This window comes from Melopsittacus undulatus, chromosome 10 (assembly GCF_012275295.1).
Source record: "Melopsittacus undulatus isolate bMelUnd1 chromosome 10, bMelUnd1.mat.Z, whole genome shotgun sequence".
Lineage (NCBI taxonomy): Eukaryota > Metazoa > Chordata > Aves > Psittaciformes > Psittaculidae > Melopsittacus > Melopsittacus undulatus.
In genome coordinates, this window is record NC_047536.1 from 5,041,327 (window position 1) to 5,178,866 (window position 137,540).

The 137,540-nt window shown below is 55.1% G+C and overlaps 7 protein-coding genes across 19 annotated transcripts in view; 4 read left to right on the forward strand and 3 right to left on the reverse strand.

The window, feature by feature from the left end:
* The first annotated feature begins 19,917 nt into the window (after positions 1-19,917).
* On the forward strand, positions 19,918-24,360 carry LOC101878160 (START domain-containing protein 10). Its single transcript, XM_005144957.2, has 6 exons — positions 19,918-20,082; positions 23,038-23,185; positions 23,288-23,391; positions 23,490-23,607; positions 23,807-23,859; positions 24,148-24,360. Exons 1-6 carry the CDS (start codon positions 19,918-19,920, stop codon positions 24,358-24,360), a joined length of 801 nt encoding a protein of 266 aa, XP_005145014.1.
* A 4,468-nt stretch (positions 24,361-28,828) lies between these two features.
* Positions 28,829-48,806, forward strand: ARAP3 (ArfGAP with RhoGAP domain, ankyrin repeat and PH domain 3). 3 transcript variants are annotated; one of them, XM_034066868.1, is made up of 34 exons: positions 28,829-29,004; positions 30,702-31,823; positions 32,455-32,501; positions 32,763-32,836; positions 33,046-33,116; positions 37,075-37,344; positions 37,562-37,631; positions 38,364-38,484; positions 38,705-38,892; positions 39,551-39,657; positions 39,763-39,962; positions 40,088-40,173; positions 40,331-40,513; positions 40,759-40,897; positions 41,210-41,341; positions 41,412-41,565; positions 41,673-41,775; positions 41,999-42,197; positions 42,287-42,350; positions 42,651-42,814; positions 42,945-43,157; positions 43,294-43,399; positions 43,791-43,938; positions 44,119-44,187; positions 44,431-44,505; positions 44,616-44,730; positions 44,859-44,987; positions 45,146-45,279; positions 45,411-45,493; positions 45,709-45,744; positions 46,443-46,506; positions 46,590-46,727; positions 46,974-47,012; positions 47,627-48,806. In XM_034066868.1, the coding sequence occupies exons 2-34, from the start codon at positions 30,742-30,744 to the stop codon at positions 48,191-48,193; spliced, it is 5,370 nt and encodes a 1,789-aa protein (XP_033922759.1). In that variant the 5' UTR covers positions 28,829-29,004; positions 30,702-30,741; the 3' UTR covers positions 48,194-48,806. The 3 variants fall into 3 exon arrangements, 2 of the variants coding, with proteins under 2 accessions (XP_033922759.1, XP_033922760.1); XM_034066869.1 differs by having other exon boundaries at positions 32,458-32,501; XR_004550062.1 differs by lacking the exons at positions 46,974-47,012; positions 47,627-48,806 and having other exon boundaries at positions 44,594-44,730; positions 46,590-46,707.
* LOC101869037 (proteinase-activated receptor 2-like) lies at positions 48,805-51,018 on the reverse strand. The gene is made up of 2 exons (XM_005144989.3): positions 50,922-51,018; positions 48,805-50,107 (listed from the first exon to the last, which is right to left on the reverse strand). The coding sequence occupies exons 1-2, from the start codon at positions 51,016-51,018 to the stop codon at positions 49,083-49,085; spliced, it is 1,122 nt and encodes a 373-aa protein (XP_005145046.2). The 3' UTR covers positions 48,805-49,082.
* Positions 51,019-52,405: 1,387 nt separating this feature from the next.
* FCHSD1 (FCH and double SH3 domains 1) lies at positions 52,406-58,060 on the forward strand. 3 transcript variants are annotated; one of them, XM_034067104.1, is made up of 19 exons: positions 52,406-52,521; positions 52,764-52,861; positions 53,123-53,168; positions 54,035-54,108; positions 54,290-54,434; positions 54,514-54,650; positions 54,727-54,790; positions 54,886-55,014; positions 55,211-55,333; positions 55,414-55,509; positions 55,593-55,700; positions 55,804-55,908; positions 56,134-56,364; positions 56,453-56,536; positions 56,648-56,804; positions 56,890-57,095; positions 57,218-57,317; positions 57,389-57,456; positions 57,596-58,060. In XM_034067104.1, the coding sequence occupies exons 1-19, from the start codon at positions 52,501-52,503 to the stop codon at positions 57,659-57,661; spliced, it is 2,058 nt and encodes a 685-aa protein (XP_033922995.1). In that variant the 5' UTR covers positions 52,406-52,500; the 3' UTR covers positions 57,662-58,060. The 3 variants fall into 3 exon arrangements, with proteins under 3 accessions (XP_033922995.1, XP_033922996.1, XP_030901253.1); XM_034067105.1 differs by lacking the exon at positions 54,035-54,108; XM_031045393.2 differs by lacking the exon at positions 52,406-52,521 and having other exon boundaries at positions 52,777-52,861; positions 53,850-54,108.
* RELL2 (RELT like 2) lies at positions 58,039-68,606 on the reverse strand. The gene is made up of 8 exons (XM_005144958.3): positions 68,275-68,606; positions 67,412-67,625; positions 65,714-65,779; positions 65,570-65,636; positions 65,085-65,273; positions 60,796-61,366; positions 59,015-59,057; positions 58,039-58,713 (listed from the first exon to the last, which is right to left on the reverse strand). Exons 2-7 carry the CDS (start codon positions 67,617-67,619, stop codon positions 59,016-59,018), a joined length of 1,143 nt encoding a protein of 380 aa, XP_005145015.2. The 5' UTR covers positions 67,620-67,625; positions 68,275-68,606; the 3' UTR covers positions 58,039-58,713; position 59,015.
* Positions 68,607-72,612: 4,006 nt separating this feature from the next.
* Positions 72,613-86,379, forward strand: HDAC3 (histone deacetylase 3). The gene is made up of 15 exons (XM_034066973.1): positions 72,613-72,741; positions 72,966-73,048; positions 76,999-77,141; positions 78,853-78,934; positions 79,840-79,896; positions 79,988-80,043; positions 82,059-82,192; positions 82,472-82,552; positions 82,638-82,711; positions 82,925-82,989; positions 83,692-83,781; positions 83,896-83,954; positions 84,312-84,391; positions 84,767-84,924; positions 85,191-86,379. Exons 1-15 carry the CDS (start codon positions 72,687-72,689, stop codon positions 85,258-85,260), a joined length of 1,287 nt encoding a protein of 428 aa, XP_033922864.1. The 5' UTR covers positions 72,613-72,686; the 3' UTR covers positions 85,261-86,379.
* A 33,747-nt stretch (positions 86,380-120,126) lies between these two features.
* The window catches only part of LOC101878504 (protocadherin gamma-C5), an 88,519-nt gene continuing 71,105 nt past the window's right edge, over positions 120,127-137,540 (reverse strand). For all 9 annotated transcript variants that reach the window (XM_034066653.1, XM_034066652.1, XM_034066651.1 and 6 more), the window contains exons 3-4: positions 126,563-126,651; positions 120,127-121,426 (exon numbers count right to left, since the gene is read on the reverse strand). In XM_034066653.1, the coding sequence (XP_033922544.1) occupies positions 121,200-121,426; positions 126,563-126,651 (316 nt within the window). In that variant the 3' untranslated portion in view covers positions 120,127-121,199. The remainder of the gene's footprint in view (positions 121,427-126,562; positions 126,652-137,540) is intronic.

The window sequence follows — 137,540 nt, forward strand, 5'->3', positions numbered from 1 at the left end:
GTCCTGGAGGTGCTGTTCTTGCTGGGAGGTACCACATGTGCGTGTGTCAATGCCAAGCCCCATCCTGGCACATGATGAGCACAGAATCATGGAATGGTTTGGGTTGGAAGGGACCTTAAAGCTCACCCAGTTCCAACCCCTACCACAGGCAGGGACACCTTCCACTAGAGCAGCTGCTCCAAGCCCCTGTGTCCAACCTGGCCTTGAACACTGCCAGGGATGGGGCAGCCACAGCTTCTCTGGGCACCCTGTGCCAGCGCCTCAGCACCCTCACAGGGAAGAAGCCAGTGTCTGTACCATGCTCTATCTGTTTGCCACACAATTCAGGCAGCCCTGGCCAGGTCCTGCTCAGTGCATCCCACACTCACCCTGCCTGCCACCGGAATCTGGCACAGCTCAGTGCCATTGTTCCACTGCTACATGGCACTGTGAGGCTCCAGCAGTGTGGATTCATCAGCTCTGGGCAGTCACACCAAAGCTGATCCAGCTGGCACTGCATGTACACAAGTGCCCACACAGGTACCAACATCTCTGTGTGTGCATGCACCGCTCAGTCCCTTGCTGGGTACCCTGATCCATCCTGTGACCTGGGCACACACTGGGCATTGGGCTGGGGACAGGACACATCCCCAAGCTGGATGGAATGTGTTCCCAGTGCAGCAGGACACATCCCTAATGGGGCAGGATAGGCCACTGGCCCTTGCCCACTGACAGGCCTGAAGTGTGGGCAACAGCCACAGGCAATGGGAAAGGCCAGGGCTGCCCAAGCACACAGTGCCACTGGCAGAAGGAGGGAGCACATGGATGGTAATTTGTTCCTCACCATCCACGGGGGCACGGATTAAAGAGGCTGCATGAGCCGGTGCTGGTCTCTCGATGGTGGTCCCATAGAAATCCCCCCATGGGCAGGGGCAGGGTGGCTGCCATGCTCCTGCCAGCCGTGGGGAAGTCACTGCGGCTCCGCTCGCTCGCTTCTGAAGACCTCTTGATAAACATTTATAAACATTTGTAGTATTTTAAACTTCCCCTCAATAATTTATGAATAGTTATTTTATATACTTTAAAGAGGGTAATAATGTAAAATTTATAAGGCGGGAGCACTCAGAGTGGCAGCGCAGCATCGCGGGGCTGGGAGCGGGAGGCGCATCTTCCCCGCCTCTCCCAGCCAGCGCTGATGGAAACTTGAAAGGCTGCAGCAGTGGGATGGAAACGGGGCACGGCAGGACACCGAGGGGCACGTGAGCTGGGGACATGGGGGACACGTGTGGCCGGGCGGGGTGGTGGCCGCGAGGCTGGACCATGAGGCCAGGAAAGGGAGAGAGGGATGGGAAGGAAAGAGATCTGGGGATGGAGGGGGTGAGTGATGGGGGTGAAAGGTTTGGGGGTGAAGGGGATGAGTGATGGGGGTGAAAGAGATCTGGGGATGGAAGGAATGAGCGATGGATGTGAAGAAGAAGGGAAGTGCGAGAAGGGTGAATGGATGCGCAGAAAGAGGGAGGGAGGGAAGGAAGGAGGGAGAGAGAGAGGACGGATGCATGCAAAAGAGTGATAACAGCGGCAGGAGGATGCAGGAGCAAGGGATGGGGAGAAGGAGGGATGGAAGCAGCAGAGGAGGGGAGGGGCGAGAAGCAGCTGTGAGCTAGAGATAAAGTGGGAGGAAAAGGGTGCCTGGCACTGAGCGCAGGAAACTGGCAGTCGGACGGACAGATGGATGGATGGAAGGGTGGATGATGGATGCATGGATGGATGGATGGAGGGGTGGATGATGGATGCATGGATGGAGGGGTGAACAGAGGGATGGATGGCGGATGAGCAGAGTGGGAAGGAGAGAATGGGGACAGGTGTCTGCAGGGATGCAGGGGGTGAGCTGACATGCCCAGGTCTGCCACATACCCCCATGAGTGGGGGTCATGAGCAAGGTTTGGGGTCTGGGAGTACAGGAAGGGGTGAGACATTCCTGGAGACACAGGGATGAGAAGAAGCGTGTTTGGGGGATGCTGAAGTGTGGTCGTGCCAGGGAGGCACCTCTGAGCATGCACGTGTGCAGGGCACGAGGAGGAGTACGAGGGAGAGCACGCAGGCATGAGCAGATGTGCAGTTGCTGAGCACACGAGCAAGGTGTGGAAGTACAGGAGGGGTGTGAGCAGACACAGGCCATGAGTGCACACCTGAGCCAGTGTGCAAGGTGTAAGTGTGCAAAGCATGCAGGGCCCGAGGGGTGCACACAGTGAGTGTGAACAGGGTGGGAACACTTGTGCAAGGGTGAGTATGAGCAGAGAAAGAGTGTGCAGGGGTGAGAGTGAGCAGGGTGCAGTGCTTGTGCAGGTGAGTGTGCATGTGCTGCAAGAGTGCCTGGGGCAGTAGTGCAGTGCAGAGCATCTGAAGGTGAGGAGGCAGCTGTGTGCTATACAAAGGTACCCCCCAGGATCCCCACATGGAGACACCCCCAGTGCTAGCCCCTGGGGTCAGCCCTTCCCTGGCTCCTCAAGGAAGCTGGGCTCCCAGGGCTGTCCTGAGCTCCATGAGGACACACGTGGGCCCCGCTCCAAGGAACCTGCCCAAATCCTGCCAGAATTAGCAAAGCACCTTAAATGCCCAAGTGAAATCTGTCAGGCACAGAGGGACCTGCCACACAGTGATAACATCTTCTAAGCTATATATAGCACTGCCTTTATATACATATACAGATATATACTTATTTATGCTGCTTCAAGGAGGATGTCAGGGAGAAGGAGAACACACAGGTAGGACATGTGTAGGACAGTGGGAGGGGGAAGTGTGCAAGTCATGCAAGGTGTGGGTGCTGTGCAGGGTGTGAGTGTTTGTGCAAGGTGTGAGTACATGCACAGAGCAGGGGGCATGTTCAAGGTGTGAGTGCTGTGCAGGGTGTGCCTGTAGAACTGTGAGAGCTGTGCAGGGTGTGCAAGCATGCAGGGTGCAAGAATGTGAGTGCAAGGCTTGTGTTTATAGGTGACAACAAGCATGTAAAGCACAAGCGGGTGCAGAAGGGCTCAGGGGTGCTGTGTCCCCAGCCGGGATGGCAACGCCACTACAGGGACTCACTGGGGCAAAGGGATGGGGGCAACACGGGGTACAAGGGGAGGAGGGGAAGGGGCATCTTGCATCCAGGAGCAGGGAAGGCTCCAGGGCACTGACAGCGGAGGGAGGATTCCTGATTTTGAGGCTGATTCCGGGGTGTTCGGGGCTGTCAGGCTCTGGTTAGCAGCTCCCCCTCCGTCGAGCTGCACCGCGTAGTTGACACCACAATTGTTTTCTGAAGAGAACACGCGACTCTCTTCTTATGTATTCCCTTTCCCGGTGTTTGTATTTGCTTCAAAGTCTCCTCATCACCCTGTTTGGTGACAAAAACTCATGTCTGGAGATCAGGGTAATGTGTTGCTTTTCAAAGCCCGTGGAGGAGGGGGTTGGCAGACATGGGTTTGCTGCATTATTTACTTCCCCACGTCGCCTGCCTCCCTGGCAGCCCTGCCTGTCCCCCCATTCCTGAGTGCTGGCACCCCCCACGCTCAGCATCCCACCTCATGCTCTGGGATGCTGGGGGCACCCAGGCACAGCAGCACCCTGGGGGCAGGGTTGGAGACAAGGGGGGACATGAGGGTGCAGGAGCCCCCAGGTAGGATGTGGAGCATGCACAGCTTTGCAGACCATGTCATAGTGTCACACAGCACCAGCATGGTGGTGAGGTGCCTGGTACTGCCCCATCCCCTGCCCACATCCAGGCTGGGCTGGGGGACAGCAGGGCCATGGGCTGGGGTTACTGCCTGTGCCCCTGAAGCAGGGCAGGCAGGTTGGGCATGATCCTCATGAGCTGCCACCTCCCCATGGTCAGCCTGTCCCTTGCAGATGTGTCCTTGAGCAAACCAGGGCAGGAAGAGGATGCGTTGGTGCTCAGCACCCTCCAGAAAGCATTGTGCAGGCGTACAGTGTGTGTGTGGGTTCATGTGAGCATGGGATGTAGCTGGGTGTGCACGGCTGGGTGCGGGATGGGTGCTGGGGAGCCGCGCTGCAGGTGCACTGCCATCAGCACAGGCAGTTCTCTATCTAATTGATCAGTTCATTACCTCCAGCATTCAGCTCCATATTGGGTTTAGATGAAGGGATAAGTTAACAAGTGGATTAGGAGTGTGTCTTCAAGGAGTGAGGAAGGGGGGAGGTGGGAGGAAGGGAGAGAGATAAGAGACAGGTAAATGTGGAATAAGGCCCCCCTGCTATTGAAAAGGCTGGAGGCAGGAACCTGAGATGGTTCCAGGGCACAGCTGCAGTGACGCAGAGGAACTACAGAGGATGCTCCAGAAATGATGGGCCAAGGCAGGAGGATGCTCCAGAAATGGTAGGGTTGGGATAGAGGCAGGAGGGTGCTCCAGAAATGGTGCAGAGGCAGGAGGATGATGCTATGACATGAAAAGGCTGCTCCAAAATCAGTGCGGAGTGCTCAGAGCACACCCTCCTCTGCAGCCATGGCCACGCTCGGCCTTTCTCCATCTCCTTCTGTCCTGTCCAGGGTGGCTGGGTCTAGACAGGAGAGGCTCCATAGGGCATAGTCTGGGCAGGCAGCACACAGCGTGACCCTGCACTAGGGAGCATGGGCAGTGAGGCTGCATCTCCTGGAGCCCATAGGCACCTCAAAACTGCTGGGGCCAGGCAAACCCAGGCAGCTTTCCAGGGGTGTTGAGGAGGAAGGACGGCATCAGGGTGAGCCCCCCCAGCAGTGCTGATGGTGGCGAGTCCTTGGGGATGGCCCGAGGAGGTGGCTGCGGGTGTCAGCCATCCTCCTGGCATCAGAGCTCATTACTGTGACAGGCTGTCACTCAGGCTGCAGCCAGCCCCGGGGGCACACCTGGGGCTGGAGGGTCCCCCCATCAGCACAGGGCTGGTGGAAGAGCATTTGCATCCCTCTAGTGAGCCTTTGCATCCCCACAGCATGCTCTGCAGCCAGTGGGGGTAGCAGGGAGAGCTGCACAGCACCACCCAGCCTCCCTGAGCACCTGGGTGCAGCATCACCCCATGGGTTGAGGGGACTAGGGGCAGCAGCCAGGCAGAGCACATGGGCAAGTGCAGGCAGCATTCCCACCATGGTCCCTGCCTGTCACCTCAAGCACCTCATTGTGTGCCAGGTGCTGATCCCTGCATGTCAGTGCAGGACATGACAGCCTGCTAATGACCGTGGCGGAGCAGGACGGCTCTGCACACAGGGCAGGGATAATTGTTTGACTTTCCTCACTTCCTATCCTGCTGTCACTTGCTCTTTGGAGCCCTGTCAAGCACATAGCATCCTCCAGCCCCCTCCCACAGCACAAACAAGCACTGCACAGCTCAGCACACACACGCAGTGTATCCTGCAGTGTTGAGCAGTCACACACAGGAGCACATGTACATGTATGTGCATGCAGCAGTGAGCTACACACATGTATGTGTGCAAACACAGCCTGTATCCTTGCATGCATATCACTGAACATGCATACATAACATAGACACACACAGCCTTCATTCTGGGAGCATTCACAATGGAGAAATACACCCACATGCTAGAACACACAGTGGTTCAGAATGCACATGTACACACACACACGTGCATTTTGCATATACATGAAGCTCCCCATGGCCTGGCTTCAGTGTGTGCTTGAGCCCAGAACCCCCCCATGTGCTGGGCTGCACCCCCAGAGTGTGAGCAGCAGCTCAGGGAGGGGATCCTGCCCCTCTGCTGTGCTCTGGGGAGACCCCCCCTGCAGCCCTGATCCAGCTCTGGGGCAGCAGCACAAGAGGGATGTGGAGCTGTTGGAGTGAGGCCAGAGGAGGCCATGGAGCTGCTGTGAGGGCTGGAGCAGCTCTGCTCTGAAGCCAGGCTGAGAGAGCTGGGCTGGGGCAGCCTGGACAAGAGAAGGCTCCGGGGGTACCTTAGAGCAGTTCCAGTGCCTAAAGGGGCTGCAGGAAACCTGGAGAGGGGCTTGGGACAAGGGCCTGTAGGGACAGGCCAAGGGGAATGGCCTTAACCTGCCAGAACAGGGGAGACTGAGATGAGCTCTTAGGCAGAAGCTGTTCCCTGTGAGGGTGCTGAGGCGCTGGCACAGGGTGCCCAGAGAAGCTGTGGCTGCCCCATCCCTGGCAGTGCTCAAGGCTGGGTCACACCCATTGCCTCCATCCTACGTGCATTTGCAGGCAGGGAGCACACACAAGGTACCAGCACATCCCTATGGTTTTACCATTCAGGGACTCTGGATTGCCCTGACTGAGCTGTGACCCCAAAACCTGCCCAGAGAGTGGGGGCTGCCCCCAAACCTTCAAGCTGCACACACTGAGGTGTGCACAGTGTGCCCAGCCACCTCCATGTCCCCAGGGCTGAGCTCCCATCCTATCTCGCAGCCCAGGAGGAGCAGGAAGGAAGCCAGCAGGGTTGGAGTTGTCAATGCACCACTAGGGAGGAAGAGAAGAAGGAAGAGGAAGGGGAGGAAGGGGCAATGCCAGCCGAGGGTGCAGTCACTGTGCAGGCAGGGGATGGGTTGGCTGGCCACGACATCACACGGGAAAGGTCCCTTGTGCTGACCGGAGCTCCCGAGAGCAGGAAACATTTTCCTGTTATCCTGACGCTGCCTGCGCGATGCCCGCAGCGGTTCCTCCTCCCTGCTGTGCCCGCTGCTTTCCTCGGCGTAATTAAAGATCCAAGGACCTTCCCCACTGCCTGCGATGCTGGACAAATGAATGGCAAGAGCCAGATTAGAGCCCAGCTCAGCACCCCCCCGCCGATCACTTTAATGAGGCATTTAGGCACGGGCAGCAGGGGGCCTGGCTGCCAGGGCCGGCTGTGACAGCACCTTGGCCAGCCTCGACATTGCTGGGGATAACAGCATCCTTCGATCCTGGTCCTGACCCCATCCTGGTCCTGCTGGGGAAGGGTCCTCAGGGTATCCTCAGTCAGGGGAAGTTCAGGTTGGATCTAAGGCAGAAGCTCTTCCCTGTGAGGGTGCTGAGGCGCTGGCACAGGGTGCCCAGAGAAGCTGTGGCTGCCCCATCCCTGGCAGTGTTCAAGGCCAGGTTGGACACAGGGGCTTGGAGCAGCTGCTCCAGTGGAAGGTGTCCCTGCCTGTGGCAGGGGTTGGAACTGGATGAGCTTTAAGGTCCCTTCCAACCTGAACCATTCTACAATTCTATCCCAGTAACCAGTCCTCATTGCAAGGATCACCATGGCTCCAGCTACCTCTGTATCCCCCTTTGCAGTACGTCCATGGGAGTAACACTGCAAGTGGAGGTGGGTACAAGGTTCATGGCACCAGGACTAGGCTCCTGTGTGGACATGGGGTCCTGGCCATGGTGCTTGGGGACAGGCACAGCGAGCTCAGCCTGGAGCTGCTGGGAGGCTTATCCCTTCTGATTGTAATATCAAAACATGAAAAAAGCCCAAAGGATTGATGGGGCCGTAAGGACACAAATCAATGGTTGACACCACGAACGATGTCTCTGCTCATATTAGTGCCAAATTAAGCTGTTTACTCAAAGTTTCCCTGCACAAGGAGAAGCCGGGGCCAGCGTGGGGAGGTGAAGATGGATGGCACGCTCAGGGCCCCTGAGGTGTGATCCTTCTTGCTGTGACAGACGGTTTGCAACAGCAATGCCTTCCCCTCCTCGCCTGTGACTTCACAAGGTGGAGATGCAGTGAGGGGACTCGAGGGGCATCCAGGCAGCAGGACTCCATCCAGACACACTGAGAGCCAAGGCTGTCCCAGCCAGAGAGAGCGTGATGCCCCTGTCCCCTTCGTGGGGACACGAGATGGTGGCAGGGGCCAGGATGGCTCCAGGTTCCTCCATGGCAAGTTTCAGGGCCCAGGTGAGTCAGGAAATGGGGGCACATCCCAGGTGTCTCCATCTTATCTGCCCTGTCCCATCATGTCCTTACCCCAGGTTATCTCCAGTGTCCCTGTGTGCCTCTGAATGGTGGCATGGCATTCATCCCCGGGTTATGTTGTGGATGCCCTCACCCTGAGGCACTGATCTCTGGTGTTCCTGGATGTCCCTGCCCCATGAGTTACCTTCCAGCATCCCTGTACTGGGTGTTTATCTCCAGTATCCATGGAGTAGCGTTCAGTGATCCACTGCCTCCATCTTGCTCTGGTGCATGACTCCTTCTCACCATGCCTGAGAGCCTGCTCGCTCCATGTTCTCCAGCCATTCCAGTCCCTCCCCATGGCTGGGACACCTTCCCCATTCCCCACCTACTCTTGAATTGTTTGCCAAGTACAATTTCCCACAAAATCTGAGGGAACACTGAAACAATCCTTGAATTCAGGTCAAACTCGGCCAGTACAGAAATGCAATCTGGGATACAACACAGGAGAGCAGCAATATTTTTCATCCTAGTGATTCCAACGTGGGAGTTTTCCAAATTGATCTTAACCTCTGGCTAACAGAGCAAACCCCTGCACCTTCTCAGTGCTCAGCATCACCTGAGCCCTGCAATGCTGGTACTGGGATGCAGTGTGACAGCTGGGCTGCACGGGGACCCAAGGATGGTGGAGCCAGGGATGCTCCCTCCTCCTGGAGCAGGGGAGGCAGAGGGAGGGCAGTGGCAGAGGCAGGGGCCGGTATCATCCACCTCATACCTTTTAATAAAACATGAATTAGGTGCCAACGCGTATTAGATTCACTTCCCCAGTGACAGAAAATCAAAGGCTTCTCCCATCTTTTCTAGAGGCACGTTCCTGATTGATCTGGAAGAAGCAGCTCAGTGCGAGGGAAAGGAGTCTATACACACCGAAACAGCTCTTTAATTTCTTAATTTAATATCTGACATGTAAAGATTCTCATTAAGCCAGTCAATGAAGCCTGGAAATACAATTTTCGTGCAAACTGTCGCTATCATAACTTACACGAAACTTCAGATGGTGCCCTGTAAGCGGTGTGATTAAAACCATTCATCTTCCTTGTCAGTCGCCTGCTCCCGCGCCCCCCAGCTGGCCCCCTGCCCCACACCACCCGTGCCCAGCCACACTCAGCACCCACTGGGTGCCACCACCTTAATGGGCATCCGGGTGATGCCCAACATCTGCATCCCAGGTTGGTCCTTGCAGGGCTTTGGGGCAGTGCTGTCTGCACTGGGGGGTATCAGAGCTCTGGGCAGCACCCCACGAGGCTCAGCCCTGCGACCCCAAGCCCTCAAATCCCCACACTGGGAAGCACACGGGGGAGAGCTTCCCAAAGACCCTAATTAGGCAAATTAATTCCTATGGAGTCGCAGCTCTTCTCTGCCTTAGGAGAAAAAAAAACCCAGCAAGCTGCTTACTTCAGGGATGATTAAATCCCAGCTATCAAGACACAGATTAGACCTGAGACTATTCCTTTGGGGGTGCAACCCAGCAGGCCGAGCCCCACCAGCCGCCAGGCCCCATGCAGGCACCCCAAGGATGGGCTGGCAGGGACTGAGGTTTGCACAGGGACACGAGCCATTGCCCTCCTCAATGGGCTGTCATCCCTCACATCCCTTGGCACTGTCAGTGCTGGGCAGAGCATGGCATTGGTGGAGCTCATTTGTCCTATGTGGGCTGAGGAACAGGATGGTAACACTGCATGAGCGCAGGGCACCACCCCAGCACAGGGCACTAGGATGCTCTGCCATGATGAAACCTTGGGGTACCCTCTGAAACCACCCATAAGAGGGAGCTGGGTGGGTGTCCCATCCTCACTGGGGCCTGAGGATGGGTTAAATGATTCTTCAGGTTCTTCTGCCTCTCTGTGCCCTTCATCCCCTTCTCCCCAGTCCCAGCTCCAAGAACACTCCAGGAATCCTCAGCAGCTGGAATCTCAGTGCTGGACACTGAGCTGGGGAAGAAAAGACGGCCCAGGGGCTCTGGGACACTGTGGGTCTCTCACCATGGTGAGATGAGTGTTGCACCGCTCCATGTGGGAGCAGGGAGGTGTTTCCCTGGCCACTGGAATTTCTGTCCTAGTTGATGGTGTCCAACACAGAACTGGTGACAGGGGAGCAGAGGGACACATGAGCCCCACTGACTGCCCAGCCCTTGGGTTTCTGCAGCCAGCCCCACATGGGCCATGGTGCCATGGCCCTGCACAGCCCCATTGCACCCCCATCAGACCCAGGTACCCCAGCCAAGGTTCAGCTGCCATGCCCCATCACCAAAGAATGCTCCAGCAAGGTGACGGCTGAGAAGAGCCTCCAGCATCCATGTCACCATTGCCCCAGAGACATGTGCAGCTCCAAGGAGAAGGAATACAGCTGAGTGGGCACTAATGGGATCTCCCAGCTCTGTGCCTGTCCCCTGGGCTGCCACCTTGGATCACTTTGACTCAAGCCTCTCCCTAGAGACACAACCTGACCTGAACAGTGCAGCACAGTTCCAGAGGCACCCATGGGTCCTGCACCCAGCACCCCTGTGTGTACCCCCTGGGGAAGGGCTCCGGGGGCTACAGCACCCGGTGCTGCTCATCACGCTGGCAGATCCGCTTTCCTTGTCTGTCTTGTGTGTGTTATCTGGAGACGTCGGAGCTGCCAGCTCCTGCCAGCGCGGGCGCAGCCTGACGTCGGTGCAGCTCGAAGCGTGCGTGGCGTGTTTGATGTCAGGATTACCGGCTGCCTGTATTGTAAATGCTAAAATGAAATAAGAAGATTAGAGAAGAAAAGCGCCGCTCCGCAGCGGGCGCCTGACGACTGCTTCCCGACGGATCTTCTCTGGAGGATGGGGGGGGGGGACCCAGCCCCGGTGGCAATCATGGGCAGAGGCAGCAGTGCCAGGGAAAGCGCTAAAACAGGACAGGCATCTTCCATCATTGCTGGTGCTGCTTGGTACCCAGGCACGGTACCTCCCCAGGCAGGATGGACCCAATGCCAGCTTCCCAGGGTGCCCAGCACCCCAATGCTCTGGCTCACATAAGTATTCCCTGGATGCCCCTGCTGTTTCCCAGCCTGGGTCCTGCAGTCAGTGAGCCTTGGGGCAGAGCGTGGAGGGGCAGTGGGGTGACATGGGGCTGAGCTGATGTCTGCAGCCTCTCAGGGAAGCTCACTGAGCTCTGCATCCCTGAAGGCAGAGCTGTCTCCCACTGCTGTGAGCTGGCTCTTAAGGAGGAAAAGGTTTGTACCTCCTTGGGGGTGGGTGATGAGCTTCTGCAAGTCTCACCAGGGGATATGGGGGTCTCCAAAGGGCAGGCAGGTGTCCTCTTCTTCCCCACTGCCGTGGCAGGATGTTCTTGCCCATCCAAGACCAGACCCAGCAGTGGGAAGCTCTGCACATTCCTGCACCCTCCTGCCTGGCAGAGGGGCCAGTACCATGGTCCTATGGCAGGGGGATTGGAACTGGATGATCTTCAGGTCCTTTCCAACCCTAACTGTTCTATGATTCTATGGGCGAGCATGAGAACCAGAGAGGATGGAGGCAGAGCCAAGGCAGGGGTCAGGCCCTGCTGAGCCATTCTCCACCTCCCCCTGACAGCAGCATGCCCAGAGCATGTCTGGCAGCACCCAGAACCCAGCCCCGTGTGCAGCAGCCTCTGTGCAGACAGGGAGCCCTGGGTTTCAGCATGACTGGTCTTTATCTTCATCTGTGCCCTTGGCCTCAGCCTCCAGAGCTGGGCCCTTGGTCTTGCTGGGCCCCACAGGCAGCACTGGAGGAGGAGACAGAAGAGGAAGAGGAGGAGGAGGCCACACTGTGCTACCCACAGCGTTTCTTGTGCTGGTCCCACAGAACTCCAAGCTGGCCATGGGGCTCGGCATCACACATCCCCCCTGGCAGGACAATTCCCAGCTTGCAGCTCCTCCCAGTACAGCAGAGCACATTCCACATGAATCCCTGATTCCAGTGAAACCCCCCTCACGCCCCACCCCCCCCCCCCCCCCCCCCCCCAGCCAGGGATCAGCTCATCCCCAGCAGTGATGCCCACACCCATTCACAGCATCCCTCATCCAGCAGCCAGACACATCCCATGTACCAGTGCATCCTTCCCCAGCTCCAGTGCCTGCTGCCTGCCCAGGCAGACCCACATCCATCCCGGAAGCCCTGGAGCAGGCAAGGCATCAGGAAGCCAAGCACCAGCCACCTCCAGGGACTCTTTACTTCAGTTCCCTGCAGCCAGGGCCCACCAGCAGGCTGGAGGCTGGCCCTATGTCTAACCATGCGGGTACCTGCCTCCTCCCATTCTCTCGTGCATCTGTTCCCAATCAAAGCATCATTTCAATCCAGGATAAGGTTTCCCCCTCTTCCTACCAAATGCTATTGTTTTTCCAAGGTCTGGGAACAGCCGCTCAGCCCACACCAGCTCTGCTCAAGACGTGCATAGGACACAGCCGCAATGAAGCACCCACTCGGCTCCTGTCTGCCCAAAGCAGAGCCTGTTTCATCCCCATGGCAAAGCACTGGGCTGCAGGGAGGAAGATGAGGCTGGTATCCCCCAGATGAGGTGGCATCAGGGGTCTTGACCCCCCGTGTGATGCTCAGAGCTCAATGTGGCAGCACTCAAGTTAAACATCCACACAGGGCTACTGGGTGGGTGAATTCATGGCAATGCCCACACATGTTACACATCCCACAGCCTTTGCTGCCAGCTCCGGATGCCTCCATGGATCTCAGCTCATCCCTGCATCACCCCAGGTGAGTGCAGATCCCTGTTCCCCCCCCCCCCCCCCCACTACTTTGAATGTAGGGACCAGCCAGGTCTGGCTCTTTCCCCTGCAGAACTCACCACCCCACATTGCCACAGGGCCTCTGTTGTTTCTGAGCAATTAATGAGCTTTAATTGCAAACACATCCCTGGCAGCACCAGAGCTGCTATGGGAAGAAGGAGGAGTTAGGAAAAGGGAATGGGAAAAGGGAATCATAACAACCTTTGCTATGTCTAGACCAGCCATCCCCAAAATGTGGCCATGGCTGAGTGGGGCTGCCCCAAGAGCCCTGGGTGCAGCAGCACCCTGAGGATCCCAGCATGGTCCATGTCTCCCTGCCCTCAGTGCCACCACCACCACTGTGCTATGGTGCTGCATCCCATGGGGCTCAGTCACCCCATAGAGACTGCTTTTGGGGTCCCATGGAGGGGCTGTGCTGGCATCATGTTGGGAGACGTCCCTTCCCTCCCCTCTGGATGTGCACCCATGTGTGTGGTGCTAATGAAGTCTGCAAAGGTCAGGGCTCGGGTGGCAGGAGGTGGCTGTGTAAATGCTATTTTCTAGCTCAGTGCCCTGTAACTCTCCTGACACTTGAGCTTAAATAAAACAAACGGTGCATTTTAATCACCCCTGCACGGCTCCTGCCCCCCCCAGCACGCTGCCAGCCCCGGGGTGCAGCACAGGGTGCCTGGGGAGCACCTAAGGGTGTCCAGTGCTGCTGTTCCAGTGCTGTGTGTTCACATGTGGAGGAACATGCATGTGTAGTAGGTACGTGTGTTTGTGCTCCAAAGTGCAGTGTGTGAGTGTAGATGTGAGTGTGTCATCATGTGTATTGTGTATGTAGCATATTCATGTGCTCATGGAATCCCAGACTGGACTGGGTTGGAGGGACCTTATAGCTCATCCAGTTCCAACCCCTGCCACTGGCAGGGACACCTTCCACTGGAGCAGCTGCTCCAAGCCCCTGTGTCCAACCTGGCCTTGAGCACTGCCAGGGATGGGGCAGCCACAGCTTCTCTGGGCACCCTGTGCCAGCGCCTCAGCACCCTCACAGGGAAGAGCTTCTGCCTAAGAGCTCAGCTCAGTCTTCCCTGTTGTGGCAGGTTAAAGCCATTCCCCTTGGCCTGTTCCCACATGCCCTTATCCAGAGACCCTCTCCAGGTTTCTTGTAGCCCCTTTAGGCACTGGAAGGCTGCTATATCTGTCTATACGCATGTCTCCATATGTGTGCATGAGTGTAGGCACACCCCTGTGTATGTGTCCATGTCTAGAACTGTGCAATCTGCACAAGCACACACGGATGGATGCCTGTGTGTATAACACAGTGTGTGTTTGCACACACATGCAGGCATGTTCGCACACATTGCATCTCCATGCTCAACCACACACGTGCAGCACCACCTCCTCACAACACTCGTATGTAGCAGGGTTTGGTGCTGCGATCCCAGGGAAGTTTTCCCTAAAGCCGGGTGCGGGAGCAGCACAAACCTGAGCCATGGATAAGTTCCTGCCACCAGGTTTTCTATCACTGCTAATTTTGTGATTAGCCCCTGTCTGATGCTCCCGCAGCAGCGCTCCGAGGAGCTTATCCAAAGGCGCCGTAATCTTTGGAAGCAGCAAGCAGGGGGCAGGGACACCATTCCCGTTCAGCTCCCAGCAGACAGAGCCATGTGTCGGGAGGTAATAACTCCTCAGGGACTGACAAGCAGCAGGGAGGGCTGTGGAAATCCGTTCTGTGGATGAGCCGAGAGGATTCTCCCGCTATCCCCTAAAGCCTGTGTGTCACCTAGTCCAATAAAAGGCATTATCGGGAAGGTGGCGTTTTGTTCCAGCATATCTCAGGACTCCAGCCCAGCCCTGGCTTTGCATGAGAACAGGAAGCTTAGGGCATGGAGGGTGATGGGTGATGCTTGGGGACTGGAGGCTGCAACACCTTTCTGTGCCCCCCAGCAGAGGAGGGGCTGGGGAGTGTGGTTGTGCCTGCTCTGCATCCTGCTGGTGCATCTCCATCCTTCCCTGGTCTGTGGCCACAACCTCTGCGCCTGGGATCTAGTATGAGGTGGTTAAAGGCTGTGCTGGGGGTACCATGCCACACAGAGAGCACTGGTCCTCATGATACAGGGTAGGTCACCCTGGGGTGGCCCTGGCTGTCCCATGTCCCTGGATCCTGTCTCATCCATTTTAGAGCACAAGTCTGATGGGGAACTGCAGCCCAGGGCAGTGCTGGAGTCACTGTCCCTGGAAGTGTCCACACACTGTGTAGACAAGACCCTCAGTGCCATGGGTTAGTGGTGGCCTTGGCAGTGCTGGGAGAGCTTGGACTTGATGATCTTAAAGGTCTTTTGAGCCTATTTTATTCTATGATCCTACGATCCTGGGCCCCAGGGAAGCTGCCACCCTGTGGCATTACCCAGTGCAGGGATGGGCATGCACTGGGACATGATGCCCACTTGGTGCCCATGCATGGAGGGGACACCAGCCCTAACCCCAAGCAAGCAGGGGGCTTCCCTGCTGTCCCCCATGCTGGCACAGCCACAGGGTAGTGATGAGCTTGGATGCAGCACAGCACAGCACAAAGGGGTCACCCATGCCTGCTCCAACAGGCTAATTTACTATGCCGCTGCACACCGCACTAGCCAATAACTCTGAAATGATGTGAAGATTTGCAGCCAAACCCTTTCATAAAGAGATTTAGGAGGGTGACAAAGATAATTAAACATCTTTCCCAAGTATTGGCTTGCAGCTGAAAGGGGGGAAAAATAACTACATTTTTCACAGTCCTTTTAAATCACACTGAAACCTGGCTGGGGCACTGTGCGAACAAGCCCTGGCCTGGCAGCTGTGGGGTACCACAGCCCTGTGTGCCATGCTAGGAGAAGGGTAGTGGAGCAGAGATGGGGTTTGGGCAGGGGGGGCTGGCACACAGTCCCTGAGTGGCTGCAGGCAGTGTGGCAATGCTCTAGGGCACACAAGACAGAGGGGACGCAAGGCTGGCTGCCATCGCTGCAGAAGGATTTAGCTCAAATGAGCAGTATGGGGCAGAGGAAGAGCTGGAAAGGAGGAATGTGGGGCCATGGTGCAGTGACGGTGGCAGGAGGGAAGTGGGAAGCGGGATGCTTCCCAACAGGACTTGAAATGGGAATGGGGTGCTTAAGGAGAGGCCTTTGAGGAGCGTCAAGATACACATCAAAACAGCTGCAATGGGCACATATGTCTGCACATGTACAGAGCATATCTGCACCACTCTGTGTGTGGAAGGGATGGGATCCAGAGGGATCTGGACAGGCTGCAGAGGTGGGAACCTGCGAAGAACCAAGTGCAAGGTCCTGCACATGGCTTGGAGTAATCCCCAGCACAAACAGAGGCTGGGGGAGACTGAATGGAGCAGCCCTGAGGAGAAGGACTTGGGGGTGTTGAGTAACAAGAAGCTCCCCATGACCCGGCTTCAGTGTGCGATTGAGCCCAGAACCCCCCCGTGTGCTGGGCTGCACCCCCAGAGCGTGAGCAGCAGCTCGGGAGGGGATCCTGCCCCTCTGCTGGGGAGAACTGGATGAGCGGCAAGGTCCATTCCAACGCAAACCACTCTGTGCTCCTATGGCCCAGGTCAGAACCAGCCTCAGCCATCACCTCCCTGGGCGAGCTGGTGACACTAGCGCGGAGGGGGGGACCGGTCACCCCTGCGCTGTCCCCGCCGCGGGCACGGCCCCGCTCCGCTCCCTGTTCCACGGCTCATCCCTTTCCCCATCCTCTCCCTGGTCCCTGCCGCTGTGGTCCGTGGAGCACTGGTGACACCCAGCGGGGAGCTGCAGGCTGCACAGGGCGGCACAGCCCGGGCTGGTCCCTGCGCGCCTGGCCCTGGCCTGCGGGTGTCGCCGGTGCGGGGACATTGTCCTCCCCAGGGATGGGAAGTGGGTTTGAACTGGGGGGGGGCTGCGCCCCTGGGATCTGGGGTGGTTCCTGAGGTCCTGGGACTCCTGACATCAAGGGGTAATGGAATCCCAGCCTGGCTTGGGTTGGAAGGAACCTTAAAGCTCATCCAGCTCCAACCCCTGCCATGGGCAGGGACACCTTCCACTGGAGCAGCTGCTCCAAGCCCCTGTGTCCAACCTGGCCTTGAGCACTGCCAGGGATGGGGCAGCCACAGCTTCTCTGGGCACCCTGTGCCAGCGCCTCAGCACCCTCACAGGGAAGAGCTTCTGCCTAAGAGCTCAGCTCAGTCTCCCCTGTTCTGGCAGGTTCAAGCCATTCCCCTTGGCCTGTCCCTACAGGCCAGGAAACTCTCAGCCATCTCAGCTTTTCCTCCTATCTCTTTCCTTCATTCCCGAGCAGATAAACCCAAGTACCTGAGGAGAGCACCATGGTTCGCACAAAGCCAAAGCAGAACCGTTTTCTGTGGGAAAAGCATTTTCCATTTCAATTTTGAAGCTGAGTCTTGAAGGAAGCAGAAGCACACACTGCAGAGGAGATTGGATGCTCTTCTGCAGCTCTGGAGAGGCTGGAAGCTCATCCTGCTGAGGCATCCAAGCTCACTAAGGGAGCCCTGAACACCCACATCAGAGCCCTGCAACCCCACTCCCAGCACTCAAATCCCACATCCTGCCTCTGGGGTCTGCAAAGACACTTGCAGAGTTTAGGAATTTCACCTGGAGAATGAAAGGAGGAGGAGGAAGGGACCAGAAAGTCCTTGTTCAGACAGTGCTGTTCAGCAGCCCTTCCTCCATGGAGGATGGGAAACATGGGGCTGTTGTATCTGGAGACACACCATAAAACTGCTCCTGGATAGCCATTGCCTGACTGGAAACTCCAGGCAGGAAACTCAAGGCAGGACGTTTGATAGTCAATGTTTATGAATAGAAGTTAAATATGGGTGACAGAGGCAGGGTTACACTAACCTGTGTCTTTACATTTGCTACAGAGGCCTTCTCTCTGCCTTGGGATGTGCAGGCTCCCAGCAGCATCACTCAGATCCAGACCATGGGTCCAAAAGGGCCAAGGACAGTGGTAAAGGGGATTGTCTTGAGCTCTGAGCGATTGCAAGGCCAAGTGGGTGATGGGAACCCAGCTCAGCTCAGATGGTGGCTTGCAGATGACATGATGGTGACCAGCAAGTTCTTGAGTGGCTGCACTGTTGTCCAGCCTGAACACTGACCCAGGGGTGCTGCACAAGAGAGGAAAGCACCTTTAGTTCCATCAGCCTGTCCAGCCAGGGAGAGAAACTTTCCATCTGTCAGGTGCAGAGAGAAATGGGGCCAGGCAAGGCTGGTTCATGCTTCAGTGGTGCTGCGCAAGCAGTGTGCTCCTTCCTATGCAGCCAAGCAGAGCTGCTCCATCCCCAGGACTGCAGTGTCCTTATTCCTTTCACCGCACGGAGCTTTGGAGCTACAAAGCCCCCAGGCTTGGGTTCTACCTTCCCCCACACATCCATACATGGACTCTCCAGGCTGTGCCTGTCTCACAGGGGCTGGGGTGACTGCCCATGCTTGCAATGGACACACAGGCATGCAGATGCTCCCACACTCTCCTGTGCACCCCATGGGACACTACAGCAATGGTGTTGAACAGCTCTGGACCACAAATCCCTCCGGCCTCATTTGCTCCCTGCTCCACAGCCCCAAGGCCACCCCAAGGTCTTTGCTCTGCACTACCCCCAGCTCAGGATCCTCTGCTCCCTGCCCACTGCAGCAGCTCTCCAGCCAAGCGTGGCACTTGGCAGCTCTGCCTCACTGGTGGTGACCATGGCACCCAGAGCAGGCCAAGGCACAAAACACAGCTCCAGGATGAGCGAGTGTGCATGAAGGAGCTGCTCAGCCACCATGCTGCAGTGTGGGGTGCTGCAGGCAGCCTCCCTCCCCAGGCAAGGCTCTGTGAGTGCTGCAGCTTTCACCCTGGTCACCCTTCCTTTTTGCCTGTGCCTTGATGCCCATCTGGCAGCTAGTCCCAAGTGGGGTACCCCAGGCTGAGTGCTGGGGCCATGTTCCACATCATCATCAGGGGGTTGGATAAGAGGTGCACCTTTGCCTTGCAGGTGAGGCTAATGTGGGAGGAATGGGTGTGCAGCAAATGCAGAGCCTCAGCCCAGGTGGACCCCAAGAGGCTCCAAAGTTGGATCAACACAAACCAGGACCCAGAGTCCTGGCCAAGAGGCTGAAAAAAAGGGGGCAAGCTGTGTCCTGAGTGACATGAGGAGGAGTGGGGGCAGCAGCCTGAGAGAACGGCCAGTTTGGGAGGGGTTTAGGAGCTGAAGAGGGACCAGCAAATTGCTGCTGGCAGGGTTGGGGCTGCAAGATGGGTGGGTTGGGATCCACCAGCATGCAGCTACCTGGAGATGGAGACATCTCTTTCTGTAGGGAGTAATAAAGGACAATGGGCAAAATGAGGTGTAATGAAGCACAAGGGGCACTGATTGCAGCTTCAGGTAGGGCAAGCAGGAATTACTCTTTTTTATTCCCAGGGAGGTGGTGCATGTGGGACATGCCGCCAGGGATGTGGGGCAAGTCCATCCTTCTAGACACAGCTGGTTAAAGCCATGGGTCACCTTACCCTGTGCTGGTGGTGTTTCTGCTCCAAGGAGCAGGGTGAGCTAAAGACCCCAGGGGTCCCTTCCTGCCAGCATCACCAGGATCCTGCTGAGCCCAGCAAGGGGCAACCTCCCTATCTGCAAACACTGCCAGGAGCCCCCCCACAGACCCAGGGCACCTTGAGCAGCAGGGTGCTGTGCACTGGACCGCGGCCTCATCCCACAGGCCAGGCCCCCCCTTAGCCCACATCCTGCTGATGCTGCTGCCGCTGGAGGCCCGGCTGCTGCTCCAGGCAGGTGATCAGCTGATGCCATCAGCGAGCTGGTGCTGCAAAGTCAGGCACAGAGATTGCAGCGTGCAGCGAGGGGAGAGCGGGGCCTGCGGGGCTGGGGGGCTCGGGGGGCCGGGGCAGCTCTCAGGGCCCTGAAAGCCGAGTCACCTGCGAGCTGCTACCTGATGAATAATAGAGGAGCTGAGAGCCCGCGGGGAGAAATGTGATCCCGGGAGCCGGCCGGAGGAGACACCCGAGCTCCCGGCTGCTGCGATAACAACTGCAGGCGCTGAGCCTTCCTCCCCCTGCTCCGGGCTGCCTCTGCCCGTCCTGGGTGCCTGGGCAGCGCCGGTGCCCACCGCAGGGGCACGGGCGCAGGGCTCGGAGGATGATGTGAGCTGCAGCAGGCACCCAGAGCTCAAGGGCAGAGCTGGGTTTCCTGGGAGGTGAGGCAGAAGGAGCCTGCCTGCAGCCAAGTGCTCGCGCCCCGGGTCCGGCAGCGCAGCCCCATGTCCAGAGGAGGGGAGATGGTTTATATCCCGGATGACTCCGACTTCAGCTCCTTCAGGGATCAGTGCGAGAGCCTGGAGGGCTGGCACTGTCGGTATAACAAGGCTGGCGTGACCGTCTGGAGTCAGGGCCAGGAGGAAAGCTGCACTGTGCAGAAAATCAAGGTAAGCAAATGCCTGCAGCTGTGGGAACGCAGCCCTTCCTTACCCCAGCTGCACCCGAGGGTCCCTGGGTGCTGGCCCACCCTGAGGGTGCGCAGCACCCTGGCCCAGCCTGCCTGGGTGTGTTTCTGCCCAAGGCTCTCACTGCTTGCCCTGTGGCTTTAGCCTCTCGACCTGCTGGGATGTCGCTGCAGCATCCTGCCATGCACGCGTGTTGGCTCACATTGCGGCTGCCCTTGATCCAGACACAGGAGGGAAGGCCCCAGGATCGATTACGTTATAGAGATGGCCTTGCTGGGAGCCCCTGGGCATGAGACAGGCTGGTGCAATGCCTCCCTGGTGCCTCTCCCCCAGCCACACCGTCCTGCAGCACATCCCTGCCATCCCGCACTGGAGGAGCATCTTGGGGAGTTCAAGAGCCTCCATGTGCAGTCTCAGGGTGTTCGTTGTTTGCCAGGGGCTGGATCATAGAATCACAGAATAGTTTGGGTTAGAAGGGACCTTCAAAGGTCATCCAGTCCTACCCCCTGCCGTGAGCAGGGACACCTTCCACTAGATCGGGTTGCCCAGAACCACATCCAGCCTGGCCTGGAATGTCTCCAGGGGTGGCGCATCCACCACCCCTCTGGGCAACCTGTGCCAGTGTTTTACCATCCTCATTGTGAAGAATTCCTTCCTCACTTCCAGAATGGATCTGGGATGAAGTTCAGCCATCCCTCAGATTGTTATACCTAGATGCTCCTCTATATGGCACCACTGACACTGGCAAGTGACCCTGAGTACATCAAGAGTGGTTACAGGATGCTGGGATGCAAGGGAACCCCATTACAGGGTGAGCCCTGGGTAGGAGAATCCTATGAGTCAGTGCAGCCGTGACTCCATGGCTGGTGTCATGGGCAGGGTTTTGGCCTTCCTGGGCACAGAGGCCCAGGGCTGCTGGACAGGAATGGGATCTGCCCAAGGAAGTAGGACAGGAGCATCTTACCTGTGGGACAGACAACTTGACAAGGAGAGCTGTCAACTAGGAGTGTCAAGGAAAGGTTGCTATGGCCTGAAGGGCATGGGGAGGTGGTGGTGGGTGTCTGTGGTACAGAACATTGAAGGAGCCTCTTGCACTGCTCTCCTGGACACAGAGTAACAGGCAGCCTACCTCATGTGCCTGCAGCTGGGCAGACACAAGGTGGAGCTGGGTACACGATGGCTGTGGTACTGCCATGGATGGAGGCCCTACGGGCAAGGTGAGGAGGAGCAGCACTCCTTACAGAGGTGTAGCTGCAATACGGGCTGCCTTGCTGCTGTGAGCCAGGGAAGAGCTTTTGGGCTAGGATCCAGGAGCACTTGGGCCAGTTGGGCACAAGCAAGTGCACAGGACCAGGCAGGATTCACCAGGGCTCTGGTCAATACCTCCAAAAAGTCCTGGTGACCGCAGGAGGTCCCTGAGAGCTGGGAAGAGGCGAATGTCACCTTCATCTTGCAGAAGGGCAAGAAGGATGCTCCAGGGCACTATGCGCTGCTGTGTCACCTCCATCCCTCACAAAGTGATGGAGAAATTCCTCCTGGAAGCCATGTCCTGAAGGACAAGGGCAGTGGTAACAGCAGCAGGAACCTACCAAGGGCAAATCATGGTAGACCAGCCTGATTGACTCCTGCAGGGAGAGGACTGGCTGGCTGGGAATGGGGAGAACAGTTAAAGCCCTGCACTTGGACTTCAGTGAAACCTTTGGCAAGGTCTCCCGTAGTCTCCTCATCACCACGTTGGTGAGTCTGGACAGAAGAAGTGGATTATGAGAGGGGTAGAAAACCAGCTCAGCACCTGGCTCACAGCATGGGGGTCAGCAGTGCAGGGTCTGGATGGTGGACAGTTGCTGGATCCCACCCTGTTACTGGGATGATGGGAGTGCCCTATCAGCACATCTGCAGTGTGTGCAGCCCTGAAGTGTTTGATGTGCTGGAGACAAAGCTGCTCCTGGACAGGCTGGCAGGAACCTTATGAGGTCCAGCCAGGTTCAAACACACAGAGCCCAGCAGAGGGGCACAGTTATACCCTGCATTGCCACCACCAAGCCCCAGGCAGGTTTGGGGGGGGGGGGGGGTCTTAGCACCATCACCCTGCTTCATTGCAAGGATGTGGTTTTTCCTTTATCTGGAGAGGGCCTGGGCATGGTGCAGGGGTTTGGGACCCTTCCCAAAACATGGGATGGAAGATACCAGGCAGGAGCTGAGCTGCACAGGCTGGGGCCTGGGGTTCAGAGCATGGGTCTGGGTGCTCCCACACTCTCGCCTCTGGTACCCCAGGGGCTGCAGCACATCTCCAAGCCTGTCCTGGGCACAAGTCCAGCACATGGGGCAGGAGCTGCCACCAGGGCCATCGGGGAACGCTTGCCCGAGATTGATGGGACCTGCCATGCTCAGAGGGGCATCTCCAGTTACTAGCCAGTGCTGAGCACCTCATCAAAGATGCAAGGCCTCTAACGAGGAGCAGATGACATCTTCCTTCTGCCAGCACTGAGCGGAACAGGCGGCCAGCTCATCAATAATGCACTCGCTGCTGGGTAGGGCAGCTCCATGGCTTCGGTTACAGCAGGGGCCCCAGCAAAGCCCCTGGGCTGGGCCCCTCACCAAAACCACCCAGCCAGGGCAGGAGCATCCCTGTGCTTGAACAGGTTTGGGTTTGGGGTACCCAGGCAGCTGAGCCTGGAGCACCATGCAGCTCTGTTTGAGGGTCCTTCTACCCCCTGGATACCCTCTGTCTACCATGGGCTGTCATGAAGCTGGGGCATGCCCTGCACCGTGTGTGTTCAGAGCATCCTCCATGGCACACGTGTACATGGGTTTATAACAGCCCAGGGACATGCCACCATACACAGGACCAGCCTGAAGCCCTCCTCCCCAGGCAGGCACTGCTCCATGCTGTGGGGTGGGTGCTGCCTCCCTGACCCACTCCCTGTCATCCCCCAGACTCGTATCTCCTGCAAGGACGTCCCTGCTGAGACCCTCTATGATGTGCTGCATGACACCGACTACCGCAAGAAATGGGACTCGAACATGATTGAGACCTACGACATCGGGCGCCTGACAGTGAATGCTGATGTGGGATACTACTCCTGTGAGCAGCCCCCGGGGACCCCCTCCCTCACCCCACAGCACCGTGTGTGGCTGTGGGGCCATGAGGGGCAACGGGTTGGGATGTAACAGGGTCTATCCACAGGGAAGTGCCCAAGCCCACTGAAGAACAGGGATTTCGTCACCCTGCGCTCCTGGCTGCCCCTGGGCAATGATTACATGATCATCAACTACAGCGTCAAGCACCCGGTGAGCCCCAGCCCTGGCACGGTGCTGGTGCCAGCAGGCACAGGCAGGGCTGGGCAGTGGCTGGGGCAGGCTCTGAGGTGCATGGGGTCTCTCTGCAGAAATACCCCCCCCGGAAGGACTTTGTGAGAGCCGTGTCCCTGCAGACAGGGTACCTCATCAAGGCAAACGGCGCCAGTGCCTGCGTCCTCTATTATCTCACCCAGGTGGACCCTCGTGGTGAGTGCCAGCCTGCCCCATTGTACCCCCAGAGCTCACCCGCTGTGGCTCTCCATCACCACAGGGAGGTGGGGGCAACCCAGGGAAGAATGGGGTCCCTCCCAGGGCACAGCCATCAATGCTGGGGGGTGCTGAGTCTGGCACAGGGCACTGTGCAGGGCCCAGATCGCCTGAGTGATGGGGCTTTGGGCTCTTGCAGGGTCGCTGCCAAAGTGGGTGGTGAATCGCGTCTCCCAGTTTGTGGCACCAAAGGTAAGCGGGGTTTGTGGTGGTGGTGGGATGCGGGGGCATCAGGGGTGAGCTGGCACAAAGTGGCCCCTAGGTAAGGGCAGGATGGGTGCTGGTGTCCCAGGGCTTGCAGGATGGGTGCTGGGTGAGCCGGGACCCGCAGGTCTGTGTGGTCCAAGCCACCAGCAGCCCCCATCCCCTCCAAGCACCCCTGAAGGATAAGCAATGGGGGAGCTGGGAGCTGTGCCCCCAGAGCAGGGTGGCTCCATCCCCACTGTGCACTGTGACGGGCTGGTCCCACTCTGCCCACAGGCAATGAAGAAGATCTACAAGGCCGGGCTGAAGTACCCAGAGTGGAAGCGCAAGCACGACCCCGGCTACAAGCCCTGGGTGTACCCGGAGCAGAACACCCTGCCCAGTGTCAGCCTGGCTGAGCTCTCCCTGCAGCATGCAGACTCACTGGAGAACATCGATGAGACCGGGCTGCCCGAGGACCACCTGAGCACCAGCGACCACGAGGCCTGAGCCCTCACCTCAGAGGGGGACCCCTCATCACTGAGGCTTGGCAGCCAGGGGGGGAACGGGTGGGAATTTGGCCCCCTGCACCCCAATAGTCGTGTCTGCTCTCCAACTCCCTCATCATAGACCCCCCTAGCAGTGCAGCAATGTACTGTCACATGGGAAATGATGTCCCCATGCAGGACATAGAGCTGGAAGTGGGGATGGGTGCCCCAAGGAGAGGCTGGGCAGAGAGAGGGGGAACCCTTCATGGGGTGGGTAGGAGGTTTCCTGGCACCAGGATATCCCTTTGCCAGTGTAAGACCTTGTAGGGGTGTCCCCCAAAGGTCCAGAAGAAAGGGGATCCATGGGGGTCCTGCCCAGGCTTCACAGCAGCACAAGGCTTGCACTGAGCCTCTCAGGCTGTGCTCCAGCTGCCTGCTCTGCCTCCTGCTCCAGCTCCATCAGGCCGGAGCTGCTCCAGCCCACCAGGTCCCCCCAGTTTTAGTGTGACCCCCCCATCTCAGGGAGCACTGCCAGGTCCTGTCGTGGGCATGAGGCTTACCCCTGAGCCTGGCTCTAGCCCAGCTCTGGGGACGTCTTCCCCAGAGGTGCTGGGGGGTTTGTCCTGGCCGTGGGGTCTCAGCAGCCTCTGTCCCCACTCTCTCAGTGTTTGCCGCTGCTGTGGTTTCTGGCACAACAATAAAGGGGTTGCTGTGTGCACAAGAGAGCTTCGGGCTGGCACCGAGCCCTCCCTGGGGCTGTCCAGGCACTAGGTCCAAGCCCCCATGCTGCAAGGCTGCCTGCAGCTATGGGGCTCCTGCCCCACATAGGTTGAAGCCTGATATAGATTACATTGCAAGGCCAATGCAAATGGGACGGTCACTGCTGATAGTGCTGGGAGGTTCAGCTCCAGAGCTGTCCCAGCAAGGTAAAGACCAGGGGACAGGGACATGGCCAGGACATGGAAGACATGCTCAACCTAAGCTGTGATGGGGGTGACCACATCAGCCATCCTGTGGCTCTGTGGATGACAGCATCCATAGAGCCACTGTGTCTTCTGGGGCTCCTCTGACCAACTCAGCTTCACATCTCTGGTCACCCCAACCCCTGTGATCCCACCCTGAGCTGTAGGGCTGCTGCCTTGTGCTTGCTTCCCCCACACCTTGTGCTTCTCCTCCCCAGTTCATCCAGACCTCCACCCCAGCATCCCTCGCACAGAAGTTCACTGTCCCCCTTTAGTCACCCCATAAGGTCACATATGTCCTGCATATGTGCTGCTCCATGGGGACATCACCCACACATGTGCTGGGGCAGGGAAAGGAGGTCCATTGAGGCAGCAGCTCACCTGGCTTGCAGCTGGGCTGGCAGCACAAGCAGAGCAGGTACAAGGAGCCATTCCTGCAGGGAAGATGTGGAACACCCAAGGGCTGGGGATGTGCAACCCTCAAAGCACGGTCCCTGTGCTGCTCGCACCGTATCAGCAGAGGGAGGGGAGGATTTTAACACATCCCAGTTCCAGATTGCCCCAGTAACACTTTCTGGTAGAGCTGGGCAGGGAACCATGGCCACAGCAATGGGCAGAAACACCCCTGGGTGCTGCCATAACAGAGCACATCCCCCTGGCACCCCAAGCCCACAGGGTGCTGGGGTGAGGGCCACCCCACGCAGCCTCAGTGCTGCAGAAGCAGCCTCCTCTCCCCTCACTCCCCAGGTTTCTCAGCAGCAGCCAGGCTGCAGTTACCTTCAGAGGAGGCTGAGCAGGGGTTGACACCCAGCCCACGATGATGCTCAAGACATCCAGGTTGGCAGTGACATCGAGTGCATGTAGGGGGCAAGGGCTGCTGGGGTGGCAGGGACACAGGTCCTCATCCAGTACTGGTCCCCAGCATCACTGTGTAGGGTGAAGAGTGAAACCTGCAGCACTGGGCAGTGGGGCTGTCCCAGACCCTGGGGGTGCTGGACCCCCAGGGTGGTGATTTTATGTAAGTGCCACTGCTGTGTTTCCTGTGGCACAAAGAGGGAGGCAGCAGTGTGCTGGTATCCCGGAATGCCTGAAGGAGGGATAGGCAGGGAAGATGCGGGGGACTGGAGCCCCCTGAGTGTGCTTGTGGATGGGCCACAGCCCAGTGGGACACAGGCAGAGGCACAGGGGCTGAGCCCCATCTGGACAGCTTTTCCTGCTGGCCCCAGGCAGAGGCGAGTCATTCCAGAGATTGGAAAGGAAACGGGAAGCTGCTGCTGGACAAGAGATTAGCCTGGAGGCAGTGATGTCAGCCGGCACTGGATGGAGAGGGGTCAGGGGGAGCTTGGCATGGGCCCCCCATCCTGCCTGCACACAACTGCGCAACCCACTCCAGTGCCCCCAGTGTCAAACACACCCCGGCTGGGGGATGATGAGACTGCATTCCCAGGGTCACAGAATGGGTTGGAAGGGACCTTAAAGCTCATACAGTTCCAACCCCTGCCACAGGCAGGGACACCTTCCACTGGAGCAGCTGCTCCAAGCCCCTGTGTCCAACCTGGCCTTGAACACTGCCAGGGATGGGGCAGCCACAGCTTCTCTGGGCACCCTGTGCCAGCGCCTCAGCACCCTCAGCTCATGCTTTGCATCTCCTGAGCTCATGGATATGTCCTGGGCAGCTCCCACCCCCACCACCCACACCAAGACCCTGAGCTCCCATGTTCTGCTGTGCCCTGTTCTCTCCATGCCAGCCATCTGGATCCATGGTGATCCCATGGCTGGAGAATGTCCTAGCTCCAGCTGGGCAGGTCCTGTTGGCACTGGGGCTCAGCAGAGGTGTTTGAGCAGTGATTTCCCCCCTGCCAGGAGAACTGAGCCCCAGTCCTGGCCCTTGGTTGACTGTGGAGGGAGAAGGGATCGAGGGAGAAGTGATCAAGGGATAGAGGTTTTCTGCACTGCACTGGCCTGTCAGCAGCCATAGGATGTGGGCTGTGGGAGTGTGTGGTCACACTTGGCCACAGGATAGGACTAAGACTTGCCACTCTGGGACTGTCCCACAGTGTCCTTTCCACCCTTGAGCATCTTCCTCCAAGCAACCCATCTCTGCCTTCCTGCACTCGAGGTGAGCACAGCTGCACACAGCAGGTTGTGAGGGCTCCATAGAGATGCCCCAGGGTGCCAAAGAGCAGTGAGTTGGGATCTGGCCCCTTGCAGGGATGTCCTTCACTGGTGCTAATCCCCCAGCACAGCGGAATTGAAGTGATGGCACACACCAGTGCCACCAGTGCTACCAGCACCCTTTGCTCTGCCCCTCCAGCCACTCACACTGCAGACTTCAGCAACCTCCCTGTGACCATCAGTGCTTGTGTTTAGCCAGTTTGCTCTAAGGGGCAGAGGTAGGAGCCCAGCAGGGCCAGAGGTCCATACACACCCTGTGGGTCCCAGTGCACCCTGTCTCCACACCTCATCCATAGGAGTGGTCTGTGGGGCCACCGATGCTATCCCCAATCCCAGGGATACATCACCCATGACTAGACAGCTGGTGGGGAAGAGGGAGGAAGGCAAAAGCCCTGCCAGATTCATGCTGAGCTCTGCTTCTGCTTTGCAGGATCAAGCCTGTGATAAGGAGAAGCTGCCTTTTCGCTTCTAGTTGTGCACACAGAGGCTTGTAAAGGTGGACTTCCCATAGCAGGGCCTCCCACTGCTCCCAGTCCCTGCAGTGGCTTTTGGGGACATTGCTGGGGCAGGAAAGGACCAGTCTGAGTTGGTTTAAGGGGTTGCCCAGGGAGCTGGAGCCTCACCATGAGAACCAGAGAAGGGCTGAAGGATGCTGTGAGATATTGGCCTCAGACACACTCTGTGTGCAAGGTTGGGTAAGAGCAGAGCTGCACCAACTGCCAGCCCCAGTGGGGCTCTTGCCCAAAGCATTGCATTAAAGGCAGCCAGGTCAGGCTGTGCTGAAAGCACAGGTTACTTGCAAGAGAGAAACCCTCCCGGTGTCCCCTGACACACAGACCCTGGTGCCATCCTGCCCCTCAGCTCACTCTGCTCTCATGATGGGGCAGCAGCAGTGGGGTGGGTGCTACATCCCCAGCATCCCTACAGCTCAAGGCAGGGGTCTGTATTCCCAGCATTTCATCCAGCCAGCACCAGCCCTCCCCTGTCCCCTCATAAACATTGACATTTCAGCCTGTTACCACCAATCAGGCAGCACCTGCACCCTGCCTTGTTCTGGGCCATGATGAGTATCTCCTCTGTGTGTGGCCAGAGGTGGGAGCAGCTGATAGAGCCCAATACACCTGAGGACTTCAAACATCTCCCTCAGCTGTGCAGCCTTTAATGTGGGTGAAGGCTCCTCCATGGAAGGTGAGAGAAGGAGCACGAGGGGGTGAGCAGGAAGGATGCAGCCCCCAAAAGGAGGGCAGAGCCTGGCTGAGGGGCAGGACACGGGGCAGCCGGGGAAGGGGCAGGACAGGGCAGGGATGGGGGCCGGAGGGCTGGGCTGTAGGAGGGACCGGCAGCGGGAGGCGGGCTGGGTGCCTCGAAGCCAGGCTGTGCCCGCAGCAGCTCCTGTGCGCGGTGCCTGCGGGCCGGTCCCTGTGCCCGGGGCACCCCTTGGCATCACCCTGGAGCCCAGAGCAGGACGGAGCCAGCAGCGGCGCTGCCACCGGCCGGGGAGGGCTGCGGACCGCGCTGCGGGGCCGGAGGTGAGGGACAACCCCGGCGGTGGCAGGGGCGGATGGGGCAGAACTGGGGCAGGGAGGGAAGGGCCCGGGCTGGGGCAGTTTGTGCCCGCTTCCAGCCCCCTGCACCGGCTGGTCCTGCAGGGGCAGGGACGGTGTCCACCTCCCTGTGAAGTGCCATTGCTGTGGGCACAGCGGGATGGCCCCAGAGAGCCACAACCCAGCCAGTGCCCAGTGCCTGGCATGGGGGGGGGGTGTCTTGGGAGCCAGGTCATGGCAGGCCGCTGCCTGCTGACCCCCCCAGGCAGGGCAGGCAGTGGGCAAAGTTGCCCTCAGGTGCCTCAGGGCAATACAGGTACTGGAAAGGGGGAAATTGCCCCATTTCTGCTGGGTACAGCCCTTTAACCCTGCGGCAGTGATACCCAACCCACACCCTTATGGGCCATCACCCTCCATACCCCCCTGCCCAGCCCTTTGTATAGGTCCTACCTCAACAGGCTGTGGTGTCCCCATGCCTTGCTTCCCACCCCTTGCCCCTCCAGCTTCTCAGCCAGCTCCTGCCATGGCTGTCCCTACCCAATGCACTCTGGTACTCAGACACTTGCCCTATGGGAGCCCCCCATGCACACACACAGGGTTGGGCACACACATGCAAGCACAACCCTGCTCTTCACATGTGCTTGCTGACAGCTTCCTGCTCATGTGCTCAGGGGCACCACAGCCATCAGCAGCACATCAGCCCCATGGCACTCTTGTGCAAGCAGCAGTGGGGAGCAGGCAGATGCCTTTACAGGGATTGTGCAGCAGGAATCCTGGCCTGGCTGTCCCTCGGCTCCTGCGGGAGGGGGCAGGGGATGTGTGGGATCATGCAGGCAGCAGGAAGGAAGCCTGTGCTAAACAATAGAGGGAAATGGAGGAACTGGAAAAAGACCGAGTGGCAGCACAGTCAGCACAGATGGTTTAGTGCAGAAAAGCGTGATTCATGGGAAAAAGGCCCTCAGTGCTCCGCAGAGACCACAGCTCTGTCCCAGAGCTGTGCCAGCAAAGATCTGAGGATGGGGTCCCTAACAGAGCGGGGCCCAGCCGGTGTCAGCGTGCTGAGCACCCAGCCGTGCCCCTCTGCCTCGAGCTGTGGGTGCTGGCAATGGGATGGGGTGGGTGGGAGGCTTCCCCCCCTCTGCCGTGAGTCACGCTGACCTCTCCCATGCCCTCGCCAGCAGTGACAGAGAGAGATTATGGTCTGTCCTTCCGGCCGCAGAGCCCTCCCCGCGCTGGCCGGCTCAGGAGCTCATCCCCTGGGAGGGGCCCAGCTGCTCCCCCCATTATCTGCCTCGGGCAGCCCCTCCGCCGGGACACCCCTCTGGCTGCTCCCATCTTCCTCACACCCAGCTCAGTGCGTGGCAGAGCCCGGGATGTTCCCTCTCCCAGCAGCTGTGCAGCAGCCCAGTGCCCCCTGAGCCCCCGGCTGCTCCGTTCCTGCCTGGACTCGGGTCACAGCCTCGCCGACAAAGCGGGGCCGGGATCCGGCAGCTCCGGGGAGGGGCGAGAGGCTTGGGGCTGAGGAACAACAGGATGCGGGCTCCTGAAGCTGGGAGGTGAGCGGCATCGGGGAGAGTGGTGAGGCAGGGGGAGCTTCAGGAGCTGCCCGTTCTCCCATCCACAGATGAGTGCCCCTGTACCCTCCTACCGCCTCCTCATCCCCTTTCTCTCCTCTTCCACAGATGATGGGCTGAGCATCCGTCACAGAGGCACCCCAGGGCCATGAGCTCTCCGTGCGGTCCTGACTCCGATATCGCAGACTGGCTGGCCACCATCCACTTGGAGAGGTACCGGGATGTCTTCAAGCAGCATGGGTACCATGTGGCCAGAGATGCTGCCTCACTGGACAGTGACCGCCTGCAGCAGCTCGGCATCACCGCCACTGGGCACCGCAAAAGGATCCTGAACTTGGTGCAGCAGACACGGGTGCTCAGTCAGTCCTGGAGAGGCCCCGCAGCAGAAGACGCCCATTTCCAAGCCATTGAGGGCCTGGATGTCCCCCAGGCAGGCAAGGATGCCATGAAAACAGAGCCAGGAGGGGCCACTGACGCCTTGGGGACGCAGCAGCTCGCGGCTGTGCCCACCCAGGCATCCCCTGTAGACAAGGACCCTGCTCCTCCCCTCGTGAAGCCTGTTCCCAAGCCGAGGACGGTTTTCCCTCGCTCCAAGCCGGAGCAGAGCTCAGCGCCTGCGCCGCCCGCACGCCCCACGGTGCCGGTGCACACACACAGAGACAGGGCCTCTGCAGCCTTTGTGGTGCTGGAGGGGTTTGTGCCGGGGGAGAGCTCCACGGATCTGGAGAGCCCGGAGCCCCGGCCAGCACAGCCGGTTGGGGCAGGGGCAGCTGTGGCCATGGGCATGGGGTTATCCCAGCTGCGGATGCGGGACAGTGCTCGCACGGGGAAATGGTCCCCACCAGCTCTGGATCATGGACAAACCCTAGAGGCATCAGAGAAATCCCCCCTGTCCATCCCGTCTGTCCCACCACGGCACAGCCACAGGGTCCCAGCAGCAGAGACCGGCACTGGTTGTGTTCCAGAGGGTCACCCTGCATCCATCCCAGCCAGGAGAGAGCCCTCGCCGTGCCCCAGACCAGCACCACAGCACACCTCAGCGTGCCCCAGACCAGCCCCACAGCACACCTCAGCACAGGGCAGGATGGAGATGGTGTCCAACGTCATCTATGAAGGACTCAAGCGCCTGTCAGCACCCACTGAGGACTCAGGAGGACAGGAGGGTCCCCAGGGCCAGGCTCAGCCCCCAGCTCTGTCCCCACAGGAGCTGACCCAGCCGGACAAGCCTGAGTAAGCAGATGCTTTCCCTCCCCACAGCGAGTGGAGGGGGGTGCAGAGCAGCCAGAGCCAAGGATCCAAAGGCCCCCTCCATTCCCAGGACCCCATTCCCAGCCTGGCCCTGCCCACCTCCGGGTGCTGACAAGCCCCTTTCACCACCTTTCCCGTGCCTCCCCCAGACTCTGCATGGAGCCAGCCCACAGGGCAGCTGGGATCCCTCTGAGATGACAGGGTGACCATGGACCCCTGGATGGCTCCTCTGGTCAGGGGGAGAAGCTGCTCCCCCTCTGCTCCTCCCCCCCCCCAAGCAGCAGGGCTGGGGGTCCCTGCCATGGTAAGGGGTGGCTGAGTGAGGGTCTGGGTCTGGCTCCTGCTGGGAGCAAGGTGGGAGATGTTAGAGGGGCTGACCTGGGATGGGAAATGCCTGTCAGCCACTGGGGCCAGAACATAGGGTTGGTAGGAGAAGGAACCAAAGGAGGGTGCTAGGAGCAGGGAGGGGATGCTGCACATCTCAGGGAACAAAGCCAGGCACTGCCCCAGTCAGACACAGCCTCAAGCCCATGTAAGCCAGATGGGAAAATGCTATGGAGAAATCCCACTCCATCCCAGCCGCAACCACAGTAACCCCTCTCCTGTTTTCCAGCAGCCCCGGATTGCCCCCTGTCCCACAGAGACCCACCAGCACATCAGGTGAGAGCACCCAGGGTACGCAGCAGGGACCTCCTGGTGCCCCCAAGGAAGGGGGGTGAGGGGGACACCTCCCTTGTCCCAAGGTCCTGCCCTTGTCTCATTCAGGGACACATTTGGTTCCCGTCTCTGTGGTGTTGTGGATGTTGGGGTTCACTGTAGTGGGCTCAGTGGGGGGTCCCCTCCAGGGCTGTCAGTCCTGGCTGGTTGCTGCCTGCAGCAGGCACTGCTGACTGCCTTTCCCTCCCATGTCTGTGCCCACAGAGGTCAGTGAGCAGCTCGTCAGCCCCTACAGTGAGACCATCTTTGGGCACATAGCCCCATCACGGGAGCAGAAGGTGAGAGGACACGGTGGGGATGGTGAGCGACCCCTGATATTGCTGCATACTATCAGCTGATCCCGGTGACACCGAGGTGCCTGGCAGTGCTGAGCATCACTGGTGGGCTGGGGGTCACAAGCTGAGCCCCCTTGCAGTGGGCCAGGCTGGTTGAGGAGGTCTGGGGTGGGAGAAGGCAGAGGAGAGATGTGACCAATGTCTCCTCCCAGGGTACTGGCATCTCCTCCGATCAGAGCTGCGAGGCCGTGTCCGAGCCAGACCTGGAGCGAGATGCATGCAGGTAGGAATCACCTCCTCTGGGCTCAGGAGCTGGGATTTGCATGCTGAGGAATAGGGACATCCCTGGGTTCAGCCTGAGAGGCCATGGGGGCTTTTCCCCCACTACAGAGCCAATCAGGAGTGTCTGGGATCAGGTCAGCAGCCACAGGAAGAGCCGATGGGCTCGGAGATGAGAAGGGCTGTGTTGGTGGGTGGCCCTTGAGTGGTCAGTGCTTGCCAACAGATGCTGTGGAGCCATTCCAATGGTTCTGGGCACCTACACACCAGGCAGAGCCTGGATTTGGCAGCTGGGAGCAGGAAAACACCAGGGAGGACAAGGATCAGTCAGAAATGGGATGGCTCTGAGGACCAGGTGAAGGAATGTGCGACCTCCAAAGGCTCCAGCATCATTTGATCAGTGTTTGCCAACCTGTCACACAGTGTGGTGGACAGTGAAATTATGGGGGGCACTTTAAAATGCTTTTGAAATGTCCTTTCCATAGCTCCTGATACCATCTCAGAAAGAGGAAGGAAAGTTGCTCTTCCCATTTCGGATGGGGAGGGTTCCTTTTCCTGTGTTGCTCAGAGAGGAGGTGCTGAGCTGCAGCTCTGTGTCCTTCAGCTCTGCCTGTGGCTTTGTTGGCCAGCACATCCCTGTGCCCCTGCCCCTCTGGTCCCAGTATTGATCGGTCCAGCTCTGGGAGCGAGTATGATCCAGTGCCACAATCCCAACACAAGCCATGGGCTGGAATTGCAAATACCTGGGAATAGGAGCTTTGGAGACAGAAATACTGATGTCTGCTGTGGAGCCACTGAACCAGCAGTTCAGAGCAGGGCTGGGTGCCTGTGGGTCACAGTTTCCATCCATCAGCTTCCAGGGAGCTGGGATGCAGAACATCCTGAGGGCATCAGCTGGGTGCTTTCAGCCCTGGACCCACCAGGGTCTCTCTGAGAAGAGACAGGATGTGACCATCAGCAGAGTCAGAGGAAGCAGCTGACAGGGTTTTCTCACAGCCTAAGCACTAAGGCTGGGGCATGGGGAGTTGAACAAGAGACAGAAAAGCCTCTGAAGACCTTTTGCACTGTGCTCATGAACCCTTTTGCTGGGCTAATTCAATGCTTTCCTCGCCACCAGTCCAACCATGATCCCACTGGAACAGAGCTATGGGCTATCTATGAGATAATCTCTCTCACCATCTTCTAGGGGAGCTCAATCTGGACCACGCTGCTCCCTGGCTTGGGGTCTGGGCATTGAGGGTCAGTGTTAGAAATGAGCTTAGAGCTGCCTTTGCCAGCAGCAAGATATCCTCAGCAAAGAGAAATGAGAAATTCCCTTTAAACCTGGGAGCTGCATCTCTGAGGGTCCAGCAGACCCTGGAGCATAAGCTGGGATTCACCCACTCTGACACTGAGCACCTTCATCCAAGCTGGTGATGCTCAGCCCCATGAAATGCTGGTGTAGAGGATAGCATCTGCTCTGCTTCAAACATCAGTCTCAGCAGCAGAGAGATGGTGGCACAGCAGTGCCTTTGTCACCCCATGGAGCTCAGGGCACTGGGTCAGACAGCAGCTCTTTGTGGTGAGGATAGTGGACCTTACCCTGGTTTGCACCAAGACTCATGATGAGATGATTCTCAGGAAGATGGGTACCCAGACTGCTACTCCCCACACCTCAAGGCATCTTCCCTGTGGAAGAGAAACACTGGGAATGGTGTATCCCTGACAGCTTATTCCTTATCTCCCTACCTACCTCAGGGTTGATTGTCTGGTCCATGAGCCCCACTTGAAGTAACCAGATCCCTCAGCAGCTCCTTGGTCCCCTCACCACCCGCAGATCCCTTTCCTCCATCACCTGCCCTCCATCTTCTAGATCCCCCATGTAAGCACTGACAGGCTGTGACTGCCCCATCTCAATGCACCTCAAGCATCACATTCCATGCTCAGCTGACCTGTAGAATTACCATTTCCTTGCCCTGGGGACTCATTTGGCCCTAAGGTTGGTTGTTTTCATTGCCCAGCACCAGCTGAAAGGGAGGTGACTTGGCCTTAGCACACTTGCTTGGAGGTTTGGAGCTTTCCTCTACCAGCCCTGTCCTCAAAGGCAGAGTTGGGAGTTGGCTGGGTCTTGGTGTGCTCTTGGGATGCTGAGAGACCCCACTCCAGCTGGACCATGAGCTCTGCTTGTCCCTGCTGGATGCTGCTTGTCCTCCAGCTCTTTGTGGCCTCAGTGGCTGTAAATCATGGCTCAGGAAAGGGCTGTCATGGGGATTTCCTCTTCTTCTGTTGCCCTGACCCATTGAGAACATCTCTCTCCCACTTGGCTCTGACATCAAGGCTGATGTCCACCTATGATGTGCAGCCCCTCCTGACAGAGCTGGACACCAGGCTGGGACCACAGCCAGATGTATCACCCTGCCAAGGCTCTGTTACACCAATTCAACAGCAATGATCATTGTGATCTGAGCCTCCAACCACCCACGGCTGTTTCTTGTCTTTCTGAAGCCAAACAGGCCATTTTTCCTCCCCAGCCCCACACACTATCCCAGAGCTGACCCCTAGCCTGGGTGGCTCCAACCCAACATCCTCCCAGAGAGACAGCAGGTCTTGCTTTTGTCCCACATGGGCCAACAATGTCCAATGGCCTCCTCAGGTGCTTATCCATGGCCAAAGCACGGGTCCATGCATTTCCTTGGTTCCTATTATGAGGCAGTGCTCAAAACAAGGTGTTTTGAGAATATGCAATGAGAGAAGGGGTTTGCAGTCATTCCCCTGGTCCAAAAGCATCCCAGCACATGGTATGGTGCTGGAGGTGGTTCTCCCTTTGAGTAAACCCCAGTGGGTTTCTCCTCCGTGCATTTCTCCTTCTTCAACATCCCATAGTGAGGATTCCTGCAGATCAGCTGCTTCTGCACCTTGCTCCTGCTGGCTTTATCTGCTGTCACCCAGCTCCTGTGACCAGAGCAGAGGTGGCCAGGGGATGCTTTTATGCCCTCCTCATGCTGCTCATGACTTCAGGAACCTGCCCCATCACTCACCCTTTCCCCACTGGAGAAGTGAAGGACCACTTGCTCACGTGCTCCTCATGCAGAAGCTGTGACAGGGCTTAGACCATCCTCATTGCCTTTCTTGGAATCTGTTCTTCATCCTAGCATTGGATGCCACCAGTGACCAGTGGCAAGGACACTCTGCTGCTGATGCTGCAGCTGGGGTGTCCCAGCTTCCATGGCTCTCTTGCTGCCCATCACCATCACACCTGGGCAGCTCTGCTCTTTGCTCATGAGACTGTCAGACATTTTCCAGCACATTTCCTTTCCAGAGAAAAAGCCACGTCTGGCTGGGAGGGCTGAGGGGAAGGGGCAGGCTTAGTTATTTTTATAACTTCCTTTTATTGTTATGGCTGGATGGGCTCACCAGGCCTGGCTGAGGGGATAGCACAGTTCCCAACAGCAGGAGATGGCTGCAGGAGCTCCATCAGCCCATCTCTCCATCCCAATCCCTTTGCAAGACACAAGGGCAGGTAGGCAGGTGTCATGGCAGAAGGACATTCCCAGTGGCACAAACACTGGAGGGGTAGAAGGAGAAGGAAGCTGAAACCCCTGGTGAGGAGGTCTGGGGTGGATGTAGAGTAGGGAGCAGGAGGTGGGACTGGCCTTGGTTTGCTGCCTGTGAAGAGGGGCAGGTGATGCCAGGGGTTTGGAGATGTGCAGTGGCCTGTGCAGTGTTACCCACAGTGGGGAAGCCCATTTTGCCAGGTAGCCCCAGCCTTGCCACCACGTAGGACTGTCTGAGCCTCAGGCTGCTGGTGGCTATGGGGATCATTAACACTGAGCCCTTGTCCCACCCTGCTCATGGAGGTGCAAACATCACATCTCTGGGTGTCCTGAGGAGCTCAGGATGGGGCCAGGAGCAGTGCGAGACATCCCAATGGGATGACATTAAGCTGTCATAGGCCAGCTCCCTCATAGCCCTGTTTCCTACAGGACAAGCAGTGAGAGCAGCAGTGAGGGAAGGAGTGAGGAAGAGGAGACCCGGTCCCGGCTCATTGACCGCATCATCCAGAATGACACGGAGGGATACTCCACTGTGGAGGCACCGCGGGCCGAGGACACCCCGTTCATCCTGCCTGCACATCTCTACATGGATGAGGTCCTGGACGATCTCACCATCTCCCCTTATGCCAGCTTCACGTCACTGTCTGAGCCCCGGCCCACCATGCTCAGTGGATGGCTGGACAAGCTCTCCCCACAGGGGTACGTGCCCACCAGTCCCCATAGGTAAAGCCCCTTGGGCAAGGCTGGTGAGGTTGGCACACTGGTCACTGTGCCAGACATCCCCGCAGGAGAAGGAACCTTTTGGGTACCACTGCACCAGTCTCTGTGAGCCATTCTTAGGGGAACAGGGCAGATGAGGGTTCCCTGTGGGGATCATCTGCTTCCCAACAGCCTCGTTTTTCTGCTATCCCAACAGGAACTATGTCTTCCAGAGGCGCTATGTCCGTTTCGATGGGAAGAACTTGATGTACTTCAGCAGTGAGAAGGTACCAAGGGGCAGGATGTGGGCAGGGTGGGGAGGCTGCACTTAGAGCAGGATGCCTTGACACCACGTGAGCTGCCATGTCCCCTTTGCCTCCTGTCCTTCTGTAAGGAGCCAGCACTCCTTTACCATCACCAGGGCAGAGCAGCTGTGGTGGGGCTCTGAACACAGCCTTGTGCTGTAGGAAGCCTGGGGTAGCAAGGGTCCCTCTGCCAACAGGGAGCAGCAAGGGGGGCCCTTCTGGCTCCCAAGCACTGGAATAGACCACAAATGGGGGATCTCTGGGTGCCACCATGGACCCTACCTGAATCCTCATCTCCTTCTGGCCCCAGGCTCTTTAAGCCAGCACCCAGCTGAGTACTTAGGGATGTGCTGCACAGAGAAGCTTTTCTTGCTGTGGGCACTGCACTGTGGGTTAGGTGCGTGTGATGAAACAACCCTTTCCTGTCCCACATCCTCTCATCCTTCCATGAGTGCATGGCCCCATTTAGGCCTGATGTAGTGTGTTGGTGGCTGTCACACCACATGGGGTGAGAGACACTGCTTATGAGGCCCCCATCAGTGGCACCCATGCAGAAACAGGCACCATGCACAGCCCACAGCTGCAAGAGCTTGCAGGCATCCCTGTCCCATCTCCTTACTCCTATGGTAATGGCACCACAGGGGCAGGTGCTGGGGTGGGTGGAAGACCCACAGGAAGGGCAAAGGGGATAACCCTGCTTGGGGCTCACTCCAGGAGCCCTACCCCAAGGGGGTGATCCCGCTGTCTGTCATTGAGATGGCTCGCTGCACCAAGGACAACAAGTTCCAGGTCATCACCAGCCACCGGATCTTTGTCTTCCGTGCTGAGAATGAGGGTAAGTGAAGACCCCAGCCAGGGACCACTGGTCCCTAAGGAACCTTCCCTGCCTCCATCCTCCAGACAGAGCATCCGGGGGGCAGCTCTCACCCCATCCCCAGACCATCCAGCCACGATGATCAAGGGGACCTGTCCCTTGCCATGTCTGCTGGGTGCTCTGCTCCATGCCAGGGCTGTTGGGAAGGGCTCAGACCCACTCCTTCATGCCTGGTCCCCAGCCCAGAGGAATGAGTGGTGCTCCACGCTGCAGAAGAAGGTGACGGAGCAGCGCCTGGTGGGGTCCCGGCCCCGGCCCATCAACACCGCCCACTGCCAGAAATCAGGAACCCTGGAGCTGAAGGGACAGAAGTCCAAGGTGTTTGCAACCCTGAGCCTGCCTGAGATGTGGCTGTACAAGAGCGAGCAGGTTGGTGGCTGCACCAGACATTGCAGAAGACTGAACGGGATGAGGGCAATTGGAGGGGTGGAGGGATTTTAGCTAGGGCTGGTGCCAAAGGGAGAGCAGAGAGGAAGAAGACAGATAGGAGAAAGGGAATGGCAGAGCAGGAAGCGGGAGATGCTGCACACAACAGAAGTAGTAGGAGCTTGGGCTTGGAGATGCAGGTACCAGGAATGAACCCCCCCTTCCAATCTTCTCACTGTGACCTGCTTCCCACAGGGTTCCCCTCCTCCTGCCTGCTGAGCTTCCTCAGCACCCCTGTTTCTTTCTCAATCACTTCATTTTCAGTTTGCAGACATGCACTGAGCAACACAGAGTCTCTGTGGTTTCTGCTCAAGTTGATACTTGCTTTATGAGTGTGCCTGACCCCAAAATTGAGGGGCTGCATGCCTTTCATTTTAAGGTGTCATGTACTTGCAGGATGCTTTATGTCAGCCCTCATGAGGTACCTGAGAGATGTGACTTGGTACCAGGTCTGCCTGTCCAAGCAAAGCAGGGATAGGATGCTGGGGGTGCTGGATGGAGCAACCTGGCTCCAGCCCCAGCGTCACAGGCATGTCTGGGTGGTGCATCCACTGCAGCCATGGTGCTGCAGAGCCAACACCAGTGTCACTCTGAATTGCAGTTCTTTAAAATGGGCATCGGCATCTGCGTGATTGAGATGCGTGGCTGCACCATTCGCGAAGCCAAGAACCGCAGCTTCGAGCTCATCACCCCCTCCAAGATATTCAGGTATCCCAGTTATCCAGTGGGATGAGGTGGGGGGAGCAGGCAGATGCTGGACCCAGGTGCTGGCTGCTCCAGGCCCCTGAGTATTGGCTGTGCTGGTGTTCATAGCTTTGTGGCGGAGTCGGAGCGGGATAAGAGGGAGTGGATGGAGGCCCTGCAGGAGGCCATAGCTGAGATGCTCTATGACTACGAGGTGGCAGAGAAGATCTGGTCCAACAAAGCTAACAAACACTGTGCGGACTGCTGGGCTCCAAGCCCCGACTGGGCATCCATCAACCTGTGTGTGGTCATCTGCAAGCAGTGTGCAGGCCAGTACATCTCCTATGGGGGTCCCATGGGTGTGGGTTGGGGGTGCTGGCTGGGGTATGGGTGCGACTCGGGTACCACTTCCCCTGGTGGGATCAAGGGGTGCTCACTCTCTTGCTCCCCACAGGGCAGCACCGCAGTCTGGGCTCCAACATCTCCAAAGTGCAAAGCCTGAAGCTTGACACCAGTGTCTGGTCCAACGAAATCGTACAGGTAGAGGCACTCAGGGCAGGATGCTGGGGCTGGCACAGCAGGCTCAGGGTCCTGGCTGCTTCTTCAGGAAGGACAGCAGCCCCATGGTCCCCTCGGGAATGCAGTGATGCTGCTCCTCCTGCCTGACCCTCACCATGACCTCGGGACTCTCCTATAGCTCTTTATCATGCTGGGAAACGACCGAGCCAACCGGTTTTGGGCTGCTCGCCTCCCCGCTGCTGAGGCCCTGCACCCAGATGCCAGCGCTGAGCAGAGACGGGACTTCATCTCCCGCAAGTACCGAGAGGGACGGTACCGCCTGCCCCATCCCCACTACACCACACAGGAGGACGTGCTCCAGGTAGGAGCAGGGAACCTTGGGATGCAGGCAGGATACTGGGGTGCTGGGAACCATCGCAGAGCTCCATCCAGAGATGCCAACACCTCCTGCTTGGCTGTATCTGCCTGGACCCTTGTGCTAGGCAGCTCTGGGGGCTCGGGTGGGAGGTTGTACCCCACTCTGCCTACCTCCAAGCACCCCCAGCACCAGGCTGGGGGTCTCTGTGTGCCAGGACATGGTCCTTACAGGCACTTCTCCCATCCCAGGCACTGTGCACTGCAGTGACAGGACCAGCTCTGCTCAAGACCGTCCTGCAGTTCTTCTCATCCACGGAGGCTGGGCTGGCGGCTGACCCTGCTGCCTGTGAGGTGGCACTGGAGAGGAAAAGGCTCAGGAACCATTCAGGTATAAGGAACCCCAAGCCCCATCTGTCTGTGATATGGGGGTTTCCTCCTATCCACTGCCCCCCGCAGCATGCCCCAAGGCTGGGGACAGGCAGGACATTAGATGTTGTGGCTCACCGGGTGACCCACCTGCCCCCTCTTTTGGGATGGGATGGGGCATGGCAGTGGGTTCTTCTGGAGTGCCTATTCAGGGAGCCCCATGCCTGGCACACCTGCTTGCCCACACCTGCATGAGTGGGGTCTCCCTGCCCCTCCAGTACCCACACCTTGGTGGGTGCCTGCTCCTGCCCACTATCAACATCATTCCCCACAGGGACCACCCGCACACAGGAACCAGGTCCGGAGGGTGTCTACAACGAGATCACGCAGCCAGTGGCACACAGTGGGTACCTGTACCGGGCCACAGCCGCACACAAGCTCCCGGGCACCAAGAAGAGCAAAGAGGGTAAGTGTGGGGAGCACAGGAGGGCACCCAGCGGGGGTGCACCCGGTGCCACTGAGCCCTGGTCCCGCAGACTTCCAGCGCACGTGGTGCTCCCTGGAGAGAGCCCTGCTCTTCTTCGAGACAGAGAAATGCACAGAGCCCCTGGGCCACATCGAGAGCGGGGACCTCCTGTCCATGGGCGTGAGCAGAGCTCAGGCAGTCACCAGCCCTGGCCCCACTGAAAGGTACCCCCAGCAGTGCCCCCACTGCATGCCCATGGATGGGCATTGCTCCTGCTTGGAGCAGGTTCAGCGTAAGGGGCTGCCCTGATGGGCTGCTTCATCCTCTGCAGGTTCCGCTTCACCCTCGAGCTCTTCCTCACTGGGGAGAAAGTGCAGCAGCTGGGAACTGATGGGCCTGAGACACTGCAAGCATGGGCCAGTGCCATTGGCAAGGTGAGCCAGCCCAGCCCCAGTGCCATGCCAATGGTGGGTCCCTGGGCTCTGTCGCTGCCTCCCCATTGTGCTCCCCACACCCTTCATCCTCTGTGTCAAGCATCCTCCTTCCCTTTGCAGGGGCTCCCATCCTCCCCAGCAATCTGCCCCCATCCTTATGGGGGTTTGTGCTCGGGTGCTGAGCCCTGTCCTTACCCAGCTCCCTTCTCACTCCATCCCACAGTGGTTCACCCCCATGAGCTGTCACTGCCTGCTGGGCTACGAGTTCCAGCGTGTGGGCCAGCTGCGCTACAAGTGCATGCTCAACCCCGAGCGGTGGCAGCAGGCCTTCTTCATCCTGCAGAAAGCCCACCTCTTCATCTGCCCCACTGAGGACGACGGGGCTGAGGACAGCATCAACCTGCGGCGGCTGCAGGAGCTCAGTAAGTGCTGTGCTGCAGCCCGAGACAAGGCACCATAGGGCGGGTGGCCATGCATGGCTCTGACCCCTCCACTTCTCACCTCAATGCAGGTCTGGTTCCCCCCATGGAGACTCCAGAGAAGAAGGAGCTGCTGATCCTGGTGGAGATGGGGAGGTGAGGCCTGGCTGTGGGAATGATGGAGAATGAGACAAGCAACCTCAGCAGGCTGCCCAGGATAAAGTCACTCATCCGTGGGTTGATGCTGGTCCCAAGCCCATGATGGGGATGCTACTGGGACAGCAGCGCTGTGGCTAAGGGGCTTACAGAGGTCACCCCAGCCCAGGGTCTCGCTGGTGTAGGGTGTTCCCTGGCTCAGCCTGGCTGTGCTTTGCTCCCTGTGCATAAGGGCAGGAGGGGATAACCTGCCACCCCTGGCAACCTTCATTCCCTCTTTTCTGCCCTTGTTGTTCTCAGGACATTTTACCTGCAGGGCTTGTCGCGGGCAGACTCAGCAGCATGGTACAGTGACATCCAGGCATCGGCAGGGGGCCGGGGCAACGCACTGCGGGACCAGCAGCTGAGCCGGGCAGACATCCCCATCATCGTGGATAGCTGCATTGCCTTCATCACGCAGTATGGTGAGCCTGGCATGGGGACCACAGCCACAGCATCCACCAACACACATGTGGTGGCCAGTGGGGCCAGGCAGCCCCATTAGGGATACTCTGGGTGGGATAGGGCATCCATGACCTTATGTCACTGTCCCAGGGCTGAGGCATGAGGGGATTTACCGCAAGAATGGAGCCAAGTCCCGGATCAAGGTACTGATGGAGGAGTTCCGGCGGGATGCCCGCAATGTCAAGCTGCGCATCAGTGACAACTTCATTGAGGACGTCACGGACGTGCTGAAGAGGTTCTTCCGAGAGCTGGAAGATCCTGTCTTCACCCTGGAGCTGCACCCACAGTGGAAGGAGGCTGCAGGTACATCCTCCTACCAAGCTGCGCTGCCTGCTAGGGACCCCCAGAGTCAATGTCCCTCAGGGCAGGGTCCTGGTACCTGTCAGCTCTGGATCTGCTGCATTCACCATTAAGCCATGACCTGTTTGCCTCACTGCAGCAATACCCTCAAAGCCCCAGCGCCTGGAGCGGTACAAGGAGCTCATTCAGCGCCTGCCTCGCCTCAACCACAAGACCCTGGCTGCGCTCATTGGGCACCTTTACCGGTCAGTGAGACACCTCCCTGCAGGCTCCCCTGGTCCAGCCGGGGTACCCAAGGCCAGCCAGAAGTGTGGGATCACTCCATTGCGCAGGGAATGCAGTGCCCATGTCCTGCTTCATCAGCCCTCCAGCTGCTGGGGTGTGATGAAGCATGATGTTCTGGAACACCTCAAATGTTCCCAAAGTCATCCTGCAGCAAGGGGAAGTAACAGGAGGTTTAGGAGTAAAGGACACCCCTGTAGGATGCAAACTTCATCCAGTGCCCCAAAAAAGAGGGAAAAAAACCAAATTCCACAGCTGTTTTTCAGGAGAGTTTGTAAGAGGCAGAGGAGGGTGGCTGGGGCTGGAGCCCTATAAAAGTGGGACCAGCCCCTCACCTTGTCCTCCTTGTCCCAGGGTGCAGAAATGTGCAGACCTCAACCAGATGAGCACCAAGAACCTGTCGCTTCTCTTCGCACCCAGCCTCTTCCAAACCGATGGTAAAGGGGAGCACGAGGTCAAGGTGATGGAAGACCTCATTGACAACTATGTCAGCATCTTCAATGTAAGCTCCCTGCAGGGCCTTGCCAGCCCCCTGCATGATGGCTCTGTCTCCCTCTCCTTGTAACCCTCCATGCTGCCCACCTCTGCCTCCCCCTGCATCCCTCCATCCTGGCAATGTGTCCTCACTCCACATTGACTGCATGTGTCTCCCTTCTCACACTGTTCATCCTTCCTCTGGCAGATTGACGAGGACCAGGTATCCCAGATGGATCTGGAGAACAGTCTGATCACCACCTGGAAGGACACTCAGGTACTGGGGATGTGCTTGTCAGGGACCCCTGGGCTGGTGGGCCTCCCAGGTTCCCACTGTCCCACACCAGATATATGGGGAAGAAACTTCCCCACTTGTGTCCCCTTCACCCATCACCCTGGGGCTCCTACCCAGGGGATAAGCACCCCCAGCTCCCTGGGTCACCATCCCCAGCCCCATAGAGAGGGGCTATGTGCAGCTCCCACACCAGCACAGCACCAACACCACCTGCTCTTCCCCCAGCTCTCACAGGCAGGGGACCTCATCATCGAGGTTTACCTGGAGCAGAAGCTGCCTGACTGCTGCGTGACCCTGAAGGTGAGTCCCAAAACAGATTGTGCTGGGGGAGACAGGGAGGGATGCAGGCACAGCCTGTCCCTGGGACCCATCCTGCCATCACCTGCAGCTCCCCGTGTGTCCGGCCCCAGGTGTCCCCCACGATGACAGCAGAGGAGCTCACCAACCATGTGCTGGAGATGCGCAATGTGGCAGCCAGCCTGGACATCTGGCTGACCTTCGAGGCCCTGGAGAATGGGGAGCTGGGTGAGTGTGGTGGGATGGCACGGGGGGATGCTCTCGGCAAGGCAAGGCTGGTGAGGAGAGGTGTGGGGTAAGGAAGGCAGCTTGCTGCTGGTGACAGGGAAGGGGACACAGTGTCTGTGCCTCCCCAGAGCGGCCCCTGCACCCCAAGGAGAAGGTGCTGGAGCAAGCTTTGCAGTGGTGCAAGCTGCCGGAGCCCAGCACTGCATACCTGCTGGTGAAGAAGGTCCCCATCGGTGAGGGCAGCTGCCTCTTCACAGGTAAGGCAGTCACAAAGGGTCCCAGCCTTAAAGGGTGTCCCCAAGGGGGACAGCTCTGCCTGAGCTTCCCATTGCCCTGGCTACCACCCTGCAGCCATCAGGGGCACATCCCTGAGACCACAGTGGGACCCTGACCCTTGTCTCCCCAAATTGGGCAGGCGTCAAGCGCGAGACCCCCAAGTGTGGGCTGCTGAAGTGCCGTGAGGAGCCCCCCAAGCTGCTGGGGAGCAAGTTTCAGGAGCGCTACTTCGTCATCCGGGATCGGAGGCTGCTGCTGCTCAAGGAGAAGAGGGTACCCAGGGGATGCTGAGGAAGGCGAGGCAGGGAGGGGAGCCTGGGGACAGCAGTGGCACTGTGGTGGCTGTCCTCGTGATGGGGTGGCTGGCACCAAGCTGTGCTGACCCGATGGATCTCCTTCTCCAGAGTGCCAAACCAGAGCGTGAGTGGCCCCTGGATGCAGCCAAGGTTTACATGGGCATTAGGAAGAAGCTGAAGCCACCAGCCCAGTAAGTGGTACCTTCCCTGGGGCATGCATCCCTCGGTTCCTTGGGCACCCACACACAAGCTCAGGCACTGGGAGCATGCCAAGCCTCAGTGGGACCCAAACCCATGACAAGCTTGGATCCATGGGGGAGTTCAGCCCCCTGCCGCTGCCCACAGACCTTGGGCTGTGTCTGAGCTCAGTGGTGCCTCCTCACAGCCCATCTCTTCCTTTCCCCAGGTGGGGTTTCACACTGACCCTGGACAAGCAGCAGCTGTGAGTATCTGTCCCTGCCACCCTGGGGCTTTGGGTGTTGAGATCAGTCCCCAGCTTCAGTGGCAGTGGGACAGCCAGGGGCAGGGCTATGGGGCCCGGGGGTCGGGGCAGAGCTGATGCCTGGCTGGGGCACTCAAGGGACAGAGTGGTAGGGCCACACACACCCTGGCACAAGATGGGGGCCAGGCTCTAGGGGCAATCTCCATACCACACACCTCTCTACCTCCCCATCCACACCAGCACCCCTGGGAGATGCATCTCCAAGCACCCACAGCAGGCTCCAGAGGGACTTGCCCACCCTGCTCAGGTCTGCATGCCACCTGCATGGCTGCGCTGCCTGCCAGGCTCCATCCAGCTCCGCGCTGTGTCCCCATCACCCAACATCTGCACTAAGCTGGGCTCCCTGCACTGGCTTCCCCAGCACCACCGGGTGCCTGGGCACAACCTGCTGATCCCCTCCCCATTCCTCCGACACCGCTGATGCTGGGGCAGGGACATGGGGATGAGATGTTCTGTTAAGGGCAGCAAGGGCAGATGAGCTGAGGAGCCCAACAAGCCCTGGCTTTGCCCTGAAGCATGATTTGGGTTTCAGAGGTGTAGTTGTGCCTGACAGCCCCATGTTCACAGGCAGGGTGACAAGGGGACATGGACCCCACTGGCCCTGCTCCTTGGCAACATCTCCACTGACTCCTCTGCAGGTACCTGGTGTGCTCGGGGCAGGCTGAGCTGTGGGACTGGACCACCAGCATCCTCAAGGCTCAGGTGGGTGCAGACTGGTGGTGCTGGGGCTGGAGGGGGTTGTCAGGGCAGCCCAGCATGACCCTGCTCCCTGTCCCTGTGCACAGCACGATGACCTGCGCCCCGTGATCCTGCGCCGGCGCTCCTCCTCTGACCTCGCCAAGCAGAAGTTCGGCACCATGCCGCTGGTGCCGCTGCACGGGGACAGCACCGATGCCACCATGCTCTCTGCCAACCAGACCCTGGTAAAGCCACACAGCTACCCCTGCCCACAGGGGCTTCTGCATCCACCCAGCTCCATGCACCCATCCCAGCTCCATGTGCCTCAGAGGCAGGTGCATGTGCAGGTCCCTGATAGATGCTTTGGGTGGGTGTCCCTGTGCTTGGTGCTGTGCTCGTGTCCACAACAGCTCCCTGCTGCCTGCTCAGGCATCCACAACCCTGCTCCATGTTATCTCGTGCTTACCGCTGCCCATCTCTTCTGTTTCCAGCGTCGCCTGCACACGAGAAGGACTTTGTCCATGTTCTTTGTGAGTACCAGCACACATTGGATGGGATGTCACCAGCAGTGGGATGTCACCTACACTTGAGACATGCCCAGGCCATCCTGCGCACACTGTGTGGCAGAGGACGGGGTGCCCATTGTTCTGGGTGTCCCATACCCAGGAATGGGGGTCCCTGCATAGTCCTAGTTTGTGCAAGCAAGACCCCAACAGACCAGCCCAGTTCCCACAGCCTTTCCCATTGCCCAGAAATTATCAACATAAGAAATATGAGGAAACAGGTTTAAGTCCTCCTCACCATCAAGTTATCTGCTTGGGGGTCACCTGGCTGGACCTCACCTGACCTGGCTCTGTGCCCTGCATAAGCACCCATCTTCCCTTCCCACCCCAGACCACCTCTGCCAAGGGATGCAGGGCTGGTGCTACAGCCTGGTGGTGAGGACCATGCCTCAGCAGGCACCAAAACGCTCACCCTCCATCAGTAACAGGGAAGAAAGGGCAACAGTGCCTGAGACAAGAGACCTGATGGATAATGGGTCCACAGCAGGGATTGCAGGGAGGGCAAGCTGGGGGGGAATGGAAGGGTACACTGCTGAGCGGTGTGGACAGTGCCCTCACTGTGACATCCTGCTCTCCTGCAGCCCATGAAGGTTCACCAGAACTCCCTGGACGAGCAGCAGGAGAAGGAGGCAGATGCTGATCCTGTCTATGAGGAGGTGGGCAACTTCCCCGAGCTGGCCACGCTGGAGCTGGGGCAGGGGCTGCTGGCAGACCTGTCGGCTGTGCCCTTCATGGACAGCTCCAAAAAGCCATCCCTGTTCCCTGAGCATCCTCCAGCTGCAGCACTGAGGTCCTCACTGCCAGCCAGCCCGGCCCAAAGGGTGGCAGGTCCCTCTGTCACCAAAGCCCTGTCCCTCGAGAGGGGCTTGAACCTGGAGAGTGACAGAGCTCCAGGCCAGGGGCTCAGACACACCAAAACAGCCTCTCTGGAGAGGAACATGGAGCCTTCCCTGGCACTGGGCAGGGACTGGGAGCAGGCAGCCACACCAGGGAGCAGTCCCAGTGCAGATACCACCGTGGAGATGCCAAGGAAGAGGAGCATTCAGCCTCCTTCACCCATCAACGACAAACTCATCCAGGAGCTCAGCAGTGTCATCCTCAGGAAGAATGAGGGCCAGCCACCAGGGCCGGGCCAGCCGGTGACATGACTTACTGTGCCAAAGGGGTGGCCACCGACCTGGGGGTCAAGTAGTGCCCAGCAGCAGTGACAATGGGTACCCCACACTCCTACAGCATGGAGCATGCACCCTCTTCCTCCTCCTCCTCACCTGGGAGTGGGGACCAGTGGGGACTAGTGGGAACCAGAGGACTAGTGGGGACAAGGATGCTGAGCCATGGTACCCCCTCTTGGGAGGGCTGGGGATGCTGCCCCATGTGCTCTCCCTCCTGGGTGGCATATCTGTCACTGGGCCCAGCACCATGGGAAGCAAGTAAAAGGGAAAATAAAAGCAGAAACATGGAACCCACATGTTTCAGCAGCATCCGCAGTGTCAGGCACAGGGCACATGGTGCCTGCTGGCATGGGGGAGCACAGCATTTGGCCCATGGGACACGTCAGGACAACCAACCCACCCCCCAGTTCCCTTCTTGCCTCTAGCATGGCATATTTGTGGGGGGAGAAGGGTCATCAATGGGAGCAGGGCTGGCCGTGTGTGCCTGGAGCGTAGTCCTGGCGATGGAGGACAGCTCCTGCTCAGCCAGGGTATTTATACCTCTTCCTTCCAGCAGCAGGGAGAAATAAAGGTTTATTTGTACTCTGGAGGGTTTGGTCACTGCAGGAGGAGCAATGAGGGATGCGGGGGTCCATTAGGTGGGGAAATAAGGGTGCCAGGGCCAGGCACGCAGTTGGGGGATTCATGGGACTGGGGCACCATCAGCAGAGGAGCTACAAAACTGGGATGAAGCCTAGATCCAGGGTGGGATCTTCTGCCCAAGGTTGATGCCAGCCTGGGACAGCGCAGCCCTTTGTGGTGGCACCACACTGCAGGATGTACCCCTTTGGGGCAGGGTGACACAGTACAGCACCCCAAGCCCTGCCTACAGCTGGCTCTGCTCATTGGACTGCAGGGGCAAGGCTGCCTTCTCCAAAGCCCTTCCCGAGGAGGTATCGAGCCCCCTCAGGCAGCAGCTGCCTGCATCCCGCACCCAGACCCGGAAATCCCGGGACACGTAGAAGTAGACGAAGGGATCAAAGCAGTTGTTGAAGGCGCTGAGCACCAGGGCCACAGTGTACCACATGTAAGTGGTGTTGTGGCACCCCGTGGCCTCAAGCATATAGTGGATGAAGAGCAGTACATTGCTGGGGGTGAAGCAGAGGATGAAGACCAGGAGGACCACAGCCAGGACATGCACCACTTGCCTATAGTGTCTCCCCTGGGCCAGCAGCCGCACTAGGATGCAGCTGTAGGAGGCGGTCATGAGCACAAAGGGCAAGCCAAAGCCCAGCCCCACCAGGCAGAGGAAATAGTAGACAAGGAACGTGTGCTTATCCTTCTCTAGGACATCGTGGCACGTTGTGATGTTCAGGCTCGAGATATGACTTGTCTGGGGGCACAAAAGCAGAGGGGTCATGCCCAGCCCCACCACCAGCCAGATGCCCACACAGACACCCGCCTTGACCCACGTCTGACTGGAGCCCTTCCACAGGAATGGGTGCATAACAGAGATGTAGCGCTCCAGGCCAATGCAAGTGAGGAAGAGGATGGAGCTGTACATGTTCCCATAGAAGAAGGCCATCATAGTGCGGCACAGGTAGTCCCCAAAGAGCCAGTGATTGCCCAGGAGGTGGTAGGCGATCTTGAAGGGAAGCAGGAGGGCAAAGAGCAGGTCGGCACTCGCCAGGTTGAGCAGGAAGAGGGTGCTGGAACATCTCCTGAAGTTGGTCACCAAGACCCAGCAGGCCAGAGCGTTGGCTGGCAGCCCCACGAGCAGGACCACAGAGTAGAGGGCAGGCAGGAGGCGGGTGGTGAGGGTGCTGTTGAGGAAACCTTCCACGGAAGCACTGGGGCAAGCAGCTTCTTCTTGGGCAGTGAGGGGGATCAAGGCTCGCCCTGTGCCACGCACTGTGGAGGGGACAAGGCATCAGGCTCAGCTCCCATTGCCCCTTCCCACTCAGGACCATGCAGGAGCTGTCAGCAGCAGCTCTAGGACCTGGCATTGCTCTGCCCCATGGCTCAGAACATGGGACCCCATGAGCCCAGCGCAACAGGTCCCCTGCAACCCAACAAGATCAAAAGGGCAGAAAGGAAACCCACAGGGACAGGGTTGGGATAAGGCCACCCATGCCAGCACAGGAGATGTTCTCCCAGTGGGGATGCTTCCTCCTCCTCCTGGCCAGGCCCCCAACTTGAAGGCTGCCTCCTTGTCCTCCTGCAGTCAGAGGCTTCTCACTGCATGCTCAGAACAAAAGTGAAGAACAGGAAGGTCCAGGACACCAGACAAAAACTGATCAAATCCCTTTCCTGGCTGGCTCAGAAAACATCCAGGTTTTGCTGTTCTGCACATGACCCCCAGCTCCAAAGGCTCCATCCAGATGGTCCTCAGAGCACCCTGGTTACATCCAATAGGTGTCCCACAACCTCTTCCACCTCTCCACATCCAGGGCACAAGGGAAATTCAGGTTAAAACAGCAATAACCTGATTTTTGCTGCCCAATGGACCAGGGGTGGCCAGGTTTCAAGTCTTCACTTAGGTTTTGAGCTTGAACACTCAGGGAAGGCAGCAGTGTAGTGGCCCGAGCTTTCACCATGACACCCAGATACCCCCTCCAAGTATCACAGAACAGATGGGTGCCTCTGTCCTGCCCCATCACCCTCTAGAACATGATGGGTGCCTCTGTCCTGCCCCATCACCCTCTAGACCCACCAAGGCACTTACCTGGGGAGACCTGGACGGCTGAGCCAAGGCAGGCACACCCGAGCAGGAGGGTGACACAGGTGGCAGCAGAGCCAGGCAATGGCACCGGCCGGGACATCTCTGCACAAGCTGGGTCTGCAGGAGCACCACAGGCAGGGCTGGCCCCTCTGCGTCACCGCGGCAGGACCGGCGCCAGCCCCGACCTGCTGCCTCCTTCCTCTTTCACTCCATGTCTTGCCTGTGGCCACATCCTCGTGATGAGACGAGACAGGAGCCCCTGATGACCATCAGCTGCCCCCACTGACGAGCACACTGGGGTGATTTCCAGCCGCCTGCCCGCACGCTGTGGGGAAGGGGAAGCAGGAGTAAGGCAGCTATCGAAAGACAGTTGTGAACCGCAGCGGAGCTGTACATGTCGCACGCGAGGGGCAGGAAGCAGGCAGCCGGGCTTCAGCCTGGTGGTTTCTTCAGCAGTGTGCCGTGGGACAGGCGTCACACTCATCACCTTGGTCTGGCTGACAAGGCAATGTCACCCTGTAGATGAGGCCATCCTGAGTTGTCCTGCTCTGCTGTCCCCTTCCTGCCACCAAAGTGGGTGCTGGGTAGCCCCTGATTCATTTTTCCAGCTCCTTCATGCAGCAGAGGGGTCACGGATGGGAGCAACAGACCCAGTGACACAGCCCCAGCCCAGCCTTGTGAATTGACATTCATCAGCAGGGACATGTGAAGCAGGCACCAAAAATGTGAGAGAAAGAGCAAGGGGAAAAAAGGGACAGTGGGGAAAGCCACAAGCTCTGCAGGAATCATAAGCAGAGGAAAAGAAGGATGAAAAGAGAGATGAGAGATGAAGGGGATGGAAGAGGGATGGGATAGGGACAGAGGGAACGGGAGACAGGTCGGGCAACGGCTGGCTGGGGACCTCGCCGGGTTCTTGGTGCCTTCTACCAAATGCCCCTGCTCAGATCTGTGCCTGTGTCTCCACGGCATGACCGTGCCATCCAGGGGCTCTGCATCCTCCACCTGACATGGAACCCCACATGTCCCTGTGCCTGGAGGGTGAAGCCGCACTACCCCACATGTTCCCACACCATAGGACCAGTGCCCCAGCACCCCACATCACCCCAGCGCATCAGGGGTCACCGTGTCGTGGGACCATTGCTCTGTGGGTCCTCACCTCAGCTTTCCCAGTGCCCCTGTGCCCCACTATTTCCCACGTCCCGCTGCCCAAGGACATGGCTCCCACTGCTCCCCGTGCCCCATGGGTGCCCCACCGCTTCGGAGCGACGCGCGGCGCCGACCACGAGGTGGCGCTGGGGACACGGCGCTGGGGGCGTGGCTTGTTCGCAGCGGTGGGCGGGGCTTGCTCGCTGCGGTGGGCGGGGCTTGCTCGCTGCGGTGGGCGTGGCTTGACCAGACAAAGAGCGTGACATAGGGAGGGCCATGAGTGGGCGTGGCTTACGGAGGGAGGGGTTTGTGGGCGGGGCCTCTGGAGGGGCGGGGCCGGTCGCGGCAGTTCCGGGCTCCGCACGCGCGGGGCGGGCACCGGGCAGCGGGAGCGCGGCCGGGGCAGGGACCGGGATAGGGACCGAGCATTGCAGCGATGCAGCCGCCGCCCCGCAAGGTGAGTGCGGGCTCGGAGCTCAGCACCGGGCGTTGGGGACCGGGTTCTCCCCCGGTGCCAGCGGGGCCGGGACCTGCAGAGCGGGAGTCACACCCGGCGGACCCTCACCGGCGCTGGGCCCTGGCCACCGGCAGCTGCAGCGGCACCCGGTGTGCTGGGCAGTGGGGACCGGTGCCGGGGCAGCGCACGCCGGCCCCGCCGGGGCCGCAGCGTGGCCGGGACTGAGCGGTGCCGTCCCGCAGGTGAAGCTCACGCAGGAGGTGCGGGTCCACATCCTGGAGCAGCTCTCGGGCCTGCAGGGCAAACAGCAGCGGGATGCGGAGCTGCTGGAGGACATCAGGTAGGGCCCTCCTGGTCTGTGTGTGTCCCCTGCAGAGCTGGGACCGGGCAGCGCATCCCACGTGTGAGGCGAGGGCCCAGCCCGCCGGGCACGGCTCACCTTGAGCCTGCCGCGCCGAGGTCGTGGACTCCATCACCCGCCGGGGTAGCCAGACTGAGGCATTGCGCGGTGGGGTGGTGGCAGGGGGGTGATGGCAGGGGTGGCATGTCCCTACCCTCCTGTGTGGGTCCTCACCAGCCCCTCTGTGCCCGCTCCCCGCAGGTCCTACAGCAAGCAGAGGGCTGCCATCGACAGGGAGTACGGGCAGGTGAGGCGGTGCCACCAGTTCAGGAACCGATGGGTTGGGGGGATGTGAAACCAGGCTTCATCCTCGCTGTGTGGGGGCTGTGGAGCAGAGCACAGCATCACACAGTGATGGGCAGCTTTGGAAATTATCCAGCCAACAGGGCTTGGCTGGCCTGTGTCAGCCATGAAGGGCTGTGGTGATGGGTGAAGCATTTTTCCTGCTGGAGAGGGGGGAACGGCCACACTGACCACCTCAGGGCACCCACTGGGATGCTTTGCTGAGCACAGCATGCCTGAACCTCACGTGTTTGGGGGGCCTGGAGGGAAAATCTTGCAGTGGGAGGAAGCTGCTTGGCTCTGTTGTCTGCTGGGTCATCGCAGGGCTCTGCTCTTAAATGTCAGAGCCTTGGTTTGCTCTGTGAGATGTCCTCGCAGCATCCCTTGGGCACAGCCTGCAGCGGAGTTGCATCCCCCCTCCCTGCAGCTGGGCTCCGTGCCATCCTGCTCCCTCTCTGCTCTCCAATCTGGGGGGGGGGGAATGTGCCCCCAAGACTGGGGTCTTGCTTTGCTGGGGGCTCCTCTGCCCCACGTCTGCAGCCAGGGTCCTTCACTGGTGTCCCTTTGCCAGTCTTGTGCCTCAGAAGCCACAGTGAGGGGGGTCATCTCATAGTAGTGGCTGCTCTCCAAAAAGCTTTTCCTGCAGGAAGCATGATGGGATCCCTGCTGACATCCAGCTGCTGTGAGATGTGTGCCCTCCCTGCTCTGAGGATACCCATGGGGTGAACAGACTATGTGGGGGACCCCAAATTCATCCCCAGAGTGGGATGGTGGGATGCTGGAGTGCTCAGCAGGGTTGGGGAGTGCTGGTGATGCTGGGTCTGTCCACAGGCGCTCCAGAGGCTGGCAGGCCAGTTTGTGAAGAGAGACTGGCAGCGGGGCCGCGGCGAGGCCGGCGACTCGAGGTGGGAACAAGGGGCTGGGGCTCGCTGCACACATCCCTCCCAGCTGGGAGATGCCTAATGCCAACCATCCCAGGGAAGGGATGTAATGAAGGATGTGGTACCCAACCCAGATGGGACTGGGGATGCTGTCAGGGAGGCCGGAGGGAGCCTTGCCTTGTCCTAACCCTCATACCCTGCACAGGAGCGCGGTCTCTGTCTGGAGAGGTGTCATTGAGGGGACTGCACACGCCGGGCAGGTCCGTGTCACTGCCTCAGAGAGCTACCGTGCCCTCGCCGCGGAGGCCGCCCGCACCGCCCGGTTCTCCAAGGAGAGGATGCTCAAGAAGGTACCGGGATGAGGACGTGTCCCCTGTGCCTGGGCAGTGGGGACAGCTCCTTGTGTCCCACTGCTGGCGCTCCCCACAGGGCATTGAGAGGCTGCAGAAGGCACAAGCAGAGCTGCTGGAGACGGTGAAGGAGCTGGACAAGGCGAAGAAGCAGTTCACCCACCTCCAGCGGAGCAATGAGGTGGCCAAGGACAAGGCGGCTGATGTGGAGGCTCGGTGAGCAGAGGGGATGGTGGGAGAGGGCTGCCATGGCTGCAGGGTGGGCTCACATCTCCTCTCCTATCCTCCCTAGGCTCCGGAGGAGTGACCGGAGGATATTTCACACCAAGGCCAGCCTGCAAAAGCTCAGTGCCAAGGTCAGCAGCACAGGGTATCGAAACAGGAGGGTGCAGGGGGGATGAGGTGGTGGCCCCCAGCCCATCATCAACCCCTGCTCTCCCCATCCCCGCAGTTCTCTGCACGGCTGGCCGAGCACTCGAGGCAGCTTGCAGGGGTGCACAACGAGTACAGCTTTGCCCTGGTGTCTGCTACTGCCCACCTGGAGCACTACTGGCGTGTGGAGCTGCCAGCTGCCATGCAGGTAGGAGCTGCCTGGACCATCCAAGTCCCTTCCCGAGGTTCCTACAAGAAGCATCTCCCCAGTGCTACTGCAAGGGGATGCAGCAGAGAAGGTCCTGACAGTGCAATCAGGGGGCAGGGATGGTCCACAGCGGATGCAAGTAGTGCTGGGGGGATGCGGGCAGTGCCACGGATGGTTCCCACCTGCTTTCCTGCAGGCCCTGGACGGTGACCTCTATGAGAGGCTGCGGGAGCACTTGTCAACAGCCAGCCGGACAGAGGTGGAGACCTGCCGGGCCACACGGGACTGCTTCCAGGGTATTGCGGAGGCATCTGCACGGGTAACAGCCCCCCTCCAGGAGCTGGGTAAGGCAGAAGGGGATGGACGAGCCCCCAGCCTCACACTGCTCCACTGCTGCAGGTGTGCCGGGAGCAGGACCTCATTCTCTTCCTGCAGGAGCATCCCTCCTTCACCCTGGCCCCTGAGCAGCGCCTCCAGCTCACTGGGATGGAGGAGGTAGGTGGTGGGTGATGGGACATCACAGCAAGGGGGGAGATCTGCACAGCCAGCCCCTTCTCAGCCACCGTGTCTTCGCCCAGGTATGCCTGCTGCCTCCTGGGGATGATGGGGCCAACCTGGAGAAGGAGGCACGGCGCTGGGCTACACGGGTGGCCCGGGACCGCAAAAACAAGGTGCACAGTGAGGAGGTGGGTGCTGCCCTTCCCCACGGAGCGCAGTAAGTTCAATGAGAGGCTTTCCTTGTTTTCTCCCCTGCTTCCACTTTCCCATTAACCTGTGATGCCCACTTAGGTGCTGCAGCGTCTGGAGGCCAGGCGGCAGCAGGTCACAGAGGTGGAAGCAGCTGCCGTGGAGCGGCAGATGGAAGAAGTGAGGGAGAGCATCCGGAAGGCAGAGGTAAGTCCCCCTGTCAGGATGCTCAGGGTGGCTTCCAGGTCTGTCACCCACAGGGTGGTGGATGCAGGGATGGGGAGGTCTGGATGCAGGCATGGGAGATGTGGTGTCTGGGGATGCTCTGCCACTGTGGCAGTCATGCTGGGCACAAGGGGTGATGGGGGTTGCTGGGCTGTCCCATCACCCCATAGGTGTCCCCACAGACCTGGACAATGTGTGTGTGCACAGGTGAGCCGAGTGAAGGCAGAGGCACGGCTGGCGCTGCTGCGGGCAGCAGGGCTGGATGTGGACACATGGCTGGCGGGGGCCATGGTGGGGGCAGGAGAAGAGGCTCCAACAGGGCTGGATCCAGCCGAGTTCGATGACTATGAGGACAGTGATGAGCCGGACGAGGACGATGAGCCCAGCCCTGCTGCCCGCACCTACCCCTACACCTGCCGGGTGATCTTTGGGTACCAGGTACAGCCATGGGTGCCTGTCCCTTACCCTGCCTGCCCGGGGCCAGCACCCTCAGCATCCCTGCCACTTTGTCGCCTGTCCTCTGCAGGGCTGCCAGGCAGACGAGCTGTCCATCACCCAGGGAGAGGAGCTGGAGATCATTGAGGATGGGGATGCAGAGGAGTGGGTGAAGGTGGGAATGGGATGAGTGCCTATATCATGCTGGGGGGGACACATTATGGAGGTCCCCCACGCTCTCCTCTCTCCAGGGGCTGGGATGGTTATATGGTTTCTGTCCCCTCAGGCTCGAAACAAGGCTGGCCAGGTTGGCTATGTCCCTGAAAAGTACCTACTGTCCCTGGGGGGTGAGCCAGGGGCCGGGGCTGGTCCCCCAGGACCTTCTGCATTGCACCGCCAGCTCTCCAGCATCATGGCTGCAGAACTGGTGCTGGAGCCTGGAGGTGGGTGCTGGAGTATCCCCCCAACCCTGGGGATGGGGACAGGTCACCCAGAGCATGCTGAGCCCCTGCCCCATCCTCCCCACAGCCTGGCTCGTGCGAGCTCTGTATGACTATGAGGGGCAGAGCCCTGAGGAGCTGAGCTTCCCCGAGGGGGCCATCATCCGGGTGCTGCCCCGTGCTGCCGGCGAGGTGGATGATGGCTTCTGGACGGGTGACTTCGATGGCCGCGTTGGTGTCTTCCCCTCACTGGTGGTGGAGGAACTCACCGGGGCCCGGGGGCCAACTGAGCAGGTCCGTGGTCCACAGTCGTTGTGTCCCCTTGGTGGGGGGCAGCCCCTGTCTTCTGCAATGGCTGCTGGGGGTTAGACCCCCCCTTCCCGCTGTTCCCATCCCTCTTGACTGTGTCTTCCCAGGAGCTGCCATCACCATCCCCACCGCCCTTCTCCCCACCTGGCCTCACACCCGGGGCCAGCCTGGTCCCCAACCCCTCTTCTGAAGCATCATCGCTGGGAGGTGAGTGCTGGGGGGCTGGGAAGGGGCCAGGGGCAGGCAGAGAGCTGGGCTGAGCTGCTGCACACTTCCAGGTTGCCGGCAGGATGGCACGGGCAGCGGGCAGAGCTCTCCGGACCTGGCAGCCACCCGCCTCCGCCCAGTAAGCCCCATCACAGTGATGCTGTGCCCCAGAACCTACCCCCACCCCTCCTGTAACGTGGGACAGCACCGTCTGTGTGCTCTGGGGGCTCTGAAGGGTGATCAGTGGCCTTGGTACCACTTCCATTCTCTCTCCACAGCTCCGAGCGCCACCACCACCGCCCGGCAGAGCCCCTGAGCCTGCGCCCGAGCTGCCCTTCAGCTGACCTTGCAGGTCCCACATCCCTCTTGCTCCTCAACTCACTTCACCCCATCGAGCCCCCATGGGCTGCTGTCCTGCAGCAGGGGCTTGCACCGCCTCGTACCCTGAGCTGGTCTCTCCAGGGGCCGCATCCTGCCCAGCGCCGCTTGCAGAGTGGTCCTGCATCCCTTTACATCACGTGGTATCCTCACAGCCCCTCTATAGGTGTACTCAGTGCTAAGGCTGTGCCGTGTCTCACCCACCTCTTGCCTCTGCCCCTTCCATCACCCATGCAGCCCTAGTGCAGCCCTGGTTCCTGGGGCACTGAACCTTGAGGTCATCTCCCCACAGGCAGGAGTGGGCACTGGGGGCTGTGCCCCAATAAAGCCAGTTAAGCCTCTGTCGAGGGGTTCAGCAGCTTTAATGGTTTATAGCTTGTCTATGTACAGTGCGGTTACACACCAAAGCTTGCTGCAGGCATGGGGGCTGCCCGCTGGCCTGGCTGCAATCCTTCCCCCCACCCCGGGCCAGGCTCCAGTGGTTTCTGTGCTGGGAATGGGACTGGAAGCTCTTCTCTCCACCTCATCCCACAGGGACCTTGCCGGGTCCCTTACCGGTGCAGGATGTGTGCCTGTGCCCGCTCTGCGTGGCAGGGGTGCCCGGGGGGGCTGTGCTCTGTGGTGAACGTGCTGGGTGGGTTGGGGGTGCTGCCCTGCACCCTGGGGGAGCTCAAGCTGCTGCCTCCATCCCTGCCCCTCGCTGCAGCCCCTCGGCTCCATCCTTCCCCTGGCACCGGGTGGGTAGTGGGGACCGGATCCTGTCCTGCCCCTGCCAGGCCCGGGGAGGTCTCCAGGGCTGGTGCAGTGGGTGGGAGTCAGGTACCTGTTGCCAATGGGATGAGGTCTGGCACCGAGCGCGTTGTCTGTAACGTCGGCGCGTCGCTCCGGCCATGCCAAGCGCGTAGCTGCCAACCCGGGGCCGGCTGCCCCACGGGTACCCCATGGCAGAGCCCCCAGCCCGGCAGGGGTCAGGGGCGGAGCACCTCCTGTCCACGCTCCAGCCAGGAGCGGAGAGGAGCTGTAGGGAGAGGGGCAAGAGGATGGAGCTTGTCCCTGTGGCCACAGCATCCCCCATCAGCCACAGCATCCTCCATCAGCCACAGACTGTCCTGGCTCCGTGTGCCCAAAGCCAGCATCACTGCCTGGGGCTTGGCACACTGGTAACAGGACCTGCCTGTGCAGGACCCAGGGCACTGGGAACCAACCCTCCTAGAGCAGGGGTTCATCCTCTCTCCATCACCAGACCATGACCCACTAGGGCAAGGACACTGCCGCTTCCCACCCCAGCCATCACCCAGGGACTGGGGACAAGCACTCACGTCACACTGTTGCTCCTCGGTCCTGCACCACGGCACTGGGCCCCTGTAGGATAGAGGAGGGATGTGGATGTCAGTGCTCCGGTGGGAGCAGGTTGCTGGGATAGGGGTCTGGTCTCCACTGGCCACAGCAGTGATCCATGGGCCAGGGGGCAGAACCCTGCTGAGGGTCCAGGAGCTGACAACAGCACAAACGCCATCTTGCTGCCCTTCTCCATCACCTGCAGGACACATTGAGCAGCACCTCATGGTGGCCCTGGCTGGGACCTAAGGGTGAGGGAACATCAGAGTGGTGCCAGGGCTTGGTGACAGACATTCTAGTGAGATCCTATTACTGTTCTCCTGGGACTCCATGTCCTGGAGCTCACCAAAACAACAGCCCAAAGCCTGGTGCAGAGTCCAAGCCAAGAGCCTGGCACCACAGAGGAGAAAGAGGAGAAAAAAGTCACCATGTCCCTGGGCTTGCCCTGCGTGTAACTGCTTTCCCAGTGATCAGAGGGGCCACAGCTATTGCCCAAGGCACAGTGGGTCATGGGAGGAAGGATGGTCTGCCACCACTTCTCCAGGTCTCTGTCCTGTGTGGATGCCTTGGGCTGCCCTGCATGAAACAGTTGGAACCTTCCAGCATGGCCCCCAGAAAGCAAAGAGAGGACCAATAAACACAGTGAGTTCCTGCCTTTTCTTTAGCCTACCTTCAGCAGGCACCTTTCTGTGGCTCTTCCATGCTGACCCAGTCAGCTCCATCCCACCTCCCTGCCAAGGGCTGCAGGCATGATCCATGCCTGGCCCATTGAGCTCCAGCAGAGCCAGCCCCAGAAGCAGCCCTGGATCTTTATCCAGATGGTTTGCTTCCTTTTTCTTCCAAGGGCTTTGTCACATGTGTCCAGTACTGGTTTGTTGGGATGAGCCAAGGCCAGTTCCTGGGGCTGCTGATGCAGGTGGGGTGATGTTGCATGAAAAGTCTTCACAAAAGCCTTTCTCCATACCAACAGGTGAGTGAATGCACACATTGTGTGGCTGCTGCCACCACCAACAGCCTCATTTGCTCATTGATAACAGCCACTGATGGAGCAAATCCCCTAAAGTGGGGGCTATTGATGGCCTAGGAAATGGTGTCCTCACCAGTGCTCTCTGGCACCTCCAGCAGGGTGGTTGGGTGGGATGGCTGGGTGGTATCAGTGCTGGTGCTGGGAGCTCCAGCTATGGTAGCTTCCTGTCTGAGCACAGCCAGCACCAGCCCCTCTGGAGAAGGGAAGAACAACCAAGAACTGACCCGTTGGCTTTGCCATCTCCTAGACTTCAAGGCAAGAAAGGCTCCTGGTGTCATCTGTCCCTGCCTGGACATTGCACTGGGGCCATGCTGAGCCCCAGCATTGTGGGGAGGCTACAGTTTCGGAGGGACCAAGCTATGTGCAGTAACAGAGCTACCGCAGGTCGAGTAAAAGCCACCCCAACTACAAAAGAAAACTCATCCCTTGCCCTAGGGGCAGCCGGCAGCAGGTCTGCAGCATCTCCCATGCAAGCCAACCAGTGACCTACCTTTGCCCCAGCAGTGCAAGCACTGGTGGGATGGGAACTGTCACAGTGACTGCATCCCCCAGACATTAGAAAGAGATGGAATCAAGAAAGATGAGCAGAAACAGGGTGGCAGGCCAGGTCCCAGGCCACAGCTCACACCACCACACTGGGGCTGGTTGATATCAGCAGCAGTTGGGATGCTGAGCCACAACCCAAACCCCCCAGCCCAGAGGACCCCACAGGTACAAGGAAGAGGAGGAACCCACCTTCTGCCCCACATCCCCCACTGCGGGATGTTTCCTGCTGTTGTCATCTCTTCCCAAGTCATCAGCCTGCTCATGCAGACTCAAGCTCCCGTGAATATCCGACACTTCATCTGCCGACCCCAGTCCGATCTCCTCCAGGCAGATGCTGGCTCCTTCCTGCACCAGCGCTCCCGGGATGCTGGGACTCGACCCTCCGAGCATCCGCTGGCTCAGGAGCTTCCTCTGGCGGCTGGTGCTGCCAGGAGCAGTGCCAGCATCCTGCAGGGATCCCGCCGTGCCGGAGCCCTTGCCCGCTCGCCGGCTGTCGCGAGTGCTGGAGCTGGCTGGGGTGTTGGGGGCCGGGGTGGTGGAGCAGCTCTGCCCCCCGCTTTTGCCACCCTGGACACCCTTCTGGACGTCTCCGTTCTGCAGGGCACCCGTAGGGACAGTCCCATTGCGTGCCTGCTCCCGCTGGAGCCGCTCGCTGCTGTGCTCCAGCTCCTCCGTGCTCAGCTCCCGGCTGCCGTCGGGCAGGGACCCATCCTGCTGCTCATGGAAAGTGGGTTTCTTCCCGATGTGTGTGACACGAAACCTGGAATGGGGGCAGGAGGGATCAAAATCCTTTTCCTTCTTTTCCCCAGCTGTATTCCCAGCTTGCCTGCACCTCCAGCCTTGGATCTCCTCTCTTTGTCATCAACTGGTGACGATCTCCAACCTTCCAGACCCACTTAACACCACTGACCCCCACTCTAGCTATGTCCCCACTGACTTAATCCCATTTTCCCCTTCACTTTTGGCAGAACAAATAGAGAAGGATGAAAAGGTCAATCCAGATGTTGTCTGGTGCTGGCACTGCCAGCCTGTTCTCCCTGTAGGATGGGTCACAGCTCTTGGAAATTCTCCAAGATGCAACCTGGATGAGCAGGAGCTTGCACAGAAACTCAGGTGTTGATTCAGAAGGTGAAATGCAAACCTGCTAAGCCTGGTAAGGAGGGGATGGCCATGAAGATCTGCATGGAAGTTGGTCTGGCACCCTCAAAGGATTAGTTTATAACCAAAGGTGATGCAGTATTGCACGTGGGGAGGAGAAGTTAGGGATCTACCATAAGTTTGGGATTTGTGAGACGTAACGCATAGGCAAAGCCTAAGTCTGAATTACAAGCAATCTGATTGTGACCAACACTGTGATTCCTCTTTGGAAGCAAGGCAAGCAACTGCTGGACCAGCAGATGGGAAGGCTCTTCCATGTGAGCTGGTGTCCACCAGCCAAGGAAGACTGATCCCATCACAGAGATCTCCCACAGTCCATGACTCACCCAGCAGCCCTGTGCCTGAGTCACACATGGATGAGCTGCAGATGGCCCTGGCTGTGTGGAAGCTCAGCTGTGAGCCAGCACTGGGGCAAAACACAACTTCAGCAGCAAATTCAAGCTGTTGGGGCTGAAAAACCAGGGCCCAAAGGTGAAGGGCATGGCAGTACAGCCACTCAGAAGGAAGGAACTGAGAAGAAAGGTCCAAGAGATAAGAAGAGATGCCAGATGAGATACCAGAGGTAAAGGAGACCACTGCCAGGCTGAGGACCTAGTGGCAGTCTGTGGGCAGCACAGATCCCTCTGCAGATTGCTCTTGATTGGAAGGGTCAGGAAGAGAAATGCTCCAGCTCCAGACAAGGTATCCACAGGACTGCTCAGGTCAGGCCAAGCAGCAGCAAACGTGACCTTTCAGGTCTATCCAGATAATTGGAGATAAGGCACCAAGCACTGCGATTTGGGAAGACCAGAGAATGTTCCAGACCTGAAGAGGGCCAGGGAGATGGCACAAGTGACAAGATCATTGAGCAATGCCAGCCTGGAGGAGCCAGGAACAGGTTCAAAGGAACAGGCAGAGTTCGGACTGGAGGGGGCACAAGAGGTAACGTAGCCAGCTTATGTGTGGTGAGGGGAAAGGCAGGAGAGCGCTGTCTGTCTCCTCGTCAGCATCACTGGGGCACTTGATTCAGTAGGATGGGACACTGCGGCTGACCGGGCTAAGGACGGAGGGTCAGACCCTCCAGTGGACAAGCTCTGCTGCTGACAACTGGTTTAGAGAAAGCCCTAAGATAAATGGTAAATCAGTCAATAATGTAAGAGTGCAGATCATATAACGCTGATTGCCTCAGAATTACAGAACCATTTAAGAGCAAAGAGCCCTCGGGAGGTCTTCAGTCCAACCCTCTGCTTGGAACCAGGCCACCTCCCACTCTCAGGCAGGTTGCCCAAGGCCCCATCCAGTCTCCAAGGCTGAAGACCCCTCCACTCCTGCACCATTCTCATAGTGAAAGGGTTTCTTCCTTACAGCCTTTCTGGATTTCTCTTGCTGCAACTTTTGGCCATTGCCTCTTCCTTGTGCATCCCTGGGAAAAGTCAAGCTCCACCTCCATTTAAACTCCCCCACCCCTTTGAGTACCTTTAGAGAGCAATTAGATCCCCCTCTATTACTTCTTCAGGCTAAATAAACGCTATTCCCTCATAGCTCCTCACACACCACATGCTCCAGCCCCTGGTGAGCTTGGTGGACCTCCACTATCCTCCCTCCTTTCCACTCCACCAGGGATGAGGCTGTGCCTACCAGCTGCCAACCAGACTCAGTCAATGAGCTGCAGGTAACAGGGAAGGGAGCTGGACTCTCAACCACCATGTCCAAGACAAAAGCAACAGCAAGGAAAAGAGAACAAAACCTGAGGATTGCAACAGAAGAGGTGGGTTAAAGGAGCTTTTGTCTGTAGCATCAGTCATGAGTCAAAGCACTTCCTGCAATCAAGATATTTCTACTAAATAAGGCACAGCAAGGGCAGTCCCAGAAGAGTAATCCAGGATCTGAAGGAGCAAAAGGGCCAGCTTGGAAATGAGAACCAGAACCTGGAGGTAGTTGTATATCTCATGGGCTCACAGGACCCTTAGTGCTTGGACCTCATAGCAAGGAGATTCAGGAAGTGGAAACTTCAAATACGACCTTGGAGAGATGCTATGACTGTACCATGGAGAAGGCTGGTGTGACATGGGATATTAGCAAGGTTGAAGAGAATAAAAACAGATTTGCAGGAAGGTGCCTGTAGGAAAGGAAACCATTGTCTATGGCACTCAGAGGTGACTGAGAGGAGACTGACAAGAGCATGACCAAAGGATACAGAGGAGTGGATGGAGCTGGGCACCAGCCAGGGAATGAGACTAGCCATGAGTATGCAACTGTGCAGAGATCTGGCCATTAACCACCACCACCACCAAGGACAGCTGACAGCTACAGGCAAAGAGGAAGCCAGAAGCCATCAGCCACCATAAAGTGAGACTGTAGCTGGAGTTCAGCATGGGGAGGTCCAGCGCGTGTCTCCCCCAGCTCCCCATAAAACCCCCAATTCACCTCCTTACAGAGACTCCTAGTTATGATGGTGGAAAACCCCAAAACTCACCCCCATGATGCCCACTCTGGCTCAACATCACCATGAACAACCATCTCTCTGGACCACAATGTGCAGCCTTAGCAGGTCTTATGCTCTAATAAAGACCCACTGCAGGACCTGAGCACAGCAGAGCTCTATGTCTCACCAAGGTGTCCATCCAGGGACCAGCAGTTGCTCATTGTCCTGCCCTGATCAGCACAGCAGTGTGGAGCTCAGCCCTGAAGAACTTTGCTAAAGGTTTTGTGCTGGAGAATGGGGCAACCTGGGCAATGCTGCAGATGGTACTAGAGGTTATGGGCTACACAGAGACCACAGGAAGTCCCTTGAGGTGAAACAAGTTGGGGACTGGAAAAGTATCTGTGGGAAGTATCAGGTACACTCCCCTGTTCTTATATTCCTGCCATGTCATCTAATTACAGTCATCAGTTGACACAGAGACCTGGAGGAGCACAGCCACCTTTTCATTCTGATGGTGGTGGCTGGTAACTTGGACCTGGGCCCTGCTGTCATCTCCTCTCCTTCCTAATGAGATCCCTAAATCCTGGGGTCACTGCTGCTGTTGGGCAGCAAGAGTCCTGCTTGCACATAGCTGGGGCAGCAGGCTTTGAAAGGACATGGATTTGGGGCTCTGCCCAGCACTGAGTCAGCAGAACAACCCAGGCTTGAGTCACCTTCCTCAAGGAGAAGGAGGGAAGCCACCACATGAGCATCATGGCCTGCCACATACCACAAGCATTTCCAGGTCCAAGAGGCACCTGGGTCCTCAGGACTGCAAGTGGAGAAGGGGAAAGGAAGAAGGGAACTGAGAAGACTCTACATGATGCTTGCTCCATCAGAGCAGATGGGCAGTGTCTAGCAAGTGTCACTGGAGTACCTGCCCACTGAGAAGACAGTGGTCTCTCCAGGGTGCATCCTGCCTTTGCCATCCTTGGACCGTCCTTGTCGATGCAGTGGGTGCCTCTTCCTCTTGCTGCAGTGGATGCAGGGGGCCTGTGTGGAGCCCAGATGCACTGTGTGGTGATGTGGTGGGCCCCCATCCTGGCTGTTACGGTGGGGACAAAGGCTGCAAACAGAAGGACATGACAGGTCATGTTATCTGGATACTTCCCAACTATGGAGCAGCCTCACTGCAGAAAGCCTTGAGAAGCAGCAGCTCTGAAGGGGACCTCCTGTGGGGAGAGGAAGAAGACCTATCCACCTTGACAGTGGGGTAAAGCAACCCTTGGGAGAGCAGGAGTTCTTATGGGGAAGATGCTTTATAACACACTGGAAAGAGGCTGGCTGCAGCTTCCAAACCAAGGTGATACCCAAAGGCTGCTCCTCCCTTACACCCCACAAGCTGGTATATGCTTCCCTCACCTGGGCACTGGCACTGGGATGTCCCCTTCATTGTCCCCCAGCATCTCCTTGAGAGCTTCCGCATTTGCTGAGAAGAGAGGAAGAAGGGAATGCACCAGCTGAAGCGATCAGCACATCTCCAGGCCAGCCTTAGGAAGTGCTCACCTTCATTTTGTATGATGCATCTCACAATCTTCTCCACAGTGTCCTCATTCAGCTCCTCCTCTTCATCTGGAAAAAGAAAACATGGCACTGAGGGCTGGGATTTGGACACCAGTCCCTTCCCAGAGCAGTCACATCAACAGAGAGGTTGGAGAAGCCTTTTGTCCCCCATCGAGCTGGGAAACCCATGGGGAGCAGCAGATCCCTCACCCTGAAAAAGAAATGGCTAAACCAGAAGCCGTGTGTGTGTCGAGACACATACAGGGGTTGTGTTGCTCCTTCAGAACTGGGAGCATCACAAGAAATGAGTGGGGAGAAGGTTCAAAACAAATGAAAAGACGAGGTACTTTTGGGGGCACGGTCCAGCCCTGGAGCCCCTGGCTGCAGGATGCTGCTGCTGCTGGGTCTCAAGGATAAACAGGACAAGTTTACAGTAAAGAAACCTACTGGGGCCTGTTAAATACGGAGAAGCCATCTCTGATGGAGCAAACCAGGAGCTGCACACTTTTAGATGCCTAACAAACTGTGCTGGGGAAGCTTGGCTTAGTGTCTGCTCCATTGTGGTATTCATTCCTAGCATCCTTCTCAACCTGCTTCTGGCCACTATCAGAGGCAGGAGGCTTGGCTGAATGGACTTCAGCCCAGTTCACAGCGTTACATGTTCCAGCGAGCAGATCAGAGCCATGGTCTGGAAGGCAGCTGCCTCAAACATCATGGTCAAGGGCTACCACCATGATCCTGGAAGCCTATGGAGATGTTTCCCTTAGCTGTGGCATATCCTGCAAGCAAAGCCAATCCTGGAAAGTTCAGACACTGTCTCCATATGTAACCAAGTCAATTAAGCCAAAGGAGTGTATCCAAGGGCACCGAGAAGCTCCTCTTGTGTCCATATGTGAGCTGGAGGAGCCACATTACCTTCCTGTGCATGGGAAATGGTAGCAGGAGGTGCCGATCCCCCAAGCACTGGTGATGGCACAGGGAGGTGGAGGAGGTGTGCAGCACCATTTGGCCTACAGAAGCAGCCAGAGGAATGTGTCATCTCCATTTCAGGAGAGATTCATGAAACCATTAAAAGTCAGATCTTGCTTGGACCAAACTCTAGCTTGTACCCACACTTGATGCTGCAGTTACTTCCCAATCTAACTACCCAAGAGTGACTTACAGTGAAATGATGGAGAAAACCCCTAAAAGTCACCTTCTAGCTCCAGCCTTCATGAACACAACAGGGACTGGAAGAAGACATGAGTGACAGCAAACACCATGCTGCCTTCATGCTGGACCTCCTAATGCCAAAAGGGCAGAGGGACAGCTTGTGCTCTGGCTGAGGGATGCTTTGCTTGTAGGGGATGTGGGATATAATTCAGGTGCTGCGGATTCAACAGGACCTGGCTGTTCATCAGCATTATCTTTTGGTGATAATGCTGCTTTGGGAAGAGCCACATGCTGGTTCCCACCTCCTTAACACCACCAGACTTTCCAGCCTGTGGAGCCAGCACTTCAGAGGGCTCTCCAAACAACAACACTCCCAATCCCCAGGGAACACCGCACTGCCCACCCCTTCTTCCTAGCCCAGCAGCACGTGATGGGTAATCCTCCCATCCCCAACCCACATCACAGGAGTGTGTTTAAAGGAGCATCAATCCACGCTGAGCAAAAGATAGCATCGGATCCCCACTGAGCCCCCCGAGCACCAGCACTCACTGGCCTGGAGCTCTGCCAGCGCGTCTTTATTATCTGGGTCGAGCTCGTCTCGGAAGGTCCGGCACCGGTAACCCTTCTTCTTCAGGACATGGCAGATCAGGAAACCCACCAGCCCCATGATGAAGAAGACAAGGACAAGGAGGAAGACCATATACAGGCTGTGCTGGGGGTCTGTCTCCCCATCTTCGGTGCTGTGCTGGTCTGACATGCGGATCTAGGAGAAGGGGGAAGGCAGCTCAAAGAACACAGTGCTCACCCCCCGTATCCATCCTCTGTCTCCTCATCCTCCTGTCCACCTTCAGCAAGAGCCACAGAGGTGGCTCCGTGCAGTCTCCCAAGGACACTGCTGCCCCACACACACCCTGCAAGAGGCATCCCAAGGGCAGCGGTGGCAGCATCCCCGCAGGCCTGCCCGGCCCCTGGCTGCGGCGCTTCCCCATCCCTTGCAAGCAGCTTCCCAAGGGCACCGGTTCCCCGGCCTCCTCCGGGCTCTGCGGCGAGCGGCATCACCCCGCTCGCCCTTGCAGGAGGATGAGCACCCTCACTGCACAGCGCAGACCCGCCACCCCCTGCATCCCTCGCTACTCACGGCCGGGGGCCTCCACCGGCACCGGCAAAGGCACAGGCAAAGGCAGGGGCAGGGCAGGCAGGGAGCCGCGGCAGCCGGGCAGGTGGAGGGCCGAGCCGGCCGGCAGCTCCCGCATCGTCCGCGAGCAGAACCGAGCTCATTCCCTGCGCCCCGGCTCCCCTGGGCTTTCCCATCTCCCTTCCCGGGGGCTCAGAGCGCGGCCGCCCGCTCGCCGGTTCCACTTCCCGGTACGAGGCAGGGTGTCCCCCGGCTGTCCCCGCTGCTGCGGCGGTACCTGGGCCTGCGGTCCTCCGCAGCGCTCTCCTCTTCACCTTCACCTGCCTCCTAGCAACCCCGCATCCCTGCGGCTCGGGACCGCGGCGAGCATCCTCTGGTCCCCCGGCTCCCGGCTGCCTCTTCCTTCCTTGGAAGGAGCCGAGCTGCTCCTGGGAGCCGCGGCAGCCTGCCGCTGCCTGACAGCGAGAGCAGCCCGTCTGTCCCGGCGCTGGGAAGAATCACTCCGAAGCGGTTTCAGGGGAGGAAGGTGCAGAGGGAAGCTCAGGGAAATGCCGGCGGCTGCAGCGGGGAGCAAACAGGAACGCCGCTCAGGGAAGCCGGCGCTGGCAAGCTGCTGCCCGCCCCGAAGCGAATAACCTCACCCACATGCGAGCCAGCCCTGGTTCCCCCGGCACCCTCCTTTCCTAAGCGCTCGGCGATTTTTAGAGCACTGAGCCGTAGTGATGGGGGGGACACAGGGGTAGAAGTGGGGCTCAGCTAGACCAGGACTGGTCCTGCACCAGTGTGTGCAAGGGGAGAGGGGTGCAGACACCCTCACTATGATCACAGCACCGAGGACATGGTGGAAAAGGAGCCCCTGGAGACCCTACAGCCCAACCCTCTGCCCCAGCCAATGGTCTCTCCCTCCTTCCTCAAAAGGGATGGCTGAGACATTTGAAATCTCCAGCCATGGTGGTCCCTGGTCCTCCCTTTCTATCTCCATCACATTATCCTCACTCTGAGAGGCTTCATCCAACTCTTCTTTCCTACTACAAGCTAGTCTTGCTCCTCTCCATCCTTAGCCCACTTTTCCACCTAGACCCTGAGAAGCCCAGGCAACCCTCCCACCCCATCTCTAGCGATCTATCTATCTATATACGCATCCAGTTGTAGGAATTATCCCACCATAATCCATATTGCCATGAGGAAACTTGCAGGTCCTCTTCATGAACTATGTAATGATGAGGGCTCCTGTCCTTCTCCACAAGTGAGGACAACTCAAGTGAGGACCAAGAGTCACCTCCCAGGAGCACAGGAGCTCCATCACTGTAACATGAAGAGGTCACAGCATCATAGGTACCACCCATCCATTTGCTGTCCTGATAGGGACAGGTAAGATGGACCATCTATGGCAAGACTGCAGGCAGGGAGACATTCCTCCTGCCATGCACTGCTATGGCCACAGGAGAGGAGAGATCTCTTAATGCTAGGGAACAAGCTGCAGCATCATCCAAGTCTCTGCTGATCAAGAACTTAAAGGTGGTTTACTCTTTGCCCTTGTTTCTTTGAAGAGGGGGACCTCACAGGGATGAGTTCCTGCAACTTTCCCTGGTTAAGTTTTAACCCATTGCCCCTTGTCCTGTCACTACAGTCCCTAATGAAGAGTCAAGCTGCTCCTGCCTGGCTCTGCAGTTGGGTTATCCCAGCCCACAGTGGTTTTTTTCCTAATGCCTCCCACCAGGGAATTGTCCAAGACTCCATCCTCCTTCCACCAGCCCAGCCTCAGCATCCCTCTGGGCTGCTCAGTCCTTGTCCCACTGTGGGACGCTGTTAGCACTTCAGTGGCAAGACCATGAGCCTTGGCTCATGCAGCACCTCACAGGTGACCCATGAAAGACACCACAGCTCCTCTCTGCCCCAAGACCAGGGAGCATGGCAGGCATGAATCCACACAGCTGAGATCACCCTTCCAAAGAGTCTGAGTCCATCCTGGCCAGGGGGATGGTCCCCACATGGGGCTAAGCTCCACACCATGCCAGGGAGGTTTGAACATGGCTATGGGCTGGATGCTCATGGCTCATCCAGAGGCTGGGTTCTGTATCCTCTGTCCCCTCCCAACCCCTTTCCAGCTCCTGTCCCTGTCCTGTGTGACCCCACCAGCCAAGGCAGTGCAAGCTGAGACACAGCACCAATCCTGCCAGAGCTCTAAGTCCTTGGAGGCTATGATCCCTCCCGTGCCATTGCCTGAAAGCCTTTAAATTTTAAGCCACCAGGTCCAGAGGTGGCATGGGAGGGAGGGGACAGAGCAATGAGGAGGGGTGGGGGAACAGTGTTGTCCCACATCACCCCATACTGCGGCCAGCTCTGGTCCCAGTGTATCACCACTTTACCTCTTGTCCATTCTCTTCCCATGCTTCCCCCGCAGCCATCATGACAGATGTCACCCCACAAGCAATGTGAATGCTCCCGCTCAGGGATTCATCCACCCTGGCCCTGCTGCTTGTCCATATGGCAGCTAAACGGGACAGGTCACCTGGCTCCAGCAATCCCATGGGCATGTTCCAACCAGGATCTCGACTGTGGTGCTCAGCCCAGAAACTGCCACCATCTCTGCAAAAGTGCTACATCCCATTGCATCAAACACCTCCCTGATTATTAAGCCCTTATTTAAGATTTTCAAACATCCCCAGCAAGCTAATGGCCTTTAAACCACAGCATGGTTTTGCTCTCTGAGCATGAAGAACATCCAAAAATACCCTTCTCCGATGCTTTCTTTGCACCGCTCCAAGACTCGTAAAGATGCCCAGAGCAGCGACTGGCTTCCAGAAAGGGAGCTGGGCCAGCAAAGCTGGGAGCAGGGCTGTGTTTGCTCCTTCCTCACCCCTATCCCCAGCTGGCTGGACGCTATCTGGTGGCAGCACCTTGCAGAATGACAACCAGGTGATCGTCATGCAGAGGGAGCAGCCCCACTGAGACATCAGCGTGCTCCTTGTGCTCCCTGCTACACCCTTGTTGTTCTGCACACTCAAAGCCTGTTTATTGAAATGGCGCTGGGCTCAGTGCTCACCGTGCTAAGAATCACAGCTCTGAGTGTTCACAGCCCTGTAGGGTCAAGGCCAGAGGGTCTTGCATTCCCTGGAGCATCTGTGCTTTGGAGCCAGCATCCTAAAGTGAAACACTCATGAAGAATAGTGTGGAGAAAGCGGCGCCCCTACAGTAAGTGGCAAAGCCAGCCAGAAGCATCATTTAATAATCCCGTGATTTAATGGCACCTTGAAACTAGTCCCTCACCTGCTTGCTGCCAGCACAGACCTCAAAATCCCATGCCATCACTTCAATGCCCTGCCAGCCTCATCCCGCACACCCCAGCCATGCATGAAGGAAGCCATGCTGCATGCCAAGGGGTTTCCCTCCTACACGTTTATTACCCAGCATCAAAATCCTGCTGCTGAGAAGCCATGGAACATCCTGGTGCCAATCTGATGTGGTCTCCATCCTTACCCAGCTCTTGGCGTGTCCCTTGGGTGTCCTTGCCTTTTGCCTGCTGCTCTCTGACACCCCAGCAGGTGGTTTGGGCAGCCTGGCTCCAGCTCAGCACCCTTCACCCCCAGCCTCCTGCCCAAGGCAAGTGATCAGGCAGGAGACCGGCAGGACCAAGACTTTGACAAGCATTGATTTTGGCTAATTAGTTTTCCAAGCCTTTGGACAAGGCCACCTGCTCCATTCAACCTTCCTTGTTTCCAGCCCACAGGGAACAGGTTTTTGCCACCAGTATCACTCGCAGCATGGCCCCAGACCTGTCCCTCGCTGGCGTCAGGGAAGGTTCAGGGTTTTCCATCCATTCCACATGGCTGCTGTTTTGTACACAGCAATTTTCCGTGGAGCTTTTGTCCACCCCCTGCCTGGCAGTGCCTCCCTGTCCCCACTCCCTGCCAGCCCCATCAGGTTATTGTTCAAGGGGGGACCTGCAGCTGGGAGTGCTGCTTGGCCGGGTGACAGCCAATAGTGGTGGTCCCCATAGGGGCTGCTCCCCAGGAGATGAAACCCAGCAAGGCTTTTGGTGCCTCATGGGAGCCCCACCACCCTATGCACTGTGCCCTGGCTGATGGGCTGAGGCAGCTGGGGGTGACTGGGAGACAAGTGGGGGTAACTGGTGAGCAACTGGGAGTGACTGGGGGCAGCTGTAGGGCTACAGGAGAGAATCCAGGGAGCAACTGCGATCAGCTTGGAGTAACTGGGGGCAGCTGGAAGTGACTGTGGGGTAGCTGGAGGTCCAACAGAGAAGAATCCAGTGGGCAACTGGGATCAGAGAGGGGTGACTGAGGGCAGCTAAAGGCGACTGGGGAGCAGATATAGGGTCATGGGAGAGGATCCAGCAGGCAGCTGGGGTAATGGGCAGTAGCTGGGAGTGACTGGGGGCAGCTGGGGGCTGGTAGGGGGCACCGAGGTGAGACTGGGGTGCAACTCGAGGTAACCGATGAGCATCTGGACGTGCTTCGTGGCACGTGTAGGGCTACGGTAGCCAACTGCGGTCATCCGGGGGTAACTGCATGCAGAGCGGAGGTGACTGCAGCCGGCACTAGGACCGCGGGGCCGCACCAACCGCCCCGCCCCTAGCCCGTTATAAGGGCGCTCAGGGAGGTTCGGGCTGACGGCGCGGCGTGATGACGTTAGCGGGAGCGCGCGGCGGCGGCTCTCGGCTTCTCCGCCATGGCGAAGACCGTGGCCTATTTCTACGACCCGGACGTGGGCAACTTCCACTATGGTGCGGGCAGGACAGAACCGGACCGGAGGCGGCCGGGGCCGGGCAACGGAGGGACGGGGCTGGGGCTGGGGCCGGGGTCTGTCTCGGCGTGGGGTGGGCGTATGGCCTAGCCCGGCCTGGCGCCGGTCCCCTCAGTAGGGGGTCCCTGCGGCTCCCGCACGGCCCCGGTGTGTGGGGCCCGGCGGCCTTCCCCGGCGGTGACTCCCCGTGTGTTTCCCATTCAGGAGCCGGGCACCCCATGAAGCCGCACCGCCTGGCGCTCACCCACAGCCTGGTCCTGCACTACGGGCTCTACAAGAAGATGATCGTAAGCAGCGGGGCCGCCCCTGGGGCTGGGCGCGGCGAGAGGGGGCTGCGGGGGCGGCTCTGGGCAGGCAGCCGCCACAGCTGGTGTCCGTGCTTCAGCATGCGTGGAGGGGGATGGAGTGCTGTGCTCTCCCCTGCCTGCTTGAGCTGTGGCCTCCGTGGTAGGGCTTGGCCCATGTTAGGAGGTTTTTCACAGCTTTCCTGTGGTGCTGCTTGTCCTGCAGCTCCACTTTGGCACAGGAGGTAATGGAGTTGCTATAGACAAGGCTTTGAGCAGTCCTTGGGGCCCCCACTGTGTCATAGAATCATAGAATAGTTAGGGTTAGAAAGGACCTTGAGATCATCTAGTTCTAACCCCCCTGCTATGGGCAGGGACACCTCACACTGAACCATATCACCCAAGGCTTCATCCAACCTGGCCTTGAACACTGCCAGGGATGGAGCATTCACAACCTCCCTGGGCAACCCATTCCAGTGCCTCAGCACCCTAACAGTAAAGAATTTCTTCCTTATATCCAATCTAAACCTCCCCTGTTTAAGTTTCAACCTGTTACCCCCTGTCCTATCATTACAGTCCCTAATGAAGAGTCCCTCACCAGCATCCCTGTAGGCCCCCTCTGAAAGGTCCCATCATTAGTGGTCAGTGCTTATTCAAACGTGTCTGGAGCTGCAGTGCGGCTGCTGTGTGACGTTCCTGTGTCTGTAGCCCCTTCTAGGGTTGACCCAGTGAGCACTGTGGACTGTGTGATCACAGAATAGTTAAAGCTGAAAAAAACTCTCAAGATGCTTCCTTCTTCACCTTGATGCTGTAATGGGGTTCACTAATCCCATCTCACACCTGATCGCTGAGTGCCCAATGTGCTCTTCAATGCTTTTGTTGCCCAGCCAGCTCCAAGAGCTAAGTCCAGTGGGTTTTTAGTGTTGACCTGACAGAACAAAGTCAGTATAGAGTGATAGTCAAAAAGCAAATTTAAGTCTTCATCTTCTAAGAAATGATCCACTTTGGGGATAATAAGATACAACCATGAATGTGTGGAAGCCCTTTTGATATCTCTCTGACTTCACTTGGCACAAGCAGGGTTGAGCCCTGCACCTTTTCCTAGAATCCTTGTTCGCTTTTCTGCCCCTTCTTGCAGAACAGAGCAAATGAAAAGCTCTCAGGAGCACAGGGCATGTAACTTAATGCCTCACAATACAACATCAGAGCAGGAATGATGAAAGTCTTCTACAGGTCTGGCCCTGTTGAGGTGGCTTTTGTGCCTTTTGATGTGCAGAACATGCCACCTGCAGCTGTTGGTTGTCTTGGGGCAGCTTCTTCAGACTCTTGTGGGTTTGTTCTCACTTTCAGTGAGCTGTTTTGAACCATTGAGTGATTTAATTCCTGGCTGGCCTGTTTCCAGGCTGTGCTATCTGATCCAGAGGCTGGGTGTAGCTGCTGCCTATTGTCTGGGATCTGTTCAATGAGCCCTGGGAAAGGGCCCATGTCCAGAATGTTCCTCCTGTTGTACACTACAGCTCCAGGCACTTCTGAGTTTATGTACATATATGGGCAGACACAATCATGCATTTACAGTGTCTTTTCATGGGAAGTACCCTGCTAAAAGAGGCAAGAAGCACTTCTGTCATGGTCATCATCATACATAGCTAGCAAATAGGGAAGGGGGGTAAAAGAAGGGCACAAATGCACCATTACTCTGATCTGTGAGGCTTGTAAAGACTTTCTCATGTCCTTCCTCTTTGTGCTCATTCATACCACATGTGTTCCTCACTTTTCTGCAACCAGGTTCTTCCACTTGTGATCCTCTGCAAACCAGCAGATTCCCTTGTTACTCATGAGTCTGGGCAGGGATGCCCCATCCCTGGCAGTGTTCAAGGCCAGGTTGGACACAGGGGCTTGGAGCAAGCTGCTCCAGTGGAAGGTGTCCCTGCCCGTGGCAGGGGTTGGAACTGGATGAGCTTTAAGGTGCCTTCCAACCCAAACCATTTTATGGTTCTATGATAACTGGCTGGCCTTGGAGGTTAGACTGCAGTTTGTGCTCTCAAAATGGTTGTAGAACTCAATCCTGGGTTGTTGCTTTCAATTGTAGATGATTGCAAAGAACTGGTAATAGTTGGGCTTGTTCTGAGCCTGTAGAGAAGAAAGTGCAATCAGGATGTCTCAGTGCTGTGTTTTCACACCTGCAGCAGCATGCCTTAGTACTATGTTGTGAGCTGCTGAGAAAATGTGGTGATTGTGCAGAGCTGCCAGACAGAAATGTGTCACTTCCAGTCCCATCCAACAGCTCCACATCCTTCTTATGCCATCTTAAAAGCTGAAAACCACAGAGGAAGCTGCTTCCTGAACAGTCAGTGACTGGGAAAGTTATGAGCAAATAAAAGCAGGGATTGTGGTCAGCTGTGACTATAAAAGGTCCTGTTAAGGTTGTGTTGTGGTAACATCATTATGTGACTTCCCTGCCTCCTCCAAATAAAAGGTTGCCATCTTGACAAGCTGGGTTTGCCTCCTTCCACCTTTCCCAGCTTTCCTGTGGCTGTGGTGGTGTGAGATTGCAGTGAATTTAGGGGTAAACTTAAACAGGGGAAGTTCAGGTTAGATATGAGGAAGAAGCTCTTCCATGTGATGGTGCTGAGGCGCTGGCACAGGGTGCCCAGAGAAGCTGTGGCTGCCCCATCCCTGGCAGTGTTCAAGGCCAGGTTGGACACAGGGGCTTGGAGCAGCTGCTCCAGTGGAAGGTGTCCCTGCCTGTGGCAGGGGTTGGAGCTGGATGAACTTTAAGGTCCTATCCAATCCAAACCATTCTATGATTCTGTGATTGCTGGGAGCAGGGTAAAGGGTGGAAGGAGGCAGGTTGTTTCCTCTGCCAGCAGCTGAGCCTTTTGGTCTTTCCCCCATTTCCCTTTCTGCTTTGAATCACACATTCCTACTTTTTGTTCTCCAAGAGACGCTCTGGATATCTTTGAGGACTTATTTCTTTTCCATTATGGCTCTTTAGCTTTGGGCTTGGTCTTGTTTGATTTAATTAACCATCAGGATTTCTGGGAGAGCCCTCATGGGATCAGGAAGGCTACAGCAGCTCCTTCAGCAGCTGCACTATAGGCTCATGCTGTGAATTGCTTCATCTTCCTCCTTTGAGTTGTCAGAGGCAGGAGCCTCTTGAGAAACACCAAACCCCACACATCCATGTGGGAAACTCCATTGCCACACACAAATTGGATCAGGAAAAGAGATTATGGGTTTGTTGTGTCTCTGAAAACTGACATTCTGCTGCTTAGCCCAGGAAACAGTTACCTTGGTGCAGCTGCCCTCATAAATTTTCCCTTTGAAGACAAGCTTGTGCTCTTACTATTTTATTCCACTTTTTTTGTAAAGGGCCTTCTTTAATTAAAGATAAACTGGGAAACACATAAAAGCTCTTTTATTGATTTTTAGTGCAACTGAAATTGCTTCTTGCCAGGTACGTGGTGTTAATTTTTAACTCCCTGTATATTGAGGTATGTGCATTAAGTGCCAAACTGGCAAGTCTGTATTGTCACAAGGGCTTAAATTTGAATCCATCCACTTCCCTGAGCATTTTTTGCCAGCTTTCCAAAGAAAACAAACCTGATGCAACTCTTCCATCTGTCTGTGAGCCTTTTGCAAGTGACTTTGGAACCTCTTAGTCCACTGCAAGCAATTCCAGTGGAGCGACTGGGACCACCCTTATGTGAAGGACTTAAAATTGTGTGAAAGCTGTTAAATAGTGCCCCAGATGAAGAGAAAACTTGGTAGGAAAACAGGCTTTGTGGAGCAACTCATTGAATTTAAATGAACAGAGGTGTCAGGAAGCCAATGTACTGGGATGGTTTTTGATATATCACATGCAGGTTGTTTGCTTATTAGCTTGAGACTTCTCACAGCCAAAGCAAACCCAAGTTTGGATGGGAAATAAGTCTTGCCTTTCTCTCTTGAAGGTTTTCAAACCATACCAGGCATCCCAGCATGACATGTGCCGATTCCACTCCGAGGACTACATAGACTTCCTGCAGAGAGTGAGTCCCAACAACATGCAGGGGTTCACCAAGAGCCTCAACGCCTTCAATGTGGGAGATGACTGGTGAGTGCTCTTTGCCTCCTCCACAGTCATAAATGGGGTGCTCATACATGGCTGTGTCCAGAGATCCCATTTAGGATGTTCCATTTCTTTCCTGTTTTTAACCGGGATGAGGTTTGTGTCCCTCTTGTGTGTCTCAGATTACTAGAACCTCCTCAACTCCTTTCACTTCTCCTTAGCTCTTGCAGTCATCCTTTTTAGATCTACATTTAGGCTGTAAGCTTGTTGCATTAGAGATGGTATTTCTGCTTGTTCTTTCAGACCCTCAGTTCTTGAACATGCTGACTATCTCTTTTAATGCCCTTTTAACCACCTTAATATATGCATGTTAAGTTCAAGACAGCTTTGAGAGCCTGAGTTTCAGGTAGAATTAAGGAGATACTCATGCTTCTGTACAAAACTACGTGAGATCTTGTTGAGAACATTCCATTTCAGCCTTTAGTGCTTGTGGGAGATGAAACTTGAAAGAAATGTGTGGAAGGGCTCTGCAGGTGACTGAGGAAATGGCAATATGCCTTGCCTGGTTGAGGATTATAAGGGCTGTCAGTAAGGTTGTTATGTGTTCTGTGAAGTGGAAAGCTTTCAAGTACTAGCATGGAAGGAGTTAAGTTAGATAGAGAGCAGTGTTAGCCCAAGAAGATACCAGTAGAGCCTGGGGTTTAATATTTAGGCTGAGAATAAGAAGACTGTTCTGTAACCTTGCTGCTCTGATAATCAAAGACCATCTTATCAGAAATGAAAGGGGAAATAAGACCCTGTGGTCTTTAAGCCATCGCTTGACAGTGAATGAAATGTGGGACACTATGTCAGCCAGCTGGTGACACAGGGGCTAAATGTCCTGTGTTTCTGTACTCTCCCAGTGACTGGGCTGGCTCTGCATGGTGGGATGGATTGGGCCTTAGTGCTGTCATAAAAGCCATGTTCAATATGACCCAGCAGTAAGTACTTGCAGCCCAGAAAGCCATCCATGTCCATGGAGAGGGGCTTTGCACAAGGGCCTGTAGGGGTGGGACAAGGGGGAATGGCTTTAACCTGCCAGCAGAGAAATTAAGATCAGCTCTCAGGCAGAAGCTCTTCCCTGGGAGGGTGCTGAGGCGCTGGCACAGGGTGCCCAGAGAAGCTGTGGCTGCCCCATCCCTGGCAGTGTTCAAGGCCAGGTTGGACACAGGGGCTTGAAGCAACCTCTCTAGTGGAAGGTGTCTGTGGCAGGGGGTTTGGAACTGGATGAGCTTTAAAGTCCCTTCCAACCCAAACCATTCTAGGGTTCATCTCCAGTTGCAGTGTATGGCATGGAGGGCTGTGTGCCTGAAAGCAGAGTAGGGGCAAGATCTAGATACAGCCATGGGGGAGATATTGTAGGAGCAGACCAGCCCTCCCCTCTCCTCAGCATCTCTAATCCTGTCCCAGATCTGGCCCATGTCAGCAGGGCTGCAGGACAGGCTCCAGCATGGTTGTGAGCGGGGAAGCCTTGGCAGGGCTGGCTTGCAAGCTTTGTTAATTGCTATCAAACTCAGAGTTTCTCATTGTGTTTGTGGCTGGATTGCTCCCTGCTGGCTTTCAGTGTGTATAAGCAGGGTCAGAGTGATCCCAAATTAATTGTTTCACAGAGTCAGTTGTGATCTTGCTCAGGTGATGTCCCTAGACAGTTTTATTCCTGGCTTTGTTCTGGAGAACAAGGTGATGTCCTGTGTTTGAATCGTGGTTTCTTTTCCAGCCCAGTGTTTCCAGGCCTCTTTGAATTTTGCTCTCGCTATACCGGGGCCTCCCTGCAGGGAGCAACACAGTTGAACAACAAGGTAACCGAGCTGCTGGCCTTATCTCTTGAAACACAGTTGGCTTTTATGATGGTGTTTCATTTAAGGAGAACCTACTGGCTTTGTTCTGTAAAGCAGAATAGCCAGCAGTGCTCTGCTGCAGTGTGAATACTTAGTGCTGTAGGACTATTAAGCTTAAGAATGTTCCTGTACTGTCAAAGGCAACCGTACAGTAGATGTTTAATTTGAATGGAGTCAGAGGATACTGATGCTGCACATACTAAAGCCATAAAGTTCCCTTAGCACTGTGGAGTGAACCTGGAGTTCTCAGTGAAACTGACTGCTGAGAGACCAGGAGTGCTATGGGCCATGTACTGAATGAGCCCACACAGAAGGCCTGAAGAAGAAGGTCACTTAGGAGTGTATAAAAAAGTAATCTACATAGGGTTGAGTCTCAGAGGCTGAGAGAGGTGTGATGAGAGGGAAGAACAAGTGCAGAAACAAACTGTATGTGCTTGGTGCCTGGCTGCTGCTGGCTGGTGAGGGAGCACTGGTGGTGGGAGATGATCTTCTGTGCCCTAGCAGAGAATGTAGAGCACAGGGCTAATCCAGTATAGATGTAGTGTAGCCAAAACCAGTTACTGTGGGGATGGTGAGGCACTTTCACAGGGTACCCAGAGAAGCTGTAGCTGCCCCATCCCTGGCAGTATTCAAGACCAGGTTGGATGGGGCTTGGTGCAACCTGCTCTAGTGGAAGGTGTCCCTGCCTCTGGAAGAGGTTTGGAATTGGGTGAGCTTTAAGCTCCCTTCCAACTCAAATCATCCTCCATAAGCAAAGGAAAGGCCAGAATGGTGTTTGTGTGCCAGAGGGCTGTACAGGTTGAAGTGGGTGCAAGGTTGTTGTTACCACATTGTCACCTGAAACTAACTTACCTTTCCTTTCCTAGATCTGTGACATTGCAATAAACTGGGCAGGGGGCCTGCATCATGCGAAGAAGTTTGAGGTAATGAGGCAATTGTGTGTATTCCTACTTGTTGAGGCCTCAGCTCTGTGTTATCCTGTTCTAATGCTGTTCTGTTTTCTCTGTCTTACAGGCTTCTGGGTTTTGTTATGTTAATGACATAGTTATCGGCATTCTGGAGCTGCTCAAGTAAGGACCTGGGGCAAGTGCAGTCCTGTCCTGGTTGGCTGTAGTTTCCCTTTTCTCTGCTCCCCTTTTCATTTGTCTTTCTAGTATCCAGGAAGACCAATGAACAGCTCAGTTGTTGTCCTGGCTTCTTCAAATATAGGAAGTGGGGCTTGAGAATTGCAATACCTGACTCCAGTTTCACTGCATGCAGGTTAAGAGATACAAAAGAGTCATAGAATCATAGAATAGTTAGGGTTGGAAAGGACCTTAAGATCATATAGTTCCAACCCCCCTGCCACGGGCAGGGACACCTCACACTAAACCATATCACCAAGGCTTCATCCAACCTGGCCTTCAATTCCATTTCTCATCCACCTGTGAAATGCTCATTTCAAGGTCTCCTGACTCTCAGCATTTTGGCCACAGTGAGCCTCTTGTAGGTAAATGCAAATTATGGCTCACAGGAGGCAGGTAAATGACTCAAATCTGTCTTGATTTGCTTGAGTGGCTTAAGAACTGGATTTGAGCAACACGTGGATGATCAAAGGACATTTGCTTTGAGTAGAAAAGAGATTACTTCTCTTTTGAGAAATTGAAAAATAAATTCAGAGTGAAAGAGCTACAGAAATACCTTCAGCTTTTTGAGTAAATTGATTTTTAAATTACTTTTCTTTTACTTTCCAATGTACTCCTTGCCCCTGAATCTAAGAAGAGATATTACAGAGTTAAAAAAGATTTGGGTTGACCAGATAGCAATTTTGTGACTGGTGACAAGCCTGCTTGCTCTCGAAGTCAGATGTATGGGATGTACTGGAGTGTCCTGTATCTCTTTCCTCTCCTCCAGTCTTCCTGCTGTGTTTCTAACCTCAGGTCTTCACTGTGAATCTCTGTGCACTCATTTTCTAGTCTCATATGAGTCCCATATACTGGAGGCTTCAAGTACAGCCCAGTTACCCCTTAAAGGAGATTATAATATCACAGAATCTCAGACTGGTTTAGGTTAGAAGAGACCTTAAAGCTCATCCAGTTCCAACCCCTGCCACAGACAGGGACACCTTCCACTAGAGCAGCTTGCTCCAAGTCCCTGTGTCCAACCTGGCCTTGAACACTGCCAGGGATGGGGCAGCCACAGCTTCTCTGGGCACCCTGTGCCAGCGCCTCAGCACCCTCACAGGGAAGAGCTTGTGCCTAAGAGCTCATCTCAGTCTCCCCTGTTCTGGCAGGTTAAAGCCATTCCCCTTGGTCTGTCCCTACAGGCCCTTGTCCAAAGCCCCTCTCCAGATTTCCTGGAGCCCCTTTAGGCACTGGAGCTGCTCTCAGGTCTCCCCTTAAGGAGATTTCTCTTCAGGCTGAACCAGCCCAGCTATCTCAGCCTGTCTCTGGAGCAGAGGTGTATTTGACCATTACCCTAATGCATTACTTCTGATGAACTCCCCTTCTCTATCCTGTCCCTGTGACCCAGCAGGCTTGTTCTCCAGTAAATTTAGTACAGTCTGGTGTTCTTGGGACTCACCAGCTGGGACATATTGCTGCCAGTTCTCTGGGACATGGAGGAAGTAAATGTTCTGCCTCTTCCTTGGCTAGCCTGTCTTTCATTTCCTGATATGATTGAAGTGTTGGAGCTCTTAATAATTTGCTAATGACATCTTGCTTGTAGAGGGAGCCAAAGCCTGCAACCCATGCCATGGGTTTGGAACCAGGTGATCTTTAAGGCCCCTTCCAACCCAAACCATTCTGTGATTCTATGATTCTATAAAATAGGTTCTCTTCAGTATGTGCTTCCCAAGACATTTCTGGCCTCATCTGACAACCTTTTACTCTAATATCTATTTCCAAGCACATCAGAAGTAAAGGTTTTAGTGGTGGGGTATGTTTGACTCTAAAATGTCTCATATTGAGTTGTTTTGGCAAGTGGCTTATGGGTGGATGTTGATGGTGGTGGTAGTCAGGGTATCGGGTAATGCTGAGGCATGGGAGGAACAGTGAGGTTGGCTGTGGAGAAGACAGTAATGCCATTTTCCTCCTGTGTTTAACAGGTATCACCCACGTGTGCTGTACATTGATATCGATATCCACCATGGAGATGGGGTGCAGGAGGCTTTCTACTTGACAGACCGTGTCATGACAGTGTCATTTCATAAATATGGGAACTATTTCTTTCCTGGTACAGGTAGGTATTTTTCCCTTACAGTGTGAACCTGGCCTCACTTCAGAATCCTTTGGAAGCTCTGCAGGAGTGTACAAGTGTAAAACCATGAAATGAGAGCTGCAGGGAGAAATGATGGAAGAAAGAGCATGGAAGAGCAATCACAGAGGAGCAGAAGTGTAGTTATTTGTTAAAAAGAGGGATCCTAGCTAGGTTAAGAGGTCTCAGCCCAGATCAGATCTGGCCTTCCCACACCTCTGAAGCCTCAGAGCTGTTGTGATTCTCCTGTCTTTCCCTGGCCAGGTGACATGTATGAAGTTGGTGCAGAGAGCGGACGTTACTACTGTCTCAATGTGCCTCTGCGGGATGGTATTGATGACCAAAGTAAGTGTTTCCTGACCTTTCCCCTTGCCAAGGTGCTTGCTGGTCCTTCTCCAGAGCCAAGCCAAATCTACCTTTCTCTCCACAGGTTATAAACACCTCTTCCAGCCAGTCATTAACCAGGTGGTAGATTACTATCAGCCCACCTGCATAGTGCTGCAGGTAAGAAAGTGTATTCATCCCTTTGAGATTTGAGTGGGCTGCTATCAGTGTATTACCTCCTGTTCCTGGGGAGTCAGGGTTGCTATGTGTCCTGGCCTAGCTGCTGTCCCTACCCTCTGGTGAATAAGGATGGACAAGGGGTGGGAATGCTGTTCTATCTGGAAAACAATGCCTCTGTAGCAGGAACTCTGTTGTTCTTTTTCCACTCCCCAGTGTGGTGCTGATTCTCTGGGTTGTGACCGTTTGGGTTGTTTTAACCTCAGTATCAGAGGACATGGGTAAGTACAGCAGGGCTGGGGCACAGCAGGTGATTGAAAGACCATCCTTTAATCTGTGGGGCTCTCCTGAGTCCTGTGCTGTGAGGATTGAGCTTTGACTTCAGCCTTCCAGCAGCACCAGCAAGGTTTTGGGCTTTTGTTAATTCTGATGTGACAGGAGGGGGTCTCAGAATGAGGCTTCATAGCAGGTGCTGGCTCACAGCCATGGTTCAGGCTGCCTGGGTGGAAGCTCTGAACGCGGGTATATCACACCAGCCATGGTGACAGTGGGACTGGGCTGTGTGTGCTCGCAGCCCAGAACTCCCCATGTGCAGGCCTGCATCCCCAGAGCATGAGCAGCAGGTCAGAGATGGGATTCTGCCCCTCTCCTATGTGCTGGAGAGACTCAGTTTAAACATTAGGCAGAGGCTCTTCCCTATGAGGCTGCTGAGGCGCTGGCACAGGGTGCCCAGAGAAGCTGTGGCTGCCCCATCCCTGGCAGTGTTCAAGGCCAGGTTGAACACAGGGGCTTGGAGCAGCTGCTCCAGTGGAAGGTGTCCCTGCCTGTGGCAGGGAGTGGAACTGAATGAGCTTTAAGGTCCCTTCCAACTCAAACCATTCTAGGATTCTATGTAGTGGTGTTTTAGTGCATAGTGACATTTCTGACATATGGATGTGTGCTGCAATTAACAGCTCTGGCATTTTTTCTTTTGGGGTTTCTAGGGAATGTGTGGAGTATGTGAAGAGCTTCAATATCCCCTTGCTGGTGCTGGGAGGAGGTGGTTACACAGTCCGCAATGTGGCACGTTGTTGGTGAGTCTCTCCTCTGCTTGTTGAGGGTCACTGGATGAGCAGCTGCTGTGGGCTGTGTCCCTTCATGCACCGCGTAGCTTTCTGGACTGAGCTTATCTTTTTCCATGTTTCCAGGACCTATGAAACATCATTGCTTGTAGATGAAGCCATTAGTGAAGAGCTCCCTTACAGTGGTAAGTTGGAATTTTGTGTTTTCCTCATGAGCTAAGGTATTTGTTACATCATTAACACTTCTGGTCTGCATTGACCAGAGACAGGAGAAGGACAAAAGAGGCCTTGGTTGTTTTCTACCACCCACTTTTCTGGGCAAATGCACCATTACTGTATTACGTATCATTTAATCTAGATTGTTTCCTGCTTAGTGACCTGAGTGTTTCTTTTACTGGCTGTTTCATACAATTCCTTGTGGATGCAGAGCTATAAATCACTCTGATTTTTAGGGTCTGATCCCTCCTAGCATGGTGGGAGTGAGCTCTGCTCTCCGCAGAGCACTCTGGGCTCTGTGCTGTAACTATCTCATTCCATCACAGAGTACTTCGAATACTTTGCTCCAGACTTCACCCTTCATCCTGATGTCAGTACAAGGATTGAAAATCAGAACTCCAGACAGGTAAGTCCTTGCAGCCTTATTGCAGGGGTAGCTGGTAGTAGCAAAACCCTGGGGTTGATGCTGTGCTGTGTAGAACCAGGTAGAGGTTTCCAGGCAAGGAATTCTTGTGGGGCTGAAAACTGACCAAGAACAAGCAGAACCTTTCTTTTGGGATTTCAGGAAGTCTCCCAGCATTTGAAAGCCTTCCTGGGTTGCCCATTTTGTGTGTGAGTTTCAGTGTCTGAATTAACTCCTTCCTCCGTCTGCTCTGATAAACAGTTTCTTGCACACCTTTGCTTCTCATGGTCACCACAGAGGTGATGCAGGCAGGTAGCAGTGGTTGGTGCACACTGCCAGGTCTCACTGTGGTCGTCCCTGTCTCTTTTTCCCGTATAGTACTTGGATCAGATCAGGCAGACAATATTTGAGAACCTGAAGATGCTGAACCATGCTCCCAGCGTGCAGATCCATGATGTCCCTTCTGACTTGCTCAGCTATGATCGCACAGATGAGCCTGATCCAGAGGAAAGAGGCTCCGAGGAAAACTACAGCAGGTACCAGATCCCCTTCTGGAGAAGGGATCTTCCCTTCCTGTCCTGATACACTGGAGACCATCTGTTTCCTAGAACAGATACTGAATCATTTCCAAATCTCTGGTTTTTAGAGAGCCTCTATCTAGAAATGGATGGTCTCCTCCCACAACATGTTATGGGGTGTTTGGGTGCAGGGCATCTCCTGACCTTCAGTGGTAGAAGGCATTCTCCTGTGGCCTCCAGGGTGCCAGGGCTCTCCTTGCTGATGGTGATTGTCTCTCCCCCAGGCCTGAAGCTGCCAATGAGTTCTATGATGGTGACCACGATAACGACAAAGAGAGTGATGTTGAGATCTGAGAGCTCTGCTGTGGGGCAATGGACTGTGGGGGGGTCCCACATTGGACATGGGTGCTTGGAGCAGGTAACTGGTGTAGGACCCAGTTAGCCCTCCCTTTGAATTTGATTGTATGTGGTGGCAGCAGAAACAACACCACTGCAGGCTTCTGCTACCTGGAGAGGCAGAGAGCAGGGAAACGTGTTCCTACCATGTTACGGTTCCAGTTGTCACTGCTCTGGGATATAGGAACTCAAGTAGCACTTGATCTGTGCTGTATTCTGGCTACAGACATGCAGCTGCCTTCAGAGCCTGACTCATGGTGGTTCCTTCACATCATATAACTCCCATACAGGCTCCTGCCAGCAGCATGGAGTTGGAGTGGTTGTGCCTATGATCTCTGCCTCTCTTCTGCAGCAGCACGTGATACATCCTTCCCTCCCCAGCCTACTATTCAGGTACCCAGTTGCCTGTCCTCTGAAGCCTGCACTGAAAGCTGCTTCCTGATGTCCCTCCTAACCATCTGATACTCCACAGCTCAAGGAAAACTGTTCAAGAAGACAAGGCCAGTTGTGGGATAGGGGTTGGGAGAGTCCCTGGGACAGGGAGCAGCTTGATGGAGTAGGATGGAGGAATGGATGCAAGGCATAGTCTTGTTCATCCTCTCCTTCCCCCATCAGTTTTTGTGTTCCAAGTGAGTACTGCAACACTTCGAGTTGGACCTAACTTCCCTGTTCTCTATATTCAAGAGGCTAAAATCACTGGAGCAGAGGTTGTCTTGCACCCCTAATACAGCTTCCAGCTGCATTTTCCAAGGTCACAGATGGCCCTTCTGTGTTAGCAAGAGATTTGGGCTGCTTGCTCAGAGTGGAAACCATTCCCTCTTCACTGTAAGGTGTTACTCTGCTTGTGGGTGAGGGAAGCTGCTTCCTCCAGGGTCTGCCTACTTGCCCTCACACAGCAGAGATTTCCTTTGGCCATCCTTCAGATCCCAGACTTTGCTGCTCCTCCTCCCACATCATCACCTGGTACCTGGTTCGGAGCGTGTTTGGGGAGGCGGGAGGGCTTTAGCCTCTGTCTGTACTGTTCTGGTTGTTTACTGACGTCTTTAAATATTAAAAGAAGAGGCAGTATTTTTCTTACCTGATCTGTTGTTTGTCTGTTTAATGCTCACGCCCTCGGCTCCTGTCCTCAAGATTGAGAACATGAGACTCATTCCCAGCAGTGTAGTGTCTGAACATGAGGACTATAAACCCTTGAGTGTTGGAGGTGGTATCTCCAAATGTTAGAGGAGCATCAAATGAAGTTAGAAAGGGGCCAGCTTAAGAAGGAGGAGATTGCTTTGCACACATGAAGGTGAGCTGTGCAAGCTTTTGTCACCAGATAATGTGAATGTGGCTTCAGAAAGAAATTGGGGATGGGGGGAAATCAAGGCTGTTAATACAGAGACACTTCTGGGTTCAGGTTAGTGGTGGCTGGGTGAGTACTCTGGGGAAGCATTGCTGTGTGCTTGCCCTGTGCTTGTACCATTCCTGCCTTTGTCATTTGGTCACTGCTGGGTGGGCACAGGGCTAGATGGACCTTTAAGCTCTAAGATCCCTTCAAACCCAAACTGTTCTAAGATCCTATGAGACAGGACTTGGTGAAGAGTTTTCTCCTGGGACAGAATTACGCTGCATGAAGGAAAACCCAAAGAGGCTGTTTGAAGCTCAGTGTTGCTATGCTGTGACCTGCAGATCTGTAGGACAGGAGCGGTGGCGCTGGGGGGGTTCTGCAGCAGAGCAGTGGGTGCTTTTGTCCCATTGGAGCTGCTCTTTCCCCTTCAGGCAGGTCTCCCTGCAAGCCGGGTCAGGGTGCAGAGCTGCCTTTGGACACCAGGTGGCAGATGGATCTCTTGCTGTGTATGGAGGCTCTGTGTCCTGCTGCTGCCTGTGCTTCCAGCCCTGGTGGGAGCCTGACAGGGGGCTTCAGACCTGGAGGAGGGATATGGGGGGAGGACAGAGTCCTGGCTGTGCTCTGGGAGAGCTCAGGGAAACCCCAGAGTGATACAGCCACTGCAGAGCCCATCAGAGGCAGGGGATCAATTCAGGCCTACCCTATTTTATGTTAAAATCAGTGCACCTTGGTTAATAAACTGAGCTCAGGATTATCTGCATGCCAGGCATAGCTTCTGCTCTCCCCAGTCCCACTGAAGCCAGAAGGGTGAACCAGGAGCCCACTAGAAGCATTTCTTCTGCCTGGGAATGAATGAGGGAGTCAAAAAGTGCAGGTAGGACAAATCATAGAATCCCAGACTGGTTTGTGTTGGAAGGGACCTTAAAGCTCACCCAGTTCCAACCCCTGCCACGGGCAGGAACACCTTCCACTAGGGCAGCTTGATCCAAGCCCATGTCCAACCTGGCCTTGAGCACTGCCAGGGATGGGGCAGCCACAGCTTCTCTGGGCACCCTGTGCCAGCGCCTCAGCACCCTCACAGGGAAGAGCTTCTGCCTAAGAGCTCATCTCAGTCTCCCCTGTTCTGGCAGGTTAAAGCCATTCCCCTTGGCCTGTCCCTACAGGCCCTTGTCCAAAGCCCCTCTCCAGGTTTCTTGTAGAAGACTGCCAGTCCTGTTCCATTTGTCACCCACCAGCATGCCCAAGTCCTTCTCTGCAGGGCTGCTCTCAATCCATCCCCCAGCCTGTATTGACATTGGGGATTGCCCTGGCCTCACTGAGCATGATGTGGTTTGTATGGCACACTCCAGCCTGTGCAGGTCCCTCTGGATGATATTCCTTCAAGTGCATCACCTTCCCCACTCAGCCCACCCACAGGTGAGTCCAGGCTGTGGGTGCACTCAATCCCACTGTCTCAAGCCACTGATATTAAATGGTGCAGGCATCAGTATGGACCCTGGAGGGGGACACCACATGTTCAATTTGGCCATTGAGCCACTGACTGTAACTCTCAGGGTGCAGCTATGTGATAATAACATGGCTGATACATAATAACCATTGCTTATCCACCTAATAAGATCCAGAGCTTTGCTGGAAGTCCTTAGCACTAGCAGGCCAGATCCAGAAAGTATTTAGCTCCTAACACATAGAAACTTAAGATACCATTAACAGACAGTGGTGCTGCATGCACCCAGCCATGAGTCAGGGACCTGAATGCCTTGTGTGGCCCAAGCTAAAGCTTCTCTCCAAATTGAACTTTGGGGGTTTCTGCAGATGCTGCCCAGCACTGGCAGAGCTCCCAAAATGTCTTCCCCTGGTTCGCCAGGCTCTTCAGGTGTTCACAAATGCATTTAAAGCGTCCCTATGTGCTCTTCACATGTCTCCAAATTTCCAGGATGCTGGGAGCCATCACTTCGTCTTGCTCACAGGTGTCTTGCTAAGGGATCCCTGGCACTAAGTGTCTCCTCAAGCCAATACCTCCTTCCCTTGTCCTCTTCCAGTCCCATGTCTCCAGCTCCATCACCTCTCTCTGGTGAAGTAGAGGCCTTCAGCCTCCTGCAGCTGTAGCTTCTCCCTCACACATCCATGCCTGTTGCACCACCATTGGCTGAGCAAGTGACAGTGAATAGGGATGGAAACTTCTCTCTTCCTCTGTTGCTTAGGAATATTCTTAGGCAAGATGGAGAAGTCTGTCCCCAAACCCAGGGTTTGGTAAATCCTCATTCAGAAGTGTCTGCTGATTGGGGGAGCTCACCAGGCATCCCTCCAGCACTGTGGAATGATTCCAATTCAAAGGGTCCTCTGGAGGTCTCTGGTCCATCTGTCCTGGTCCAAGGAAAGCCCGACCTGAAAGTTAGAGATTGCCCAGGGTCCTTTGGCAGTTAAATTTGAATCTCTTCAAGGACAGAGACTGGAGGATACAACCGAGCTCCCTTCCTGGTGCTTAACCACCCTCATGAATGTTTTCACATTCTGCTTGTATCAAGTCAGGATTTTCCCTATTTGAGTTGGTGGCTGTTATGCCTTAGCCTTCTCCCTGCTCTTGCTTCCTTGTTTCTCCTGGAGTGCTGCTGGGAAGCACACATTGACAGCATCTCTACCTTTACAGAGTGCTGGGAGAGATGCTGGTGGGAAACTAATTGCTCCTTTGCTTTTTGGATGAGGCAGAACCTCTTTGGAGAGCTTTCTCCCTGAATCTCCCATTTCATCTCTGTATCATGTCCTAGGGAGAGGGTTTTGAGCCTATTCCCTGGAGTTTCCGAACACTGGAATCACTCCTCACCACACTGAGGCACTCTGTAAGTACAGGTACAGCATTAGCTGGTCTGGGGGTGTTTGTACATTCCCACTCCTTCCCACCCGCCTGTATCAGAGTCTGGAGAGGAGAACTACAACCAGCTCACAAACCTCCTGTAGCATGGCTGTGTATTTTAGCAGCTCATGTTTTCACCTTGCAACAGGCAATGGTGTTACCTCTAGGTCTCAGACTGACCTTTAGTTACACTCCAGGGCAAGCAGCACTTTCCCTGCCCTTGCAGTGCCATCCCTTTGGCACCCGGCCTGCTCCAGCTGCAGCAGACATCCCAGTACAGGTATTATTCCAGGTGGATGTCGTGTTTCTAACGGAAGATGTGTAGAAAAGTAAGTGGGTGCAGGGTCAGACTGTCACCCAGGGCTGCCTCCTTGGGAGCAAGGAGCTGCTGCTGTCCCTGTTGCAGGTGCTCACTTCTGAGGATGCTACAGGTGATGGATGCACTCAACTCTGGGATGCAGCTCCTGCCCGTCCCAGGCTGCTGCCACTGCAAGAAGCACTTGAGATATTACTGATGGGCTTGCACGCACTGTGTGGTGCTTACTGGGGGACACTGGGAGCTGGGCTTTGCCTCTGGTAGCCCCTATATTTATCCATCACGTTCACACTGGGACATCAGTGCTGAGCAGTGATTTTATTTGCAATTTGAGCATCAAGAGGCCCCTGCTTGAACCCCAGGTCAGGGCCAGGGGTGCCCAAGGGTCTGTATTAACCTTATGTGGGTTTGGGGGTTTTCTGGCTGTAAAAACCCGGGTCTTTCTGTGTGCCCCCCTGGTTGTGTGTTCCCATCCCCAGGTCCCTTGCAGTGCTGTTTTCATCCGCCAGGTGCGCGCAGTTGAGCCACCTTGGCTCGCTTCCTGGGAATGAGCTCAGCGGCTTGTGATTGGGAGAAGGGATCAGTCGCTTTGCTGACGAGCGGCTGACGCATCCCTGCATCCTTCCCTGCATCCCCCATCTCTCCCCCCGCGACCTCCTTTTCCAGACAAAGACAGGAAGTGCTGGCTGCGTGCGCATCCCATCCTGCGCACTACCAGCCCCCACTTCTGCCCTGCCCCCCCTCTTCTGCTCTGCGCCCCCTCCTCCCCCTTCCCCCCCCCCCCCCGAACCTGGAATAAAGAGCTCAGCTCCCATTGCCTTTGTCCTGTCAGACAGATTCCTTTGGGATATTTGTCTTTCCTTTCAATGCCTCTGACAAGGCCATAATTGGGGGGGGGGGTCCATCTGCTGCTGAGGGGAGCAGGGGATCGCAGGGAGAAATCACCTGCCCTGGCACACAAAGGCAGCTCTTGCCCCCCAGCCTTTTGGGTGCTTGGTTGTCAGGCAGTTTGAGAGCAGAAGGGATTAGCAGTGGTTTGTGCCATTAAAAATGACAGGGATCTCTGCAGCTTTGTGTGAGTCCCTCTCTGCACCCCTCTGCTGTGGGGAACTCCCATATCTCCAGTGCACCCCTTTCCTGCCCTGTGCTCTCAGCCCATTGCTGTTATGCCAATGCAGTGCTCCTCTATTCCTGGTCCCCCAAAACCCCTTCTCTGCAGGCACTATAGGTTCATGTGGGTGCCCAGTAACACCAGCATGCCCTGGTCCTGCTGGGGACCACCATCCCACCGAGTCCGTGTCTATTGCTCGTGCCCCATGGCACTATCTCACCAGGCTGGGGTCCACCCTGATGTCTCACTGTGCTTTCCCAGCACTCCCAGCCTGAGTCACCTCGGGGATGCTGAGGATACACCCGTCTTTAGCAGCCCCAGAGCTATGTTTTGCAACTCTTTTTCACTTCCCCGTTGCTCACAGGATGAGGTGTTCTGGCACCTCGTCTGTTGGTGTCCCTTCTTAGGCAGCAACACTGCACAAATACGTGATGCTTCGTGCACTCCTGCTGCCGGTTTTGACCTGTCCAGCTCCCTGCCATCCCAGTGCCCTTGCTTGGCTCTTGCCATGCGGGGGACATGCCCATAGTTTTTCAGCTGCAGAAATGACAGTGATAAACCTAACACCCCCCGAGTGTCCCATCCACTGTGTCTGCACCCCAGCATGCTGCTAAAGCAGGAGCATCACCTGGAGCTCCAGCTTGGAGATTCACCCAGATCCCACTAAAAGGATGGCTCTCTCCCAGGGAAGGCCCTTAAAGGTATTGTGGTAGTGAGGTGGGGTTTGCTGTGTGCAGCTTTGTGGTGTATAAGTGCTGGTACCCCCAAACTGGTGCTTGCCAGGCTGGGTGTTTGCAGTTGTGGTGCCAAAATGTGTGCTGGGGACCCTGCTCCTGGCTGAATTCAATCCTTTGGTGTTAGGACTTTACCTGCAGTCACCCATATAAGCATTTTCTCTCTGTATTTTCGTATTTTAAACCTCCTTGCTTTTCTTCCTCCTTTTCCTCAGTGTTTAAGTTGCAACAAAGGACTCAGGATCCTGGATCTATTTGTGATGTTGTCTCATAGCTGAGTGATGTCTTTTGGACTTTTTTTGAACTGATCTTGTGAAAGCTTCTTGCAAAATTCCCTTGGGAATTTAAGTCTCTGATCCAAATGGAATTTTGGCCTACACTGACATGCTCCTGGCTTGAAAGTTTGGATGCTCAGTGAGTGGCTTACAAGGTACCTGTGTGCCCATTTTGCATGTACCCTTTTGTCCCTAAACCTTTCCTAGAGACAGCATCTGGTCACCTCGTCTCAGGAGGGTGCTGGTTCTCCCCTCATGTCTGTCTTCTGCCCTTTTTCCCATCCCTGGGCCTGTTTGTGTTCCTACAAGAGGTAACACCAAGCTTTGGGCACTCACCCTCGTGTATAAATTAATACAAATGAAATCGGGTGTTCTTTTCTTAACCCTGGAAAACTATGTGATTGTGCAGAGCTGTGGGCATTAATTGTGGGGAGTTTTGTGTGCAATATGATGCTTTTAATACAAAATACTCCTTTTTTCCTAAGGATCATGAATGTAACACAGCAAGGAAAAGCAGAATAAAAAGGGATGGTGGGGAGAGGCAACCAAGATTGCTCTGGAGGCGACAAGGCTGCTGAAGATTTTTAAGCCAGTGTTTTGGCTATAAAGGGCAATTTGAATGTGCCAGTAAGGGCTGGTTGGGGTCTCTCTTTCTGCTTGGAGCCTGTGGGGTTGGGGAGCTGCTTCCCCCCCCCACAGCTCGGGAGCGGCTCATCCAGCAGCAGAGGGTGCTCATGCTCCGCCGTGAAAATCCTGCTTCTCCCTCAGCCATCTTAGGGAAAAGCGGATTCTTTCCCTGCAGTCTCCATTTTATGTTTCTGACGCAGAAAATATAAAGGTTGGGAAAGGGAGAGGATGGGGGGGGACAGGGATGTGCTGAGGAGAAGCTTGGCAGCGCTTTCCCGGCACCAGGGTGGGATGCGGGGCTTGGAGCAGGGGAGGCAGCGAGCCCTGACCTGTGCCTGAGGGATGCAGAGTGAGGGGGTCTCAGAGGGAGATGCCAGAATTGGGGCTGGGGGGTCTGCGGAGTGAGCTGGTGTTTGGGATGGAATGCTGCTTGGAGTCCCCGGGGCTGGATGGTGCCTCCATCCATCCCTCCACAAGATGCTCCACATTCTTATTTTTGAACCCACATCTCCATAGGAGGCTGAGCAGACCCCACAAACCGCCTGGAAGCGGGATGGAGCTACGGTTTCACTGCAGAGCTTCTATTGTCCGGGCTCCCCACATGAGAGGGACTTTCCTGTTTCCATTGTTCCGGACGCTGGGATCTATTCTTGCTCTATTTTTCCTTCCTGCCTGTGCACATTGGGAGGAGTGGGATATTGCCCCAGGTTCGTGACCAACAACTCTTGGCAGCAGCACCTTTCCCAGCTGTATGGAGAGCCCCAGGAGAGCTGCCAGCATGTGATATTGAGTAACTATTGTCAGCATCTCTATTTGTAGTAACCATTTTTATGTTGTTTGTTACTGCATCCTTCGTGTTATGCGGTGGATCACTTGGAGGCAAGCAGGCATTTCCCAATCCAGGATATGAAGCAAGCTGGCAACTCACTGGAGGCTTCTCCAGCAGTGAATTTCACTGAACAAACCAAACAAAGATGCTGCCGGCTCGGAGATGGGTTGTGGTCCCTTCCCAGTCACTGGTTCTTTACAGGCTCTTGCTCTGTACTGAGCACAACCCATCCCTCTCTTCCATGAGAGGTGGTCGGCAGGAGACACAGTTTTGCGAGCCTCTGCACTCAGTTCGTTTGCAGCTTTATTCAGGCTAAAGAATGCAGTTTAAGGGTTTTCGTTAGTGGCATCTATTGTTTCCAGTACCTGAGGACCAAATTGCTAAGTCCTCACCCTCACAGGTATGTGCACAGACATAGTAGGTGCCATAAAGCATCCAGCTAACTTCAAACCAGCTGGAACTGCCAGCTCAAAAACCTGCCTCAGGTGCGGATTAAATACTTCACAGTTTGGTCCAAGTCCATCAGCAAACTTAGACCAAAATCCTGGGAAAGCTGACTTGTTTCGATGAGTCTACACAGGCAGTGACACGGAGGTGGGGGATATCCCTGCTTAGTCACTCCTTGTTAGACAAATCTGTTCCTTTCATTCTTGTGCTTATCAAGGCTCGGTTTGTTCTCGATTTCTTACATCCCCTTTTGTTGTTTTTCCTAAAAATGTGATTTTTTTTTCAGCTTTTTGCTTTGCTTTCACCCAACTGCTCCATGCTTTGGGGTATTTTTTTCCTTCCCCCAGCCATGCTCAAAGATGGTTCTCGGAGGTAACAAACGTCGTGAGACTGCTGCGGTTTCTCGGGAGCCTTAAATGAGTATCTTTTCCTTTAAATACCCTGAGTTAAAGCTCCCTTTGTTTGTGATCTTGTGCCTATACAAAAATAGGTCAGTGATTCTGTGCCGGCAGCGGCTCCGGGCGCCGGCGCGGCTGCATGAGGAGGCACGGAGCCGCGGCACAGCCATAGGTCAGCTCAAGGGAGGGATGCTCGTCCTCTCCTGCCTTGTTACTGGGCAGTGTTCCGCTTCAGGGACTGCTGAGCGGAGGGGGCGGGGGGGTGATATTCGGGGGTGCTACAGGCTCCTGCAACCCCCATGCCTACGGTCTTGAAGGGGGAGCAGAGCTCACCAAGCAGAGCTGCTCAGGGTTGAGTTTCTGTGCTTCTCCCTCTCCCTGTGGTTGGGATACTGCAGGAAGGGATGTCTTGGCTTTACTACCCCTCTGGGATGGGTAAAGACCCCGCTGCTTGTTCCAGCCCATAGTGAAGCAACGAGTTTTTAGGCATCCAAGCAGTGGGATGCCTGTCATGATCCATGGTGCAGAGCTGGCAGAGGCAGAGTCGCAGGACAGGGTGCAAACCCTTTTCATCCCCCTCTGTGCAAGTCACAGGAGTGTCGGTGGGGACTGTCCATGCTCCCAGAGAACGGGGTGTCTGTGACAGCCTGACTCCTGTGCAATGCAGAGGAAATGGCTGTTAACAAGGGGCAGGAAAGCCTTGGCACTGTGCTGATGCTGGGCATCTTTCAGTCCCTTTTTCAGCACCAACCCTGCAAACCCATCTTCTGAAACCCTTCCCTCATGACTCCACAAATCCTTTGGTGTTCAGTGCCTTGCACTAAACATTGATGTGCAAGTAGATATTGTGGACATTTGTCAGGCCTGAAGTCTCTGCACTAAGGCAATGGGTGTCTTCAGTGAGGTTATCTTGCTTTTTGTGGCAGAGTAACCTGTGCCCGTGTCTGTGGACGCAGGGAAAGCAACGCTCTGATCATTCACTAACCCTTTGTAAAGGCATTTGTTGCATGTAGCAGCCAGAGCTTTGGTATTTATTAGGACAGCAGTTCTGGTCAGCCTCTGCATGAAAAAAAAGCTGGGTGCTTCCCCAAAGCATGACTGCTTCAACAGCTCACAGATTACCTGGGTTTGCTGTACTCAGAAAACACAGACCAGGAAGGCAAGAGAAGAAAGACCCTCCAAAGACAAAAGTGGGAAGGAGCTGCACTTGTTGGGTTTGGACAATCCTCTGCCAGTGGGACCAAGTCAGAAACCCCTTCTCTTTGGTGTTCATAAGGGTGTTGTTCTAAAGTTTGAGCCATGCTTTTTCTATGCCTTAACAGATGTTTCCTGGGGTTTCTCCACTTGCCTTGTGAAGAGATCAAGACTGGCCCTGGAGCTGGAGGAGGCTGGGCTGAGAACTAACGTGATGCAGGTGAGTTTCTGCATCTGCCCTTTGTGTAAGAAAGGGAGAGGTGTACAGTCAGGGACCTGTCTGCACTCGGCATCTCTTTCACTTCGCCCTGGTGCGGATCCAGGCAGCTTCGTGCTCTTGTAGAACTTGCTCAAGCTTCCACAGCTGATGAAGCTCGGAAAAGTGCAGCTCTGGCCGAGTGTGAGCAATCTGGGCTTCTGGTGAGTGAGTTTTCCTCCAGTGTGATCCAACAGGGATCACATCAGTTTGTTCCCCTGACAGAAAAACTGCATTTTTTCACTGTTTTGTTCCTTGTGTGTTGCCCAACTCCACCTCTTGCCTTGTGCTCCCTGCAGCGTTTCCCTCTCTAGTATTGCACAAAAGATGATGAATCAGGCTTAACACTGAGATATACCCTCAGAATCTGGTGCTAAACATCAGCTACAGCAGCAAAAGTTCAATTTTGGGGGTGGAGAGGGGAAATAAATGGGAGAAAAGAGAGAAAAGGAAAAGCTCTCCCAGTGGCCACATGGAGAGAGAAGCAACAGGAGTCTCCCTGAATAAGTGCTTTCTCCAGTGCAGCAAGAAAAGAGTCCCCCAAATACTTTTCCTGCCGCAGCTCTTTGGACATGTCAAGCCTTGCTGAGTGTCCCCGTTGTCAGTCCTTAGGCTGAAAGTGTTGATTGGAGCCGGCTTTGATTAGGTGTAGGTGTTGCAATGCTAATTGCCCGATAAGCTTAATGCTGCCCATCCTTGAGTGATGTTTAGTGGTGCTTTAATGCCCCTTGTCTCCTGCTGAGTGCCCTGGTTCGAGTTAAGAGCTCCCAGCACAAAGGGCTGGAAAAGTCGGATCCTCTTCCACCCCCCAGCCCGCCCCCCCCCCCCCCCCATCAGTGGTAATTAGCTATTCCCGTCTAATTGCTTCCCACTGCCCCACACAGCACAACAGAGGGCTGGCTGTGAGGCTGACTCAGGGGATATAAGGTTAAGGCACTGTGTGGGTCCAGTGTTAGTCTTAGGTCTGATTCTCTAAGCCTTGTTTGCTCTCAGGAAAAACAACACTGGAAAGGCTCTTCTGTAACATACACACCCTGCTTACGGTAGGGACTTTATTTCTCAGTCTCCTTCTCTTCCTCATCCTGCTGCCTGATAATGTTTCTTAGCATCCTTGTGACCAATCAGTGATTAACTTAAAATTCTGTGCTTAATCTGGCCAAAAAAAAGGGCTACCAATGTCTTTAACCTGCTTGAACAGCAGTGATTGTCCTTGGGCTGCTGGATCAGTTCAGTTTTATTACCCGAGTTTCCAAATAGGCTCACTCTTCCTGTAGAGGAGGCAGCTTTATCAACTCGCTTTGTGGGGAGAGTCTCAATGAGTAAATTTTGGACTAGATCTATATGTCCTTGTATGTGTTCCAGAAAATCTGTGCTCCCTGTCATTGTTCCCTATGTACAAGCTTCCATAACGCGTGTGGTTGCTGGGCTTCACACCTCCACCCTGCTTTTTATAAAGGCAGGGATAAAAAAGGAAGAGTTAAGATCTCCCTATTCCCAAAGCATCTTGAGATGGTCTTGGCTGTCCTGTTTGTAAGACACAGAGCTCTGGGTTGTGCGCACAGGAGGAATCTGATGTTTGACAGGCAAAAGCATCTGGTAGGACTCCAAAAGAATAGGTCATTTTCTCCTGCCACACTTAATTCCAAACTTGCCAATAGGAAACGCCCATCACAAACTGATTTTGTTCCTTTTCTTCTGTGTTAAAGCCTTCAAACTGTTGGAGCTGTAAGACCTCCTTTAGCAGAAGTGTTTTCACAGTCCGTTCGGCCTTGCTGTGGGATGAGGGGCAAGAAGAGCTTGAGGTGGGGAATAGGAAGAGCAGAACCCTATGTCTAATGGCTCCTGCACTGAGGAGGATGGGTTCTCTAGGTGTTAAGACAATGACCACAAATGAGAGCACTGACACTTGTCAGAAACAGGGGAATGGAAAATAAATGGGATCTTTTCACTTGTATTGCTCAGAGTACCAGTTTTACAGTTAAGATGTGTTCAGGGTTTAGAAGGAGTCTCCTTGGGAAGGATGGTGATCCTGCCATCACTCAACCCTTGCCAATGATCTTTCTGGAAGCATTTCCTCCTGTGCCCATCTGTGTGTAACCTGCGTAGTATCTGCAGCCTGAATTCCATCTCCTTCCTTCTCAACTCCTGGATAACCTTATAAGCCCATTCCTGGCCATAACAGCATACATTCAGTGCGGGGTCTTCTAAAGAGGGTCAATTTAGATGAGCTCTTAGGCAGAAGCTCTTCCCTGTGAGGGTGCTGAGGCACTGGCACAGGGTGCCCAGAGAAGCTGTGGCTGCCCCATCCCTGGCAGTGTTCAAGGCCAGGTTGGACACAGGGGCTTGGAGCAGCTGCTCCAGTGGAAGTTGTCCCTGCCTGTGGCAGGGGTTGGAACTGGATGAGCTTTAGGGTCCCTTCCAACCGAAACCAGTCTGATTCTCCTTCCCAACAGTTTGCCTGATAACAGGATCTGAATGCAGAACTGCTCTGGTGACAGAACCCACCTGTTCAGAAAATAGCTCTGGTTGCCATAACAAGTTGGGAAGCAGCACAAGTATGGAGAAATCGTTTTTCAATAACTGCCTGTATTCTGTCATGTCTCAAAAGCAGAAGGTCCTGCCTAGTGAGCTGCTTCAGAGACATGCCTGTGCTGCTGCAGATGCTGTGGCATGGACATGCTTGTTGACAGCCCCTTGAGACTCAGTCAGTCACTGCTCATCTTGAGAAGCATCTTTTGATCTCTGTTCAAACACATCATTCTGCCTTACCTTCCTGCTGATCTCTGTGCTTGTCGCTGTGTTGGACTCTGGCTCAGGTCAGCAGGAAACAAGTGCTTGATGGGTCTGAAGCCTGCGGGACTGCAGGCATCACTTCAGTGCTTTCTGCAGCTCATCTTACAAGTGGGAGCTGGCAATGGCAACGACTGCTACCTGCCAGCCCTGGTGCCTGCAAGCATCCTGCACTTACTCACCTACCTGCTGCCTCTTGCAACGAGCCTTGATTTGTCATGATTTTGGTTGGTAGAATGGGTTGAGCATCATACAGTGTGGGCTCCACCTCTGCAGCCCACAGCCTGACCTAACCTGTGGGTCTCTGGGGGGTGGTAGCTCTGGAACAGCCTGGGGACTCTGGAGCAGAACCAGAGCAATCAGCTCCCTGCAGGGTGAGTGTTTTAGTGTGGGTGGCTCAAGGAACTTGTTGAGAACCTCTGGGTTTATTTCCCAACCACCTGCATGTGGGTGGCTAAAAAGCACACCCAGAGGATTTCCAGCACCTGGGAATACCTGTTGGTGAGGCTTTCAATGCCTCCCATATGGTCCTGTCTTCCTGACCATTTCTTCTCATGACCAGCTCCATCACACAAAATCCTGTGATCAGAGATGATCCCAGTGAAGGTGAGATGCTTCCTGTGGCTCAGAAACAGGGATTTGGATCTTGGCTGCTCTGAGCAAGGACAGTTTTGGCTCATTGCTGCATCTGTGGCTGCAAAGCCTGAGGCTGCATCGTAAACATGCCTTATTTGTGGTGTTACAGGGGAAGCCTTTTTCCTACCTGAGCTGTGGATGTGCTGTCCTGTGTGGGGTGCTGAAGGAAAGGAACATTGATGAAACAGGCGGATGTGATGCCTGGAAGGATACTCATTATTTTGTCCTGTGATAAAAGGTTGGTGGTGCTGAGTCAGTGTCCAGGGAGGAAGGAAAGTAGGAGGCAGGAGCAGGATATGGACTGCAGATGTATCCGTCTATTGGACAGAGGATGACAGCTCCCTGCTGCCCTCCTGGTGCTCTGCTCTTCCCTTACCTCGTCTAGTATTTATATTCAGCTAATAATTCTCCTTCTAACATAGTTATATGTCACTGTATAACTGTCCCATCCCTTCTCCCAGCTGCTGAGCCAATGCCACTGTGCTGCACAAGAGCTGGGCAGGGCACTTCACTGTGTCTCTGCACCTCAGTCTGGGGCTGTCAGTCTTTAAGCAGCTTTTAACAACAGGTCCAAAGAAATCACCTTTTAATCTCATTGTAGTGGCTTGAGATGGCTGAAGTGTGCAGACCTTTCTGTTGTGTGTGCTTCCCATACCAAAATACTGCAAAAACAAAGAGCAGGGAGAGCATCGATGCTGGCTCAGTTTGTATTTTTGCTGCAGAGTTCTCTCATCTGATCTCAGCCTGGACAAGAGAAGGCTTCTGAAGGGGAGACCTGAGAGCAGCTCCAGTGCCTAAAGGGGCTCCAGGAAACCTGGAGAGGGGCTTGGGACAAGGGTCTGTAGGGACAGGACAAGGGGAATGGCTTGAACCTGCCAGAACAGGGGAGACTGAGATGAGCTCTTAGGCAGAAGCTCTTCCCTGTGAGGGTGCTGAGGCGCTGGCACAGGGTGCCCAGAGAAGCTGTGGCTGCCCCATCCCTGGCAGTGTTCAAGGCCAGGTTGGACACAGGGGCTTGGATCAAGCTGCTCCAGTGGAAGGTGTCCCTGCCTGTGGCAGGGGTTGGAACTGGATGAACTTTAAGGTCCCTTTCAACCCAAACCAGTCTGGGATTCTGTCACCTGCCTATGGAATGCACATGAGGGTATTTGTGAGCGAGCTTTGCCCTTGCACACACACCACTCAGGAGCAGGAACATCTGTCCTTCCTGAGTGATCTGCTGCTGGGGAGCACTGCAGTGTTGCCCGAACAGTTAATTTTCAGTGTGTGGGGGTGATTTAATGGATCTAAATGGGGGATGAGCCACACTTCTGGCAATGAGGACAAGGGTATTTTCGAGAGGGACGTCTGGAGCCTTGAGGACAGTTGCAGGATAGAAACTGTGCTCCTGCTTAAAGCAAGTATTTTAGGAATGTCCTTCTCTATTTTTCTTCCTTTGTGTGTGTGTCTGCTGAGAACATGTAGAAAAGTTTCAACACAACAAAAGGACAGACTGTGGATGTGCGCTGGGGTCTGAAATGCCCAGCTGACACAGATGAGAGGGATGAATTGGTGGGGGAAAATTGACAGCATCCTCTTGGTTTTAGAAACAAAAACGTTTCCAAGTGGATACGAGCAGTGGCAGAAGGGATTCACAGCCCTCTGCAAAGTCTGGAGACTGAGTAGAAGGGTGGGATGAGGTGGGATGAGGGATCATGTGGGAAAAGGCACTTCTGTCATGGTGTGGACCATGGAGGGTTCCTCAACAGCTGCGGGGGATCTTGTAGTGCTGCAGGGATGCTGTTTGCCATCAGTGAGGGATCTCTGTCATTCTGAGCCTCATTGACAGCCTTGGACAAAGAGATTGCTGCTCTGTTCAGCTGTCTGCAAGTGAGTTATCTGACTGCATCCTGGGGTGAACTTAGGGCAGCCTTCTAATACCTGTAGTGGCTACAAGAAATCTAAAGAGGGACTTTTTACAAGGGCCTGTAGGCACAGGACAAGGGGAATGGCTTTAACCTGCCAGAGGGGAGATTGAGATGAGCTCTTAGGCAGAAGCTCTTCCCTGTGACAATGATGTACTGTCCCTACCTGCCTTTGTCAAAAGTGCCTCTCCACCTTTCTTGCCATCCCTACATATTCTGCCTGTATAAAATGCAGCAGTTTACATGACACACCAAAACCCTGTACGGCCTTTCAGTACTTTGTCCTATGCCCTGTCTCCTCCATTGTTTTCTGAGGAAGCAGGGTGAGTATTAGCACCAGAGCTCTTCTCCCCACTGCCAGCCCATTCTGCAGCAGTCTGGCATCAGCTCCTCTGTCAGCCACAAACGTTTCAGATTTCTTTGCAAATGTGTTTTAAAAGGGGGGATGGGGAGGCCATGAACAGCTCAGGAGCTTTCCCAGGGCTGTAGCCTGAACCCAGAAGTACCTAAACCAGCAGGGCAGCCTCTGCGAGAGAGTCCTGCAGTGATTGTGCAGCCTCAGGTTCCTCATTCCTCACCATGCTTGTGCCCTCACCTCTGGCTGAGGGAATGCTACAGCAGGTTCTGTATGGCTTCCTGGGAGTAGGGTGGACCTCATCCCTCCTGGCACTGCCTGATGATCAACAAAACCATGTTCTGATGTTACTGTGTTCTACATTCCTTCCTAGCTCCATACGTGCTCAGGGATGTAGATGTAACCCTGTCACTTTGTAATAACAGCCATTTCCTTCCCCTTTTTGCAGCATTATCCTGTTACATCAGGATGTTAATGTGTGCCTACTACAGGCACAGACCTGAGAGGCCACATAAGTGACAAGTGACCCGTCTCAGCAGTTGTGGCGAGTCTGAATTCAACCTTCTGTTTGGCTCAGGAGGTTAACGTGACTCTGTGACTGTCCCCACAGCGTGGGCTTTCTCCCTTAGTCTGCTCCGTGCTACCAGATGCATTCTTTGCTTCCAACATATGGACTCAATTACTGTCCTTCTCTCTTGATTTCCTGCCTCTTTGTGTTTCCTGAAACGCATCCCCTCCTCCTGGCAGCTTGAATTCCCGCAGTGAGATGCTTTGTAAGCTCTCGCATTCCTCCCTCTCTCCCTCCTGCCGCTTTGCTGCCTCTGACAAGGTGGTCCTGATCCAGAGCACGCACAGATAAGGCTGCAGACCCACACTGTCCCTAGAGCTCAGTCCGGAAAGCCCGAGGGCTTGGCTTGCCACGGCAGCACTAGCCAGCCCACTAAATGTATGTTCTGTGTCTAGTGTCTGTGTCCCTGCTCCTCTAGGCAGGTCCCCACCCTGCCTCAGCGTTGTTCCTAGATCACCTTCGTGTTTTCAGCCAACCTCTCTCTTTGCAATACTTGGGTTTATTCCCCCCGCCCCCTTCCCTTCTGAGCCCGTGGGCTTTCTGAGCCTCCGTGCTTTGAAAGGAGCATCAAATGGCTCTGGGCTCTTCCTGGGTGCTGTTCGGCTTCTTTCCTGTTCATCTTCCCCTGCAGAAAAGCCCGTGCCTCCTGCCTTTAAAAGCATTTGAGAAGGGAGGAAGAGGGAGCTCCATCTTCTCTGTTACTGGTTCTCTCAACCCGTTCCTGCTTCTCTGGGAGAGCCCCAGGCGCTGCTGCGTTGTGGTGCTGGAAATCTAAAGAAATCTGAGCTCATTCCAGGGACAGGAGGGTGGAAATGGTTAAATCACACAAACGAACAAGTTAATGCTTTCCATCCCCTTGCTGGCATGTTTCGGTTTGGGGAAGGGGGTCTGGCCAGCAGCTGTGCCAGCAATTGTAGCTCTAAAAGAGTATTTTCTTTGTGTCAGCTTTCATCCATGGCCCCTTTGGATTCCCCTGGCTCCTGCAGATGCCAGAGTTTCCAGGGCTGCTGCTGTGAGTCCCTGTGACTGTTTTCACTCCCATACCCGGCAATGGAGTCGGGGGGGGGAGAGCAGCGCTTGCAAGCAGAATGAAAAGCTGCATCTCTGAACCCAGGTACACAGGGGAACAACTTGGGGTACAGCTCAGGGGAATCCAACAGACAAATATTTGAGGCTGAGCAGTCCTGCAGCCAGCTTCAGATGCAGGAGCCTTCTTATATAAGAAGGCTTATTTACTGCTACGTGTATGTATGTATGTATATATGGCTTATATATTATGAGATATTGTATGATAAGCTGTATTACAATGAGCCTGGACATTGTGTGTCCATATTCTCTCTCTGAAGGTCACTGAGCCCCAGCAGCAGGCACAGGGAATGGGTTGTGCCTATGCTGTTGTTTGAGCTTCTCCTCGAGGGATGGTGCATGTTGTCCCCCTCCCTCACCCCCCCCCATCCTTTCCCCCCCTACAAAGAGTAGTAACTCCTTAGGATCTCCCTAGTGCCAGAGCCCTGCTTGCCCAGTACTGAGAGACCCCTTTGTGTGATATCAGACTAAGCTTATCACTGCTTTTCTTACCCACAGCAGGAATGTGTTGGCTGAGCTCTGCCATCGGCAGCATCACCTTAAATCACCTTCCTAACTTCCTACTCACCTTCTCCTGATTCATTTTCCTATTGCAGGCAGTGGTGGAAGCATGGAGAAGGAGAAGCCCAAACTTCTCCTATCAGGTAAAGTGAAAAGGGTGTTTAAAAGTCCTTGAGTGCACTGAAGCTGGCGGGAGGTGGGAGGGGTAGAGGGGTGGAAAATTAAGCCTAGAGGTGAGGCTCCGTCACTGTCACTGCATCCTTCCTCAGCCTTCCAGTCCCATTGTCTGGCTTGGGCTGACTTCAGCCTGAAGGCCCCACTGGGTCACTGCCCTATCTCAACCTCGGGGACCTTTGCAGCCCCCCAGACCCTCTACTTGGCCTTGGCAGAAGTGGGTAGGTAAGTGTAAGAAACTAGAAAGCCCTGATAGATGCCAGTGGTTATGGCTGTCACTCAAGCCTTCTCTAAAGACATTTAGAGCCCCATAGGTGAATTTGGACGGGTTTGCTGTGATAGGAGCATCTCTGCCAGCCAAAGTCACAGTGAGGGCTCTTGTGTCACTCCTGGGAGTCCCTGAGTTTCCAGTGACTTGTGGGGTGTATTCCCCCTCGATCCTTACAGCCTCCCTTCACTAGCCCAAAAGCCAGATCTGATAGCCCATTTCGTGCCCCAGTCCTCCCCCCAGAGTGCTGGTTCTGCCCCTGCTCCCCTCTGCCGTGTTTCTGGGGTGCTGGGTGTTGCTGGTGTGGGGAATGAGGGGGGGGGGGGGGGGGTGGCAGGCAGCACAGGCAGCCTCTCACAGATGTTTAATGGGATTTTACAGCTCTGGGTCTCATCGGGAGCTGTTGTCACGGAAACAGAGATCTGCAGAGCCCCGTGCGCTTGGCGTTAACCGCCTCGGTGCCGTGCTGATGGGCAGGAAGGATGTGCTTCAAGGCTGGCGATGAGTGATTTGGATCTGGAGCTCACAGCCCCTGCCTGCCTTTGCAAAAGTAGCTGGTTTATTTCGGTCTGGTGGTTTAATGGCTTCTTAAACCTGCTCCTGGGATGCTGGAGCACAAGGCTGGGAGCGTGTTCTGCCCCTGTGTCCTGTCCCTCTTGCTCTCAAGCTTGGGAGACTCCCACACTAACAAGAGGAGACAACAGGCAAGGGTGGGTGCAGGGAAATGTCTTACCAGTGCCTGCTCCCAGCACATCTCATAGGTGCAGCGTGGGGACCTCCTCTGGGTGTGTGGCTGGACAGGAGAGGGCACCAGAGCTGCGCTGCCACCGGGGTGGTGGCAGAGCACGGGCCACCGCTGCACATGGCTCCCCGAGGGGTGACACCCCTGTTGCTAGGGCAGGCTGGCAGCTGAGGCCAGGCTAATCGCCTTAGCGGCCTGAGCACCATCACGAGAGTGAAGGGAGATTAGAGGGCACGGCGGCATTAGCAACCCGGGACACTCATTGGAGAGGCACAAGGAAGCAACTGAGCCAAGCAGAGAGGGAGAAGACCCCAGGGAGACATCAGCAGAGCAGCTGGGGAGGCCTCCTCCATCAGCAGCAAATAACCCAACAGCTGGGATCTCTGAAGAAGTGAAAGGCTTTAGACACCATACCCAAGAATCCCAGTGGAGCCGTCCCTGCTCCCTCCTCCCCAGCAGGAAGGTGTTGCCAGGCAGTCTGGGTCCTAATGCATTCCCACCCATCCCGGGGGGGGGCGAATGTGTGTGGATGCTGTCCCAGCCCCCACAGGGTCATGGGGCATGAAAACATTCCCTCAAAGCATATTCCCCATCCCTGGCAGTGTCCAAGGCCAGGCTAGACACAGGGACTTGGAGCAAGCTGCTCAAGTAGAAGGTGTCCCTGCCCGTGGCAGGGGGTTGGAAATGGATGACCTTTAAGGTCCCTTCCAATACAAACCAGTTTGGGATTCTATGGTTCTATATATAGAGAGTGAAGAGCCACTGGAGTTTACCCCGTATCTGAGAGACATGGAAGACAGGATATTGAACATACACTGTCCTTTTCCCTGTCTGAAAAGACAAAAGATGTTATTTTCCATGGCAGAGTAAGGGGTGAATGAGTGAACTGGACAGTGGACTCCACTGTGAAGGAGCCCAGACACAGGGCTCTGTTCCCTCCTTGTGCTACATCAGTGTTACTGGGTTCTGTGTTTCCCTCACCAGAGGCTAACAGGGCTGGAGTGATGGATGCTTTACAGGAAGCTTAGTGGTCCAGCAGCCTGTATCACCGGAGCAAGGCAGTGTAGCAGGGCAGGTGCTGCTCCCCAGCTGTGTCACCTCTGTGCTGCTTCCCACAAGGAGTTCCAGGGATGGTGAGGGGAGGAAAAAACATGGTGCCTTCTTTTACCACTTGCTGTTTGTTCCTTCCTTGCAGCTGTCAAGGAAACCATGGCATGGTTCACATACCCAGCTGGTATTGCTGTAGTCGCTGACGTTACATCCTTTTAATCTACATCCAAAATAGCTTCTCCACCCCTCCATTCCTGGTGGCTTACACAGCATCTTTCACTATGCACTCCCGCCTGCCGCTGTCTGTTCTGCTGCCCAGTGATGCAGACCAGAACACCAGTCTTTAAATCATACACTGTTTGGGTTAGAAGGGAGCTTTAAAGGTCATCTGGTTCAACCCCCTGCAATGAGCAGGGATATCTTCAACTAGATCAGGGTGCACAGAGCCCTGTCTCAACCTGACCTTGAATATTTCCAGGGTGGGGCATCACCTCTTTGGGCAACCTGTGCCAGTGTCTCACCATCCTCAGTGTAAAACATCTCTCCTTATAGCTAGTCTGAACTTACCCTTTCCATTTAAAACCATGACCCCTTGTCCTATTGCAACAGGCACTACTAAAATTTTCATGTATTTGTTACTCCTAAGGAGCAGAATTGTACCTTTTAGGTGCATGAGTGTGGTAAACACAGGACCAGAGAGACATGGAAAGAGTCGAGGTGGTAGTGAGTGATATGGAGATACCCTACTCATTGCCAGCAGCTACAGGAAAAGACAAAGGTCTTGTTCTGTATTAGGGGCAGAAAGAAGAGAGATCAAGAGGGTTTGGAAAAGGAGGCAGCTTTTCCAAGGAAGCAGGTTCACAAATGACACAGTGGAGAGATGTTAAAGCAGCTTCTGTGCTGCTGAAAGTGGCTGCTTTACAGGAGGTTCTGGGTAGAGGGGACGTGATGTGCTCAGAGTGGAATAGAAAGCAGGGAATAATGGATCCCAAAGTGGGAGTGAGGACACAGAAGTGGCCACAAGCTGGTGACCAAACCAAAAGAGTAGGGTAGGAAGGTCTCTCAGCCAAGCATTTGGAAAAACAAAACCAGGGTAGAGATGTAGAAAAGACAAAGCCATAACTTTTCTGGCACAAATACAAGAGAATGAGGGTCAGGAGAAGCAAGGAGAGAAATTTCCAACTCAGTTTCAGCAGCCTACAGTAGCAGTGGGATGCTTGCTCACCTTTTATATGCAGGAAAGGGAAGGGTTTTAAAGCAACGGGGCTGATCTGCCTCTTGGCCTCAGCAGGGCCCAAGTCTAACTTGTGGTTAGTGTAGCCTTGCTGCCTCCTCAGACCCCAACCACCTTGGTGTCTGTATGGCAGACGTGCCTTGGTGCTATGCAGGGTACCTGTGGTCCTCCACCAGTGATGGGACCACGACTGTGAGTGGCAGCAGCACAAAACCTGTAGGTACATGTTACACAGCACCATGTGTACTCCCATACACGGCCTAGGCTGTCAGTAACAGTGTTCCCTGTGTCCCATTGACATCTGACTTGGTTTCACCCCTCTGGCCCCTTCCCAGAGGAGCACTGTGTGCTCTGAGGGCAGGAAGCTCTTGCTGCAATCAAAACCCTGGTGGGAGGGAGCACTCGCTGCCTTTGCAGCTGGTTCAGACTCAGCTTCCCTTGGAGGGGGAGGATTTCCCTTTCCACACCTGCAAAAACAGGGAGCCCGGACTCAGTGCCTACAGAAGGAAATGGCCAAGAGGGTTCCGGAGGTAGGAGCTGGAGGGGGGGGGATGTTACCAGATACTTGAGCCTGAACTCTGCCTGGCACCATGGGATTCCCTTCCCCTGCCCTGGATCTTCCCCTTTTTTGCTCTTCTCAAGCAGTGATATCAGTTCAGTGCAGTACCCATGTGGTTGTCTCGTGGTTTAACCCCATGGGCAGCTAAAAGCCACTGAACAGCTGCATGTCTTCCTGCTGATGAGAAGTAGTGAATGAATTCCTCATTGCTTTGTTGTTACTTTACATATTAAACCACCTTTATCTCAATTCTTTCCCTTCTCATTCTGACCCAATCCTGATGCAGGGTAGGGAGCAAGTAGCTGTGTGATGCTGAGCTGCCCACAGCAGCTCAGGGTTAACCCACACCAGGTCTGAAAGCATGTGCTTGCAGAGGATGCTGCTGCAGCTGGTGCTCGTCGGGGTCCTTCTCCCTGTGACTCTCCTGTCTGGTGCTTTGCAGTTCCTAGGAGCTCTCCCAGTGGGATGTATTGTTCTCCATCACCAGTTGTCAGGACATTTCTCCATGCCCCGTCATGGCTGCCAAGGAAGACAGGAGCTCAGCGTGTGAGCCTTGTCAGCTCTGATCTGACTCCTGTCCTGCCCAGCAGCTGGCTCTATTCTGCTTTGAGCAGCTCCATCCCTTGACTGGAAAGGAATGGGGAAAGCCACCGGGCTTCTGCTTAATAGCTTAAAGGACCCGTTGTGGGGGAGTGAGGTCAGCAAAAGGGGATGCCGCAGCCAGCTCATCGAGGAAGGCATGCAGGACATGGACACAATAGCTCCGTGTCCTCCTCTGGTCTGGCTCAGCACTTGTCCTACCCTTGAGCTTCAGCCAGATGATTCAGAATTGCTTTGTGGTTGAAGTGATTCAAGCCATGTCCTTTCCTGCTGCCCCAGCATCATGCGTGTGCCATCTGCTTCCCACCATGCAGCAAAGTGAAGGCAGAAAATCAATTACAAATCCATCGCTGCTGGCTGGAGCATCCAAAGGGAAGAGAGGGAGGATTTAGCTGGCTGGATTCAAGGGGACTCTTCCTCAGAGAGGATGCTGCTGTGGTGCACCGAGCAAACACAATACCAGGTGGTTGCCTGGTCTGTGGAAGAGATGAGGATGGTCATCATCCCAATCCAAGCCAGGGTAACAGGGCAGGCTGCAGCCTTTGTTAGTGGATGTGATCATATCAGGGCAAAAATCTGTGCATTGTGTGTAGGAGGCAGCAATTTCCAGGTATTCCTGAAATGTTTTGCTTGTCCTCTGTAAAGCCACTGCAATCTCAATCCAGATCTGCTGGGGATGACCGAAAATAGCATCTTTGGGCATGGGTTTCCAGCCCAACAATCCCTTGGCCAAGCCATAAATACTCTTTGCCCAAAGCACTGTCTATATTCAGTAGTTCCAGTGTTTTCCTGTTGCCCTTCTGCTGCTGCTGGCATGAGAAGCCATTTGATAAAGCCCACCTGGATTTCCAAAGGGGTCTCTTGCAGTCTCCTAAACCAGCTAAGCTCCCACAGGATGAGAGAGGAGGTTCCTATGTGACTGCTAACCTGTTATTTAACTGGGTAAAGGCAGGAAACAAAACTCATCAGGAAGACTGTGAATAGCAGGAATATTTCTGGCACTATTTCAGTAGGAAAAAAACAAAAGCCTGGCTGTGAAGGGCTGCAAAGGGGCCTCACCTGGATGATTGGAGGCTTGGAGCATCTCAACGGGGTTGTCTTGCCCTGTGTGCCTTTCCTTTATAACTCTGTGGAGATGCTCTGAGCTGACTGTTGCCAGTGGGAGCAAAACCTGGGGGCTGTGGGGTGTCTATGGCAGTGTCAGCCAAGTGTTCTGAGGTCGTTAAAACCCAAAAGCCCCCTCTGAGACCTCGAAATGTCTGGGAAAGAGGAAGGAAAAGCAACCTCAGCAGAAGCCTTTTCAGTTTTCTATGCCCTGCGCTGCCTGCAGTTCTGGCTCCCCTGCCTGAAGGGGGACACCATAAGCTAGAGAAGGAGCTGAGCAAGGCAGCGAGGGTAATTGGGGCTGCTTAATTCAGGAAAAGAACGCGAAGGAGGCATATGAAATCATAACCTGGAGATGTAGGGGTCTCTCCCACGGGAATGAAGCTGGCAGGGGTAGGTTTAAATGCCAAGCTGCAGTTTCACAGCCCTCCTCTTCACAGGATGTTGCAGATGCTTCCAGCCTGCCTGGGTTAAATAAAGCAACCGAATAAAGCATTTATGGAAGAAAACGGTGGGAGGATGTGAGAAAATTCACCGGTTGGGAAAGAGGAGAGAGTGTCAGTGAGGGGGTGAGGGAGAATTGGGACCTGCGAGGAGCGGGGGTGGAGGGCGGGAGCCGTCTGCTGGGTTTCTGCCAGGTCTTGGGAAGGGGGTGTCCTGGGGACTGATGAGAAGCAAGGAGCTGCTGCTGCAGGCTGGGGTTTGGGAGCCATGGGAGAGCCTGGGAGCAGGGCAAGGCCCTGCGGGGAGAAGGGGCTGCTGGATCAGAGGAGGGTGTGCAGAGGGAGGAGGACAAGCAGTGTATTGAATAGAGGCTCCTGCTTTCTTTCAGCTCTCTTTAGCTGTGCTGCAGTCCAGCTGGCAGCTGGGGTAAGTATCTCACCCTCCTCCTTTCTGCTGTAGCCCTGAGGGAATCAGTGCACAAAGCCTGGCAGCTCTGAATGCTCCCTGTGTTGTCTGCCCAGACCAAATGCCTCATCCCCGAGGGGCTCACCCAGCAGCAGCACCCACATAGGGTCCACACAGCAGGGTCCAGCGCCTAAAAACGCCCACCCTCCATAGGAGACACCTGGCAGCAGACCTGGAAGGGAAATGGTTGATGTCTGTATTTGGAAGTGGTCAGTCTCTACCCAGCCAGACTCTGCTCGTGATCTGTGTGTGTCAGCCCTGCTGTGCACAGGGCTCTCCACCTATCCCTCCTGCTCTCTTCACCTTCCTCTTGCTTTCCTAGCTTGGGGGGTGGAGGGCAGAGCCATAGGTGATGTGTCCTGCCCCATGTGGGTATCTAGCTGGCTCTCTGAAAGGGTTTTAAATCCTGTATAGAAGCTTTATAGCTTGTCTCCTCTGCACATTTTAATGTGCCTTCCTTTGGTATTTCAGGAGCTATGGTTACAGCAGGAAAGGCTTTCAGTCCCAAAAGAGTTAACTTCTCATTGCCTGCAGCATCTGGGCACTAATTCAGCTGCTGCTTTATATTCCTGAGCAGGTCTCCTCCCTTCTGCCATCTCCTCCCTATCAAAAAAACTACATCTTCCCATGCACTGAAGGCAGGAGACTGTGTTGTGGTGGTGCTCAGCCCCCGTCCCCTTCCACTGTGTGCCCCAGTGCTGATCTAATTCAGGGCTGTTGCCTTGAGTGTGGCATCATGAGCTGGGTGAGCTCAGCTTTAAGCTGTAAAGGCTTCTTAAGGGTAGATGTTGTCTGGGCCTCATTACTGGGACATCAACACTTGGCTGTGTTTGGAAGGCAATGCCAGGCTTAAATGGATAAGGCCAAAGTGTGGGGCATGGGGGGATTCAGGGGGCTGTAATCTTGACAGGCAGCATCCTCTATTACACCATCACCGTTCCCTCCCATGGGGTGCACAGGGACCTCCTTAAAGGAGGTGGTGTCTGAGGTGTGGAGTCCCATTAGGGTCATGGTGTTCCCCTCTGGGGTTGGGGTAAAGACAGGCAGTGGTCTGAAACCCTTAATGTGGTGCATTGGGCAGACCTGGACCATGTTCCCGTGGTGGGAACTTCTTGATTCCCCATTGTCTTGAGGTCCTCCAGACCAGCCTGAGGAAGACGAACCAGAGCTGGCCTGGAGGTTCTGCCAGAGCTTCTCCCCCCTGTTTTCAACAACACCTTGTTTTCAGAACAAGTGGGACCAGCAAAGCCATTGAGGTGGCAGGAGACAGTGACATCCTGAAGGACACGGTGGAGACCATCAGCTGCTTGTGCTACACATTGTCACTGGGCAAAGGCAGAAAACTGCTGGACCATCAAAAGCTTTCAGTAAGTAAAATAGGCTTTCACAGAGTGCATGACTGTGAAGGGTGATGCATTTTCTTTCTTGTTTCTGGAGCTGCTTTGACCCAGTTTTTGTGTCATTGTAGCTCTCCTGTCCAATCTTTGGTCTGCCCCTATAGACAAGTGAAGGGTCAAAGGCTTCAAGCCAAGGGGAGGAACCTCATCTGCATTCCCATGCTGGAGCAGAGAGAGGCATGAGAGGCAGAGAGAGAGGGGCAAACCACAGCCCTCCCTACACACAGCTTGATGCTGGGGTGCCAGACCTGGGACCCCAGTTCTTGTCTTGCAGGGTGCTGGCTGTTGGTGCAATAGGTTACAGTGGGAACAGCTCTGCTCCAGCCTGCAGCTTCCAGGCATTGAGTTTTCTGTCCTAATTTAACATATTTGTAACACTGAAGTAATGGAAAGATCCATAACAGCCCAGCGTCACCTGGAACCAGTACACAGCTTGGCTACTGTCACATCCCTGCAGCAGGAGGCTGGCTGATCCCGGCCCAGGGAGCTGGGATACCAGGAGGCTGGGAATGCTCTCAGGGAGAAGGGAGAATGGCCACACATGGAGAGGTGAGTCTGCACAAGCAGTGCAGCAGGATCTGGGGACTTTAACATGGCTGCAACCACAGGGCAGGCTCTTTGCTCCAGGAGCCTGTGCCTGTCCAAGCACTACTGGGAGCACTGGTCCCTCCTGGAGTCACCCTGAGCCTTTGCAGCTTTTAGTTTTAATGCTCTTTTGTGTTCACTAATAATACAATTCGAGTCTTTGGTATAATTCGGGTGTTCCTGAGGCTCATCCATCACATCACGGGCTGGAAGCTCAGCAGCCCCATGCGGCACGTGGCACAGCCTCTGGTCCCCTCACGGCTGTGGCTGCATTCAGCAGGGCTCTTTGTGCTTCCAATGCACTTCATGTCTATTATCTCACTCCAGTCCCAGGTGCTTGGCTCATGCAAACTCAGCGGTGCATGAACCAGAGAGAATAACAGTGAGTGTGCGGATGCAGAGAGGCCCTTGGGAAGAGGTAGGAGTGAGCCTTTTGTACAAGAGGATTTTGCTTGAAAGAGTGCTGATTGTAGAAGGGAGAAGAGTTGCTTGGGTTCAGCCTCGAGCAGCTGGCTGGGCAGGATGGTGCTGGATGTGGCCCTGGGTCTCCCCACACTCAAGCCAGGGAGAATCAGGAGCCCACTAGAAGCAAAGTTTGACCTCTTCTCCTGCCTGGGAAGGGATGAGAGAGTCAAAAAGGACAGGTAGGATCATAGAGTGACAGACTGGGGTGGAAGGGACATTAAAGCTCACCCAGTTCCAACCCCTGCCATGGCAGGGACACCTTCCACTGGAGCAGCTTGATCCAAGCCCCTGTGTCCAACCTGGCCTTGAACACTGCCAGGGATGGGGCAGCCACAGCTTCTCTGGGCACCCTGTGCCAGTGCCTCAGCACCCTCACAGGGAAGAGCTTCTGCCTAAGAGCTCATCTCAGTCTCCCCTGTTCTGGCAGGTTAAAGCCATTCCCCTTGGCCTGTCCCTCCAGGCCCTTGTCCAAAGCCCCTCTCCACATTCTTCATCAGTTCCTCTGCCTTCTTGGTGCCTGGGACATCTGAGGGCTCCTTGCAAAAACAAGAGCTCTGCCACCCTCGTGTCAGGGAGGTGCTGGGCTCTGCCAGGCTGGTGAGTCTAGGCAGGAGTTGCCTTCATGCTGCCAGATGCCCATGGCTGCATTTAGTAGTCCCAGAATGCTGCAAAATGAAAGAGAATTTGGGATGCATGAGCTGCACCATGAGAGCTGGAGCCCTGCCTCATAGCTTTTATTCTCTTGTAGCAGTTCCCTTCATATAAAGCCTTTTCTTATGGTTTTGCAGCTGTGATGGTCTGTGTTATCGTGACAGTTTATATGGATAAAAAAGGAGAAATAAACATTATTTTTGGTACAAAAAATGTGATATTGTCTCTGTGTTATACCTTTGCTGGTGCAGAGATGAACCTGGAGCTTTGGGGCACTCATCCAGGGGTCTCATCCAGGCTGGGTGGGCAGCTGGGAAGCTGGAGGTCCTGTTCCCTGCACAGAAATCCACCTGGGCAAAGCCAACTCGTGGTAGCACAGTCATGGAGTGGGCTCTGGGAATGGAGGTGTCCCCCTGCCCAAATGTCACCCAGGCTGAAAGCCACGTGGGTGGGAAGCTGGTGAGGGCAGGATCCACCCTCACTGTCCAAATCCTTGCCATGACAGCTATTCCCCAGGGAAAAAGGAGTGAGCAGAGCCCTGCTCACAGTGCTTGAGCCCTTCTTGTCACCAGAGGTGCATGTACCCGTGTGGCAGCCGTGTGACAGCAGCGTCCCTCCTGGTGACCCCTCAGAGGGCTCCTCCTGCCCTGGCTCTCTATCAGCAGCACCAGCCCTGCCACCGGCTGAGTTTTGAGGTCAGCCCTGCTTGCAATGGGCCAGGTTGCAGCTCCTGCTGCTCTGCTGGGAGGAAGGAAGCCTTGTTCCAGATGGCCACTTTGGATGCACAAATGCTTTGCCATGTGCTGGTGGCCCTGGCTTGGTGACACAGGAGTTTGTCCTTGCGACTGGTTCTGTGCATGGGGCTGGAGCCAAGAGCTAAAGGCTGTGTCTGACAACCCAGTCCGGGCTGCATTCCTCATCCTGGGGCTAAGACCACATTGCAGGAGCTGTTTTGCTGCTAAGTCCTGCTGATGTCTCATGGTAGGTACCCCAAGGGGTGTCTGAATCCCTGCTGCAGCCAGCCCCATCCCCTCCTGTCCTGGGCAGCACTGCCTGTACCCACACCTGCATCGGGGAACAGTCCCTGCCACCATGGGTTTAGGAAGGTGATGGTGGAACATAACCAAGGGGGTCATCAGTATTCCCCTGGGGTTGCTTCAGCCCCTCCTGCTGCAGCGAGCTGCCACCAGCATCTCCTCCTCATCCTCTGTTCTCCTCCACTACTCCCCATCACCCCACAAGCACAGCCTCGGGGGGACATGGCCATCAGCCAGGGCTGTCTTTTAAACTGTCTCTGCCTCTTCTCCAGCCCCCGTTCCTCTCCGAGGTGTTGCTATTGCTGCCACGGGTGTGGGATGGCGCCAGTCAGCCAGCTCCGGCTCCACAGGGCTTTCGGGATAGGCATGGACACACAGGGGACTGCAGGGATGGTTTCAAAATGAGGGCAGGGACCTGATTATTGCCCTACTTTGTGTCAAACCTCAGTTCAGGTTTTTATAGCAGCCTTTTCATGACCTCCTCAATGACAAGTTGCTAACTGGGACGGCCTCAGAGATGCCAGGATGGGCTGATGCTGGGTTGCGGGGTGAGGACACCCCAAAGCTCTGCAGAAGCCAGCAGAGCCCTCAGGAGCTTCAGCAGGCAGAAGTGCTGCATTGCCCTTGGGTGCTGCAGCAGTGGAGGAGGATTTCTGGTTCCTAACAGCATGAGGCATCCACCAGCATCCCATAGAGCAGCAGGCTCCAAACTGGTTTTATTACATTCCCCCAATATATTTATGGATGTATACATTACCTACATGTAGTAATGGGTATGTTGTAAAGTACAAACTAAACTAGAAATTAAAACAGAATGGGGTAAAGAGGAAAAAAAACCCACCAGTTTAAAATGGGGCTTTTATGTTTATTAATGATACTAAAAAGTATTTTCTTCCTGCACCTCAATGGACTATCTCCTGCACCCCACTTTAGGGACTACTGGGGAGAAGGGAGCCAGACTGCCCACACCCCATCTGGCACCCATGGGCCCCTTCTCCATGTCCCCCCTTCCCTTCCCTCCGGATGCTGCCCCACACAAAGCAGCTTTGTCTGCCTCTTCCTCTTCCTCTCCTCTTGTCTGGCTGCTCTCCCTCCCTGGCGCCTATCCTGTCTCCCTGTGCAGCACAAGGATCCTCTTCCTCTCTTTATCTCAGGGCAGGGGGGTGCAAGTCCACATTGAGGCTCATGGGGACTCCCTTGGCTGTGCCCTGGTCCAGAGGTGATGGGCAGGGTCCCTACCCCTGGCATCCATCCCTGTCCTGGGGACCCACTGTCCTGTTGCCAATCACGGCACAGCTTCACCAGCTGCTTTTCTTTCCCCATGCCAGCAGGGCTGTGTCACTTGGGCTTCACTCGGAAGGCTCCCCCCACATCCCATGTGGCATGAGGCCTGTGGGAGAGATGGGATGTCCCCGGCATGAGTCTGCTCCCCAGTCCAAAACTGGCAGCATATTCCAAACTTTGGCCAGTGGGTTGTGCCCAGCACTGTGCCACCCATGTCCGTGTCTCCTGCAAAGAGCTGTTCCTGACTGCAGAGGCAGCATCACACACAGGGTCCAGGTGCATGGGTTAGCTCCTCCACCAGCAATGTGGTGACAGTGACCCTAGCAGGTCCTATCCACAGCAGTGCAGAGGCCCCAGCAAGCTCCAAGGGACAGCAGTGTCCCCTTGGAGCAGAGCCCATCCAGCCACACCATGGCCCAACAGCAATGCCCAAGGCAGTCCCCCTCTTCCTGATTTGCCTTCATCCCGCTGGCATCCCATCCCTTGTTTTGCCTTTCCCTCCTCTCCCTTCTCACTGGCTCCATGACTTCATGTCTTGGCCACAGATGCCATCAGCTCCTCCAGCACTCAGCTGGACAAGGGCTCTGCCCTGCAGGGAGGACAGACAGACTGAGCAGCATGACAGACCCCAAGCCGCTCACACCACTGCACAGCAGAGGCCACCACGAGGTCACACAGGCTGTAAAGGACAAAATCCCACCACAGCCTATTTCGCCTGTTCTCTTCCATATGATGGATGAGCTCCCGGCAGGCACCCAGCCCCGGCAGGGCCAGCAAAGGGCAGGCAGTGCCCTCCCTCCACCCTCTCCCTCACTGCAGTCACAAGGTTCCAGCCAGCAAAAGTCAAGTTTTGTTCCATCTGCACACACTGGGGTTAAGCTGTTAAAAGAAAGAATAAATCAAAGCATGGGGAAGTGGATTTATGGAGCAGGAAGGGGCACAGGGGATGCTGAAACACTTCTCATTCCCAGCCGGCAATGTGAGGCTGTGAGAAGAGCTGTCTGTGTCACGGGGAGACACAGTCCTAGGGGATGTTATGCTGAGGGGTTGGCAGGGAGCTGGGAAGTGTGGGCTGTGGGAAGGGCTTTCCCACCACACCACCCCCTTCTATGGACCCTCCTGTTCTATGGACACCCACTCCCCTTGCCTGGCCCACTCTCTGCCCCAGAAAGCCCCTTTTAGACCTTTTCTATCCCAAGCATCATCGTTTCTAATTACTTTTTGACAGCACCAGCCCTCCCCACTGCTCTGTTTATGAGCGAAGCAGCCCCCCCCTCACTGCCATCACCTCCCTGGGGCTCAAAATCCAGCTGCAGGCTCTTGGCAGAGGGATGCATGAAGCCTCATTTAACCCTGCATCTCCCGGGCTCTGGGTCAGACCAGGCTGATCTCCTGCCTGCCTTTGGGCCCCCAAAGGAGCAGGCAAGAAGGAGCCAAGTGGAAATTCAGCTTTTTTAGTGGCTATTCCTCCCTCCACCTCTTTGCTGGGTGAGATCATGGCTGGAGGAGCTGCCCAATGGGACTTGGCCCATGACCGCAGCCTGATGCCAAGGAGCATGTCAGCAGGCGGGATGCCAGCTCCCCACCCAGCCCTCCCCAGGGCCAAGCGGCCACAGGTCACTTCAGCTCACAAACCCAGTGGAAAACTGGGTTTGCTCAATTCCTTTTTGGTTTGTTTTGGGTTTTTTTGCTGTTGTTTCAGTTTGATTTTCAAGGTCAACTGCCCAAAAAAGTGAACGCTGCAAACAAGAGCCCCACGAGCTGGTGACGTGGGACCATCTCTGCCTGCGGCATCTGCAGGCTCCAGCCCTGCCAGGAGCAGGTGGTGAGCTGGGGACAGTCCCCAGGGGAAGGGCAATGGGGTCTCCAGCACTATGTGACCTGTTTCTGTATCACCAAGGGCTTCCAGCTCAGCTGCCTGCAGAGCAGCTTAGGGCTCCCCCAGTCCTATGCCATGGTTGTATCCAGGAGGGTGACAGGGGACAGTGAGGGAGGGGGGAAGAGGTGATGAGCTGCTCCTAATGTGGGGGGAAAAAGGAGATGGAGGAGAGGCAGAACAAGGCAACAGCAGGAGGGCACAACAGTGAAGGAGAATACGAGAACCTTACAGTTGTTGATGTTCAGAGCATCCCAGCACAGGCCCTCGCTGTGGTCCCCTTCTGCTCACTGACTGAGCCACCTCACAGTGTTGGTGAATACACACCCCCCACACGTGCACACACCTGGTTGGGGGGTACAGCTACTCAACCTCCTAGCATCCAGCACTGAGTTGTAACCTATGGTCCCACTCCAGCCAGAGTCCCTCAGTGCTCCCCATGACTGGAAGTGAAAGACACTCCCCACCCCCTCACTCGCTCCTATTGCACATCCAGGATCATCCCCTCCTTTCCAAGGCCACTTCCTAGGAGTGATGCCTCCAATCCCCCACTGGTTACTCAACCCAAGTGACTGCTGGAGGCTCAGTCTTGTCACCCTCTTCATATCCCTTTTGTCAGGGCTGTGATCCAGGCTCTGTTTCTGTTGGCCTCCTTTTTCCCATCACCTCAGCTCAGGAAGCTCTCCATCAGCTAACCATGCTGGGATGAACATGTTCCCACTCCCACATGTCCCTGCTAATTAGCACAGCTGACCGGGTTCCCTTCATCAGTGCTAATTGGCCAGGCTTGTCTTTGTGCCTTTCCCTTCCCTCTTTTCTCAATGCCCTGGGGTGATTATAGTGCAACAGAGAGGAGAAATTAAATGAAACAGAACACGTATCTTCACGCTGCTCACATCCTCACACTGACACCAGCAGCTGAGGACATGGGGACACCATGGGGCTCAGGGCACTGGGGAGGCTGAAGCCACAACAATGGCCACAGCTCTGCAAAGCCTCTTTGCTCCCCACCAGCAGTGGCTGTCACCCAGCCAGGGACCCTCTGGGTTGAGCATCCCTCTTCCTCCATCCACAGCCCCCATCACCCTGCTCTGGGTGCCCTGGGACAATATCACCCCAGCTAGGTGACATTCCAGCCCTGCGGGTGGCACCTGGAAGCACTCAGCCCTGCTCCCCATTGATGTGATTGATCCTCTGGAGCTGCCCTAATGCGCTCCAGGTGCTCCAGCATGGGAGGGATGGTGGCCCCAGGGCTGGGGGCAGAGGGCACAGGGGGCCCCACAGCACCAGATCACTGCTCTGTTCCCACCCTGATTCCCCTCCATGCCCTCTCCTGTGGTCTGTGACCGCCTGCTCCAAAGGAGGATGCTCCAGAGTTAGAACATGCTCCCATGTGTGTGCATGTGGGTGCACATGTGTGCGCATGTGACATGTGGGGCCAGGGATGAGGGTGCCCCAAGAGCATCCCCACTGCCAGAGCCAGGCTGAGGCTGAACCACTGCCTCAAGCAGCCTCAGTACTGCAGCAGCACTGGGATGGACAAGCCCTCATCTGTGCCCCCCTCTTCCCATTAGAATAAAGTGAACACATTCAGAAGAAACCATTTTATTATTTTTTTTTCCCAAAGAAAAAAAGCCATATAAATATTAGAGTATAAAACTTGCGTGTAACACATCGACGTTGGTCTATATGGGTATAAGAAGGATATAAGCATATATATAATATATAAGTATAATTCAATATTAGACACATTGAAAGGGCAAACGTGTTCATTTCACATACACTCGGAGCACAGAGCACATGGAGAGAAGATACAGAGAGAATTGAAAATACTGGTGGCCACGAGTTAGTTACCAAGATTAAAAAGAACACAGCACTAAATACACAACACTCACTACGCTACCTCGGGGTGCAGGTTAAAAAGAAATATAAAGACTACGATTCAGCTACAGCATTTCTAGAGGGGGGGCAGGTGGCAGCTGCAGGGGACAGGGTGGGAACTGCTCCCAGTGCAGCCAGTGCTGGAGGTGGCTGGATCCGGAGGGGCAACAGCGGATGCTCCTGCTGCCCTGGGTTTGGGGAGGGGGCAGCGGTGGGGTGGCTTTAGCCTGGCTGAGAGGGCTGGATCTGTTTGGGTGAGTTATGTGTTAGTGGTTAAAAATGGAAAAAACAACACTCCCCCGCCCCCCCCCGAACCCCCTTCCTGGCCACCCTGCAGCCCCTCTCCCCTCTCTGGCTACACAAAGCCCCACTTTGCCAACCTGGGGTGGGGCTCAGAGCTGCTCTGATATGGGAAGCTGGCCTGGTGCAAGGGTGATGGGCATGTGGAGAAACTCTATTCCTCACCCTTTGATTCCCTACATGGAGTGGAAAGCCCAAAGCCAGTGGGAACATCTCATCTGGGCTGGCTTGGCGTGGTCCCTCGTGACATCCCCACCTCATTGCCCTGGCTTGCCAGCTTTGCAGGATCACCCTATGCTCACCCCCAGCTCTTGGCTCGCTTCCCCAGGTCCGGTCCCCAAACGCCATCGAACCAACCATCACTTACTCAGTCACCAACTCTCAAAGCCATGCACCAGCAGCTCCGTAGATCTCCCCCTTTGGCTGAGACCCCAAATAACCCTCAAATAAGAAGTGATTAATTTCCCTATCCCATTTCACCCATCCCACCCATCCCACCCCTCCCAAAGCAGCCCCAGCACAGAGGGGCTGTTCACACCACGCTGCATGGGCATGCGAGGATTTCTCTGGGTCCACGGAGCTAACTGTGCTAGTGCAGGCGTGAGGTGAAGGATGTGCATGCAGAAACGGTGTGCAGAAGCGTGAAGCATCGTCCCCCGGTCCCCTTGATGGGGACTTGGCCAGATGGCCACCTGGCCACAGGGGAGTGAGACTCTCTTAGCTTTAATTCCAGAAGAACATTGACTGTACATATAAATATTTACTGCAAAGAAGGGATGAGATGTGTCTGCTCTTCGGAGACCCCTAGAACCGCTGGGGCAGCTGCCGCACACCTCGGCATGCTCCTCATTGAATTCCCTACCTCTGACATCAGGAGGGGGGTTTTAATCTCGTATTTCAGGCCATCAGTGGTTGCACTTTAAAACAAGAAAATAAATGTTTAGGATGCAGCTTTGCCATATTCCTTTTGACTCATGCAATATAAACACTTACTGTTTTTCCAGGTAACAGGGAAGCAGGAACTGAAGCACTCCCTACCAACTTCTCAGCAACAAATCCATCGCTATCATTAACTGAGGGTGAATTTTACTAATGGAAAGTTTAAGAGCAAAGATCTGGAGCATGGGCTCTAAGCTAGGAACTTCCTTTCCAAAGCAAAAATGATTGAAGGTCTATAAATTAAAAGATCCCTGCTAAAATTATTTACACTGGGCAAAGCCAAGCACAAGCCTTGTGCCTTTCTAGGACTATCTGGGAGCAAACTGGATCCGAAGATGTGACAGAAGACCTTCTGCCCTTGCATATTCTAACACCCAAGGGATCGTATAAAACATTAGCAAGTATTCACAGGGCACTTGTTTGCATTCAGTTTAGCTTCCGGATTGGTTTTCATCATGAGATCTAACAGCAGCGAGACCCTGCTCCTAGCTCTGATGATGATGAGGAGATACATTCGCAGAGTTTCCTACTTTTAGCATCACAACAAATTCACATTCATCCTCCGGCCTGAGCTGTGTGTTGAGGGAGTGCTGGAGCCGGCTGCCCTGTGGCTCTAAGGTCTCCTTCTTCTTCTCTACTTCTTCTCCTTCTTCCCGGACTTCTTCTTGTTGCCTCCCGAGGCACCAGCGTTCTTGCCATCGCGCTTGCCGGCAGCGTTGGTGAGGGTGGCAGTGCTGCCCGGGATGTAGACGTTCTGCCGGTAATCAGGGACATGCTGCAGGGTGAACTGGGGGCCATAGCGGGCGCTCAGCCCCATGGTGCCCGTCCCACCACCCAGCGTTGAGTTGCCATCAGCAGCTTCTGTGAGGGACACCAGAGGGTGGGGGAAAAGAGAAGAGCAGGTTGTTACTGTCAGACAAGCATCAGCATACCCAAAAGGCTCTCACTGGGTGTCAAACCCAGACCTCGGTGCCACCAAACCTCACCCCAACCCTTCATTACCCTCCAGTGCCATTGCTCCATGGGATGGCTGCAATTTGCATGATGGAGAGCACGGCACAGCCGGCACCAAAATTCCTTGTTTTCATCTCACATGGTTGCTAAAGTCTTGGGATTTGGGGCCTCCAACCAACCTCTCCTCTGCCGTTGGCAGTGATGGGGCTGCCTGTCCCTCCCTGCCTGCCTGCTGCTGCCTGCTTTGCCCCCCTCCACAGAAAAACAAGCCCTCCCCCCCGAAAGCATCCTCATTACAAACATATTGCACAGCCACAACCATTAGTAACGCATTAAGGGAAAGCCAATACTATTTTGTTTTTCCATTGCATTTAAAACCCTGCCCCCAGTATTTCTCCAGCCAGGTTTATTCAGGGAGCAGAGCACAGGAGAAAGAAAACCCCTCCCCTGCAGTACTGCAAAATGGCTCTAGGAAGCCGAGCACAAAGGAAATCAATGCTGAAGCTCATCAGATGGTCCAGATCTGGGAGCAGGGGGAGGGGAAGGCAAATTCATTCCTGTTGCTCTGTAAAGCTCCAGCATGGAGAGAGCAAGCATAGGGATGGGGAAGGGCTCAGATTCCCCCTGGGTTGCTGGGGCATGGCTGTAAGGTAGCAACCAGATGGAGACAGGGGAGATGCATGGAAGCAGGGGGAGAAATGAGCATGGGGGGATGGCAAGGCACAAGCGATGCTTGTTGCCATGGGCTGCTGCATGATGTGCTTCAGTGCAACTGCCTGTGCACAGCTCAGGGTGGGATCCTTGCCCAGCCCTGCTCAGAAATGATTTGCTAAACCCAATTCTCTGCCTTGGATACTGTGGATCCTATCTCAGCCTTTTAACTGTTTCATGGCTGTGGACACACTCTCCTGGGAGGCTGGAGAGACCCAGCAAGAGCACACGAAGGACCCAAGGCAGAGTCCAGGGCTTCTGCTCCCTCCTTTTGAAGGTGGAGAGACAACAGGAATAAAGAAAAACAACAAGCAGAGATCATGGGCCAGTCCTCACGTGTTTCTCCTGTCTCCATATGAGATCCATGCATGCCTCTTTGTTGCCTTTGCTTTCCCCTAAGCAGATGGAGGTGGCTAAGCCAGCCAGAAAGCTAGACAAAAAGCTGGGCCACATCCCCCCATCCCCTGCAATACTGCCATGTACACATCCCATCACAGGGGTCAGAAGTATGAAGCAACTGCAGCTTGAAAAGTTACAGCTGCTCTGCTGGAGCCAGAGGAGGTAAACACACAGCGAGTCCAAAACCAGGGGGACGTTGTGCCCTGAGGCCAGGGGATGCACAGGGCAGTGTATAAACACAGGGAACCAGCGTGGGGAAATGCCTTTTGCTTCCCACTGTGGAAGCAGCCACCAGAAGGAGAATTAGACCATTAAGTGGGTCCCAAATCTGGCAGGGCTTTAAGGATCTCGGGCTGCAGGAGATGTGCATATACAGTCGATGATACTTATTTATCACCCACACTTGTCTTATCAGCAGTTTATTTCATTAATAACCAGCACAACACCACACTCATCAGGGTGTTAAACCGGGAATGGGATGGCTGGAGACGTGGGGTCAGACCAGGCTGCACCCAGGGACTGACTTGCAGGTGGACTATGGCCTCTGGCAGCAGGGGAAATAACGTTTTCAAGGCTCTTGTAGCTGTAGAGAGCCCAGTCGGGGGCTTGGTGGGCTTGGAAACCTTCTTTGCTGCCCTGGGCCATCCCAGCTACATCAGGCGTCTGAGCAGTGATGGGACTGGGGGGGCTGCCAGCACCACCCAGGACAAGTGGTCCCCATGAACTAGTTTGCAGTCACAAGTTCTTCACAGGGGAGAGAAAGCCACCCATGAAGTTCCCAGCCTGCCAGTTGGTCCCAGGGAAAAGGGCTGTTTCTAGGTAACACTGACATTAAGGCCGAAAAGAAGAGAGAACAGGGACAATAGAGGTTTATAAATGGGCACTGAGCTGCTCTTGCCAAGCAGGGCCCTTCAGCTCTTGTTACTGGAAAGGTTACACTCAGCCCTTACCAGCAGCCAGCCATTATCCTAAATGGTCCTGAGAAGGAAAACAAGGATTTGGGGTTCACAAAAATAACCAGCTAGCAGCTCCATTGGCCTCATGGGCAGAGCAGAGGAGAGGCTGGAGGCAGCCCCAGAGCATGTGTTGCTGCAGCTGCTGGGGGGCTTTCAGGAGAACCCAATATAGAGTGTCTGCCCCTGCCTGCAGGCAGCAGAGCTGGGGAGAAGGACCTCCTCCAGCTGCCTTTCTGTCTGCTCTCCCATCATCTCATGGCACCCCTATAAATTCTCCCTGGAAGCTGGAGTATTTTAAGGACAGGATGTCTGTCCTTTCGTGTCTGGTGTCCTGGAGCATCTGTGCTCCTTGGTCTGTCTTTGCAGCTGCCTCTGCCCCTTCAGATGGCTCAAAACACAGATTTTTATGTTGTTTCCAGCTGCAAGGGAAGGAGAACACAGAATCATAGAATCCCAGACTGGTTTGTGTTGGATGAGAACTTAAAGTTCACCCAGTTCCAACCCCTGCCACAGGCAGGGACACCTTCCACTGGAGCAGCTGCTCCAAGCCCCTGTGTCCAACCTGGCCTTGAGCACTGCCAGGGATGGGGCAGCCACAGCTTCTCTGGGCACCCTGTGCCAGCGCCTCAGCACCCTCACAGGGAAGAGCTTCTGCCTAAGAGCTCATCTCAGTCTCCCCTGTTTTGGCAGGTTAAAGCCATTCCCCTTGGCCTGTCCCTACAGGCCCTTGTCCCAAGCCCCTCTCCAGGTTTCCTGCAGCCCCTTTAGGCACTGGAGCTGTTCTCAGGTCTCCCCTTCAGGAGCCTTCTCTTGTCCAGGCTGCCCCAGCCCAGCTCTCTCAGCCTGGCTCCAGAGCAGAGCTGCTCCAGCCCTCAGAGCATTGAAAATCTCTGAAGATCCAGAGGAAGGAAGCCCAGGAAGGGAGACAGAAGCCCTACAGCAGTCACAGCCCTGGGGGAAAAGCAGCTCCCCAGGCACTCCAGCCTGGGAGTGTGGCTTAACCACTGGGCAAATAATTTAATCCCCAAAGCCACTGGATTGCGCAGCCTTGGCATGGCAGGACCAGCTTGGCCTCTTGCTGAAGCAAAGGATAACACCCGGCAGAGGGTAAGGATGCATTCATGGTGTCCACAGCCACTTCTAGGGAGCATCCTTAGCTCATGGAGTTGAGCAGCATCAGAGGAGTTCCTTACTCCCAGATGGTCTCTGGTAAATGCATCTTGAGCGTGGGTTTGACATGGTGTGGAGGGAAATTGGTACTCAGCACACAGTGCCATCACCTCTGCCACTGTGTCCCACCTGCCACCCCAGAGCTCAGAGCTCAGCACATGAAAGTAAGAGATGATAATTAAAAAAGCCAGGAAACACCACCCAAGGATGGGCAGCACAAATCTTAATGGGGATTAACACTGCCCCTAATTGAAGATTGCTGCAATCAACACTATGAGCTCTCACTATGAGAGCAGAAAAGAGGAGGCAGAGAACAGGGGAGACATCACAGCACAGTGCTGGTGGAAAAAGCTTGTACTGTGCCTGTAGGTGGATCCATCCATCCCTCCCTCCCTCCTTCTCTCCCTCCAGCACAGCAAGGCCCCGGCATGGGGAAGGAAAGGATGGAGTGCATAGGGCCATCCTCTTGTGGGGCTGCAGCAGAGGAAGCCCTGATCTGGCAGATGGATCTGCTTTAAATTAACCCCCAGGGTGAACTGAAGCCGTGGGAGAGGTTAGGACTGTGGAGACTTGTGGCCCGGGGGAGATAGGCTGCAATGGGGCTCAGGGCTACATGGAAGTCAGGGCTTAACCTTGAAGGGATCTGCTCAGCTCTCTGGTGCTCTGGCTGGAGCAGCAGTCAGAAAAACAGAGTTATTTGTGCGAGGAAACCGGATCTGGCGGCACTGGGTGATGATAACCACATGCAACCCCGGAGGATATTTTTCCATGGTCGTTTTTCAGAGCAGAGACACGTTTTCACATTGTTCCTTTCCCTTGAGTGTAAACAAGTCCCTTGCCCAAGAACTTTATCCCTCCCCTGGCCACAGCAGCTGTGTCTCCAGGCTGCCTGGTGTCTGCACAACAGCAAAGTTCATCCGCAGCAGCTTTCCAAGAAAGCAACGCCAAAGCCATCCCCCTCCCCCAGATTCTTTCTCTCCCAGCAGCTCAAAGGAAGCATCCCAAGCATTCTGCACAAGGTTTTATGGCTGTGCTGTTGCTTCTATTTTTAAATTGAGGGGGAAAGGAGTGTGAGGTATTTATAAATAAAAGCTGCATGAAAAACAGCCTCTTCATCTGCGCAGAGTGATAATTGCACTTCGTGACCGTGGGTGCATGGGAATACCCCTCCCTGCCCACCGCTTCCACGTGGCACAGCTGTAAATCAGAACAAACCAACCCAAAATGACCCCAAACCAAAACCCTGTGAATACAACTGCAGTGAACCACTGGTGCAAACCAGTGTCTCTGAACAGAAGGTTTGCTGGGGATACTGAGTCAGGCATTTACTGTATTCCTGGCCTACTCTCTAGCCACAAGCAAATCTTTCAGGCTTCCTACATCCTTGCCTTATAGCAAGTTGCAACACAGCAAAGGTTTCATTTACAGTGACCTTTTGGAACCAAGTAGTTTATAAAACATCATCTCAAGACTGTCTCCTTCATGTAACAGAATTGCATCACAAGCCAGATAACATTCTGTCCAGTACATACAGAATATATTTTGCATGGAAGAGGTAGCCCTTTCTATAGCATGCCTGACGCTGATGGCTATTTGGTATCTCCTCTGCCTGAATCCTTCCTGACCCTTCTCCTCTGCAGGGTAACACAGACAGTGCTTTTCCACCATCTTCTGCTGAAGAAGGACTTCTGAAGCTACCCCAGTTAACAGATACATCAATCCAATCAGCATCCTATCTAAGAGCATGCACTGAGATGTCCACACAAGAGCATGAGCCATGGTTTTCCCACACGCAATGGAGACCAACCATTTGCTGAAGCCAGGATCATGGCTTGGAGCATCTCTGTGTCAAACTGGTTGTTCGGCCAGGCTCCACCTTCCTCTCCATTCTGGGAGCTATGGGAAGAGAAAAGAAACAGCAAGTTACTGCAGCCCATTCATGAGTGAGCTTGTTACGGCACATCAGAAAACAAGGCTGTAGGTTTGTCTGCCGGTTGAGAGGAGCTGCAGGCTTTAAATCCTTCTAGTAAATAACACTGGCCTATTAAATAACTCTTCCAGAGGTCTCTATCCCCCACCAGGCTTTTGAAGAAGAACCAGCAACACCAAAAGCACCTGGGGACTCAGTGGTGCTTCCAGCAACACCTGTGACTTCAGAGACAGCCAACACCTTATCACCTCAAAATCCCACCAACACCTTCCCACTGATACAATGCAATACTGCCAAAAACATGCTGGTCCTAAAGCCCCAGATATGCTTTCACCCTTGTGTGATCAGGTCCCCTTGTCCTTTTCCAGGCCATGTGAGTGGATACACCACTCAAGCTATTTCAGGGTACAACTGCATTCACAGGATGGAAGGTGAGAAAACCCTGTGGCTAGGTGGGCTTTGGGATCAGCATGGAGGCACCTGCCTGGCACTGCAAAACTTGCTCTGAAGGGAGTCCAAGAGCAGGCATCAGCTCTGCAAAGCTGGCAGCAAACAGCTCTGGGGAAGCTGGAGCAACAGGAAGAGAAGGGAGGTTTGGTTCCCTGGACTGGCTGATGGGAGGGCTGAGCACCACAGATGTGCCTGGGAAAGCTCTGGGGATGCTGTTAGACTTTAGCCAAGGAGGTTTTGTGGCTGAGGCTACAATCAGCAGCCTGTGCAGAGTTGAACAAGCCCTGCTTTCATGTTTGCCAGGTGCCAGCTGTGCTCAGCCACCACTCACTGGTGCTGGCACTTCCCCTCCAGAGGGGTCAGGGCTGCTCTCCCAGAGCCCCTCCGGAACCTTCCTGCTTTCAGCAGAGACCTGAACATTTCATCAGCTTCCTGTGCCCTCCTCTGCTCCGACCTTAAGTGACCACATCAGTCAGACCACCTCTCCCTACTGAGTGTTCTGATAACCACAGCTCTTGCCACCTGCTGGGATACCAGAATACTCAGAATACCCCTTGGCTGTGTGCTGCCTTGCTTGGCACGAGGGCGGCCCTGTTCTTGCAGCTGGGAGCTCTCCAGAAGTGAGACAGGGGAGTTTGAAAGCCCTTTCTCTTGGAGAGAGCTGAGCCTGTTTCCCAGGGCAAGTGTTCAAATATCAGGCTACAAGGCACAGATGTGGCCTCCTACTCCACTGCTGTGGACACCCAGGAGCTGCCAGACCCCAAAGCCCTGCTCAGACATGCTCAAGCAGCCAAGATCTCCCGCAGCTCTGAGGTCTCCTGCTGGCAGCTTCATGCTTGAGCTGCCAGCACAGGTACTGCTGATGCCACCTCAACACCAAGTGCTGGGCAGCAGATGGGCTCTTCACCCCCATGCCAAGCATCTCGCTATCCAAGTGCCCTCACTGGCTGTGCCTGTGGCAGCCCTCACACAGGACGGGCTCAACATGGCCCTTTTGGAAGTGGGATGGACCCACAGGCATGTCCTTGAAGGATGTATCTGCCACAGTGACTTTGTAGTCAGACTCCCTTTGAAACACGGGTTCTGAGCATAGATACGTGTATGGATGCTCCCATGTACTCTGTGCAAAATCTCATCTTAAGCAACTTGTCCAGAGACACAAAGGACCTGTGCCAGGACCACCTGACCATCCATCCCTTCCCCTTCTGTACTGCCTGCCTGATCCATCCCCAGCCAGGCAGGGCACTGCTCTCACACTGGTTTACCCATGGAGGATGAATCCAATCACTAATGTAGCAGGGGCTGCCCTGGCATGATCACTTCTGAACACACAGCACCACTTCTGAAATACCTGCTGTCTGCTGCAACCCAGGGCATCTCAAAAACTATTTATATCCCTCCTCCACAACGTGTGTGGTGGCACGGTTTCAGGAAGGCCAGGAGCACTGTTTGCCTGCCTCACAAATGGATTTCTGTGCTTGCATGATGGCTGTGCTGAGACTACTCAGACATGGACACTGCTGCCCTGACTGCCTGTTGGGCCAGCCAGCAGCATGCAGGCAACCCAGGCAGTGAGGACAAGGTGGGGACAGCCCTGGGGCTGCAATGACCTGTTACTGTCAGAAGCAGGGCTGGGAATAGAGCCCCAGGCTAGATCCAATAAAGGACTTAGGAACCTTTTTGCACTAAACCCCATTGCAAACCACAACCCATTCAGCCACCAGTTAACCCCAGTAGCTCCTGCCCCACTGGCGCAGTTGAGGTTTCCAGATTTTTCAGGGCTGCAGGAAAGCTGTCCAGAAACATCCCAGTGCCTCCAAGCTGCTGCTCCTGGCTCAGGGAACTGCCCCAGTGTGGTGATAGCATCCAAGTATGGGGAAAGGGAAATCACAAGGAAGTGCCAAATATCTCCTTTTTAATTGAAATATTCCAGTGGTTTGAACTGTGGTTTGAAAGCAGAGACCCAGGTTCAACTCCTTCCCTGACGCAGCAGTGCCAGCATCACATTTTCCACCTCCTGAAAGACTCTTTCCTTCCACCTCTCCTTCAGGCAATGAGCTGCACAAGACAGAAGCTTCTCCTGCCTCCCATCAAACCTGTGCACCCTAGGACAGCAGGAATGCACAGAAGAAAATGCTCACCCTGTGGTCAGGGCATTGACGTTGGAGGTAGAACCAGGACCCCCAAGCTCACTGAGCTCCCCGACCAGACAGCAATCATCCCTACTCTTGATCTGCTGGCTACAATCTCACCAGTAACACCCAGTCAGCTTCCATCCCAGGAAGGGTACACTGGTGACTCACTTTCAGCCTGGTGCAGCCCTTCTCTGCAAGCATGCTGCACCCAGTGCTCCCAAATTTTGCATAAACAGCCCCAAAGCTGTGTGCCTGCTCCCTGTGATCCAGGAAAGCTATTTCAGAAATGCCTTAGAGTTGCAAAAAATGGTTGAGCTCTGTTGTCTAAGCAGGAAATTCAAGTGCCTCAATTACTTGCAGTGCAATAATTCAGAATTCAGAGGCACATGAAAAAAATAAGTGCTGTAATCTAAAAACACCCAAAAATAACTTCTTGCTTTGGCAGAAGGCACACAGCTGATGACCAGGTCTGGCTGCCTTCCACGGAGATAGGATGGAGTTGTGAATCAGAGCTGAATCACTGATTCAATAGCGAGCAGCCTGCCCTGCCCTGCTCCCCTGCCTGGAATGGGCAGACCTCAGACTCCCCCCAGTGCAGCACTGCTGGGGCACTGCTTCGGGGAGGCTGCCTGGAAGGGGAGGGCTGGTTCCTACAGAAATGATTCCAAGGACTCCCTGTTTATAATACAAATGCCATTCACTCAATAGTGGGGTTTTTTTTTTCCTAAAAACCCATCCCCCATAAGAGAGATTTTTTTCCCCTCTGTTCAATCCTACTCCACACTTCAAAGCTCAGACAAGAGCTGGCTTTCATTTCTGGGAACGTTTCCAGCCCCGCTAGGACTGGAGGGAAGGAAGCAAACCCACGTTTGAGACAAACCAAGGGATGCAGCATCTTTGGGGGGGGGTTCCAGGCATGGTGAACACACAGCACAGGACAGGGGCTGTGCCAGCACAGCAGGTACAGCCAATGCACAACCTGCAAACAGCTTCATTAAACCTCTCTATGTGGAAATTAGGGAACACTGAAATGAAAGGCTTGCCCTTCAGCTCTGACACAGCCCCACAACATGCTGCATCATGAGGTTGCCCCATTACCAAGGGCATTTGCCCCAGCAGCGCAGGGTGGACCTGGGTGCTTTGCTGATCAGCTATTTCACAGCACCCCAACCACCGCATCCCTTTTTAACTCCCATTTCGAGCAGAGCCCAGAATTATTCATTTCCTGCTGGGGTTGCTATGGAGCTCATCACTATGGCAGCCAAAGGCCTCGCAAACAGTGATTTGCACAACTGCCTGGTGGAGTCATGAAAAAACTGTTTTCCTCGCTCCGCAGCTGGAACCAGGAGCTATAGCAGTGCCACAACAAACTGGACAGGTTGATTTGTGCCTGAGCAGTGCTCTCAGAGCCCCAGGGGCTGGAAAGGACAGCCCAGCATCCCATGAACCAGACCCCAGCACCCTGGGGTGCCTGGCAGGGCTTCAGGCAGCGTTTGGCTTCAGGAATTTCCCAGGACACCCTCAGCATCCTCCCTCCTCTCTTATGTGAGGCTTTCTGGCTCATGCAGCAGTGCCATCCCCCCCCCCATTCAGCACCTGTCCCACCTCATAGCCCTGGTGCTCCCAAGCTTCCCCACTCCAGGGAGGGGATGTGACTGGGGTTTGTTTCTCCTCCCAGTCTCTTCCTTTTTCACTACCTTTTGCTCCCCCTGAGCAACATTCGGGCCAGGGGTATCTTCAAACCCACTCCTCCAGCCCAGTTCTGGGGCAGCCTCCAGTCCCCTCAGGCTTCCCCCTCTGCAATTCTGTTTTCTCTCTCCCAGTTTCCTCCAAGCGCTCCCCATCCCCCTTCCATCTCCCACACACAGCTCCAGTCAGAGGCAGCAGCAATAAAACCTCAGCCTGCGTGTTTCCAGGCTGGCAAAGTGACAAGAAAGAGGGAATGGATCTGTCCTCGCCAGTGCTGTGCCTCCTCCGCGCTTAAGGTGTGCTGGGGACACAGACCCACAGCTGGGGATGCAGCCCCAGGATGAGCATCCTTCTGTACTACTGCCCACACCAGCCTCCCGCAGCCACAACCCACAGCCCACCACCCTCCCACCTCCCCCAGCCTCTGAAAACAATGGAATCAGCTCCAAAATTACCACAATTTCCTGCTCTTCTCCTTTCCTTAACAGAGGATGCTGCTGGCCCTTCCCCCATCACATTCCCTGCCGCTTCTGTAATGCCATTACAAGAGCCTGGATGAGGCCCAGCTTTAAGAACATGACTTTGCAAAGATGAGATTGAAAATGCTATAGCAGGCAAGCAGGAGAAAGATTTGCAGCCTCTGAAAGCACCGGTGAGCCCTTACTTCCAGCCAGCTGAGCTGCTGGGATGCTGCACTGCCAGGCAGAGGCAGAAAAAAAGGCCACAATGGCTCTAAAAGGGGACCAGGGGCAGTGTCCTGCCTTCCAGGGACTCTTCTAGCCCTCCTGAATGAGATGGAACTGAGGGCAGGAATTATTTCACCCAGCCCATCCCGCTGCCATCCTTAACCCACCATGAAGGATATTTTGAGAAATGCTTTGGAAAGGCTATTGTGCCTATTTGTTGGATCCCTGCGCCCCTGCAGCCGGCCATGGCATGTGCTCAGCTGTGCAGGAAGCAGATGGAGGGAGAAAAGTTAAACTAATACACACAGCACCTGCTAAATTACCTAAAATAATGTTTCTATACATAAAGTGATGATGATGAAACTGCTGATATTCTGGAAGCTTTCCAGAATGAGAAACATGTTCCATCACTAGGATACTTCCCTTTCTCCATAAAAGACTCTCTAGCTTTTGTCCAATCTGACAGGATCCAAATAGCTCAGACTACAAGGGCCTTGACAAATACAGGTAAAGGGATTATTGGCCTAGGATGGTCAATAAGGGAAGGAAACATGCAGCTGAAGAGGGGTACATGAACTAGAAAGCCCAAATACTGAATCTGCTGAGATTTGAGCTGTAATAAACAAAAAGGTGAAACCTGCAAGCAGAAATGCTCACAGGCATCATGCACAGCATGACCAGCTCCATGGTATCCTGGCTGTGGAAGTGGGGTGGGATCAGGACACATCACTACAAAACCTCCAGCTTCCAGTCCCAAGAAGCTGAAGGGTTTTTTCCCTGGCTCAGCTCTGCAGGACAAGGGGAAAGGAGAGCAGTTATCCACAGGGAACTCCTGCTCCCAGCATCAAAACAGCTCCTGCCTGTCCCAGCACCTGAAATCCACTCCAAACCTTCACCCTGGGGCTGCAGCACAGACTAGGAGCAAAGCCAGGCTCTGAGCAGCCTCATAATGTTTTAAAGCAGCATTTGCTCTGCAGCATTTCATAGGAAACCACAGTCATAGAAGCACAGAATCATGCACCTACTGGTGCATCCGTGCATGAGCTTTATAGCACTTGCTACTGTGTCCACTATCATAGAATCACAGAATCATAGCATAGTTAGGGTTGGAAAGGACCTTAAGATCATCCAGTTCCAATCCCCCTGCCATGGGCAGGGACACCTCACACTAAACCATATCACCCAATGCTTCATCCAACCTGGCCTTGAACACCACCAGGGATGGAGCATTCACAACCTCCCTGGGCAACCCATTCCAGTGCCTCACCACCCTGACAGTAAAGAATTTCTTCCTTATATCCAGTCTAAACCTCTGTTGTTTAAGTTTGAACCTGTTACCCCTTGTCCTATCACTTTTACACAAACTTGCAACATAAATGGCCAAAGGGTTACAACACCCACAAACTCCCCTATGGCTGCTGGGTTAGCACATATTTCTTTTTAGGAAGGATGTGGTAAACCTTTACCTGTGGCCAGTTGTCTTTCTGCTGTGTGTCCTCCCCTGTGCTGTGTAAGCCCATAAACGTCCATGTCTCCCTCTCTCTATCCTCTGGCCCCAGCTGCTGCATGCTCTGGGATGTCCCACAAGACACACACATATGCCAATGGGGTCCCATTGGCAGAGCATGTCCTGGTATAGTGGGGTGTCATGCAGGACCTCCTAATGACCCCAAACATACACCAGAAGCCCTCCAAGCTGCAGCCACACTTTGGTGGTACCTGCATGCTCTGAGGCCCAAGAATGCTTCTGAGAGCTTTAAGGACCATATTGGGACACCTTTTCCCCCTCCCTGTCCCCCACCACACACAGGCAGGCTGCTGCTAGTCCTACAAGCCGCCTTTTGGAGCTCTTGCATGTAACCCAAACAAAAATCCCTCCTTTCCTTCATGGCTCTCTGGTGGGTACTGCTGCAGCGTCCCCACTGTCAGCCCCAAACACCTTCTGTTGCACTTTCCTTCCTCCCACTGCACAGGCAGGGGATGATGAACCTCACTATTGGCTGTGTTGGGGCTTGGAGGGGGAGTCTGCCTCGCAACAGCACTGGAAAGCATTAACACAGGGAGATTTAGGATTGGAGGGGATAAATGGGGGGGAGGTGATGTGTGTGAAATGGCACTTTATATCTTCTTTGTATGCTTTGCTCCTCCCTCCCCAGGACTGACCAGGGATTCTCATACTGCTCCTCATCTCCTTTCAAGTCCCCCACCATGATCACCTGCCTCTGATCTCCTTCTACCTTGCTCCCATGGCCTTAGACTGTCCCCACTCTTCCCATGAGCTGCCGAGAACATATTAGGCTGTGTATGTCTCACCCTCCCATGCCCACCTGTGAGCAACACAGAGCCCTCCCCACTCCTCCAGGCAGGAAATCCTGACTCAATCCTGGTGTTTTCCTGGATAAACCATCACACAGAGATCAAAACAAAGAGCTACTGGGGTCAGGCAAGTACCAGGAACATGCAGGACACAAGCCTGGTCTCTCTTTCTTTGGCAACTAGTGAAAAAGCAAACAGATGGGTCCCTCGTACAATCCCAGTCCCTGCATTCTTCCCCCACATGCCACCCCCACCCCCCCCCGGGGAAACCCCAGTGATCCCAAGGGATATCCTGCAACACTGCCAGACTGTACGTCTACTTCACTTAGGACAATTCATCCCTGTAATCTCCACTACAGCCACTGATCTGATTTGTCTGGGAATAGCATCTGCTGCTTGGTATCATTCTGTATTCATTCACATTTGCCCAGAGATAGCACGGGTGGTTTTTGTTTTTAGAAAACAAAATAAGACCATCATTAAATGAATTCATTTGTATATATCCTCCTGTTTCTCCCCATCAAGACCGAGAATTGCTCTACTCAGGTCTGACTCCCTGCCATATTTTCAGAGGATATTATCTGAGCTCTTATTTCCTAAGCGCGTGCACCAGAGCTCCCCTGTGCTTCAGGACAAAGAACAAATTCTCTTTGTTGTCCCATAACAGCTATATATGGGATTGAGAGACGGTCCCTTCTTGAGCTTACCCAGAGTTTTGCTTGGTTCCAGGTGCTCAGAGACATGTGGAATTTGTTTCAGTAGACAGAATTATGCTGAGAAGAGACAGAATTGTTCCTTCTTCCATTCCCATGAAGACAGCAAAGGAGAAATCACAACATGCGTTTAAACCTGCTTTCTGGTTTAGGGTCAGTGCCGAACTCCTTCTGGGATCCCTTCAAACCACAAGCCTAAACTGTATTATCTTTATTGCTACTTAATTTGGGTCAGACAAATACAGCTAAAAGCATGTCCCATTTTTACCTTTTCATCTAATAGGTGGCCTGCATTCCCCAAGCACCAAGCAGAGCCCTGCAGTTCAGAGGGCTCATGGTGTGAGCTAACATTGGAGAGAGTAACAGCGAGCAGGACTCAGGCCTGCAACCTCTTTATTACCTACACTACCAGCCAGTGCCTGGGGAATTCACACATTAGACATCAAAACACTGGGAAGAGCACAACGGGGAGCAGACTGCTCTCCAGGATTTGCCTGTTTGATGTCTAGGAAGACGTCAGGGCTGGGCACTGAACACATGATACCACTTTCTATTTCCATCCTTTACTATTGTGGCACAGGTTTAGAATAAGAACATCTCCCTTGATTTAACTTAAAAACAGGATAAAAGAAGCAAGATTTTTTTTTCCAAAAAAGACAGATGTTTCATTGCAAATGTGGCACCTACAGACAGGCTGGTGGGGAAAGCAGCAGGAATTAAAATCCACTGAGTTATTTCAGTACTAGCCTATGCTTAGACAAAGCCCTTCTCCAAACCCAAGGGCCAGCCTGGGCAGCCCGTATTACAGGAGCCCCTAACACAACAGCACTGACATGAACTACTAGCAGCTGTTTCGGGGATTACTGTGGGCACCCAGGTCATAGATCATCAGGGGTAACATCATGGCTCATGCAGCAGAACCAACACATTAGGCTAGTTTAGCTCTCTGAGGCTGTCCTTCTTCCTGCACTTTCTCTGCCCACCTCATGTGCTGCTGCTCCCTCTTATGCACTGTGAAGGGGCTGGCGTTGTAAAGAGCTTTAGGCAGAGGCTGGGGTGAGGGTCACTGCACCCATGACCTGAGAAAAGGTTCCTGTCACTGAGTTAAGTAGGCCTGGACTGCATCAGATCTGTGCCTTGATGAGAACCAGTATGATGCTAGAAGAGGGGGCAATAGAGCTTGCTTTGATGGAGCTCATTTACTTGCTTCTGTAACAAAGCTATTACAGCAGCTCTGGTGCACTTCTGTATTAACAGAGCTTTGTTAATTGTCATTGGAACTAGAGCGTAAATGGTTAGGAAGACTTTTCCTGATTAAAATGTTGTCAGTGATGGGGAACTCAACAGACCTCTGAGAAAACTATTCCAGCAACAGCCTTGTTTTAAAGTCCATGGCTGATTTCTGGTAGGAATGCTTTATCTACTTCAAAGGTTCACTCCATTTTAGCCTTGTCAGCTAGAAGAGCCTAGTAACAAAACTTAATCATGGCAAAAAGTTAGCTATAGCAGGCTCTTAATTTTCTATTAAGCTAAATTATCAAGCCAGACCCAGGCAACGACTCAGACACAAGCAGCTGCCACATATGTTTAACTGCAAACTCCAACACTGAAATCCCAACACTCCCTGTGGCACCACATAAAACTCCACAGGAGCTGCCCAAGTGGCCACCAGGAATGACAAAGCACAGAGGTACAAGCTTCTCTCTTTTCCACAGCCAGCCAAGGAAGCACATTATCCGTATTTACTCCTGACTGCTCCAAGAGTATAATAATTCAGTTTGCCCCTCAAAGTACATGTTTTCACATATAAGTTATCCTGGAGGTAGTTTGATCATACACAGTACTTCCGGTCTGGTTGGAGGAAGGTGGACTCCAAGTTTAAGTCCTTTCTTACCCTGATGGTACTCAAATAATTTCACCCTTTGAAGAGGATCCCTGACCCTTGCTTACGGACCAGGAGGGAAGATGGGAGAGGTGAAGCGCACCTGCTCGACATTTGCTTGTCAATGGTTTCTCACCATGGGCCAGGAAAAGCCAACTGCTGGGCCAGAGGCAAAAGCACACAGTCACAGGAGGTGTACTTTTGGGAGGCAGGTCTCTGCTCTGCAGCCCCAGCTTCTTATCTTTTTGACATCACATGTGAAAACCCAGCCATGGCTTTGACAGCAAGACCTGACTTTAGGAGATACCCTTCCTGTGAGTCTCCTGAACCATTAATTTCTTCCTTAGTCTCCCCCTGCCCAGCTGCCCAGCTCCATTGGGAAGTATGGAGAGTGTTCCTCACCTGAATGAACCATCCCATGTTGGTGATCGCACTTCCCAAGGAAGTCAAGAAAAGTTTCAAACTTCCCAACAGAGTTGGATCCAGGGGTCCCAACCCTGATTCAGCCAGACTAGCTCACAGGAAAAAGTACACATAGAAGCATTTCATGAGGGACCTGATCTTGCTGAGTTAGATGTGGCTGGGGCACGTTCCTCTAGAGGGGCCTTTGGGGACCTGGGCCTCAGCCACCCAAACTCTGGCTGCCACAGGGGCTGCCACAGCCCAGAGCAGGCAATACCCTTCAGCAGCACAGAACCTGAGGCTCCATGACTGGTAAAGGAACTCATAGTGATTTCTAGTGGCATCTGTTCATGGGGAAGCATAGAATCATAGAATAGTTAAGGTTGGAAAGGACCTTAAGATCATCCAGTTCCAACCCCCCTGCCATGGGCAGGGACACCTCACACTAAACCATGCCACCCAAGGCTCTGTCCAACCTGGTCTTGAACAACTACCACTTTTATTTCTTAGGGAGTCTAACACATAAAACTTTGTGTTTTACAGATTTAATGCATCCCTTCTATAGAACCCAATGGTCAAAGA

Excerpts from the sequence above, each read along its gene's own strand:
- RELL2 (XM_005144958.3), bottom strand. The coding sequence starts at position 67,619 with ATGTCAGACCAGCACAGCACCGAAGATGGGGAGACAGACCCCCAGCAC. Across the intron at positions 65,274-65,569 it reads ATCCCAGTGCCAGTGCCCAG|CCTTTGTCCCCACCGTAACA; the intron begins GTGAGGGAAGCA and ends TTCTGTTTGCAG. Across the intron at positions 61,367-65,084 it reads ACTGTCTTCTCAGTGGGCAG|GTTTCGTGTCACACACATCG; the intron begins GTACTCCAGTGA and ends CCCCCATTCCAG.
- LOC101869037 (XM_005144989.3), bottom strand. The coding sequence starts at position 51,018 with ATGTCCCGGCCGGTGCCATTGCCTGGCTCTGCTGCCACCTGTGTCACC. Across the intron at positions 50,108-50,921 it reads AGCCGTCCAGGTCTCCCCAG|TGCGTGGCACAGGGCGAGCC; the intron begins GTAAGTGCCTTG and ends TCCCCTCCACAG.
- HDAC3 (XM_034066973.1), top strand. The coding sequence starts at position 72,687 with ATGGCGAAGACCGTGGCCTATTTCTACGACCCGGACGTGGGCAACTTC. Across the intron at positions 82,553-82,637 it reads GGATGGTATTGATGACCAAA|GTTATAAACACCTCTTCCAG; the intron begins GTAAGTGTTTCC and ends TTCTCTCCACAG. Across the intron at positions 83,782-83,895 it reads CGCAATGTGGCACGTTGTTG|GACCTATGAAACATCATTGC; the intron begins GTGAGTCTCTCC and ends CCATGTTTCCAG.
- ARAP3 (XM_034066868.1), top strand. The coding sequence starts at position 30,742 with ATGAGCTCTCCGTGCGGTCCTGACTCCGATATCGCAGACTGGCTGGCC. Across the intron at positions 44,988-45,145 it reads GGGCAGCTGCCTCTTCACAG|GCGTCAAGCGCGAGACCCCC; the intron begins GTAAGGCAGTCA and ends CAAATTGGGCAG. Across the intron at positions 45,280-45,410 it reads TGCTGCTCAAGGAGAAGAGG|AGTGCCAAACCAGAGCGTGA; the intron begins GTACCCAGGGGA and ends CTCCTTCTCCAG.
- LOC101878160 (XM_005144957.2), top strand. The coding sequence starts at position 19,918 with ATGTCCAGAGGAGGGGAGATGGTTTATATCCCGGATGACTCCGACTTC. Across the intron at positions 23,186-23,287 it reads TGATGTGGGATACTACTCCT|GGAAGTGCCCAAGCCCACTG; the intron begins GTGAGCAGCCCC and ends GTCTATCCACAG. Across the intron at positions 23,860-24,147 it reads CCCAGTTTGTGGCACCAAAG|GCAATGAAGAAGATCTACAA; the intron begins GTAAGCGGGGTT and ends CTCTGCCCACAG.
- FCHSD1 (XM_034067104.1), top strand. The coding sequence starts at position 52,501 with ATGCAGCCGCCGCCCCGCAAG. Across the intron at positions 54,435-54,513 it reads AGGAGAGGATGCTCAAGAAG|GGCATTGAGAGGCTGCAGAA; the intron begins GTACCGGGATGA and ends CGCTCCCCACAG. Across the intron at positions 55,701-55,803 it reads ACAAGGTGCACAGTGAGGAG|GTGCTGCAGCGTCTGGAGGC; the intron begins GTGGGTGCTGCC and ends ATGCCCACTTAG.